The 121,896-nt window shown below is 42.1% G+C and overlaps 7 protein-coding genes across 9 annotated transcripts; 4 read left to right on the forward strand and 3 right to left on the reverse strand.

Moving 5' to 3' along the window:
- Positions 1-4,152: 4,152 nt before the first annotated feature.
- Positions 4,153-29,158, reverse strand: LOC133422268 (splicing factor U2AF 65 kDa subunit-like). Its single transcript, XM_061712218.1, has 10 exons — positions 29,026-29,158; positions 23,332-23,485; positions 14,210-14,313; positions 13,838-13,989; positions 13,651-13,767; positions 7,429-7,647; positions 6,841-6,963; positions 6,164-6,250; positions 5,822-6,064; positions 4,153-4,394 (listed from the first exon to the last, which is right to left on the reverse strand). The coding sequence occupies exons 1-10, from the start codon at positions 29,072-29,074 to the stop codon at positions 4,263-4,265; spliced, it is 1,380 nt and encodes a 459-aa protein (XP_061568202.1). The 5' UTR covers positions 29,075-29,158; the 3' UTR covers positions 4,153-4,262.
- A 2,079-nt stretch (positions 29,159-31,237) lies between these two features.
- Positions 31,238-41,803, forward strand: LOC133422266 (dehydrogenase/reductase SDR family member 7C-B-like). Of its 3 annotated transcripts, none has more exons than XM_061712217.1 (7): positions 31,238-31,320; positions 34,843-35,056; positions 35,127-35,239; positions 37,257-37,467; positions 37,561-37,653; positions 40,475-40,621; positions 40,707-41,803. In XM_061712217.1, exons 2-7 carry the CDS (start codon positions 34,858-34,860, stop codon positions 40,904-40,906), a joined length of 963 nt encoding a protein of 320 aa, XP_061568201.1. In that variant the 5' UTR covers positions 31,238-31,320; positions 34,843-34,857; the 3' UTR covers positions 40,907-41,803. The 3 variants fall into 3 exon arrangements, with proteins under 3 accessions (XP_061568201.1, XP_061568200.1, XP_061568199.1); XM_061712216.1 differs by lacking the exon at positions 31,238-31,320 and adding an exon at positions 32,254-32,320 and having other exon boundaries at positions 40,707-41,788; XM_061712215.1 differs by lacking the exon at positions 31,238-31,320 and adding an exon at positions 33,550-33,628 and having other exon boundaries at positions 40,707-41,793.
- A 1,334-nt stretch (positions 41,804-43,137) lies between these two features.
- LOC133422559 (dehydrogenase/reductase SDR family member 7C-B-like) lies at positions 43,138-44,308 on the forward strand. The gene is made up of 3 exons (XM_061712578.1): positions 43,138-43,150; positions 43,864-44,010; positions 44,094-44,308. The coding sequence occupies exons 1-3, from the start codon at positions 43,138-43,140 to the stop codon at positions 44,291-44,293; spliced, it is 360 nt and encodes a 119-aa protein (XP_061568562.1). The 3' UTR covers positions 44,294-44,308.
- A 4,548-nt stretch (positions 44,309-48,856) lies between these two features.
- Positions 48,857-53,486, forward strand: LOC133421846 (protein NATD1-like). The gene is made up of 3 exons (XM_061711632.1): positions 48,857-49,071; positions 51,774-51,892; positions 52,691-53,486. The coding sequence occupies exons 1-3, from the start codon at positions 48,921-48,923 to the stop codon at positions 52,805-52,807; spliced, it is 387 nt and encodes a 128-aa protein (XP_061567616.1). The 5' UTR covers positions 48,857-48,920; the 3' UTR covers positions 52,808-53,486.
- Positions 53,487-54,337: 851 nt separating this feature from the next.
- Positions 54,338-72,842, reverse strand: LOC133422560 (germ cell-specific gene 1-like protein). The gene is made up of 5 exons (XM_061712579.1): positions 72,383-72,842; positions 68,073-68,120; positions 67,436-67,588; positions 56,168-56,279; positions 54,338-54,638 (listed from the first exon to the last, which is right to left on the reverse strand). Exons 1-5 carry the CDS (start codon positions 72,684-72,686, stop codon positions 54,338-54,340), a joined length of 918 nt encoding a protein of 305 aa, XP_061568563.1. The 5' UTR covers positions 72,687-72,842.
- Positions 72,843-79,755: 6,913 nt separating this feature from the next.
- Positions 79,756-80,594, forward strand: rcvrna (recoverin a). Its single transcript, XM_061711722.1, has 3 exons — positions 79,756-80,167; positions 80,245-80,356; positions 80,431-80,594. Exons 1-3 carry the CDS (start codon positions 79,787-79,789, stop codon positions 80,547-80,549), a joined length of 612 nt encoding a protein of 203 aa, XP_061567706.1. The 5' UTR covers positions 79,756-79,786; the 3' UTR covers positions 80,550-80,594.
- Positions 80,595-86,801: 6,207 nt separating this feature from the next.
- Positions 86,802-121,640, reverse strand: gas7a (growth arrest-specific 7a). The gene is made up of 10 exons (XM_061711770.1): positions 121,488-121,640; positions 111,835-111,924; positions 111,203-111,318; positions 109,497-109,571; positions 106,741-106,819; positions 101,470-101,601; positions 96,635-96,758; positions 94,745-94,824; positions 94,572-94,670; positions 86,802-86,941 (listed from the first exon to the last, which is right to left on the reverse strand). The coding sequence occupies exons 1-10, from the start codon at positions 121,611-121,613 to the stop codon at positions 86,828-86,830; spliced, it is 1,035 nt and encodes a 344-aa protein (XP_061567754.1). The 5' UTR covers positions 121,614-121,640; the 3' UTR covers positions 86,802-86,827.
- Positions 121,641-121,896: the final 256 nt, after the last annotated feature.

The raw sequence follows: 121,896 nt of genomic DNA on the forward strand, positions 1-121,896 counted from the left end.
CGGTGACGCGGTTGATTTGCAGCGAGAACATGATGTATAGCAGCCAAATCATCAAATAAATGATATTCATGATGATCGTTTTATTTGTGCGTAATGCATAAAGCATATACAGGAACACACTTGTTATTCCTTATTTTTCTTTTTTTCCCCCTTTGCTGTCACCAATAAATGCTAAACAATATAAATCTAAAGTATAAAATAGATCAAAACTTGTGCGGGGTGCATTGTTTTAATATCTCATTGCTTGGTGTAATATTGATTTGCCTGACGCGGCTGGATCTGTGAGTCTTTGTTCACTAAGATGGTTGTAAAGACTGGGTCAGCAGCATCTTTCATTTCCTTCTTAATGAAAGAGATACTTAAGCTAAGAGCGACTCTGGGAAACGCGATTTTCTTTCACAGGCTCCTTAAGAAGGTTTGAAAGAAGTCTTTCGCTGTTAAGAACTACTTAACTGATCTGGGAAACCCGGCCAATGTTATTTCAACTCTAACCATTGATTCAAATCTCCTTTGTCTTAATGTGCCGATCAGAAAATGCAGCCTTCAAAATAAAAATAATTTCCTTTTCTTTTGCCGTGATTTTTCGTTAAATGAATGAAAACAAAATTAAAACTCAATGAATTTCTCGAAAATAAAATAAAAACTCAACACTAATTAATAAAAAATGTAATGGTATCATTTAACTTTTAAATATTTCTAAACACACTGTAATTAATAGGATTCTTTAAAGTGCCTAAATGCAAAGTTTTCTGTCATTCAGTCTCTTTTTCCAGGAAAAATTGTCAAAAAGATAGACATGAAAACTAGTTAAAAAACGGAAAGTAAAGCAAAAAATTCCTGTCCTGCTCCACCAATCAGTAATTTCTTTCTTCTAATTACAAAAGAGTGAAATAGGAATACAACTGTAAACAAAGGAATGAACTACAGTGTAACGATAAAATAAAAATACGTGAATAATTCAAACTAAGAGGGACAAAGATGAGCTGAAACTGGGTCATGTGACAGGAAATGATCCCAAACAGCTGCTGATCTACAGCTGATGGAAATAAATGTCTTCAAACGTTCATTAAACTAAAGATTCCTGGAGAACGATGCGAGAGACTCAACGTCAGACAGAAACGCCTCTCGATACGAGTGATTTCATAATGAAACCAACGCTGGATTCATCTCTAAACACATGAAAATAATGAAACATCAGCGTCAGTGGAGGCAAGCGTTTATTCAAGGCAATGGCAGTGGCAGGGACTGTACAAACTAAAAATATCTTTACATTTTCGGCTGTCCAAAATTCGTATAAAATGCAGTATTTGTTTATTAGTTGATATGTTACACTTATTAAGACTAAAATACATTTTACTGTGAAACTAAACAGGACGGTTCATTCCAGTTTCAGACAGCTCAGATAGTATTTTCTGCACCTTTTCAGCAGATTGACTTTTCATAATAAATTAAAGCTTTTATTTTATTACTTTTTTTTATATTTAAAAAACAGCAAGCAGAGAATAAAAGCTTTAAACAGGAATTCATTAATGTGCATTCTACAGAACTTGAAGGTGCTTTTGTCAACGTGGGTTTGATGTTTTCAGACGAGACACAGGAATTAAACCGGTTTTATTTGATGATTTGTTCAGTATTTTTGATTAAATATACAGTTGTACTTTTCTTTCAGCCCTCACACCTGAGTTCCTTTTGTAACATCAATGATTTATCAATGATTTATCATCTATATCTGTCATAACGACGGCGGCTGGTTTAGCTGACTGACACTTTAAAGGCAGGGTAAGTGATTCTTCTTCATGATGATGCGTGTTTTCTTGGGAGGCACTGAGGAGAGGAGGAGGGGCTAGCTCATCAGAAATCACTTACCCTGCCTTTAACTGCTCGTGTGCAGTTCAGGGACGGCTGAGTTTAAAAAAAAAAAAAAAAGGTTTTCACTGAGATGTTTTAAAAACATAAAGTTGTTTTCCAGTTCTCTCGTTGCGGTTCGTCTAACTTTCCGAAGACACGAAGAGGTTCTATAAGTCCGGCCCTTCATTTCCCATCAGCAAGCCCCGCCCCTCACAAAAAGAGGAGCGAATGGCGGCCGAGCACCAGTTCCACAGGGTCCAGAACCGGGAAGATCCTTGTAGCACCTTATAATGTAATCATTTCCTGAAAATGTAATAAAATTTGCACTTAACTCAATCAAAAATGTAATAAAACCCAATAATGTAATAACTTCACCAATAATGTAATAAAATATCCTGGCGGATATTGTAATAACATTTTTACCGATAATGTAATACCTTATTACAATGATCAGTTTTGGAAAAAAAAAGACCCACCTGAAAATGTAATAAATTCCGATTAATGTAATAAGGTATTACATTATTGTTAAAATTTTATTACAATATCAGTCAGGATATTTTATTACATTATTGGTGAAGTTATTACATTATTGGTTTTTATTACATTTTCAGGTTTTATTACATTTTCAGGAAATTATTACATTATAGCGTGCTACAATCCTGAACTCTCAGCTGTTCTGTGGTTAAGACGCGTCGGCGGTACTTTAGGTGTTTTGGGCCAATGAGGTTGATTTAATTTAATTTCCTTAATCCAGTTTAGCTCTGGTAACGTTCTCCGACCTAAACGGACGAGACGTTGGGATTCCTCTTCAATCCAGCTGCTCCTTTTCAGAACCGAACCGAGGTCCAGATGTTCTCAATATGGAAGCAATTCTGTACCATAATTCAAATTAAAATGGATTAGCCAAAAGTATTTTTCATTTTCGGAATAAAGCTGCATTTTTTGACTCATAAATAAAATGAATAAAGTGCATTTTCATTTCCTTCTTCACCATTGAAGTCATTCTGTGACTTAATTCAAATGAAAAAGAAAAAAGGACATTTCTTTTTCGTTTGTGAGTTTTGCAGGTCTTTTTTGCAAGTTGGATAGATATTGACAGATTCCCACCTCTGCGGTCAATAACTCCTAAATAAAGAGACGTAAACGCATGAATGTTGCCTTTGTCCAACCACTGCAACATAGACAACAAGCTACAAGCCCATCGTCATCAAAACGAGACTCTAAACAGCACAAAAGATGATGCAGATTCCAAAGGCCTGTGTGCCTGTTGTGCGTTTTCCTGTTTCTCTCGTTTCAGACTAGCAGCAGATGCCCCTCCCCCCCACCACGCCTATATATGCTTTAAGTTTGATGCATACAAATATATATGCAGACAAGGTAAAAAAAGAAATAAAAAATTCTTCCTCGACTCTGAGGAACATGTTCGTCACTAAAGAGATCAACAAATGGTCGTCGTCCATTACTTGGTCAAACAGGAAACCCAAACATGATGATCTGAGCAGGAAATATTACTCTTTGGAAGAAAAATATACAGAAGCGTATTGCATTCACTTGAGAAAAAAAGATCTGCTCTGTTTTTCTGAATTAACGAGATTTTTTTTTTCATTAAAACATTGCTCTGAATTCTGAGATAATTATCTTCTTAATTCAGAAAAACAGACGTTTTGTTTTTTTTTAAATCAAAACTTTTCCTGGAATTCAGAGATAATTATCTCGTTAATTCAGAAAAAAGAGAACAGATTTTTTTGTCAAGTGAATGCAATACACTTCCATACAAATAAATAAATAATGAATAAATGAATAAATAAATAAAAAAATAGATATATAAATAAAGTTTTGTTTCTTTTCCCAGGAGACATCAGCGGAGGTTTCAACACTCCACCCGCAGCAGAAACGCGTGTTTGTGCTCTCAGGTCGACGATGCTGCCGTGAACTTGAGATGTTGTTTTTCATTCAGAATGGACTGGGTTCTGAGTTTGTGTATGAGGTTAAGCCGGAGGTTCTGGGGGGATCTGGGGGATTCTGGGGGGTTCTGGGGGGGTTCTGGGGGATTCTGGACCAACAGGCCGGGCTGTTGAGTTGATGCAATGAAACTGACGCAGTGTTTCACGTTGGCGGCGTCAGAACTCGTGTCGGTGGTACAGGTCCAGGTCGTAGTACTTGACGGCGTCAGAACTCGTGTCTGTGGTACAGGTCCGGGTCGTAGTACTTGGTGCCGTCAGAACTCGTGTCTGTGGTACAGGTCCGGGTCGTAGTACTTGGCGGCGTCAGAACTCGTGTCTGTGGTACAGGTCCGGGTCGTAGTACTTGGTGGCGTCAGAACTCGTGTCTGTGGTACAGGTCCGGGTCGTAGTACTTGGTGGCGTCAGAACTCGTGTCGGTGGTACAGGTCCGGGTCGTAGTACTTGGTGGCGTCAGAACTCGTGTCGGTGGTACAGGTCCGGGTCGTAGTACTTGGTCACCACTACCCGGTTGGCGAACTTGCGGCCGGTCAGCGCCTGCATGGCTTTCTGACAGTCGGCCGCGGAAACGTACTCCACGAAGATCTGGAACAGAAACGGACCTTCAGAGCAGAACAGAAACATTTAATCTGGACTTCGTACTTCTTCTACAAGCCCTTTAAAAGGCACTTTGAACGTTGAACAGGATGAAGTGATTTCCTGAACAACCAAGAAAACCTGCAACGACTGAGAATCACCTTCAAACCCACAAACGTGTCTCCGACTCACTTCTGGGTCCCGACCCACCAGTTGACCATGTCTCCTGACTGTCTCCTGTATCTCTCCTTACTGTTTCCTGTATCTCTCCTGACTGTTTCCTGTATCTCTCCTTACTGTTTCCTGTATCTCTCCTTACTGTTTCCTGTATCTCTCCTGACTGTTTCCTGTCTCCTGACTGTCTCCTGTATCTCTCCTGACTGTCTCCTGTATCTCTCCTGACTGTCTCCTGTATCTCTCCTGACTGTCTCCTGCTTTCTGACATTTTCCTGTCTCCTGACTGTTTCCTGTCTCCTGTATCTCTCCTGACATTTTCCTGTCTCCTGACTGTCTCTCCTGACTGTCTCCTGTATCTCTCCTGACTGTCTCCTGTATCTCTCCTTACTGTTTCCTGTATCTCTCCTGACTGTTTCCTGTATCTCTCCTGACTGTTTCCTGTATCTCTCCTTACAGTTTCCTGTCTCCTGACTGTCTCTTGTATCTCTCCTGACTGTCTCCTGTATCTTTCCTGACTCTCTCCTGTATCTCTCCCGACTGTTTCCTGTATCTCTCCTGACTGTCTCCTGTATCTCTCCTGACTGTTTCCTGTCTCCTGACTGTTTCCTGTATCTTTCCTGAATATCTCCTGTATCTCTCCTGACTGTTTCCTGCCTCCTGAATGTCTCCTGTATCTCTCCTGACTGTTTCCTGTATCTTTCCTGAATATCTCCTGTATCTCTCCTGACTGTTTCCTGTCTCCTGACTGTCTCCTGTATCTCTGACTGTTTCCTGTATCTTTCCTGACTGTTTCCTGTCTCCTGTATCTATCCTGACTGTTTCCTGTCTCTCTCCTGACTGTCTCCTGTATCTCTCCTGACTGTCTCCTGTATCTCTCCTGACTGTTTCCTGTATTTCTCCTGACTGTTTCCTGTATCTCTCCTGACTGTTTCCTGTCTCCTGACATTTTCCTGTTTCCTGATTGTCTCTCCTGACTGTCTCCTGTATCTCTCCTGACTGTCTCCTGACTGTCTCTCCTGACTGTCTCCTGACAGTCGTGTCTTAAACAGTCAGAATTTCATCTAGGTACTATTTTTATTGTTGTTTATGTTTAGCGGCCGATGCTACCGACTCAACACCAGGCCCACCTGTATCCAGTCCCCACCTGTATCCAGTCCCCACCTGTGTCCAGTCCCCACCTGTGTCCAGTCCCCACCTGAATCCAGTCCCCACCTGTGTCCAGTCCCCACCTGTGTCCAGTCCGGTCTGAACCGGCTCACCTTCCCACAGCCGGGGACGTCCACGCCGTCCACGGGTCGGGGGATCTCGATGGAGCGCACGCTGCCGTACTTGCAGCACTCCTCCCGGATGTCCTCCAGGATCTCCTCGTAGTCGTCGTCGTCCACCAGCTCCTCCGGCATCACCATGTTGAGCAGGCAGAGCACCTCGGTGGGGAGGCCCGACGTCTGCAGCCGCTGCAGGCCGGGCACCTGCAGGGTGACGGGGGCCTCGGAGCCGGAGGTCTGGGGGGGGAGAGGGGTGTCAGGGTGGGACTGGTATTCTGAGCTCCTCCCCGACCATGGCGGCGTGACGGGGGGGGTTATGGAGCTCCTCCTACTCACAGGATTAGCGTTCTTAGCTCCCACACTCGCCCGCTGCACGATCAGCTTCTTGTCTCCCAGCTGCATCCCGTTGAGTCCTGCGACGGCCTGCAGGACAAGGACACGCCCCCAAATGTCAACACGTGATCGGAAGAGTTGCATTATATGATTTCTTGTCCCTGTTAATGTAGTGAGCCATGTGTTGTCTTACCATCTGCCTGACACTGGTGTAAATAAATTCTGATTGAAAGAAGTCGTCCATGTTTATTTTGCGCACGTTTGCCGCTAATGTTGGTTGCCGGAGCCTGTGTTCGGATTTCATCCTTCAATTATTATTTTGTAGAATAATTAATCTTGAGACTGATATCGCTGTAGTTATCATTTTCCTCGTAAACGACCAGGTGGTGCCCCGTCTCGATTAAGTCATTTTGATGATTCAATTTGATAAATAATCTAATTCATTAATTATTAATAATTGTTGAAGGACAATTATTAGTAATTAGGTTGATCACCTGATTGGTCGTTAGTCACCTGATTGGTCGTTAATCACCTGATCGGCGTTTGTTAGTCACCAGATTGGTGGTCGTTAGTCACCTGATCGGTGGTCGTTAGTCACCTGATCGGTGGTCGTTAGTCACCTGATCGGTGGTCGTTAGTCACCTGATTGGTTGTTAATCACCTGATTGGTGGTTAATCACCTGATCGGTGGCGCTGACGTCCACGTATTCACAGAAGGCGTAGCCCTTGGACAGCGACGTGGCGCTGTCCTTGACCAGGTTGAAGGCCTTGAGCGGCCCGAACGACGTCAGCAGCTCCTTTACCTGCAAAGAGAAGCCGAGATCGAGATCTGACACGGAGATATTAACTCTAAAAACATGTGATAGTGAGTTTAAATTAAATTAAATTAAAAGCAGCATATTACAGAAAAAAAAAAAAAACCCTGACAGGTCGTGTCTTCGTCCTTCAAGGATCCTCAGGTGTGAAACGTCATGTGACCTCACACTTAAATAGTCCTTTTGTGTCCGGAATGTGTCTTATTTTTCGGCAGTCTGTAAAACGATAACTCCTAAATTACTTGCTAAATCTATGAGAACAGTCGATCGCACAACAGCTGTTTCCCATTTTAGATGTTTTCCAGTTACTCAAACTGAAAGTCTACGCTGCCACTCAGTCTTTCTGCCACTCAGTGGGCGAAACCCGCCGTGAAGTCACATCTGTGACGTCATGTGCATTCCCTCTATTCAAAAGCCTCTGTATGTGGAAGCGGGCAGTTGTGAGTTGAATACCTGGTCGTCGTTCAGGTAGTTGGGCAGACCCCCGATGAAGAGCTTGTGGGGGGAGTCGGGGACGACGGTGGACACGACGCCCGGCACGTGGAAGGCCGGCTGCTCCGAGATGCCCGGCAGCGGCCGGTAGTCGTGGGGCCGGCGGATCTTCAGGGACTGACCCTGGAAGATGATGCCGTCGAAGGCCATGGCCTGCGTCGTCTCGTCCACCGACCGGAACTGGAGAGGAAGGAACAGAGAGGACGGTGGCGGTATCATGGTCAGGGCTCCGGCTCAGGGCACTTATGTTTGACCTCTGGCTAATGGTGCTTCTGTTCTTTCAATTTTAGTTTCAGTCTAGTCTTTGGGTCAAGCTATCATTTTAGTTTTTATTAGTTTTAGTCACGTTCATTCTCCTTTTAGTCGTGTCAAGTTTCAGTCTGCAAAAAAAACAAAACATGATGACATTTTAGTCTCCATCTCGGATCGATGGATGGATGGATGGATGGAAGAAAGGATGGATGGAAGAAAGGATGGATGGATGGATGGATGTATGGATGGATGGATGGATGGAAGAAACCATGGATGGATGGATGGATGGATGGATGGATGGATGGATGGATGGATGGATGGAAGAAAGGATGGATGGATTTGTGAGGTTAATTCAACCTTTGAACTTGTTTTGTCCTTATGAAACTGTCACATGCTTGGCTAACAGAAGTCACGGCAGCCACTTCCTGATCTACTCGGGTTTTCGACTGTCCTGGTGACAGCTGACCACTGTAATGTCAGGACTCAATCACACGTTATCACTTCCACCCCATTGTCTACTGTCTAATTGTTCACTGTCTAACCGTTTACTGTTGACAGTCCTAATATGGTCATTTCCTGTCAAGTTTCTTAATAAAAGCATCTTCTAGGAGGAGGATCTTGGGGAAGCTCAGTAGTTCTCAATGAGGGCCACGTTGCCCTGCACTCCTCTGCTCTCCCCCTCCTGCAGGAGTGCGCTAAAAACCCATTCCATGGTAGTCTCTGTGTCTTTCCTCGTTATGAATTTATATAATGTTGATTTGTACCCAACAGGATGGATGGAAGAAAGGATGGAGTGATGGATGGTTGGATGGATGAATGGATGGATGGAAGAATGGATGGATGGATGGAACAAAGGATGGATGGATGGATGGAACAAAGGATGGATGGATGGATGATTATTTTAGTCAGAATTGTCCAGGACCATTTTAGTCTAGTTTTAGTCAAAGATTGTATTTAGCCAAACCCATTTTACAATTCAAACAAGGTTATCTTATTATTTTATTATTGTTACCTTATAGACTCAAAAAATAAATTCATTCTTGATACAGAAGACTCTAATTTGAGTTTACAACATATTTATTCTTCCACATTTCTCCCCATCTTTTTCTTTTTCCACGTCTATGTAGGAAAGTCTATCCAAAGATGGTTTCTTCTTCTTCTCCCCCCCGGCTATCGGCCCCTTTCTCTCTGTAACTTTGTTTTTAATTAACGTGAACTTAGAGCTCTGCGTTAACGGCATCAGCCTCTAACTCTGCAGCTGCATCTTCTGGATCTGATTCCTGCTGCAGCGACTGGGATTGAGGACTAACGTCACCCAGCAGAACTAAACCAGAGAAACTACTGAAAACATGGACCGTAAGGATCTTTGGTACAACATTTCGTCTGGTTTTGGTCAACGAAAATTATGTTTCTTCAGCGCATGTTGGCGGTGGCTCCTGAAAATCAAAGTTGTATCTGGAGGAACCGGACTAATTTCGGTATTTGACAGGAAAAGATTCAGGGATGGCTGGTCAGGCAATCACATTTAGCCAAGGCAATGCAAGTTTATTTGTATACAGTAGCACAATTCAACAACAAGGTGATTCAAAGTGCTTTACAAAGACATTAAAACATAAATAAAAAGCATAGGCAACATGTTGTGGTTAACTGGTAGCTTTAGTGGACAGAGATCGTTTCGACGTTTGTGGCCAAATTGTTATTAGCAGCGACTAAACGAGTGGAAACAATTTAAAAAAAGGACATTAAGAATCTTTATTAGAAATGTTTTTCTCGTTTTGGTCAACGAAAATGAAGACACATTTAAGCAGAGTTTTTATTTTGTGAACTACATTTTGTTGTTCACAAGTGTTGTTCCTGTTGGCTTCATCAGACCGGGACCTCCAGCATGTGCTGGGGCGGTTTGCGGCCGAGTGCGACGCGGCAGGGATGAGAATCAGCACCTCCAAGACCGAGGCCATGGTTCTCGACCGGAAAAGGGTGGCATGCCTTCTCCGGGTGGGTGGAGAAGTCCTGCCTCAGGTGGAGGAGTTCAAGTATCTCGGGATCTTGTTCACGAGTGAGGGAACAATGGAGCGTGAGATTGACAGGCGGATCGGTGCAGCGTCCGCAGTAATGCGGTCGATGTACTGGACCGTCGTGGTAAAGAGGGAGCTGAGTCGAAAGGCGAAGCTCTCGATTTACCGGTCAATCTACGCCCCTACCCTCACCTATGGTCATGAACTTTGGGTAGTGACCGAAAGGACAAGATCGCGGATACAAGCGGCCGAGATGAGTTTCCTCCGCAGGGTGGCTGGACGCTCCCTTAGAGATAGGGTGAGGAGTTCGGTCACCCGGGAGGAGCTCGGAGTCGAGCCGCTACTCCTCCACATTGAGAGGAGTCAGCTGAGGTGGCTTGGGCATCTGTACCGGATGCCTCCTGGACGCCTCCCTAGGGAGGTGTTCCAGGCATGTCCCACCGGGAGGAGACCCCGGGGAAGACCCAGGACACGCTGGAGAGACTATGTCTCTCGGCTGGCCTGGGAACGCCTCGGACTCCCCCCGGAAGAGCTGGAGGAGGTGTCTGGGGTGAGGGAAGTCTGGGCATCCCTGCTGAGGCTGCTGCCCCCGCGACCCGGTAACGGATAAGCGGGAGAAGATGAGTGAGAGTGAGTGAGTGAACTACATTTTAGTCTGATTTTTATTCCTCTACGACAGGGATTGTCAACCGGTGGTCCGCGGCCCTCTGGTGGTCCGTGGCGGTATTGCAGGTGATCCATGAAATTGTAAATGGAAAACAATAATAATTAAAAATATATATATTTATTCTTTAGACTCAATTTATTTTCCATTTACTATTCATTTTTGTGAATAATTTACCCATCCAAATTATGTCAAATGAGTCAGAGTGAACTTTGTAATATTATAAGCCCTCTTGGCTTCCTATTGTTCATTTTTCATTGACTGTTTTTTTTTTATAGCAAAAGGTGAAAATAAAAATATACACTGATGCAAATAAATAACCTATATAGGCCCATACTTTTATTTAAAAGCAAGGTGCAAAATAAAACAAACATCCCCAAAACCAGTTGGTCCCCGAGTTAAGGCCGAATTAAGCTTCTGCGTCACACCAACGGAGAGCACACGCCGCAGCCGTGACGCCGTATTCAACCCTTCTGACTTCTCCATCTCTCCATTTCGTCGCGGTGCAGTACCCCCCGCGACCGCTAGTTAGCGATCTTTTTCTGAATGGTTTACCCAACTTTTTACGGTCACAGTGAATCAAAGAGATAAGGCCCGGTTTCACAGACAAGGCTTAAGCCTAGTCTCAGACTAAAATGCTGTTTGAGCTGGCTTAACTTTAAGTCACTTGCACAGACATATCTTAAAATAGTCATAGATTTAGTCTGTTCTGGATTAAACAAAGCCAATTGCAAGAGGGTGGATTAGAGCTACTCTAGGACTAAATTGAAGTTTATATTAATCCTGCAAAGAGGCAGGTTTAACTTCAGCTTAGTACTGTTTGTGAAAGGGAGCACAGATGGTTTGGGAGCATGGAGTATTTGGAATACCTAAATGAAGACCAATATTCGCTACAGAGGCCAGCCAGACAAATACTTGTGGATAGGAGTAATCCATTGAATCAGTTTGATGAAATAACTTTCCGAGACCGCTTTCGTATGTACAAAGAAGATGTACTGGAGATAATTACTTTGCTTGAGCCTAGACTTTCCTCCATGTCTCAAAGAGGAAGGCCTGTACCCAGTTCTCTCCAAGTTCTGATCACTTTGAGATTCTTGGCATCTGGAACCTTTCATCGTGAAACTGGTGATTTGTGTGGTGTCAGTGAAGCAACAGTGTGTAGAATAGTTCACAATGGCCCGGTTTCCCAGATCAGTTAAGTAGTTCTTAACAGCGAAAGACTTCTTTCACAGGCTCCTTAAGATGGTTTGAAAGAAGTCTTTCGCTGTTAAGAACTACTTAACTGATCTGGGAAACCGGGCCAATGTCTGCAGTGCCATTTGTGAACTGAGAAATCTGTACATTAAGTTCCCTGATGCTGCTGAGCAAACCAACTATAAATCGTGATTCTACAAATATGGGAACTTCCCAGGAGTTATTGGCTGTATCGATGGATGTCATGTTGAAATCAAGTGTCCATCAACTCCTGATGCTGAGGAGTACAGGAACCGTAAGAACTGGTTTTCCATCAATGTTCAGGCTGTTTGCACTCCAAATTTAGAGTTTTCAAACATTGTTGCCCGTTGGAAAGGAGCAACACATGATTCAAGGATTTTTCACAACTCTTCATTGTGTGCTCAGTTTGAGAGAGGGCAACATATTGGAATACTACTTGGTGACAGTGGATATGCTCCTATTTATTCACACCTTGGCCACATCCTACAACAACTGAGCAGCAAAGATACAACAGAGCTCATATTCGCACTAGAGGGATGGTCAAGCGTATGTTCGGAGTGTGGAAAAATCGATTCCAGTGTTTACGCAATACACTTCGTTTTGAGCCAAGAAGATGCTGCGAGGTGATCATTGCTACAACTGTTCTGCACAACTACCTGAAGCAGCATAATTGCCCTGACCCTCCAATGGAAGACCAGAATGATCCAGATGTGCCCATGCCGGTGGCAGAAAATAACCCACGAGGACTTGCACTCAGAGCTGCTTTCACATTACAGCACTTCAGTTAGAAAAAAGATACATTTAACCATGGAATGCATTGATTATGGCTTGTTTTTGCCTTAATAGTGTTTGTTGTGTACAACATATATAAATAGTGTGCTGAAAAATTAAATGAGAAACTCAACCAAGGCTGTTCTAAAATGTAGGTTGTGGTGACTACAATACTCACACTCTTGTCAAGTGAGAAAACATTTATTTTCATAACATATTTCATTACATTACATAGCTATCTCTTGCATCTTTATTTGAACAGCTCTCTCTTCTAATTTCATTAGATTTTCATTTTCATTTGAGTTGAATTCACTGCAAATGGCAGCCCAAGCACTCCTCTTCTTATCTTCAATAGCAGCTGCAGCACTATGACCTTTACTTTCAATAACAGCATGATTTCCCACAATTTGTTTAAGTAGAGTTTTTTCATACTCAGTATAGTTCTTTGAGCGTGTTCTTTTAGCTTCAACCATGTTTGGTGTCAAAATTCCCTCCAGCAAAACTGTCCTCAATTCCATTCCAGGTTTTTGTGAGCACCATTAAGCTAACAGACTGTGCTCCCACTTAAGCTAATGAGGTGTTCTCATTTAAGCTTACTCCAGGACTCCACAGTCTAGGACTAACTAAGACAAATGTAAGCCACGCTCATGCAAGCCACTTAAATGACCTAGCTTTACTAGTCTGACTTAGGCCTAATCCTGGCTTGATATAAGCCTTGTCTGTGAAACCGGGCCAAGGACAACTATTGTGCAAAAAAACTAAATAAAAAAAAAATCACACATAAACGAAGAAAAGAGCCCTGAAAGTTCACGTCTGCTTCAAACCGGAAACCGGAAATGCGTTGCTTCCGAGCGAACCAATCACAGCCCTCTCCGTCTGCGTGTGGTCTGTGTCGCTCGACGCGTAGTAACAATTTTCGGGAGGTGCAGGTCAGTGACGGCGCAGGTGACGGCGCAGGTGACGGCGTGTGGTCTGCGTCGACCCAAACCACACGCCGTAGGCACGGCACAGTTTTGACGCAGAACCATATTTTGGCCTTAACTTCTTGGTTATAATGGTTGTCCCTTGGACAAAACCAGTTGAAAACCTCTGCTCTACGATATTGTATTGTATTGTATTATATATTTAATTATCATTATCGTCACATGACCAGCATTTTCGTTGCGTCTCGTTTTCCTCACGTGATAAAGGTTTGTTGACGAAAGCAGCTTGACCTCTGACCTCCCAGGTTTGCCCCGGCGGACGGCGGCGTGTGGAAACACTCACCTCCAGGAAGGCGAAGTTCTTGTCCTGGTTGATCTGCACGGCGAGGACGGGGTTGCTCGGCGCCTGGGAGAGGCCGGCCAGACGCATCTGAGCGTTGAAGAACTCGGCCATGGACTCCTGCGGAGACACGTCCGGCGTGAGCGGTGGTGCGTAACGCGAGCCTCGGCGCCGCCGCGGAGCCGCCTACCTCGGTCACCCCGAAGGGGATGTTTCCCACGTAGAGACGCCGTGCCTGCCGCGTCATCTGGCTGCCCACCACCGGCACCGGGGTCGGCGCCGCCGCCACGCCGCTCATGGTGGACGTCGCCAGCAGAGCTATCGTTGGTATCTGGCCGGCGGCTGAGGGACGACAAGCGGTTGTCTCTTTAATCCATCTCAGGGGGATTTAAAGATAATTTGTTGGAAAGAATAACCCACAACGGTCATTACGGTGGGAGGACAGGGACATGCCGGTACCTGGAGGACATGCCGGTACCTGGAGGATGGGGAAATGCCGGTACCTGGGAGGACGGGGGACATGGACAGGGACATGCCGGTACCTCGGGGGACATGCCGGTACCTTGCATAGCTTTGTACTGCAGGGGCGTGATGTGCTCGAATCCCGGCGGAGGGACATCCCAGTACCTGCAGGGACGTTTCTTCCTCGCTCGTCTCGGAGACTGACTGGACGCAGAAAACAGACGGAAGGAAACTCGGTGAAACACCTTTAGTTTGCGTCATGATGTTCTCCGCGCGTCGCTGGTTTGATCCAGATATTCCAAATGATGAATTACCATGTTTACAGGGATAACCCTGTTTGCTCACGCATGTAAACGGAATATTCCGAATGTTTCAGTAACCGGAATATTAGCAATAACCTGAATTTTGACTGCATGTAAACATAGTCACTATGTCACCGTCTCGTGCCCAAGCATTGTCCGTGAGTACAACAACAAGATGGCTGGAGTTGACTTGATGGATAGAATGATCAGTTACTATCGCATAGGCACACGTACTAAGAAATGGACAATGCGGATGATAATGCACTTCACGGATCTGGCTTTAGCCAACTTTGGCTACTCTACCGCAAAGACCAAGCAATATGTGCTGGACCAAAGACAAGACCCGTGCAGTTCCTTCAGTTCCGTATGGAAGAAGCAAAGTGCCTCTTGGCCCAGCATCACGGTGCAGATGCTGACCTATCGGAACAATCAGAGGAAGATGATTCAAATCCAGGGGTAAAACGTCATGTTACAGAGTTGCCCCACGTCTCGGTCCGCAGGAGGGCTAATGCCCATCTCCCAGAGATGATTGGCCTGAAGAATGCGATGCACTGTAGACAACAAGGCTGCGTTGTGTGACCTGCAAAGTAAGCTTGCAAACTGAATGCAACTGTTACTCATCCTTTCCGTAAGCAGGCCAGGTCCTTCTGTTCTCAATGATCACACCCTTTCACATAACCCTTTTTTTTTTTTACATTACGAATACAACATTTCAGATGAGCCATACTGTAACATTTTTGTTCTGTTTGTTCATTTTGATGTGTTTTAATTTTTTTTTTAACTTTGATGTTCAAAACACAGCAGTAGCCTAATGGAAACGTGACAATTGTTGAAAGTTTTACATTTTGTTACAGGCACACAATGTCACCCTGCAACTGTTTGCAGCTCATCAAATAATCCATGCAGTGTAGTTTTAACTGTCCAAAAGGGGCAAAAATGCATTGATTTTACCCTCTGTTACATGTTAAACATGTAAAAAATGAATGTAAAAAATGAATGTAAAAAAACAGCTTGGGCCTATATTAATATGTACTTTGTAACAATATATACAGTAACTCTGAAGTTGAGTGTTACTTTTTTTTAAAGTCATTTATTTTTTAATTGAAGAAAAACGCTAATTGAGCACTTTATTTGTTTTGTATGTTATGTTATTTGTTTTTATTTTAGCGTGTTTTTATCCCCAAACTGGCAGAAATCTGATCCGAAACCCAATCAGAAAACATCATCCTCCGTTGCTATATCCGGTTTATCCGGTTGGACAGAACAGCCGTCTCTCTCATTCACATCAATGGAAAAAGCCTAGTTTTTTGTTTTATTTTGTTAGGATTTAATGAAATTATTGAAGCTCAAAACTGTCTAAGCTCTCTCTTCAAAGTAATCTCATTCTGATTAAGAGCAAAAGGTTTAAATTAGATTAGAAGTTAAATACACATCGCTGGAGAAGAGACAGGGAAAAGGTGACACCTTAAGGTGATTCCTCCTTCATCTTGCTCTCCTAATGAAATTAATTTGCAATACACATACAATGGGGAGAAACAGATGTTTAGCATTGGGGGGTCTGATCTGCGGTCTGGTTTGACACCTCAGATGGGAGACAGACAGTAAAGGAAATGTAGAGCTGGAAGTGACAAAGTTTGGGGGTTCTTTCACGTCTCTTAGGCTCAACCAATGAAAATCATTTGCAAAGAACACCCTCCTTTTTCAGTATAAAACAGATGGGATCGATGACTACCGGGTGATTTTTCTCTTGTACCATACGTGGTCTGAGAGAAGTCTCCTCCGGCCGGAAAAACCTTGTGCTTGACATGATTAAAAGTTGTATTAACCTATAACTTTATTCCACTAGTCTTTCTTGGTTCTCCAGACAAACGAACACGAAATTCTTTCAATGGTGACCCTGAAACGTGATCTGGTTGTTTCCTGACTGTGGAATTGTGGAGAGGAGCTCTGGAAGTTTTCATGCAGACAACCAAAACCTGACTACTCAAAATAAGGTAAGCAGAAACCGCTGATGAGTAGAAATTCTGCACATTTGGATTTATCAAATTAATAGTGGTTGTCTGATTGAATTTTTCTCAAGCTCATAAAGATTAAAAATAGGTTTTTACATAGACAGGTTTGACTTTTGGTGTGTCATGCACAATGTTAATTTTTTATTTTTTATTTTTTTTTAAGTAATTAGAAAATCCAAGTTGGGCTTGGTTAAATCCGAGTTGGGCTCGGTCAAGTTGGGCTTGCTTAAATCCGAGTTGGGCTCGGTCAGTACTGTGTGAAATTAGAAAATCCAAGTTGGGCTTGGTTAAATCCGAGTTGGGCTCGGTCAAGTTGGGCTTGCTTAAATCCGAGATGGGCTCGGTCAGTACTGTGTGAAATTAGAAAATCGTTTGAACTGTGTGAAAATTGTAACTCAGCAAGTTATTGCTGGCGCGCCTGCGATTGTGTGTAATTGAATTCTTCTGTTTACATTTGGGAAGTCAAAAAAGCACTTAAAAATCCGGGTTTAATTCGGTCAGCTGTTAGTAGTTAGTAAGATAAATAAATAATTGTTTGTTTTTGTGGGTGGTTGTTTATCCGATTTGATTTGATGGTTCAGTGTATGAACTCATTTTATATGAGAACAGAATTGCTGCTCCTGAACAGATCGGATACACTGTCGGGGATTTATTTTTTTTTGGGATTGGTGTAGTTAAAAAAGGGTATGTTAGTAGGGTGATGTATCCAGCTGTTAAATAAAGCTGGTGGAGAGTCGGGTTACCCTCAATGATTGAGCACACGGAGTGACTTCGTGTTGAAACTTCTTATCAGACAGCTCCATCCAGGGAAATTAATCCATTTGCAGCTGGACATACCTAGTGTATAATTTTGCGTGTACGAATGTTGTCTACTAAAATGATCGATGTGTGGTCGAAATGTGAATCCGGCTCTTTTGAATCGATTCTGTATTCGACTCTGACCAGGTGGTTAGAAAAGGTTCCCAAATCTGATCGTAACAATGCCCGACGCAGATTTGTATTATGGGTTGAGGAAATGCAGAAGCGTGGCCTGTTCCCCGACACAGAAGGAGGGGCTGTTGATATAGAGACATTTACATCAATTATTCGACAAGCTGCAGAGAGCCTAAAGGCAGCTTGTTTGGAAAAGGAGAAAGCAGCCATCTTAAAGAAAAGGGGGGCCGTCAAGGCTGTAAATAAGGCAGAGAAATTTTATTCAGATTGTCAATGTTTCTTGAGCGAGTTAAAGTTCACGATATCACAAGAGGAGAGAGTACGAGAGTTATGGCTTAATATAACGGGTGCAGACCCAGCTCTGGATGAAAACACTGAACTTATTTTCAGAAGAGCAGTAGAGGCTTCCGTCCCTCCTGTTATTCAAAGTGGATTAAAGAATGTCGTGGGCCTGCCTGAGCTCCCATACCGTGGATGGGCCTGTCATGTAATCACTTATATAGATAACATGGTGGAAAAGAGAATGGCGGAGGGAGCAGAAATAATTGCTCTCCAAACTCAATTGGTGAAAAGTCAAATAAAGGAATCTAGGGATAAGATCAATAATGAAAAATCTGAGAAACAAATGTTACAAACTAGAGACCCCCATCCCAACCTCCCTGGCCCATCCTCCTCCTCTGTCCCGACACCTCAGTTGCCCCCCCCCCACACCCTCCCTCTCAAGTCCCCCCCCACTATGATCCCAACCTCCCTGGCCCATCCTCCTCCTCTGCCCCGACACCTCAGTTGCCCCCCCCCTATACATACTCCCCCCACTCTGGGGTGAGACCACATTCGTTTACGCGTGGTGTACCTTTCCGGGGACAGGGAAGACAGACAAACAATGCGCGGTCTGGTCGGAACTTGTGCTTCCGTTGTGGACGGTCGGGGCACTGGGCGAGACAATGTGGAGCTCGCTTTGCTGGTCAACTTAATGGGAGTAGGGTTCCACTGTAGGTTTCTCAGTAGGAGTAGACTATAGTGGAATCGGAATATAAATATACATGTGTGTACACGTGATACCATAGGGAATAATAATATTAATGTCTTAACGTATTGATGAATATAGTGTGTCAAGTCCGTGCACGGCTGGGTAACTTTGTTTATGATTCTGAAGTTCAGATGATTTTGGGACCTCATCTGGAATGACGTTTGCAGTGGTTAACCACACCGATGAGCAGACAGGAGGTTTTGTTTCTGGAAGTCTAAGCAATCCTGGGCCCATATACAGAGATTAGCAGTTTTCTGCCTTAGTTATTGGATTGCCTTAAACTACCCGTAACAAGCGACTCCCATGTCTTAAAACATTCTACTTGTGTTAAAAGTATTTAAAGTAGTCAGAGATTCGATTACTTCAGATCATAAGTAAAGTTTGAACACATAAGGACACACTTAAATGAAAAGAAATGTCAAATAACAGAATTTTGTTGTCTATTATTGTTTTGCTTGTCATGTATAATGTATATCTGTTATTAATTTGCGCTCTCTCCCCCTGCGAGCCCCCCCCCCCCCCCCCCCCTAATTTAAGGAGCCAGAAAGTTCCTTCAAGTCAGGGAGGAGAAGCCTCCTTACAGTGTGTCTACAGTGTATTCAGAATATTCTTGGAGATTTGTTCTCTTAATGTTTTGGTAAATGGAAAGGTGTGGTGGTATCAATTTGTATTGTAACGGCTGTGGTTGTTCTTATTTTATGCAGATCTTATATGTTTTGTTTTTTTTTTGATTTTAGTAGAAAAAAAAGAAAAAAAAAGAGGGTGGAGGATTGATGACCCAGAGAAATGTGGTGTGTGCAGTGTGCTAAGTAGAGCTGCACTGGTTTCTGTGGGACCTTGACTGGAAAGTTACCCCTGGTACAGAACCGCAGAAATCAACGTCGGATCCATCTCCTACGCTGCAAAGCTGTGTATGAACTTCATCTGAATGCGAGGTGGGCTCTCGCCCAAGACGCTGACGAAGAAAAGACTGATGGATAACGACCGGGTCTTCTTCTAAAAAGGTGCAACTGTATCTGCCGAAACTATGCTTGGACACTGGCGAAGGTCTATCTGCTTACAGCTCTGGGAACAGCCTGTGGTGCTGAAAGGCCGAGGTTTTCTGCGGATGCCTGGTGTTGCAGTATTGGGGTGATTATGGGTATACTGCACACACTCATTTCCTACTGTTTTGTTCCAATGGGTCATCGGTTTTACATACTTTTTCATAGAGCTGGTTGGATATTATTTTACGATTTTTATATTTTATTTTATGTTTTTCGGGGGATTAGTTTGAAAAGATGGTTATCTGTCCAAAGTGCCTGTTGAAAGAATAAGAAAAAAAAAAAAAAATGGGGGGATAGTAGACAATGATAGTAGACAATGTTAATACGTCAGAGGAATACAAACTACTTGCATGCCATTTTTCTAATAACTAACATCTGTTGTTTAAAGTTGTTACAAAGGGGCAAGGCTCAACTGAGATTATAGATAGACAGTTATTACCGTGCAACCTGTCCGTTCTGTTTTTTGAGTCATACAGGGATATGGAATGAAACCTTTTCCAGGCTAGGAGAAGACTCCCTTGTCTATCAGAGTGGCAGGAGCCACTCTAGGACCATGACAGAGACATTCCAGGGCCTGAGTGGATGCTTGAGTAAAGGCTACTTGGATGCAACAGCAAAAAACTTGGGAGACATCGGAGGACAACTTTCATCACCTGGACGCAGGACTCCGATCTACAGGAAATCATGGAGTGGGTGTGCTTTCGTCTCCAGAAGAACAATGGATTATTTTTTGTTGCCGTAAACCTGGACACCTGGATTTCCCCATTTTTGACTGGGATGTATAACGGACTTGACACATGGTTATACTGATTTATTTGGTTTATTTGTGAAATGCTCATCCATTATGAGATGTACTGTTGTTTACAACACGAACATTCAAATTTCCACAGCTTTAAATTTATGATTGTTATTGAATGTATTTGTATATTAATCTGTATGTATGGTTCTTGATATTTGTGGGTTTTCTCTTTTGTTGCTCTGCTTGTATCTTCACATCTGGTGGTCATGTTTAATATTGCAGGATTGGGACTCTGTTTTGTCTATACAGCTAAGCAGGGTGTTCTATTTTATAAGAAAGGGGGTACAAAAACAACACATATATTTTTATATCCCAGTGGACATTTTTACATGGTTGATTTGAAAAACATGAATTAATCATGTTTTGAGTGGAAGTTGTTAGGATTTAATGAAATTATTGAAGCTCAAAACTGTCTAAGCTCTCTCTTCAAAGTAATCTCATTCTGATTAAGAGCAAAAGGTTTAAATTAGATTAGAAGTTAAATACACATCGCTGGAGAAGAGACAGGGAAAAGGTGACACCTTAAGGTGATTCCTCCTTCATCTTGCTCTGCTAATGAAGTTAAATACAATACACATATGGTTGGAGAGGAGACAGGGAAAAGGTGACACCTTAAGGTGATTCCTCCTTCATCTTGCTCTCCTAATGAAATTAATTTGCAATACACATACAATGGGGAGAAACAGATGTTTAGCATTGGGGGGTCTGATCTGCGGTCTGGTTTGACACCTCAGATGGGAGACAGACAGTAAAGGAAATGTAGAGCTGGAAGTGACAAAGTTTGGGGGTTCTTTCACGTCTCTTAGGCTCAACCAATGAAAATCATTTGCAAAGAACACCCTCCTTTTTCAGTATAAAACAGATGGGATCGATGACTACCGGGTGATTTTTCTCTTGTACCATACGTGGTCTGAGAGAAGTCGTCCTTCCGGCCGGAAAAACCTTGTGCTTGACATGATTAAAAGTTGTATTAACCTGTAACTTTATTCCACTAGTCTTTCTTGGTTCTCCAGACAAACGAACACGAAATTCTTTCAATTTGTATCAAAATTTAAATCACTGGATTATTTATTTTAAAACTATGTATTAGTAAAAAGGAACACTTGTAGTGTCGTGAGGGTGCAGTGTATTTTTATCCCCAAATTGGCAGAAATCTGATCCGTACTTCCAAAACAAAGTCCGCTCGGCAGCAGCTACAACCCATAGCTGCAACTGCAAAAGCTTTTATTTATTTATCTTAAAGTGGTTAAGCGGTTAAGCTCTGGGCTGGTAAAAGAGAGAATCACAGGAATACATTTCATCCCAAAACAATAAATTATGATAAATGTCTGCTTTGGATGAAGCTACGTGGACATCCACACCTTCCACCGTGCTATCAGCTAAACTACAGTAATCAAAATATCTCGTTTCCGGCGAAAACCTCAAATTTTTAAACTCACGGTACCTGAAGTGTTCCTTTTTTATTTATATCTAGCTGCTGTTGATTTTCTTTGGTATATTGATTAGAAATAAAGTGATGTAAAAACCTGTTTTTACAACGGAAGTGGACAGGAGAGATGACAGTTATGTCCGAACTAGCAACGGGGCGACGCTTGACGAAGGGTCGCTAAATAATTAACTAAGGACCATTACCTATCATATTAACGCCTCACTTTTGTCCTTTATTTTTCCAAACGAGAACCGATAAAGAACCGAATCGTTAAGCAGAATCGGAAATGGAATTGGAATCGTAAAACTCTTCTGGATTCCCGTCCCTGTGCGCTAGCGCCTTCGGAGCGGGCAGAAGGGGAAACATCAGGGCCCAACAGTACATGCTGGTTTCAGATCTGATCCCACCCAGATGTCGGATTCAGGGAAGGTCTTGCTTCTTTCATCAAGACGATGCTACGACACGGGCCGGATCCATCCGAGGTCCGAGGTTCCGGACGGGTCTGCCTGCAGTCCAGATCAACCAAAAACATCTGGGGTTGTGGGTTCATTTCACATGAAGCCAGTTCATTTAGGAGAAAACGTATTAAATCTTTGTCATTGAAAGTTAACGATTTCTTTTCTACCGTATTTTTGCGACCATTAGGCGCATATAAATGTCTTCTTTTTTTTTTTTAAATGTACTATGGTCCCAATGACGCAATGCGCCCATTGTATTATTGTAAGGCGGACGTAATTGAGGCCACCATGAGAAGTTAAAAGGGGAAGGGGGGCGCGTAAATTGCCCGTGATTGCCCGGCGGCGGCTCCGTGGCGGGACACCTGGAGCGGACAGGGAGACTCTGCCTCGCTACCGAGAAGGAGACGCGGCTCCCGGGGGAGCTGCGCCGCAGAGGCGGGCCCGAAGGCCGGAGGAACCGCCGACGCGTCCCCGCGGGCTGGGACGCCTTGGCTGCCACTCAGTCGGCGGGCTCCGTCGTTTACTGTTGAAGGATTGTAGATGCGTGGGCTGACGTGTCTGCTGGGCTGGACTGTTGTTCGAGCTTTCGCAAAAGCCAGCATCATTTCCGAGGGGCCGCACGCCACGGAAAGTGTCTAGGCTGCTCAGCGCGGCCAGAGAGCGCACCTGGCTCGTGCCCGTCGCAGCTGATCAGTTCTCCCGGTCTCAGGCGATCAGGCTCGGATGAAGCCCGACGTGCTGAGTCCTGACAACTGTTGCATATTTAGTTTAGCGCAGCTGTTTAGAAACGGAAGATGAAGATTTCGATGGGTTTGATTAATGTAATAACTTAAATAAGGTACAATCAAACTAAGTTTTGCTCCCGCTCTATTTTTAAATACTCAGACTTGTATGTTTGTGTGTGTATGTGTTGTGCGGCGCGCGTGTGTTTGTTGTTGTAAGGCGGCGCTCCGTGTGTGTAGACATGCGCCTTTTCGGTCGGTGCGCCGTATGGTCGTCAAAATACGGTACATCTAAAATCTCACCCACAGTAAAAAGATGCAGAGCCTGAGCTAGTTTAGGGACTTTCTTAATTCGGACCCTCACCGCTCGTTAGAATAAATTAATTCACTTTCCTTCGGGGATCGATGAGGCGTTTCTGAATTTGTGACGGACCGTATGGAGTCTCGGGACTCTGGCAGGTAATCCTGCCGGCTGCACCTCTGCAGCGGACCTGTGCTTCTTGTGTTCCCGGGAGGAGCTCCGGCGGTCCCGGCTCCTCCGGTCCCGGCTCCGGCTGCTCCGGTCTTTGCTCCAGCTGCGATGCTTGTCGCCTCGACCGGCTGATCCGCTGCGACTTCGCTTTTTGTGCCTCTCTCTTTCTCGCTCTGTGAAGTCAGAACAGGGACAGCAGCAGGACATTAACTATGTTTAACCGCCAACCGGTTCCTGCCTTCAGACCATGGATGTATTATAAAACTGGATGGGACGTAAAAAATGGCCGCCCATTCATTTCAATGCATTCCTCTCAGCCAGCGCATACGCCGAAAAAATCTCTGACTTCCGGGTTTACTTCCGGGTTGTGCGGCCCATAGAGCATGAGCAGTTGAGTCGCCTCCCATGATGCTCTGGGGCCTCCCATCATGCCCCGGGGCAATGACGCGAGTATTAATATAATATGTATTAATATAATATATTAATTAATGTATATTATTACATGTATAGTATTACATATATTGTTAATGTATTAATATAATATAATAACATAATATATATTAATATAATACATCCGTGGAATGCACGGACACGGCTGTGACGTCAGCCGTGACGTCAAGCCCAGAAAGAGACTTTTCTTTGACTTTTCTGGCCGTTATAAAACATTTTTGACGGATATAAAGTCCATGACTTAAAAATATAGAATACAAAGATTAGTAATAGCCGGTGATTACAGCTGGAGGTTCCTGTGAACAGTTTTAGAGGCTTCTCTTTTACTATTGCGGTCTATGGGAAAAAAGCTTTCTGGGCCCCATGGGATTTTTTGTTGCAGTACCGCGGCTGGCCACTGGAAAAAATCGGCGCGCCTTCTGACTGCCAGACCCGGGGGCTGCTTCAGACCCAATCAATTGTCGGGACTCGAGGCCCAACCGGAGAACTTCACCAGCGACGCCTGATTTAGGTAGTTTCAGTTATTATATCTACCCCGAGTCCAAATAGGTGGGACATTTCTTTTGTTTCATGTGAAAGTTCTGGACTGCAGGGAATCCTGATCCATGGTTCTGTGAAACCTTCCTGTAAAAAGAGCACATTTATTGCTCTAAAACCAGTATTTGCTCTTCAGCGTTGATGTTTCCACTCCAGGTGTTCCAGATATTCGCACCATAGACACTAACTCGCATCATGAACTGAGCTGATAACCAGGAAGGTCTCCTGTAATTCAATGGCCACGGTTACATGATGTTTTTTAATTCGGAATTAATTATTCTGAATTAAATAATTCGGAATTAAACTATTTTCCTTCGACACATTTTATGGGCTTTATCCAATTCCTCTTAAGGTCTGGGGGTTGGGAAGGTTCTGATTGGATAGGGGGGCGGACCGGTAGTTACGTCTACCGGAAGAAAAACAAACTTAGCCGCTACAACTTTGAAAAGCTCACAATTTTGATGTTTCCTGTTTCCATCTGTTCTTTTAATTATTTCCAGGTCCTCCAAGCTATTCATTAAATAAATGTTCTCTGCTCTTGACCACCGTTTACTGCGTGCTGCCATCTTGAAACTTTGTTTGGAAAACCAGCCCAGCACGGAATATTAGCGTCATGGAGACAGACGGGCGAGAGAACGAGCAGCGCAGAAAGACTGGAATTAATTTAAAGAGTAATGAGTGTATACATGATCGCGGAATTATTCTATTCGGATTTAAAATCGGAATAAACCAGCCACTTACTTCGGAATTAAGTTTAATTCGGAATGGCCATTTTCATTCGGAATTAGGTGTTTACAAATCTGATTTAATTTTAATTCTGGATTAAAGAGGAATTAAGCTTACCATGTAAACGTACTCAATGCTTCCTTGAAACTATTTCAAATTAGCATTTGTCTGACCGCACGACCGTTTCTTTCACTTTAAATGAGCTTTTGTCCCATTCTAACCCTTTGGAAAAGTGAAGATGCACCTTATTTTAAGACCTGGCTGGTGGAAGTGACCAGTTTATTGCATCTGAGGGGATCTAACACAGTATCTCTTTAACCTCTGCTTCCTTTGACAAAATGTGGCAACCTTTCCTGTTATATCTGTCACCTCGGTCCTGGATAATTATACACATAACTGTTTGAAAGTATACCAGTACACACTGTATATGTATATGTACACTTGCCATGTTCATCAGTGATGTTCAATCAGTAAGACAACGTCATAGACATTTATTCTGTGGCTGGTACTATTATTATTATTATTATCATTTTGAACTTTTCAAGAGCAGGTTTTTATTTTTTGGGGGGTGTTATTTCTGTATCTTTGCACTTGTGTTTGTATTTCTGTTGTCTGTTATATGGAAAAATTACAAATAAAATATTGAAATATTATTTTTTTTTTAATGAGCTTTTGTGCAGAAACGACAGGCCAAATGATGTTGATCCCAGGCCTCTTCCCTGGCGTACAGATTCCTCCAGATTATCTAAATCTCTTGGCATTATGTTTTTGTAGATGATGAAATAATCAAAGTCTGTATAATTTCCCTCAAACTAACAATATTCTGAAGCTTTTTCACAATTTGCAGACAGTTTCTTCACAGATGATCAAACCTCAGTTCATCTTTTCTCCTGACAGGCTCTTAAATGATCGTTTTATACCCCGACCTGTGGATAATTAACCTAATTAGTTCTTCAGGTGTTTATTTTTTTTATTTTTCCAACTTTTTTGACAGGTAATAATTACTATTTCTCATATTTATAATATAATTTTCCATGGTTATTTAGGAATTAAACACATTTTTGTACCATTTTAGTTAATTTAGCTGTTTTTATAATTGCGGTTTAATTGTATTTAATCGTAATTCTAATTCGGTTTTAATTAAATTCAGGCTTATTTTCTATCTAATTAGTTATTTTGCATATGTAGGGGCTATTATTAAAGGTTTAAACATAAAAGATGTGGTCAAAACAGCACAAGTCTACATTTTAATATGAAAATAAAATGGAGTGACACTGTGGAACAGTTTGGAGCAGGAAATGAAACAAAGTACTAACATAAATCTGTTTAAAAAGAGATACAAAAAATTATTTATGAACAGGTATATGGAAGAGGAAATTAACGAGGTTAACGAGGAGTGTGATAAACAAATAAAATAGGGATAAAATGGTATATTATACTAAGATATGTTTAGATATCTATGTGGATATTTATGTAGTATATATTATATGTTGAGAGGGATAGTTATAATTATGTAATGTATGTAATATATTTATTATGTATGTAGCATATATATATATTTATAGGGATATTTATGTAGTTTATATAGTGTATATTTATATAGATTTATATCATTGTATTTTCGATATATTGATATAATATTTATATTTTCTATATACTTATATGGATATTTATGTAGTAATAGGCATGTTTACGTAGTATTTATATAGACTATATTTATATGGATATTGTGTAGATATAATAATAGCAATAATATAAATTCATAGGGGTAGGAACTAGGAAAAAGTGTACATTTCTTCCTACTCCTTTTTCGAACCTATGTGCATATGAAGATGTTACTGTTTATTTTATTTTTTATATACATGTTCGAAATAAATTCATTCATTCGTTCAAAATTGGATATATTTGGCTTTTTTTAAAGCAAAAAATGAACAATAAGTGTATTCTGGATGGAGTGCTTGTTAATTAAGGCTCTAAAAATCCGTATTTTTGTGGATGTGGATGATGCTATGATACCAGAATGGCCCTAGCTAATCACTTTTCTCTGCCTATGCCCAGAACCAATGCATTGAAAAAAACAGTAATGTATAGAGCAGTCGCACACTGGAACCATCTCCCCCATGTCTAGTTACAATAATCAAGGTGTCAAGTTTTAAAAGGAGACTGAAGCAGCTGTGGTTCAGAAGGAAGTTATGATCGGTCCTAGGTATATATTGTGATTATTGTGGAAATTGTATATTATAAATTTAATAGTAAAGTATATTCTAAATCACTGTAGACTATGAGTGTATATATAGTATAGAAGTTTGAGTATATTATAATGTATGAGTATATTATGATATATAGTATATTTATACTACTATAAATAGTGGTATAGGTATATTATAAATTATAAAGTCGTTGCAAACTATTTTGCTCAAAAGTGGATACAGATTAGAGGTGGGTGCAATTCATCGATGTGTCACGTGACGATTTGGAATCGATTAATTCAAAAAAAAAAAGAAAAAAAAAAAGTTAAGTTATCCTATCCAGATTCCAGACTGAATAAGCTGCTGAATCATTTCATTTTCAAGAATGCACATTTCTTATTGTTCACTTGAAATATGGCAGATATGTTTACACTAAATAAATTTGATGGAAGTACATATCTAGTTTACTTAAATTAATGAACTCATTAAATCCAGGGCTTGACCGTTTTCAGTGTTTTCCACCAATAGAGGGCGCTCTCATGCAAGTGCAGCTTTCCCTGGTCAAAGTTAAAGGAGCTGTATGTAAGAGCAATAATAAAACGAATCATAAAATGACCCCGATATGTCAACAGACATTTAAAAATCATGTTCATTTCAAATACTTATGTCACTGACAACAGCACTCAAGCCAGGATATTCCAGTTTGAAAAGAGGAGTTGCAGCCCTCAACTGATGTTTATGTTGTCATTTTTTGTTTTGGCCTGAAGCTCCACCCTCCACCTATCTCCCAATCACCAAGTCAGTATTGTTTCTGAAGCTCCACCCTCCACCTATCTCCCAATCACCAAGTCAGTATTGTTTCTGAAGCTCCACCCTCCACCTATCTCCCAATCACCAAGTCAGTATTGTTTCTGAAGCTCCACCCTCCACCTATCTCCCAATCACCAAGTCAGTATTGTTTCGGCATCCGGGTTGCCAGCTCGGCTCTAATTATGGCAGCCATGGCAGCCTACGTTCCTGCTGCATTCTGCAGCCTACCTGGCAACCTCTGGTCGGGGGGAGGAGGGGGAGGGTACACGCCGCTCAACAATATTTTGAAAGTGACTGCAGTACCAGTTTTGGACATTTCTTACAGACGGCTCCTTTAAGTAAGTCAAAGAGCAAATGTTTACATAGTCATAAAATAAATTATTTTGTGTCTTTGAAAAATACATGTCAAATGTTCAAAAAACCTTGTTATTTACTTAATGAGTGTTGTTAGAGGAACTGAGTTAATTGATTGGCTATTTATTTACAAATGTAGCCACAGATGAAGACAAAATCAATCTTGTATGGAAAAAAGCATTAAAAATCACAATAATCGAAATCGAATCGAATCGTGAGGTACCCTTGTTTGCACACCCCTAATACAGATCTGGTGATAGTAGCAAATATTGTTACTTAAGATGTGGATGGTTTTGGTTGGTTACTTAATCTTTTATTTTTGTTTCAATTTATTATTTCAGGAATTCTAGTGAATGTTTTTCACCCTTTTTGAGTTGTATTATTGTCATCTTTTGTATGTCTATGTGTGGACCCCAGGAAGATTAGTCTTCCCATGGTGAAGACTAATGGGGATCCTTATTAAATAAAAAAAAATGCTAATGAGGTTTCAGTAACTTCCACCGACGTTACTCCCAGGAGACGTTACAGGTACTCGTTACATCAGCAGGTTTCTGTCATGTCAGCGTAAAACGGGATGAAATTGCTGAGTCACGGAATACATCCGTGGAGGAGACGCGCACCTGAGACCGCGGTCACGTGACGCTCACCTTGGCGATTCTCGCTCAGCTGCTTCTCAAACTCCTCGAAGTCGGACATGTTTGGTGTCGTTGGCGTCGGCTCCGCGTCGGTCGGTGCAAAGGTTCTCCCCCCGCTGCGGCTCCGGGTCGTGGCGGGCCGAGGATGAGCGGAACCGGCCGGAAAAATCTCATGAAACCTGGAGTTAAAAAATCACGACATCCGGTCGGACCCTTCACAATAAAAGCCACCGGAAGTTTCCTTTCACAAGCGGATTCATTCAATAAATGGTTTGTTTTTACGATGGTGTATTTGGGCCAAACTAAGACAAGAAAAAATTAAATTACGAGAATAAAGTCGTAATGTTACGAGAACAAAGTAGTAATATTACAAGAATAAAGTTGGAATATTACGAGAATAAAGTTGTAATATTATGAGAATAAAGTCGTAATATTAAGAGAATAAAGTCGTAATATTATGAGAATATAGTTGTAATTTTAAGAGATTTAAGTCATAATATTATGAGAATAAAGTAGTAAAATTACGAGAATAAAATCATAATGTTGCGCGAATAAAGTCGTGATATTATGAGAATAAAGTCGTAAAATTACGAGAATAAAGTAGTTATATTACGGGAATAAAGTCGTAATGTTACGAGAATAAAGTCGTAATATTATGAGAGTAAAGTTGTAATATTATGAGAATAAAGTCGTAATATTAGGAGAACAAAGTCGTAATATTATGAGAGTAAAGTCATAATATTATGAGAATAAAGTTGTAATATTACGAGAATAAAGTCGTAATATTAGGAGAACAAAGTCGTAATATTACGAGAATAAAGTCGTAAAATTACGAGAATAAAGTCATAATGTTACGCAAATAGTCGTAATTTATGAGAATAAAGTTGTAATATTATGGGAATAAAGTTGTAATATTAAGAAGATAAAGTCGTAATATTATGAGAATAAAGTCGTAAAAATTGCAAGAATAAAGTCATAATATTATGAGAATAAAGTCGTAATACTACGAGAATAAAGCCATAATAATATGAGAATAAAGTCATACTATTATGAGAATAAAGTCGTAATATTATGAGAATAAAGTCGTAAAATTACGAGAATAAAGTCATAATGTTGCGAGAATAAAGTCGTAATAATATGAGAATAAAGTCGTAATATAATGAGAATAAAGTCATAATGTTGCGAGAATAAAGTCGTAATAATATGAGAATAAAGTCGTAATATTATGAGAATAAAGTCGTACTATTATGAGAATAAAGTCGTAATATTGCGAGAATAAAGTCGTAATGTTACGAGAATAAAGTCGTAATTTATGAGAATAAAGTCATAATGTTGCAAGAATAAAGTCGTAATAATATGAGAATAAAGTCATACTATTATGAGAATAAAGTCGTAATATTATGAGATTAAAGTCGTAAAATTACGAGAATAAAGTCATAATGTTGCGAGAATAAAGTCGTAATAATATGAGAATAAAGTCGTAATATTATGAGAATAAAGTCGTACTATTATGAGAATAAAGTCGTAATATTGCGAGAATAAAGTCGTAATGTTACGAGAATAAAGTCGTAATATTACGAGATATGTTGATATAACCGCTTTCAGAAACATTGTGGGGCAGAATTACCAAACAGATCAAGGGCAGCAAACAGAGACGTATGAAATCGTTTTTATTTTTTCCCATTTTTGAGAATTTGGTTTTTAGCATTTTATGCAAATGTACAGTATATAAAGCAAATATAGACAATGTATGCAATTATAACTGAAAACTGTAATGTTTTCATATCTTTAAAAATATTCAAAGGCAAAAACATGGCCCCAGTTATTCTTGTATCAACAAACATTCCTTTTTTGGGCATAAACAAAAAAATACACAAAGTTGTAATGTAATGATGAAAAAATCGATCTTTAGACATATGAATCGATTTTTAGGAATTAATATGAGAATCGATTTTAGAATTGGAAAATCGATTTTTTCAACACAGGCCTGGTTTGAACCCCATCAAACCCAACCCCGTATCTGAACCCCCCGCTTTCCACATCTGAACATAAAGAGATGTGATTGACGTTAATAAGAGATTCTGAGTTGCTGGAATGTTTGTGTTGCATTGAGGAGCTGGTTTTGTGGCCTTCAGCAGCACATACCACCAACACGGCGGGTGGAAATAAATAACCCTCTCAGCTGTGCTGCTATTAAAAGAGCTCAAATCCCAAAGTATTGCTGTGGCCGGCTGTCGTGTTGGAGGATCTCTGCCGAGGCGAGCTGCAGTTTTCCAGGAGGACGACCCGCGGAGGCAACGAGACGCGGTAAGTGATGGCTGCTGGTTCCTCTCCCAGCGGCCCGGTTCCTGGGGGACCGTCTGGGGCTCCGTCAGTCCAGAACCTGCTCCAGAGAGCCAGTGTTTCTATTTTAAATGCGGTTTATATTTAGAAACCTCTTCTTGAACAAACGGCTGGCGCTCGGCACCGTAAACCCGGACCCAAAGGTTATATCCACGGTGTGTCCATGTCTGTTTTTATGGTCGGATGAGCTGGTAGACTCCGATGCAGCGTTTGTTCATTTGTTTTATCTTTTTAAAATTCATATTTTGATCGTTTTAGAGGGTTTGAGTCTGTTTCTACCGTATCTTACAGATTTTTTTGATTTTCCTGAAGTAGATTTGCCTACTGGTACGGAACGTACCGAGCTAATCGCAGCGTTATTTGTTGACTTGTAATGCAGTGACTGACCACTAGGGGGCGGCTCTTTATCCATCTCCATCTCATGTCAACCTAAAGCAGCTAACTAAGTTATTTATTTCCCATCAGGCATTTTTCATGTCAGAGTCTGTCAGAAACCTTATTTCACTTTTTTACATTAAATGTATTCGTTTGCTTTCATTTTGACTTGTTTACTGGAGTGTTTTTTTTTTTATATTTCTCTGTACTACTTTATTATAAGAATGTTATTTTTGGTTTTCATAATTTTAATCACAAAGATAGTGTTGCTTTCTTTTTTATAAATCTGCAAAGTTTCATATACATAAGTGCAAATTCATCCACAGAAAGCCTGAACTCTTTATACTCAAAAAAGAACAATATATGAGGACGATCTACTCATGGAAAAACACAAAGGCACAAAAGACCATCGGCATCTGTAAATCGCTGAATTTGTTAACATGAAACCTACTCTCGATCATAAAAAAAAAAAAAAAAGCCGCAGCTTCCTCAGCTTCATCCAGGTCTCTCTTTTTCCTCCCCAGAGTGTCAGAGTACCGTCATCAGCGCCCCCTACAGGCTCCAGCTGTCACACCACCTGTGATCTCAGGTACAGCTCACCTGTGCAGTCATGGCCACGCCCCCGTGACCTCACTTCCCCCCAGCACGTCACACTCCCGCCGTACGACGTTACTTTGAGCGGTTTGTGCCAACGGTAGAGGCGCTGGAGCTTCAACGCCTCCTAAAAACGGGGAAATATTCCTTTAAATTAGATTATAAAGTCTTTTGTGTTGAGAGATGTGCATCGATAAGGTTTTTGGCTTCATCTTTGATAAATAAACAGGGAGAAAAGTCCCATGATGCCGTTCATCTGAGGTTGTATTTGTCTAAAATTGTACGGAAGAGTATTAGGGCCAGGCAGGAGAAAAATAAAAATAATATTCTAGAGGAGGAAGATTTTTTTTATACACTTTGAAAAAAAGTTGGAATGTCGAGATCAATGTTGAAGTACAATTTCGAGAAAAAAGTCGATATGTTGAAAAAAAAGTCGAAATGTCGAGAAAAACGTTGAAATGTTGAGAAAAAAAGTCGAAATATCGAGAAAAAGACGAAATGTCGAGAAAAAAGTTGAAATGTCGAGAAAAAAGTCGAAATGTCGAGATTAGTGTTGAAGTACAATTTTGAGAAAAAAGTTGAAATGTCGAGAAAAAAGTTGAAATGTTGAGAAAAAAGTCGAAATGTCGAGAAAAAAGTTGAAATGGCGAGAAAAAAGTTGAGATTAATGTTAAAGTAAAATTTCTAGAAAAAAGTCAAAATGTTGAGAAAAAGGTCAAAATTTCGTGAATAAAGAAAACGATATATTGATTTGAAACACATATCACACATATGCAGTTGCATAACTTCACTAAACGTACCCTTAACGTTCCACTCCAAGGATATAAGTTAGTTAGTTAGTTACGACTGCTGCTGCAGAGCTGTCAGTCACTCTGCTAACTAGATTTGATGGGCCAGAGGAGACATTTCAACTTTATCCACGAAATTGTATTTCAACTTTATTCCCGAAATTTCAACTTTATTCTTGAAATTGTATTTCAACATTAATCTCGACATTTCGACTTTTTTCTCGAAGTGCACAATAAAAAATTATCTTCCCCTCTCAAATATTTTTTCTCCTGCAGGGCCCTAATACTCTTCCGTAAAAATTGAGACCCACAACCTTTTTATTACTTTATTTATCACATGACTGCATATATTGTTGTAGGTCAGGATCTCTAATGTTGTATTTGTCCCTCTCTTCCCGGTCGGAGGCCTGGTGAACGTGTCTTCTCTGTCTCTGTTTCAGAACTCGTAGTTAGGTAGTAAAATGTTTGTAGAGGGTGAGATGGACCCCAGAGTAACGGAGCCGGAGAGCTTCCGGGTACGAAACACTCGCTCGGTAGAAACTAGAGCTGCTGACGTCCCGTCATCCCACCTCATCTCCAAATCAAGTTCATTCCCATTTAAAAAGAGAAAGAAGCATGTTTAGATGCTGAAACATGCTTTTGCACCAGAACCCGTCGCCAGCGGGACCATCAGGGACACCATGTGACACCATGTGACAGCATTTTTTTTTTAACGATTTGCATGTTCTGGACTGTTTAATCACCATCAAGTTTGTGATGTTCGATACCAACGATTCCTTTACGATCCGATATCTAGTAGAATTCAGGCTGGTATCGGTGATACCGATTCGACACCGATACATTGTGCAAATACACCTAATGTGCCGGTAAATCTAAAAAAAATTGTGTATTTTAGATAATTTAAGAATACAAGATCATCAGTTATTCAACTATTAAAACCAAAATAATAAAAGCATTCAAATAAACAAGAGAATAATGAACAAAACTAGGAACTAAAGTAGTTCCTACCAGCAGCGAGTTGTTTAGATAAAATCTGAATAGTTTAGTTACTTTCCACCGTATTCCTGTTATACATTACAACAAATGACTGAAGTATCAAAAGTATCAATATTTTAGTTTGAGAATTGATTTTAGAGCATACAGATCTGGTATCGGAAGTATCGATATTTCGGTATCGGTATTTCGGTATCCATATTTCAGTATCCATATTTCAGTATCCATATTCCGGTATCGATATTTCAGTATCGATATTTCAGTATCGATATTTCGGTATCAATATTTTTCAGTATCGATATTTCGGTATCGGTATTTCAGTATCCACATTTCGGTATCCATATTTCGGTATCAATATTTCCGTATCGATATTTCAGTATCGATATTTCGGTATCAATATTTTTCAGTATCGATATTTCGGTATCGATATTTCGGTATCGATATTTCAGTATTGGTATTTCAGTATCGATATTTTGGTATTGATATTTCAGTTTTGATATTTCGGTATCAATATTTCCGTATCGATATTTCAGTATAGATATTTCGGTATCGATATTTCAGTATCGATATTTCGGTATCGATATTTCGGTATCGATATTTCAGTATCGATATTTCAGTATCGATACTTAAGTATTGATCCTCACATCACTAGTGATCAGATGTGAACAGAAGGAGGATGTTTTCTGGGCTTTGCCGCCAGCGTTGCTCCCTTTTAAAGCCTGTTGCCGTGTTTCAGGAGGTCTTGCAGGAGATGGACCCGGCCGGGACCAGCACCGGGACCAGCACCTGGACCAGCACCTGGACCACCACCGTGGTCCTGGTACCCTGCGTGGTCGTCCTGACCGCCGGCCTCTTCCACCTGTACGGCGCCGTCCTGGGCCTGCTGTCCAAGACCTGCGTGAGGAACAAGGTCCTGGTGATCACCGACGCCCTGTCCGGGCTGGGCCGAGGTGGGTCGCCGCCCAGGACCAGGTCCGGGTTCTGGGACTGATCCGGGACTGATCTGGGTCTTGTCTGCAGAATGCGCCAGCGTGTTTCACAAAGGCGGAGCGCGCCTGATCCTCTGCGGGAAGAACTGGGAGGAGCTGGAGGAGCTGGAGGAGGAGCTGGCCAAGAACTCCGACCCCACGCTGGTGAGTCCAGACCCCACTGAGAGGTTAGGGCTAGGGCTGGGGATCGATTCAAATGTCAAGAATCGATTCAAATCCTGATTCTTAAGATTCAGAATCGATTATCAAGATTTGATTCTCTTCGATTCCAATATTGATTTGGCTTTGTTTTTTTTTCAATTCAAAAAAGGTTTAAATGGATAAAAAAATACCAGATATATGAACTAACTGTCCCACATATGGACTCACTTGAACTTTACAAAAGATACTAGTTATTTGGGATTTTGTTGTTGTTTTAAGCGTCAAAATGTCATGTGGTGGGACCGTCCGACCATGAAAACTTCTTTTGAAATCCCTCTAAATGTATTTAAATCAATCTTCTGCCCTATCTGGCATGATTTCAGAAATGTCTTGTAGTGTGTAAGATTGCAACACATTTATATTTATATTTCCATCATAATATACAAACAAAGTTTGACTGATGTCCATTTTATGAAATATCATGTGGCGCAACCATTAAAAAAACAACCATTTCTGTATAATACTGAAAACTTGTAAAAAAAAAGATGTCAAGATGTTAAGGAAATTAATTTATTTTAATATGAATCATGGTTGTACAACATGACCTTTTTTAAGGCTAGTGCCAATTCATCTTGACAAAAAACTCTGAAATCACTTAATTTTAAATTTTTATATGAATTTATGTGTACACAACATTCTTAATGTTTGAACTACTGCAATAGTTATTCTTTTTTTTATTATTTTAATATTGACCTGTTGAAAATCCTTATTCGTTATTGACCCAGGAATTGTTTTCCTCGTTCTCGTTTTTATTTTTCTTCCGACGAAAGGAAGGCCTTTTTTCCCCCTAAACGTGCCCCAAAAGTCACCAAATTTTGCACACAAGCCAGGCCTGGTGAAAAATTTAATATTTATTTGTTTGCATTAATGGGCGTAGTCTAATGGCTCAACAGCGCCCCCTAGAAAACTTTATGCCTCAAGCCCCACAATACGGTTTGACGTACATGCACGAAAATCGGTACACACCTGTATCATGTTGCAACTTAAAGAAAAGTCTCTTGGAGCCATGGCCCAAACCCAACAGGAAGTCGGCCATTTTGAATTAATTGTGTAATTTTGGCGCAATTTATGCCACTTCTTCGGGCCGTCAATACGGCCCGAACCGTAACGTGCACCCAGGTGTGTTATACATCAAAATGTGCGTCTCCATCCTGCGACGATGGGCATTACTTTTCTCAGTCAAAAGCGTTACCGTGGCGACGCTAGACGCCAAAAAGCGCGCCCCCTCTGATCTGATCTGATTGGTCCATATTTGATAGTTCCTACTTTCTGCCATAACTTTTGAATGGTTTGACATAAAGAGTCATGGGTGGTGTCATCGGACTTAGTTTTGAGTCCTTGACGTACATCGCTGCTTGCAGCTTTAATTAAAAATGTTTTTTTGAGCTGTTGCATGAATTATATAACTGTAGTTCTGCAACATATTAATACTAGTATTATATTGAGATTCAACAGCAAGTATTGCAGCTAATGATGCTGTAAGGACCAATCAGCTCCCAGAATGCTGATAGAACTGCTTTCAGAAACATCGTGGGGCAGAATTACCAAACAGATCAAGGGCAGCAAACACAGACGGATGAAATCGGTTTTATTTTTTCCCATTTATGAGAATTTGGTTTTTAGCATTTTATGCAAATGTAACCCCAAGACGGTATATAAAGCAAATAAATATAGACAATTTATGCAATTATATCTGAAAACTTTAATGTTTTCATACCTTTAAACATATTTAAAGGGGAAAACATGGCACTAGTTATTCCTTTTTTCTTTTGTGTTATTACTTTTTTTGGCATAAACAAAAAAATTACCAAAAGTTGTAATGTAAGGATGGAAAAAAATAAAAAAAATTGATCTTTAGACATAGGAATTAATATGAGAATCGATTTAGAATGGGAAAATCGATCTTTTGAACACAGGCCTAGTTAGGATCCCACTGATCCGGTCCCCCCCTCGTCCCCAGACCTTCCCTCCCAAGCTGGTGCTGCTGGACTTCGGGGACGTGTCCAGCCTGGACGAGGCCGTGGCCGAGGTCCTGGACTGCTACGGCTGCCTGGACGTCCTGGTCTTCAACAGCAGCCTGAAGGTCCGAGCCCCGGCCCAGACGCTGTCCCTGGAGACGGACCGGCGGCTCATGGACAACAACTACTTCGGCCCCATCACGCTGGCTAAAGGTAGGGGACCTGGGGGGGGACGGGGACGAGGGGACAGGGACGAGGGGGTCTTGCTGACGGGGTCTGACGGCGTCCCCTGTTTCTCTGCTCCAGGCGTCCTCCCCTCCATGATCTCCAGGAGGAGCGGCCACCTGATCCTGGTCAACAGCATCCAGGGCAGGATCGCCGTGCCGTTTCGAGCCACATGTGAGTTCAGAGGTTCACGGAGGAAAAATAAAGTCTGATCCGATCCGTTTAACGACTTTCAAACTAAACCGCTTCACTGGGAGGCCCCGAGCAGTAAAGTTGCTTCCGTCAACGAAAATTATGACTAAATATCGTCGTCAACGAGGAAAACGAGACGAGACGTAACGAAAATGCTGGTCATGTGATGATAATTAAATATATAATGCAATATATATGTAAATATTATCCTTTTTTTTAATCCGTTTTTTTGTGTTTACTATTTTTTCTCTTGTACATTGCTCATTTTTCTACATTTTATATTGCTCTTTTTTATTATTTAGCTTTTTATTGGTTATTTCTATTTTAATTTTTTTGTATAAACCGTCTTCTATTGTATTCTATTCTATTCTATTCTATTCTATTCTATTCTATTCTATTATCGTCGACGAATAAAAACGTACAGAAGAGTATTATGGCCTGTGCACTTCGAGATAAAAGTTGAAATACAATTTCAAGAATAAAGTCGAAATTTCAAGAATAAAGTCAAAATTTCATTTCACTTTATTCACGAAATTGTGACTTTTTTCTTGAAATTGTACTTCAACATTAATCTCGACATTTCGACTTTTTCTCGAAGTGCATAATGAAAAAAAATCTTCTTCCTCTAAAATATTCTTTTTATTTTTCTCCCGCCTGGCCGTAATACCCTTCCGTAGAAAACGAGACTAAAATGTAGATTACAAAAAAGAAAACCCAATCTGTCATCGGAAAAGAAAAAGATGGGGAGAAATGCGGAAAAATAAATATGTTGTAAACTCAAATTAGAGTCTTCTGTATCTGGAATGAATGTATTCTTGAGTCTATAAGGTAACAATAATATAATATTAAGATAACCTTGTTTGAATTGTAAAATGGGTTTGGCTAAATACAATCTTAGACTAAAACTAGACTAAAATGGACAATTCTGACTAAAATAAGACTAAAATGCTCAGACTTTTAGTCGACTGAAACTTGACACGACTAAAAGGAGAATGAACGTGACTAAAACTAATAAAAACTAAAATGATAGCTTGACCCAAAGACTAGACTAAAACTAAAACTAAAACAGGCTGACAGAAACAACACTACCGATCAGTCTGAAGAGGAGCTGCTGCCCCCAAGTGGCCGACACGATAATTACACTGATCATCCTTATTCATTTAAACTCAAGAATCATTTAAAATTTTAGAAAACTTGCAGCTGAAACATTTGTTAGCTGGGGACTTTTTTATCTCTCTCTGCAGTTATTTACTCAACAAGCATAATATATATATATAAAGACAAACAAGGCAAACAAGAGGGCAACACTAAGTACCCCCCCTAAGGCTCCACAGGGTTTAAGAAGGGAATTTGAAGTTTTATTTTGAACATGCATGTTAAAAAAAGAATACAAAAAAGGAAAAACAAAAATAAAGTACAAAAAAAATAATTAAAAAAAAAAATAAAATATATATATATATATATATATAGACAGAAGGCAAGACAGCACATGTTCCAAACGGAGTAGGATTTAAGTAAACACTTATCCAGTCCTACCCCTGGATCTTACATACATTCTTACATATAACAAGAGTTTCAATAAACTTAATAAAACACACATACGGTAAACAAACATCCCTAATTTAATAACTATTCAATATAGTGATATAATACTCAATTATATATATATATATATATATAGTCAAAATCAAAACCAATCAAAGCAAACAAAAGAAAACAAAACAAACCCCCAGCATTCAGTTGTGCTACTATGTATGTATGTAATAATAGAAGTAATTATAATGTATAGTATTACATTATTATTACTTTACTATAATAAAATAGAGAACAATAGACAGCCATGATATAACAATATACTTAAATAACTATATACAGTAAGAGTAGATATGCTATATATACTGGTTCATATATTTACCCCCAATTATGAAATTATAAAAATTACTGTAAATCTATATATTGACATATCTACATATAACTATGAATCAATATATATTAATAAAGATATAGATATATAAATACTGTATGTATAATACAACTCAATATATCCATATCCATACCTAAATATAACATATCTATATCCATAATATAAATCTATATATCTACATATATTAACCCTTGTACTGTCTTTGGGTCAAAATGACCCAATTCTCCTTCCTTCTTTCCTCCTGCCATGCTCTCTACTTCCTTCTTCCTTTCCTCTTTTCCTCCTTTTTTACCCTCCTTTACTCCTTTTTCTTCCTACCTCCCTTCCGTCATTCGTTCCTTTATTACCTTCTTTGCTTTTTTCTCCCTTCATTCCTTATTTTCTCCATTCCTTCCTTCTTCCCTCCCTTCTTTCCTTTTCTCCCTTCTTTCCTTTCTTTCTCCGTTCCTTCCATCTTTTCTCCCTTCTTTCCTCCCTTCAATATTTTCACCCTTCCTTACTCCCTTTCCTACTTCCTTCCTTCTTTTCTCCTTTCTTCCTTACTTCCTTCTTTCCTACTTCCATCTTTTCTCCCTTCTTTCCTTTCTTTCTCCCTTCCTTCCTTCTTTCTCCTTTCTTCCTTACTTCCTTCTTTCCTTCATTCCTTCTTTTCTCCCTTCACCCTCCCTTGACCCAAAGACAGCACAAGGGTTAATAAATGTTCATATCTACATGGAAGTTGTTGCCAGGTGCTGCTAGAAATCAGCTTTTTATGAACTGATCATCAGCAGGTGCATTTAGGTGTCTAATAACACAACACCAGGAGGGAAGGACATAAGCAAACGCCGTCTGGGTTTGAGAAACGCTGGAATACGATGAGAAAATGACTCTGTGTTGCAGACGCCGCCTCCAAACACGCCGTGCAGGCGTTCTTCGACTGCCTGAGGGCCGAGGTGGAGGAGTACGGCATCTCCGTCAGCACCATCAACCACACCTTCATCAGCCCCTCGGGCCCCGGGGCCCGGCCCTCCAGGTCCCTGCTGTCACGTGAGACTCACCTCGTCGTGTTTCCGCTGGTATCGGTTCTGCTTCGGTTTCAGATCGGTTTCAGATGTCTCTTCTCCCCCTGCAGTGTTTTACTCCCAGAAGCCGCGCGGCGTTTCCCCGGACGAGGCGGCGGCCGAGGTCGTGAAGACTCTGAACCACAAGAGGAAGGAGGTGCTGATCGCGCCGTCCCTCCCCAAGATGGCCGTCTACGCCAGGTCCTTCTTCCCCAACGTCTTCTTCGCCGTGATGGCGGCAGGAGTCAAGAGCTCTGCGGGGAACGACTAAAGCCCCGTCTCCAGCTGTTCACCAAACATGAGCTTTATGATGTTCATTTGTCGTCCTTTGTGATTGAAACTAAAGTTCTTCTGTTTCACAATCATGTTTGATCGGAGACTGCATTTCCATGCATCAATAACCCTTTTAAAACCCGAATATTGGCAATAACCCGAATTTGCACGGCCATGTAAACACCAATAACCCCTTTGAATAACCCGAATTTGCTCATATTCGGGTTTTTAATAACCTGAAAATGAGCCCTGGGTTACTCCTTTTAAAACCTGAATATTGGGTCATGTAAACACCTAACGGAATATCCCCATCAAACGGAACATGCGGTGCGTCCGAAATGCCATACTAAAAAGTATATACTAAAAAGTGTACTTAAATTCGGCACACTTTTGAGTACATATATGTAGTGTGCATTAATTCGGACGTACTATTAAGAGTACGCTCTTTCCCGTTAATTCTGTCCGAAACAAGATGACATTATATAATATTATTAAATACGAATATTATAATATTAATATTATATAATAATATTATTATACTTAATATTATACTTATGACATATACGTATCACTTAGCAACCAAACGCCGCTGCATTGCATTGTGGGAAGTTTCTGCTCAGCTAGTGTCCATCAATCCACACTAAAAAATTTCTCCAGAATGAGTATGAATAGTACATACTATTGAGTACGTTCTAATGTTTCGGACGCACAAAAAAATCTTGCATACTCATTTTGCATACTCATTAGGGTGGAAATATGCGATTTCAGACGCAACCATGAATCTGTTTTCTGCGCATGCTCGGTTTGCAAGGAATCTTGGTCTTTTGAGTCCAGGAAGTTCTTATAAACACGGAGAAACGCAAGACCACGCCACACTTTTGGAGTGAGGAGGAGACTAATCACTTCATAAATGTAATGAAGGATATGAACATTTTGGCATTTGTAGACGGTAGAAAGTACCGGGATAGCGAGATTTAAAAGAAGGTGAGCGAAAAGTGTCGCGAAGCAGAATTTGTTTTGAATTTGGATACAGGAAGAAGAAGTGGAAATTATGTGAATTGTGTCATGACGTTCTCCGCGCGTCGCTGGTTTGATCCAGATATCCCAAATGATTAATTACCATGTAAACGGAATATTCTGAATGTTTCAGTAACCGGAATATTAGCAATAACCCAAATTTTGACTGCATGTAAACGTAGTCACAGTCATGTTTGATCAGTTCCTGACCCTTCCAGGGGGGTCACCGTGTCCATCTACGCCAGGGGTCTTCAACCTTTTTTAGCCCTTGGATGAGAGATTCCTCCAGCTAGGCCCCGCCCACCATAATACATCACACTGTTTACTAACAAGAAAATAAGTGTATTTAACGCAGAATCAATGATGAAATTTTACCACAAAATGACTTTGTTGAATAAAGAAGTAAGAAATGTTTTAAATCTGCAGGCTGGAAATGAATGAAACTTTATATTTGTGGTTCATTACGAGAAAACTAAAGAACTAGGACATTTTTACGTTTTTGTTGTCAAGTAAATATTTACCGGAACATAATAAAAAATAAATAAATAGATAAAGATTTAATTTCTAGACTCCTCATTGGTTTTTTGTTGCCAGAAGCAAATGCATACTACATACTACAAATGCATACTACTGTACATACTATAAATGCATACTACAGACTACAAATGCATACTACATAATACAAATGCATACTAAATACTATAAATGCATACTGCATACTACAAATGCATACTACATAATATAAATGCATACTAAATGCTATAAATGCATACTACATATTACAAATGCATACTACAAATGCATACTACATAATATAAATGCATACTAAATGCTATAAATGCATACTGCATACTACAAATGCATACCACATACTACAAATGCATACTACATGCATACTGCATACTACACTGAAAAGTCGAATGCCGACCATTTAACCCTAAAAAATGTTAAGAAATCAGATATTCCAACTTTATAAACTTGTAAATTCCATTAATTCAATTCAAAATATGTTATTAATCCTCAAAGGGGAATTAATTGTAATCAATTTAATTATTCAAATGTGATTTTTTCACTGTGACTGATTTAAGTTATTTTTGCGGTGGTTCTGCTGAATTGCGACTCGCCTCCTTCCGTCGTCTTTGATCGGTTTGCTCTCACTGGTGAAGGTGGATCACAGTTTTAGCGCTTCACCTTTCAGGTATTTGTTCTTACATGACCATTGTAGGTGTGACCTAGTCATTTATATGTATAAACAAACGTAGATAGAGAAAAATCGTATTAAACTTCAGCATCTAACCATCATTTTTCTTCTTTTAAATCAAAATATATCCGCAAACACTGATGTGAATTACTTGATAGTACTGCTGATCTTTATATACATTTCACTCATTGTTTATATCTTAATCTTAAGATGTAAGCCATAATCAGCAATATTAAAATAATAAAAGGCTTGCAATATTTCAGTTGATTTGTAATGAATCCAGAATGTATGACATTTTGTTGAAATGAAGAACTTTATCACAATATTCTAATTTTCTGAGACAGTCCTGTATATTTACCCCAATTATAAAATTATTAAAAGTACTATAAATCTATATATCGACATATCTACATATAACTATAAATCAATATATATTAATAGAGATACAGATATATAAATACTGTACGTATAATACAACTCAATATATCCATATACATACCTACATATAACATATCTATATCCATAATATAAATCTATATATCTACATATATTAATAAATGTTCATATCTACATGGAAGTTGTTGCCAGGTGCTGCTAGAAATCAGCTTTTTATGAACTGATCATCAGCAGCTGCATTTAGGAGTCTAATAACACAATACCAGGAGGGAAGGACATAAGCAAACGCCGTCTGGGTTTAAGAAACGCTGGAATACGATCAGAAAACAACTGTGTTCCAGACGCCGCCTCCAAACACGCCGTGCAGGCGTTCTTCGACTGCCTGAGAGCCGAGGTGGAGGAGTACGGCATCTCCGTCAGCACCATCAACCACACCTTCATCAGCCCCTCGGGCCCCGGAGCCCGGCCCTCCAGGTCCCTGCTGTCACGTGAGACTCACCTCGTCGTGTTTCCGCTGGTATCGGTTCTGCTCCGGTTTCAGGTCGGTTTCAGATGTCTCTTCTCTCCGCAGTGTTTTACTCCCAGAAGCCGCGCGGCGTTTCCCCGGACGAGGCGGCGGCCGAGGTCGTGAAGACTCTGAACCACAAGAGGAAGGAGGTGCTGATCGCGCCGTCCCTCCCCAAGATGGCCGTCTACGCCAGGTCCTTCTTCCCCAACGTCTTCTTCGCCGTGATGGCGGCAGGAGTCAAGAGCTCTGCGGGGAACGACTAAAGCCTCCAGCCGTTCACCAAAGCTTTATGAAGTTCATTTGTCGTCCTTTGGTTGAAACTAAAGTTCTTCTGTTTCAGTGACTGTGTTTCCATGCATCAATAACCCTTTTAAAACTGGAATATTGGCAATAACCCAAATTTGCACGGCCATGTAAACACCAATAACCCCTTTGAATAACCCGAATTTGCTCATATTCAGGTTTTTAAAAACCTGATTATGACCCCTGGGTTACTCCTTTTAAAACCCGAATATTCGGTCGTGTAAACGCCAAACGGAATATCCCCATCAAACGGAACATGCCATGTCTGAAATGCCATACTAAAAAGTATATACTAAAAAGTATACTTAAATTCGGCACACTTTTGAGTAAATATCAGTAGTGTGCATTAATTCAGACGTACTATTAAGAGTACGCTCTTACCCGTTAATTCTGGCCGAAACAAGATGACATTATATAATATTATTAAATACGAATATTATAATATTAATATTATATAATAATATTATTATACTTAATATTATACTTATGACATATACGTATCACTTAGCAACCAAACGCCGCTGCATTGCATTGTGGGAAGTTTCTGCTCAGCTAGTGTCCATCAATCCACACTAAAACATTTCTCCAGAATGAGTATGAATAGTACATACTATTGAGTACGTTCTAATGTTTCGGACGCACAAAAAAATCTTGCATACTCATTTTGCATACTAATTAGGGTGGAAATATGCGATTTCAGACGCAACCATGAATCTGTTTGCAAGGAATCTTGGTCTTTTGAGTCCAGGAAGTTCTTATAAACACGGAGAAACCAAGACCAGGAGGAGACGAATCACTTCATAAATGTAATGAAGGATATGAACATTTCTGCATTTGTAGACGGTAGAAAGTACGGGGATAGCAAGATTTAAAAGAAGGTGAGAGAAAAGTGGCGCGAAGCAGCATTTGTTTTGGATTTGGATACAGGAAGAAGAAGCGGAAATGACGGGAATTGTGTCATCACGTTCTCCGTGCGTCGCTGGTTTGATCCAGATATCCCGAATGATTAATTACCATGTAAACGGAATATTCCGAATGTTTCAGTAACCGGAATATTAGCAATAACCCAAATTTTGACTGCATGTAAACGTAGTCACAGTCATGTTTTACCAGTGTCTGACCCTTCCAGGGGGGTCAGCGTGTCCATCTACGCCAGGCGTCTTCAACCTTTTTTAGCCCCTTGGATGAGAGAAAAACAGAGCAGGGACCCCCGCTTGTAATTCTTATTTTTTCCCCTTTTTTTTAACGTGTCAAGTTTTAAGCCTGGCTTCTAATAACTTTTGAATGTGTTTAATTCTGCTTATATCCCCTTAGTAACCAATTCCTGACTGGGTTTTTAGCTACATGTGTTTACGGTTGATGAAACTTTGGCCTCGTCAGACGTGGAAGGAGTAAGACCCTGATCTACACAGATATTGGATCAGTAATTCGAGTGTTATGCCTCCAGCTAGGCCCCGCCCACCATAATACATCACACTGTTTACTAACAAGAAAATAAGTGTATTTAACGCAGAAGCAACGATGAAATTCTACCACAAAATGACTTTGTTGAATAAAGAAGTAAGAAATGTTTTAAATCTGCAGGCTGGAAATGAATGAAACTTTATATTTGTGGTTCATTACGAGAAAACTAAAGAACTAGGACATTTTTACGTTTTTGCTGTCAAGTAAATATTTACCGGAACATAATAAAAAATAAATAAATAGATGAAGATTTAATTTCTAGACTCCTCATTGGTTTTTTGTTGCCAGAAACAAATGCATACTACATACTACAAATGCATACTACTGTACATACTATAAATGCATACTACATACTACAAATGCATACTACGTAATATAAATGCATACTAAATACTATAAATGCATACTGCATACTACAAATGCATACTACATAATATAAATGCATACTAAATGCTATAAATGCATACTCCATATTACAAATGCATACTACAAATGCATACTACATAATATAAATGCATACTAAATGCTATAAATGCATACTGCATACTACAAATGCATACCACATACTACAAATGCATACTACATGCATACTGCATACTACACTGAAAAGTCGAATGCCGACCATTTAACCCTAAAAAATTTTAAGAAATCAGATATTCCAACTTTATAAACTTGTAAATTCCATTAATTCAATTCAGAATACGTTATTAATTCTCGAAGGGGAATTAATTGTAATCAATTTAATTATTCAAATGAGATTTTTTCACTGTGACTGATTTAAGTTATTTTTGCGGGGATTCTGCTGAATTGCGACTCGCCTTTGATCGGTTCTCACTGGTGAAGGTGGATCACAGTTTTAATGCTTCACCTTTCAGGTATTTGTTCTTACATGACCATTGTAGGTGTGACCTAGTCATTTATATGTATGAACAAACGTAGATAGAGAAAAATCGTATTAAACTTCAGCATCTAACCATCATTTTTCTTCTTTCAAATCACAATAAATCCGCAAACACTGATGTGAATTACTTGATAGTACTGCTGATCTTTATATACATTTCACTCATTGTTTATATCAACATGATGACGTAATCCATCTGTCATGGCAGCAGATTTGGTTTGAAACTATTACTGATCTAAACATATTGATTATTTTATACCATATTTATTTTTGTTAGTAAATATGTTGAGACATTTTAAGATGAATCTGGAACTTTTTAAACCTGTAAATGTTACACTGCATTACAAAAAGAAAAGTCCAATTTCCTGGGTAAGAGAGATGTCAACAATAGAACAAAAACAACCAACAAACAACAAAACAAAACTGCAAATGCTCATAGTTTAGATAATTGTCTAACATAATGTATATTTGTGGTATTCTTCAGTGGATCTGACCTTTCTTCATATTTTATGGCATCACCACGGCAGCCACACTAGAATTTTGTAAAATAGGCTCCCTGCCAAACAGAATCTTGGGTTGAACCCCCAAAAAAGCTAGAAACGGCCCTGATTAAGGCAAGGCAAGTTTATTTATATAGCACAATTCAACACAAGGTCATTCAAAGTGCTTTACATCAACATTCAAAGTGGCAAGACACAATTAAACAGTAAATAACAAATACAATGAAATAAAATGATAAGAAAATAGGCAGAGGTGTCAAAAGTATTCACATTCATTACTCAGGTTTTTTACTCAAGTAAAAGTATAAAAGTATCGGTTTCAAAACTACTTTAAGTATAAAAGTAAAAGTAATGTAAGGGGGAAAAAAGCCATTAAGGACAAAAGCCTTTGAAAATGAATGCATCTTAGTATAATGCAAATATATTAAAGAACCATATATGTGTACTATTGAGCATTAACATGTGTTTCAGAGAGCAGGAGATATGATGACTAGTTGCCTATAAGTATTGTAATGGTGCAAAAAGTCAAAGTTCAGAGGCATGTTATCATTTATCCTAACCTTTATTGGAATGTAAATCCAAGTTTAGTTGCAGGAATCTGAGGGAACGGATGTAAGAACAAAACTGGACAAGAACATCTGAAACAACCACAACCAAATTCACTCTATCCGGATGGAGCAATTTAACTGGATAGTTTTTTTTAAAGGCCGAAATGAAATAGAGTAACGAGGCTGTTTTTAAAATGTAAGGAGTAAAAAGTACAGATAATTGCGTGAAAATGTAAGGAGTAAAAGTAAAAAGTCGTCTGAAAAATAATTACTCCAGTGAAGTATAGATAACCAAAATTTCTACTCAAGTAAGGTAACGAAGTATTTGTACTTCGTTACTTGACACCTCTGAAAATAGGTAAATTAGTAAAAAGCACAAGTTGTTAAAAAGTAAGGGCAGTAGAGTACAGCAGTAAGTATTTAATTTAAGAGTTGTTGATTTCTTGTTAAGGTCTGTAAAGATGCCATTGCAATAATTCAACCTACTGAATATGAAATGAATGCATGAATAAGTCAAAGTCAAAGCTTTATTGTCAATTCCTCACATGTTACAAGGAATCGAGAGGACGTTTCCCACTTCCCTCGGTGAAACATATAAAGTGCGCAGGCACAATAGATAAACAAGACATTCCTAAAAAAGTTCACATAAATAAATACAACATTTACTAGTACTAAGATGGTAGTGCAAAAGGCAATTGCTACCATCACTACCATTAAGGGTTTTCTGTCTCAACAAGACATGCAAAACCTTATTGATGAGGTTTTGCATACAGAAAACCCTTAATTCTAGCAATGTTTTCAGGTGGTAATAGGCAGATTTAGTGATAAACTTTAGATGGCTGTTGAAGTTCAGGTCTGAGTCAATAATTACACCAAGATTTCTGATTTGATTTGTAGCTGTGATGACATGGAGTATCTTGGACATCTTTTCCCTTTCATTTTTAGGGCCAAAAATGATCACCTTAAGGGAATAACTTCATACAAAATAAACAATTAAAAGTTTAAACATAAACTGGTATGAAATAACACAATTTTATTAAAATGCCCCCTTTTTGACCCACTTTGCGTCTTGTTATGACAGAAGGTTAATGTTTAACTGTTATCTGGCGCTCTCTGCTGGTGTTAAAGTGCGGACGCTCCTTTACACTCTTACAACGACCTTGTTTCCTATTAAATGGCGTTTAAAATCACTTCCAGATTGTCCAAATTAAGTCCCCGGTTTATGTCCTGGCAGACCGAGGGTAGTTCGTTAAACTGCAAGGGATTAACGGTGGAACATGACCGGCACAACCTGCGCTTCACCGTCAGACCAGGCAGCGGGGCAGGTACGACCGAGGCCGGGCAGATTATGCAGGAAAGACCGGTGCTCCACTCGCGGCCTGCTGGAACAGAATTTAAACTGTTTAAATGTAATTTTCCATTGATAATAACCAGAACTTGCATAATTCTGCTGGCTATTTAGATTTTTTAGCGAATAAACACAATTCTGTCGTTCAAAGATAGAAAGATAAAGAAGGCTAAACCAGATTTAACTGAAAAATCTGTAATTTTAAAGGTAATTTGGGCTTCAAATAAATATAGCATAACTGGAGTCTATGGAAGACATTTAATAACAATGATATCCATCCAACTAATAGTTCGGCATATATAATAATCCATGATAAGAATAAATATAACTTTTGTGTGAGTGTTTGTTATGCAAACAGCAGCATAATATTATCACAGTGCGGTTTTTTTAGTATCAGAATGACGTCATCTGACGCGTTTAATTTTCTGTTGTCAAAATGACTTACCCTTGAAATATAGTGGTGGAAATTATAACTACTATAACTACTCCTTCAATAAGGACAAAAATATCTTCTTACTTTTTGGGGGAACCAGCAAGTTTGTGTTTTGGGCCTTTATTTATTAAAACTAAGTGCAAGGTTGTCCAAACTCTTTAAAATGATCTGTGAATTCATCTGTTGACAAGACGACTTATATATGTGTGAGTCAAAAGTTGAAATTGAAATTAAACCAAGTTAGGTCGACTAAGTTAGTGGGTTAAGGTTTCTCCAGGGGCCCCGGGAGGCTCATGGCCAGACCTGTCAAGTTTTAAAAGTTTTAAAAATAGGGGAAATTTTCTGCCACCAGCCCAACCGATGTTACATTTTAAGACAGATTTAAAAGAAATGTAAAATATCTACCTGTCAAACATTTATAAACTAGAATTATGTGCTCAGAATCAGCTAGTTCTACCTTTGTTGACACTGAAATGCTGTGGACTTACTTTGTATGTGATTCCTTTAATAGAGCGTAAATGAAAACACAAGAGGGAATTAAAGCACATGTATTTATTTTCAATATTTTCAGTTTATAATAGTTAGAATTACGACACAGTATTAGGGCCAAACTAAGACAAAAAAAATAGGAAATTACGAAAATAAAGTTGTAAAATTATGAGGATAAAGTCATAATAATATGAGATTAAAGTCGTAAAATTCCTTCTTCGAAATAGACACAGTCGTTTGCACAATCGTTATAAAGTCCTTATACTGATAATAATTCGATGCTGATGTGCCAAAAGATTATTTCCATATTTGTGAAACCGATACCAAAATATAACTTCACAAGATGCTCAATATTCCATAATATTACGACTTTATTCTCATAATATTAAGAATTTATTCTCATAATATTACGAATTTATTCTCATAATATTACGACTTTATTCTCGTAATATTACGACTTTATTCTTGTAATTCTACGACTTTATTCTCATAATATTATGACTTTATTCTCGTAATTTCCTATTTTTTTGTCTTAGTTTGGCCCTAATACTCACTACTTCAATTGAAACATTTACATTTTCTTTTGATTTGTCCTTTTCACTCATGTGGCTCTCTGGCGCTGCCCTGGTGAGAGAGACTCTGAGAGACACTAACATCACAGTTACTCATCTTTCAGAACTTGTTACTTTAACATCCTGCTCCTCTTTGGGAAAGTAAATTCAGTTTCCCATTTTTAGAGATATTTAAACGAAGTCTTTGCTTTTTTGGCAGAAATATCTTCTCTCTCGTTACATCCCTCCATCTCTGATTTGTTGGTCCGAGTTTGTTTGATGATGCCTCTAACCTCGCGAGAACTTCCACCCAGGCTACAGCAGGGGACTAGAGATTGGTGAAAATTCTGTTTGCTGTTTAAAAATTATTATATTATAAAATGGGAAATTTAAGGGGGAAATACTAATACGGGAAGACGGTGGGAAAGAGGGGTGAAATACGGTAGTTTCCCGGCCAAAACGGGAGACTTGTAGGCCTGTGTTGAAAAGATAGATTGTCCGATTCTAAATCGATTCTTATATGAATTCCTAAAATTCAATTCGTATGTCTAAAGATCGATTTTTTTTTCATCATTACATTACAACTTTTGGTATTTTTTTTATGCCCAAAAAAGGAATTTTTTGTTGGAGACGAGAATAACTATGTTTTTGCCTTTAAATGTTTAAAGGTATGAAAACATTAAAGTTTTCAGTTATAATTGCATAAATTGTCTATATTTCATTACTTTATATACAGTCTTGGGGTTACATTTGCAAAAAATGCTAAAAACCAAATTCTCAAAAATTAAAAACGGAAATAGACCGAAAATGGAAAAAATAAAAACGGAATGTGTTAAAAATAAAACTGATTTCCTCCGTCTCTGTTTCCTCCCTGGATGTGTTTGGTAATTCTGACCCACGATGTTTCTGAAAGCAGTTCTATCAGCATTCTGGGAGCTGATTGGTCCTTACTTATATATATATATACTTGCTGTTGAATCTCAATATAATACTAGTATTAATATGTTGCAGAACTACAGTCATATAATTCATGCAACAGCTCAAAAAACTGTTTTAATAACACTAACCCAAATCAATATCGGAATCGAATTAAATCTTGATAATCGAGTCTGAATCATAAGAATCGGAATCGAATCGATTCTTGACATTTGAATCGATCCCCAGCCCTGGAGACTTGATGCTGACGGGCTCTGGTTGTGTCTGCAGAGGCCGGTGAAGCCGCCGTGCTGCGGTACCAGTTCACCGGGGACAAAGAGGTGGACCTGATGTCCACGTTTGTACCCGAGTCGTTCCGAGGTCGAGGAGTCGCGGCGCTGCTTTCCCAGGTGAGCGAGTCGGTCTTCGGTCCACGTCCATTTCACTAGGGCTGGGGATCCATTCAGATGTGAAGAATCAATTCGATTCCTATTATTCTTAAGATTCAGAATCGATTATCAAGATTTGATCGATCCGATTCCGAAATTGATTCGGGTTAGTGTTATTAAAACTGTTTTTTCAGCTGTTGCATGAATTATATGACTGTGTAGTTCTGCAACATATTAATACCAGTATCATATTGAGATTCAACAGCAAGTATTGGCAGATAATGATGCAGTAAGGACCAATCAGCTCCCAGAATGCTGATAGAACTGCTTTCAGAAAGATCATGTGGGTCGGAATTAATAAACAGATCCAGGGCAGCAAACAGTCGTATGAAATCGCTTTTATTTTTTCCCACCTTCCGTTTTTTTTTTTTTCCTTTTTCGGTCTATTTCGGTTTTTAATTTTTGAGAATTTGGTTTTCAGCATTTTATGCAAAAGTAACCCCAACACAGTATATAAAGTAATGAAATATAGACAATTTATGCAATTATAACCTAACACTTTAATGTTTTCATACCTTTAAACATATTTGAAGACAAAAACATGGCACCAGTTATTCTCGTGTCCAACAAAACATTCCTTTTTTGGGCGTAAACAAAAAAATACCAAAAGTTGTAATGCAATGATGAAAAAAAATCGATCTTTAGACATATGAATCGATTTTTAGGAATTAATATGAGAATCGATTAAGAATCGGAAAATCACAACACAGGCCTACGTCTCACCGCTTTACCTGAAACGGGAACGTTGCTCTCTTCCAGGCCGCCATCGACTTCGTGGTCCAGGAGAACCTGAAGGCCCGGGTTTCCTGCTGGTACATCCAGAAATACATGGAGGAAAACCCGGACCAGCAGCGCCAGGACCGGATCATCCCCTGACGGCCTCCGGACGTTTAAAGACAACATCAAGAAATATTTAATTTAATGCAATTCACTTTAATGTGACGCTAATTTACAAGAAGATTCAGACTAGAGCATTTTAAAAAGAAGAAAATACGTTTATTAAGCTAGAAAAATCATTATTTTTATACAGAATCATACTTTTGTAATCTGTCATCGATCATTTCACTGTTTTTTCCCCTGAAATTCATTAAAATGTCTTGAAAGTGGAGCATCGGGGAATCTGACCTGGTGCATTCTGGGAAAATAGTCCACATTGCAAGTGCTGAACCCAAAACGATGCAGTCAGATAAGAAACAGTGAAAGCAAAAGAAGATTGTGAAAGTCTTGTAATTCCCCAGAGCCGGTTGTGCACAGATCCAGGTCTGGATCCAGACCCTGCAAGAATCTAATTTCGTGTATTTGTGGTAGATTTCTGAGAGAATACTTGAATTAGTTTTGGTTGTGGTGGTTTTGCCAGGATCAGGTCTTGACTGACGGTTCAGAGTCCTGGAGTCCTGCAGTCCTGCAGTCTTGGAGTCCTGCTTCAAACCCCAAAGGACCTGAAACTCTCGGTTCAGCTGCACAGAAAACCTGGTCCCAGACATGTGATGTTGGATCTCTACGATGATAACCGGTCTGGGTCCTGGTCTTAGGGTTGCCACCTTTCAGAAATAGAAATAAGGGACGCCCCGATTTCAGCAGCGCAGGCACCAAAAAAAGGGACATCCCCAAAACTTCTAAACTGCATAGAAATGTATTTATTCTATATGAAAAAACAAAATGCTTTTATTTAAAGTTTAAAGTGCTTTAATAGCATTGAATTTGCATGACTGTACAGACAGCCAACCATACTAGGAACTGAAATATCCTTTGCTCCGATGGTAAATATAAATATAGCTACAGGTGAAGGTCAGAAAATTTGAATATGGTGGAAAAGTTAATTTATTTCGATAATTCAACTTAAAAGTTGAAACTAATATATTACATAGTCTCATTACATGCAAAGCAAGATATTTTAAGCCTTTATTTGTTATAATTTTGATGATCGAATTATTTATTGATTTCATAAAACATTCTAATTTTTTTAGATTTTTTATTTGGGGTTTTCATAAACTGTGAGCCATTATCACCAAGATTATAACAAATAAAGGCTTTTCATGTAGTGGGAAATAATATATTTGTTTCACCTTTAGTTGAATTTACTGAAACAAATGAAGTTTTGCAATATATTCAAATTTTCCAACCTTCACCTGTATATTATGACATCAATAAATAACAGAGAGCGAACCAACATATGTTGCTGTCTTTAATATATCCTGTCCTTTATTTTGTTCATTATTGTTAGATCGTTGTTCATGTGTGTGCGAGTGTGTGTGTGACAGACATGCATGGGACAATTCAACTGCGTTCCGTATTGAACCAAACTTTTAATTCCCAATTATGTAACAATTCCGTATTTCAAGGGACGGGTGGCGACCCTGCCTGGTCTCCAGGTCTCCAGGAGGCTCCAGGTCCAGACCGGGGGGGTCAACAGTAGGCCTCCCTCTGCTCCGTCATGCTGTCTACCTCCACCACGTAGGCCGCCCCCGTGGAGGGCTTGAGGCCGTTGGCCGGCGGGAGCCCCGGGACCCCCTGGTCCGCCGGCGAGGCCGTCAGGTACATGTCCCACATCTGCTCCGGCAGGTCCAGCTCCATCATCTTCTCCTTGATCATCAGGTTCTTCTCGATGTTCCGCCGCTTGTACTTGAACTCGATGATGGTCTTGGTGTAGCGGTTCAGCGCCGTGACGGCGGAGCCCATGCAGGTGCCGAAGGAGCTCCAGGCCAAGCTGAGGACACATGGGAAGTTTAATTCCTCTTTAATTCAGAATTAAAATTAAATCCAACTTAAAATCAGTAAAAATTACCATGTATGTATGAAAATGGCCATTCCAAATTAGACTTAATTCTGAAGTGAGTGGCTGGTTTATTAAGGCCCAAGTACTTTCAGTGCGAAGGCCCTATTGTATCTGTAGGAATTTTTTTCCTTGTTTTTTTTCTCGTTTTTATTTTTAAATTTCTTCCGACGAAAGGAGGGCCTTTTTTCCCCCTAAACGTGCCCCAAAAGTCACCAAAGTTTGCACGCAAGCCAGGCCTGGTGATAAATTTGATATTTAATGGTTAGCATTAATGGGCGTGGCCTAACGGCTCAACAGCGCCCCCTAGAAAACTTTGTGCCTCAAGCCCCACAATACGGTTTGACGTACACACCTGTATCATGTTGCAACTTAAAGAAAAGTCTCTTGGTGCCATGGCTGAAACCCAACAGGAAGTCGGCCATTTTGAATTAATCGTGTAATTTTTGCGCAATTTATGCCATTTTCACATGTCGTACTTTAACGAACTCCTCCTAGCAGGATCGTCCGTTCGACATAAAACTCGCTCAGGAGATACAAAAGACGTTGATGATGAAAAGTTAACAAAATCGTGAGTTTTCGTGAAATGGCGTGGCCGTGGCGCCGCGTCAAACTTCAACGTTAAACAGGAAGTGATACTAGTAGCTGATTGATCGATATTTGATAGATCCTATTTTCTACTATAACTTTTGAATGGTTTGACATAAAGAGTCGTGGATGGTGTCATCGGACTTAGTTTTGAGTCCTTGACCTTTAATGGTGAAAATTGCACGCGCGAGGGCCCGTTCATCGCTGCTTGGAGTTTTAATTCCGATTTTAAATCCGAATAGAATAATTCCGTAATCATGTATACACTCATTCCTCTTTAAATTAGTTCCGGTCTTTCTTTCTGCTCGTTCCCTCGCCCGTCTGTCTCCATGATGCTTATATTCCACTGGGCTGGTTTTCCGAACAAAGTTTCAAGATGGCAGCACGCAGTAAACGCTGGTCAAGAGCAGAGACATTTATTTAATAAATAGCTTGAAATAATTAAAAGAACAGATGGAAACAGGAAACATCTAAATTGTGAGCTTTTCAAAGTTGTAGTCGCTAAGTTTGTTTTTCTTCCGGTAGTTTAACTTCCGGTCCCCCCCCTATCCAATCAGAACCTTCCCAACCCCCAGACCTGGAGAGGAATTGGATAAAGCCGATCAAACGTGTTTTCCATGTAAACCTCAATTCGGAATTACTATTTCCATGTAAACTCAAAGGAAAATAGTTTAATTCGGAATTATTTAATTCTGAATAATTAATTCCGAATTAAAAAACATCATGTAACCGTGGCCACTCATGTACCGACACTCAGGGTCCTGGAGGGAGGAAGTAAGTGAACCCCAGAGACCAGGACCAGGACCTGGTCTGCGCCGGCCCCTCTGGACCCCTGGGGTTCACTAACTTTGTCCGGATTATTATTAGATGCTTACGCGTAGGACCAGCTGTAGTCCCAGGTCTTGGGCCTCCAGTCCACCGGCCCCATGATCACCGCCAGGTGGAAGATGGTGGTGAACATCATGTGGGCCACCATCCCACAAAGGCCTGCGGAGGAAAAATAAAAAATATATATATATATGCACAGGTATATAAAATATCTATGTCTTTGTCAAAAAAAAAAAAATATAAAATGTATATACATATATATATATATATATATATATATATATATATATATATATATATATATATATATATTATTTATATTACAAAAAAAAATGTCATACATTCTGGATTCATTACAAATCAACTGAAATATTGCAAGCCTTTTATTATTTTAATATTGCTGATCATGTTTTACAGCTTAAGAAAACTATATTCTGGGAATCTTAATCTTAAACTGTAAGCCATAATCAGCAATATTAAAATAATAATTTGTAATGAATCCATAATGTATGACATTTTTTTTTTAATTACATTACAGAAAATAAAGAATCACAATATTCCAATTTTCTGAGACAGTCCTGTATATATATATATATATATATATATATATATATATATATATTATGGCATGCCGTTCAGGAAATTAATATTTGAATATATTGAATGAAACTCCGAATATATTGAATGAACATTGAATATATTGAATGAAACCCCGAATATATTGAATGAAACTCTGAATATATTGAATGAACCTTGAATATATTGAATGAACCTTGAATATATTGAATGAACCTTGAATATATTGAATGAAACCCTGAATATATTGAATGAAACTCCGAATATATTGAATGAACCTTGAATATATTGAATGAAACCCCGAATATATTGAATGAACCTTGAATATATTGAATGAGCTTTGATATATATTGAATCAACTTTGATATATATTGAATCAACTTTGATATATATTGAATCAACTTTGATATATATTGACTCAACTTTGACTGACGTCATCATTAACGCCATCTTGGACATCATATTTGCTGCTGCTGCAAAATATGAGCCAGTCAGCTCCAATCTAGCCACAGAAACCAGAGAAAAAAATATCAGTATCATGTTATAACATGAAACGTTTATTGTTAGAACAATAAACGTTTCACGTTTATGTACTATTAATCACGTGATAGTGTGTTGTGGCTGGAGTCGGGCCGGGCTGAGTCTCATGTGTTCCGGTTGTGAACTGGCATCACCACGACCCAAAACATGGATAAAGGTACTCCACTGTTGAGCTTTCTACGAAATCGCGGTGTACCAGAAGAGTTCCTCTCACGCATGGAACAAGAACATGTAAGTGTATAAAACTTCTTGTGAAAACTTTATTTCACTGCCGTCAAGGCTCAGTCATGCAGCTAGTATAACCTAGTTAACTTAGTCAGCCAGCCAGGGTTACCGGGTAACACCGGTACTATGCACAGTTTTGCATCCCTGCCCCGAATTACCATGTGATTTCTATCAAACTTTGATTTTAAAGTGTCATTACTGAGTGTTAAGGGGTTGAGTTGCCGCGCGGTGAGGCAATTCTAGCAGGGATGCAAAACTCGGCATAACACCGGTGCAGTTACAACAATTACCAGGAGAAAGAGATGCTGCTGCTTCAGGTCCTCTGTATGACCCGAACTGAACCTACATTCAACCAGAATGACCCAATTTATACAAGAAACCACATTTACTAACATTACAACAAAATCAAGTTATTGGGCTACTTATAAACTGTTTATCCCATACATACACTCCAACATCTGCCAAGTAATCTGTATTACATCTACATCTGTATTACAAAGTGCACAGATTTAAGCTTCAGGCCCCAGTACAGTTGTTAAAGGTAGCCAAGTGTGTGTGTGTGTGTGTGTGTGTGTGTGTGTGTGTGTGTGTGTGTGTGTGTGTGTGTGTGTGTGTGTGAGCATGCACATGGCAGGGTTCCCACGGTGTCCCCTCATTTTCTCCTCCTCTCCTTGTACTCTCTTGCTCCTCCTCCTCCTCCTCCTCTCCCCATCACTCCTTCTCTTCCTCTCCTTCTCTCCATCACTCCTTCTCTTCTTCTCTTCCTCTCCTCCTCCTCATCACTCCTTCTCTTCTTCTCCTCCTCCTCCTCATCACTCCTTCTCTTCTTCTCTTCCTCTCCTCCTCCTCATCACTCCTTCTCTTCTTCTCCTCCTCCTCCTCATCACTCCTTCTCTTCTTCTCTTCCTCCTCCTCCTCCCCATCACTCCTTCTCTTCCTCTCCTCCTCCTCCTCCTGGAGTAAGAGCCTCATTATTGCGCCCTATGATCTATATATTGTTCTGCTTATTTTAAACTACTATTAAAGTCATGGAAATGGCATCAAATATTATGGAAAAGTTTAGCAAATTAATTGATAAAACTGTGGGAACTGTGGTGGGAGGATGTTGTCTTGTCTTTGAGTTGTAATAATTCTGTCTGTTTTGACAGATTGGTGCCACAGTCATTGACTGTATGGATGATGACACTCGGGCTGGAACATCCCAACATATGGAGATCAGATATCAGGAAGACGCTTCTGTATGGAAAATCAAGGTGCAAGTGCAAGAGAACCAAAATAACATTCACTGCTTGAAAAACTAAAGAAAAAGATGGGCATTGATGGGAATGATGATAAGAAATCTGATCAGGAGGAGACTTCTTCTCCAAAGCAGAAAATACGTTATCGAAAAAACTACAGATCGGCTGAAAAGAAAGACCAGAAAAGTTGAGTTAGGGTGGATTCATGAAGGTAAACAAGTGAGGAAATGTAAAAGAGGCGGAACAAGGGCCATTGATGTACCCAAAGAATCAATAAAAGCTGACATGTTACAGTATGCTAAAGACCTTTTTTCCCACACGGAAAAAAGAAATTTGGAAAATTTGAGACATTTAGTCATGACATATTAAACTATCAGGAGGAAGCTGTATTTGATGAAAATATTACAGTTGGGGAACTGTGCACGGTACTTAGGATGGCAGAATGAATCAATATGGTTAAGTCTATGGTTTTAGACACGTCATTTTGTGATATTATATATGATATAAGATGCATGTTGCTACAATGCCTAAATGAAAATAAATGAATAGTTGCAGCTTTCAAAGTGAATGTTCACTGTCATTTTTGGTCTTTCATAAAATTTCATTTTGCTCTTATGTTTATTCATAGAAACCATATCAAATTAAGACCTCTCTCGTTCTATATGAACGAAAATGATGACAAGTGAATGACAAATGTACTTGATCTATAACATGTTTTATTTATTCTTAAATGATTTTGACATTTTTCATATTTTGGCATTTGACAGAAATCTGTCAGTAAGTGAGTGTTAGTAGTTTCACTGATTATTGTCATCCAAATAAGATTTAAAACAAATCCACATTGGAAACATGAAGGTTGACAAATGTTTTTGGTATCAACAGTGAAAAATGTCTGTTTTATATCATGAAAACAAAAATAAAGGGATACAAACAACACAACAGTCTCAGAGTTTGGGCAGGAAGAACCTCTTCTCATGATGAGCAGGACACAGCACTGGATGAACTCTACTGCCACGTGGGACTCAGGAGCCCGGCCCCTTTTTGATAGTTTTAAGTGAGCAGATGTGCAGTGCAGGCAAAATATTTTGTTAAACCCATTTAGATATTCTCTTTTTCTGCACAGATTAAGACGTGCAAACTGGTCTTATACATTTTCTATCTGCCAAACTGTTTATCAGCAAGTTGTTGCATATGACAGCAAATGTGTTGTCACCAAATTATTATTTTTTCCTACTTAATGCAAATATTTGTAAACAAACAAATATCCATGGTTATTTAAAGTTGATAATTTCTTTGAATTTAACTGGAATTTGTGTCTTTTTCATTACCAGTGGTGTTTATTGCACTTTGATTGACGGTGCAGAAACAGATGTCTTTAAAAAATGAATATAGGATATATAGAATATATAGAATATAGGGCTGTGGGAACATAGAGCTGTGGGAACACGTAGACACGCTCCCGCACAACCAGTACACTTTTTCCTACACTAATTTCCAGACAAATTTATAAGGCTTTAAGTATGTATGTTCTCAGGAAGGGTGTAAGAATTTCTCTGCCATTATAAGGCAACAAGCTGAATACAGTTTCATCACAACTTTGTTGGCATTCTTGTTTACAAGCCTCCACTGCTTCCTGAGAGACCTCTTTCAGGTGATCTTGTCCTCCAAATAGACGAGGGATGGTGTACATAAGAATTGGACGTCCATTTGGAGCTACTGCATTTCTGCTGTTGCGGATAATGTGGGTATTCCATAAATGCGCACCTTGCTGCAGCTCTTCCTGTAGAAGAAAATACCAGTAAGAACAAAGATTAATGTAATGCTTCCTGTTATGAGTTAATATGATACATGCAGATATGTTCTCTTATGGACACACACACACACACACACACACACACACACACACACACACACACACACACACACACACACACACACACACACACACACACACACACACACACACACACACACACACACACACACACACACACACACTTGGCTACCTTTAACAACTGTACTGGGGCCTGAAGCTTAAATCTGTGCACTTTGTAATACAGATGTAGATGTAATACAGATTACTTGGCAGATGTTGGAGTGTATGTATGGGATAAACAGTTTATAAGTAGCCCAATAACTTGATTTTGTTGTAATGTTAGTAAATGTGGTTTCTTGTATAAATTGGGTCATTCTGGTTGAATGTAGGTTCAGTTCGGGTCATACAGAGGACCTGAAGCAGCAGCATCTCTTTCTCCTGGTAATTGTTGTAACTGCACCGGTGTTATGCCGAGTTTTGCATCCCTGCTAGAATTGCCTCACCGCGCGGCAACTCAACCCCTTAACACTCAGTAATGACACTTTAAAATCAAAGTTTGATAGAAATCACATGGTAATTCGGGGCAGGGATGCAAAACTGTGCATAGTACCGGTGTTACCCGGTAACCCTGGCTGGCTGACTAAGTTAACTAGGTTATACTAGCTGCATGACTGAGCCTTGACGGCAGTGAAATAAAGTTTTCACAAGAAGTTTTATACACTTACATGTTCTTGTTCCATGCGTGAGAGGAACTCTTCTGGTACACCGCGATTTCGTAGAAAGCTCAACAGTGGAGTACCTTTATCCATGTTTTGGGTCGTGGTGATGCCAGTTCACAACCGGAACACATGAGACTCAGCCCGGCCCGACTCCAGCCACAACACACTATCACGTGATTAATAGTACATAAACGTGAAACGTTTATTGTTCTAACAATAAACGTTTCATGTTATAACATGATACTGATATTTTTTTCTCTGGTTTCTGTGGCTAGATTGGAGCTGACTGGCTCATATTTTGCAGCAGCAGCAAATATGATGTCCAAGATGGCGTTAATGATGACGTCAGTCAAAGTTGAGTCAATATATATCAAAGTTGATTCAATATATATCAAAGTTGATTCAATATATATCCAAGTTGATTCAATATATATCAAAGTTGATTCAATATATATCAAAGTTGATTCAATATATATCAAAGTTGATTCAATATATTCAAGGTTCATTCAATATATTCGGGGTTTCATTCAATATATTCAAGGTTCATTCAATATATTCAAGGTTCATTCAATATATTCAAGGTTCATTCAATATATTCGGGGTTTCATTCAATATATTCAAGGTTCATTCAATATATTCGGAGTTTCATTCAATATATTCGGGGTTTCATTCAATATATTCAAGGTTCATTCAATATATTCAAGGTTCATTCAATATATTCAAGGTTCATTCAATATATTCAAGGTTCATTCAATATATTCAATGTTCATTCAATATATTCGGAGTTTCATTCAATATATTCAAATATTAATTTCCTGAACGGCATGCCATAATATATATATATATATATATATATATATATATATATATATATATATATATATATATATATATATATATATATATATATATATATATATATAAATATATATATATATGTATTTTGTTTTTACATAAAAAAAATAAAATATATATATATATTTATATATAAAAAATATATATATAATATATTTTTGTTTTGTTTTTGTTTCTGCTTTGTTTGTCTGTTTGTAAAAAAAATTTTTTATAAATAAATTGAAGCTGGCAAAACCCCTAAAAACTGATAGTTATGATCCAAGACATTTAAAGAAAACAAACAAAAGAAAAAGCCGAACGTCCACAACTAATTAGGTTAGTTTGGGTTTAAAAAGGATAAACTCAGAGAGGATAAACTCCCATAGATGATTTAAGTATCATCTACGGGACGGTAAGAGAAGAAGAAGAAGCTGTGTGAACGCGGGCCAGAGATGTTCCGACTCCGTTAAAACACACAAGTCCAAACCGTCCAGAAGAACCAGAACCCGAGATTCTGGACAAGGTGCTCCAGACCGAGGACGAGCTTGAGTTAAACCTAAACAAATACTTTATTAATCCCTGAAAGGAACGTTATATCGTTTGAATAAAAGATAAAATGAACATGACGTGAGAAATTGTTGGATAATAACGGTTAAAATTCCCAGAGATCATTGCAGCTGCAGCGATGGGTGTGTTGCCTGGCAACAACTGCAGTGATGATGTCACACCCAGGTGGACAGAGAGCGTCTGATGTCACGCAGTTCGACGCGATAGTCGGACGCTCTCATGCAGTTAGGACACGGTTTGAGGGGGCGTGATCCAGTGGGGAAGTGACGTCAATGCCCTCTATACAGCTCTGCTTCGTGGTACCTGGAGTCCCGGTGTTCTGCCAATCCTTGCTCCCTGCCGAGAAATGCTACTTTGTGGTTCTGCACACGCGTACAGTGGATTTTCAAAGTTTGATTGCCACGTCCATCATTTCTTGCACGATGTAAAATTGATAATATGGGATGTTGAGTATTTGATCCTTCAAAATACACAACCCATGACATGAATTGCATTAAACTTTGTGAACATTATACGATAAAGAGAGAAAAAACAACAATTCTATGGCTTTATTTGATATTCATTCAGTCATTGGCTTTTATTTAACCAGGCAGGTCATTAAGTATGGAGGATTTTTTGTGCCAAAATTAAATAAATAAATACATCATTAATTAATTAAAATGGGAATGAAATTTATCATTAATTAATTAAATGTGTCATTAATTAATTTAAATTAGAATTAAATATGTCATTAATTAATTAAAATACAATTCATTTTAAGTAAAAATATATATTTATTATTTCAGCATTTAATTAATTAATGACACATTTAATTAATTAATGATATATTTCATTCCAATTTTAATTAATTAATGATGTATTTATTTATTTAATTTTGGCACAAAAAAATCCTCCATAATTAAGAACATTCGTATTTACAATGACGGCCTGGCAAGCGACAAGGACCACTTGGGGGGAAAAGGAAGTGGTTTAGTGGGTAAAATACAGTAAAACTGTAGCTCTGCAAATGTAGAAAACCATTAGGTAGCATTTTTTGGCAAAGCAGCAAAAAATGGCAGAACACCTGGTTCTGAACTGGTCCAGAAACTTTCACCAGCTGAAAACATCTGGAGCATCGTAAAAACAAGCAAACAAACAAAGACATTCCTGGTCTCGGCTCTCGGGCGTACAGTTCCCGGGTTTGACCACTTTTAAACGTGAATCTGTTAAAACCTGATTTATGACAGAATGGTGGATTATTTGTGCCAGAAGGCCTGAAACTAAAAGGCGGTGGCGTTGCGGGTCAGCTGGACCCAGCCCCCCCTCCGCCGCCGTCAGCTGCTCCTCTGGATTAACTCCTCACAGCAGGGGGGGTCAGGGGCCTGGGGGGGGGGGGCTCCTCTGGGCAGGTCTTGGCTTGGCCCAAAACCACTATCCAGCCTCCAATCCGATTAGTCCACAAACCAGTAAATCCTCTGAGGCGGCGGGAGGGCGGCGGCGGCGCCGGACCGTCAGCCTCATCGCTCGCCGTGACCTGCTGCCCTGCTCTTCATCACACTTATTCCTCCCTCCTCAACGCAGAGGAGGGATGCTCATGTTACATAACACGGAAGAAAAGGTCCTTTAACCTTTTTTTAGTTATTATTTATTAATCATTTTTCCTTATTTATTTATTTAGATAGAGAAAAAAAGGCTCCAGTCGCCCCTTTAACCTTTTTTTAAATTATTATTTATTTATCATTTTATCTTATTTATTTATTTATGCTATTTATTTATTTAGAAAGAGAAAAAAAGGCTCCAGTCCCCCCTTTAACCTTTTTTTTATTATTATTTATTTATAATTTTTCCTTAAATATTTATTCATTTATTTTATTTTTTATGTTTTTATTTATATATATTTTTTTGCCGCTGTCTCCTAAAATAAGCATCATTCTAGAAAAACCACAAGAAGAAATCTGAGCAAAAACATTGATTTTGTTGTTTTGTTTTTGTACTGCTTTCTTTGTCTGTTTGTGAAATAAATAAATAAATAAAAACAGAAAAAATAAATAAATAAAAAGAAGAGGTCCAGTCGTCTGCAAACGTCAGAACCTGCTGTTTTAATTATGTTTCTTTCTGCTATAAAAACAGTAAAAATAATCCGATCGTAATGAAGACACCTTACTCTTTTTTTCCACTGTTTCAAATGTATCTGTTCTGGAGGAGTTGTGGTCCGACGTCAAGGTCTAGATGACCTCTAGATGGCCTTGATGTTTTTATTTTTCATCGTTCTGATGCAAATCTGCTGCTGAGTTTGGGATCATTTCCTGTCACGTGACCCAGTTTTAGGCCCCGTTTACACGTAGCAAAAACGGTGGTGTTTTCATGCGTTTTGGCCGTTCGTTTACAAGAAAACGAAGCTCAAAGTCTCCAAAAACGATAATTTCTGAAAACTCCGGCCAAAGTGGAGATTTGCAAAAACTCCGTCTTCATGTTTGCTTTTAAACGGAGGGAAACGGACATTTAGGTTTCAGAACGTCACCAGCGTCATGAGTGCAACTTCTCTGTCACTCCAAACGAAAGACTGTCGTTCATCTTGGAAGTAAGTGGAAGTTACACGTGTCATTTGTTGATGTTTTTTTCCAGGATTCTGATTGGCTAGCATGACTTTATCTTCTCGTTACACTGCCCCCTGCAGGTTTGGCTGCTCATAGCACCTTAACAGAGTATTTATGCAGGTTTGTGTAAATGATGGTATTCTACAGTGACAGCTGGCCGGAGCATGTGCGGCAGGTGGGTGCGGTGCTCAGTTCACTGAGACGGGCAGGGCTCACGGCCAACCCGAAGAAGTGTGTGGTTGGACGAAGGGAGGTACGGTATCTGGGGTACCACTTGGGGGGCGGGCAGGGACGAAAGGGTGCCTCAGATCCGGTCCAGTGGACGGAGCAGTGCCAGCAGGTGTTTGAGAGGGTGAAACAGGCCCTCTGTGGGGAGCCACTCCTTTATACTCCTGACTTTTCTCTCCCTTTTGTCCTGCAGACGGATGCCTCGAACAGAGGGCTGGGGGCCGTTTAGTCCCAGCAGGTGGAGGGGATGGACCGCCCCGTGCTATACATCAGCCGCAAGCTGTCGGAGAGGAAGGGGCGGTATAGCACGGTGGAGAAGGAGTGCCTCGCCATTCGGTGGGCGGTCGGGTCCCTGCGCTACTAACTGCTGGGGCGCCCATTCACCCTCTGGTCGGATCATGCTCCATCGCATGAAAGATACCAATGGACGGATCACACGTTGGTATCTGGCTTTACAGCCCTTTAATTCCAGGGGTTGGCTAGGCCGGACGGTCCCCGGCCTGAGTCGGGCGATGGGGGTATGTGGCAGGGTGCCGGATTGGGGCGTGGTCTGCAGGGGAGAGAGGGAGTGCGGGGGAGTGGCATACAGGTGACGCGGCTGGAACAGCTGATGGTGCACAGGTGTGTCTAATCATTCTCTGTGTATTTCAGTAGTGTGCGGGCCCTGGAGAATGATGCAGAGCGGGGCTCTGCTGGGAGGAAGGAGAGCTGCTGAAGGTGCTGGCACGTGTGTCTGGGTGAATCAATAAATCACAATCTCTGCACTAAACGCTGTGTCTGCTGTCCTGTCGGTTGACCCCAAGTAGCAAGCCCTTGCTACAATAAGCTTAAGAGAGACAAATGGATCACTGCAATTCGCAGAAACAACTGGATTCCAGGCACCGAAACGTGGATTTGCGGTTCCCATTTTGTATCAGTTAATGTTGGATTTTTGGGTAGCTAACGTTAAACGGTCAAATCATAAAGTTCGGTGTCCTCATCACTTTAATTTCACCAACAAATCCTGCCTTGAAGTCGGACCAAGTGTCAAGACTTTTGTAAGCCTTCAAGCTTTGCTTCGTGTATTTCCCCCTATGATGTTTCTACTTGCACGTTTGTACGTATCCCACATCAGTGAAGGCCTGACAGAACATATTCACTCGTGTTGACGTCATTTTACTAACGGACCGCTGGGAGGATCTGGGGGCGGAGCTTAAGAGCAAGCGGCTAATGCTAACTGGGCGTCGCCTAAACGCGTTGTGTTACGCACACAAGCAAACACCAACGAAGCGACAAAACATCTGCTTTTACAGACGTCTGCACATCTGCAGAGGATCAGTGATCGTTCATCAAAAAAAGGAAAACAAAGGAATAAAAAAAGGAAAAGGAAAACAAAGGGGAAGAAAAAAACAAAAGGGGGGAAAAAAGGGAAAAAAAGGAAAAAGGGGAAAAAGAAAAAAGGGAAAAAAAGGAAAAAGGGGGAAAAAGAAAAAGGAATAAAAGGGAAAACAAGGGAAAACAAAGAAAAAAAGGACAAAAAGGGAAAAAAGGGGACACAAGGAAAAAGAAAAAGGAAAAAAGAACAAAAAGGGATTAAAAATTAAGAAAGGGGAAAAAAGAAAGGGGAAAAAAGGAAAAGGAAAAAAGGACAAATAGGGGTTAAAAATTGAGAAAAAGGAATAAAAGGGAAAAAAAAGAAAAGGAGAAAAAGGAAAAAAAGGAGAAAGAAAGGAAAAGGAAAAGGGGAAAAAGGGAAAATGAAAAAAGGAAAGAAAGGAAAAAGAAAAAAAAAAGAAAAAAGGGAAAAAACAAGAAAAAAAGGGGAAAAAAAATCAACATGGATAATTAGTGAAGTGGCAAACATCCCAAATCCTCTGGGAGCAGCAAGAAGGTACTTTGATTTACTCACTGTTTAATTTCTGTTGGTTAAAAAGTTTTATTTGTGTCTCATTAAGACGAACCACGCCGGAGGACCTTTATGATGTTTTTATCATCATAAAGGATGGAAGGGCGTTACCTGACAGCGCGGTGCACATGGCTGCGAAGGCACTGAGCTTCAGCTTGTTCATGATGCTGAAGCACGGACACTGTTCCAGGATCATCAGCATTCCCCCGGTGAAGAGCAGGCCCAGGTACAGGCTCTCGGAGACCACGCACAGCCACAGCACGCCTGCAAACAAAAACACATCTGACTAGGGGTGGAACGATAATCTAATCTCACGATAACGATACGATATTATAGCAGTATTTTTTTAACAACCTTGAATGAGGAACATATGACTGGAAAAAATGGTCTTTTATTTGAAAGACACAAAATACAAAACAATGCTGTACGTTCGCCCTATTGTTACAGTTTGTAATGCTTTATAACTGTTTAAGTTTTAAAGAGAAAGCCAGGCCAACCATTTTCCACAAACTGAACTAAAAGTAAATGTCAGGTTTGCATTATGCATCTTCAGTTTCATACAAGTACAAATATTTTGCCACAAACTGACGCGACCCCAGACACGCTTCCGGTTCTGACGACAGCTGCGTTCAAAAACTAACAGCAGTGCTAGCGTCGTACGTAGGAAAAAATACGACGGTCGATGTACGAATATTTAATCAGTCACGTTAGCACGTTAGCACTCACTATGTGTGTGGCGTCGTTTTACCTTTCTCGTGGTCAGGTGCAACGTCGGCGAAGTTTCGGCAGTCGAAGCCTGCAAAGACAAATACAGAGAAGTCTGTAGAAAAATAATCAGTTTTGATACAAACCAGGAATGAAGAAGAAAAGAACATGAGTAGAGTTCCTCTACCGAACACCAGGGTCTGGATCCAGACCTGCAGTTCCCCTACCGACCACTAGGGTCTAGAACCAGACCTGCAGGTCCTCTACAGACCACTAGGATCTGGATCCAGACCTGCAGTTCCTCTACAGACCACTAGGGCCTGGATCCAGACCTGCAGTTCCTCTACAGACCACTAGGATCTGGATCCAGACCTGCGGTTCCTCTACAGACCACTAGGATCTGGATCCAGACCTGCGGTTCCTCTACAGACCACTAGGATCTGGATCCAGACCTGCGGTTCCTCTACAGACCACTAGGATCTGGATCCAGACCTGCGGTTCCTCTACAGACCAACCGGGGTCTGGCCATCATCACTTATGCATCAGTCATTGTCACACTATGAAGTTTAAACTCCGTCAACTCAACGCAAAAGGACCATCATCCCAAATCTATCACCCCAACGCCATGACCCCAACGCCATCGCTCTAAAGCCATCGCCCCAACGCCATCGCTCTAAAGCCATCGCCCCAACGCCATCGCCCCAATGCCATCACCCCAACGCCATCGCTCTAAAGCCATCACCCCAACGCCATCGCTCTAAAGCCATCACCCCAACGCCATCGCTATAAAGCCATCACCCCAATGCCATCGCTCTAAAGCCATCACCCCAACGCCATCGCTATAAAGCCATCACCCCAACGCCATCGCTATAAAGCCATCACCCCAAAGCCATCGCTCTAAAGCCATTGCCCCAACGCCATCGCCCCAATGCCATCGCCCCAACGCCATGATCCCAACGCCATGACCCCAACGCCATCGCTCCAAAGCCATCGCCCCAACACCATCCCCCAACGCCATCGCCCCAACGCCATCGCTCCAAAGCCATCGCCCCAACACCATCCCCCAACGCCATCGCCCCAACGCCATCGCCCCAACGCCATCGCCCCAAAGCCATCACCCCAACGCCATCGCTATAAAGCCATCACCCCAACGCCATCCCCCAACGCCATCGCCCCAAAGCCATCGCCCCAACACCATCCCCCAACGCCATGACCCCAACGCCATCGCTCCAAAGCCATCGCCCCAACGCCATGATCCCAACGCCATCACCCCAACGCCATCCCCCAACGCCATCGCCCCAAAGCCATCGCCCCAACACCATCCCCCAACGCCATCGCCCCAACGCCATCGCCCCAAAGCCATCACCCCAACGCCATCGCTATAAAGCCATCACCCCAACGCCATCGCCCCAACGCCATCGCCCCAAAGCCATGACCCCAACGCCATGACCCCAACGCTATTTGACACCAACGCCATCGCTCCAAAGCCATTGCCCCAACGCCATCACCCCAATGCCATCGCCCCAACGCCATGATCCCAACGCCATGACCCCAACGCCATCGCTCCAAAGCCATCGCCCCAACACCATCCCCCAACGCCATCGCCCCAACGCCATCGCTCCAAAGCCATCGCCCCAACACCATCCCCCAACGCCATCGCCCCAACGCCATCGCCCCAACGCCATCGCCCCAAAGCCATCACCCCAACGCCATCGCTATAAAGCCATCACCCCAACGCCATCCCCCAACGCCATCGCCCCAAAGCCATCGCCCCAACACCATCCCCCAACGCCATGACCCCAACGCCATCGCTCCAAAGCCATCGCCCCAACGCCATGATCCCAACGCCATCACCCCAACGCCATCCCCCAACGCCATCGCCCCAAAGCCATCGCCCCAACACCATCCCCCAACGCCATCGCCCCAACGCCATCGCCCCAAAGCCATCACCCCAACGCCATCGCTATAAAGCCATCACCCCAACGCCATCGCCCCAACGCCATCGCCCCAAAGCCATGACCCCAACGCCATGACCCCAACGCTATTTGACACCAACGCCATCGCTCCAAAGCCATTGCCCCAACGCCATCACCCCAATGCCATCAGCTCTACGCCTACAGCCCAATACCATTGCCCCAATACCACCGGACCAACGCCATCGCCCCAATGCCATCACTCCAACGCCATCCCCCAATGCCATCGCCCCAAAGCCATCCCCCCAACGCCATGACCCCAACGCCATGACCCCAACGCCATCGCCCCAAAGCCATCGCCCCAACGCCATCCCCCCAACGCCATGACCCCAACGCCATGACCCCAACGCCATCGCCCCAAAGCCATACCCCAACGCCATCGCCCCAACGCCATCCCCCCAACGCCATGACCCCAACGCCATCGCCCCAAAGCCATCGCCCCAACACCATCACCCCAACGCCATGACCCCAACGCCATGACCCCAACGCCATCGCCCCAAAGCCATCGCCCCAATGCCATCACCCCAACGCCATCACCCCAACGCCATGACCCCAACGCCATCACCCCAACGCCATGACCCCAACGCCATCGCCCCAACGCCATCGCCCCAACGCCTTCACTCCAATGCCATCGCCCCAACGCCATCGCCCCAACGCCATGACCCCAACGCCATCGCCCCAACGCCTTCACTCCAATGCCATCGCCCCAACGCCATCACCCCAACACCATCGCCCCAAAGCCATGACCCCAACGCCATGACCCCAACGCCATCACCCCAACACCATCGGCCCAAAGCCATGACCCCAACGCCATCGCTCCAAAGCCATCGCCCCAAAGCCATCACCCCAACGCCATCGCCCCAACGCCATGACCCCAACGCCATGACCCCAACGCTATTTGACCCCAACGCCATGACCCCAACGCTATTTGACACCAACACCATCGCTCCAAAGCCATCGCCCCAACGCTATCACCCCAACGCCATCGCCCCAAAGCCATCACCCCAACGCCATCGCAACCAACGCCATGACCCCAACGCCATCACCCCAACGCCATCCCCCCAATGCCATCGCCCCAAAGCCATCGCCCCAATGCCATCGCCCCAAAGCCATCCCCCCAACGCCATGACCCCAACGCCATCACCCCAACGCCATCGCCCCAACGCCATCGCCCCAACGCTATCACCCCAACGCCATCACCCCAACGCCATCACCCCAACGCCATCACCCCAACGCCATGACCCCAACGCTATTTGACGCTCTATGAACGGGTCTAGTAGACTGTTGTAGTACCGATGCAGTACACGGGTCAAACACAACTGTGTTTGTAGTCCGAACATTTTGGAGTTGACGGCTTAATGAGGTGTAAATTTGCCTTTTGTGAAGTTATCAGCAGTTCGTAACCTGGCCTTGGCTGAAAGCAGCATTCCTGAAACACTGTTCCGCTGCAAACGTCCGCCGGCAGCAATACTTGTTTCAAGTTCCTGTAATTGGATCCCAGCAGGAGGCGACTTCTGCCCCCTGCTGGGCCTTCAGGGGACGACACGAACCCCGATGCTGGGAATTTCAAATCATTTTGAACGTTTAAAGGCACTGAGGTGATTTTTGCACGTGTTTGTTTCATATCGGCTGAATTACTGTTACAGACTTTTTATTTTTCTTAATCAAAACTCCCTCCAGGCCCCTCTGCTGCCCTTTCAAACACGTAACCCTGTAAGTCATTGGACCTTTTGGAAGATAGATGGATAGATGGATAGAGAGATAGATAGATGGATAGACGGATAGATGGATAGACAGACAGACATACAGACGGATGGACAGATAGACAGACAGACAGACAGACAGACAGATGGACAGATAGATAGATATATTTGTAGATAGATGGATAGATGGATAGACGGATAGATAGATAGATGGACAAATAGACGTTATTAATCCAGAGGGAAATTCAAAGTAGTTGATTTTCTTTACTTCCGTACTTCAGCTGGTCAACAAATCCACACGAGTCCAGAAGGTCGTCTCTCGTAACGAGAAATCCTCCCTGAAATCACGATAAACATTTGTGCAAAGCTCCTAAAGACGCCGCTGCCCTTCCCTTCACACGTGAAGTAAATAATCTCTGAACCTCTTTCCTCTGAAGTTGCTAAATTTTCGACACTTTCACCAGTTTGGGCCTCGAGGGGTTAAAGGGATTACGCCGCAGCCGCTGGCTGACATTTATAAGCTGGAGGTAAACACTGATTATTCCGCTGTTTCCCATCCCTGAACACCTCCTGCAGCCGGTGCCGGGGTGGGGGGGGGCTCAAGGGCCGGTCCCTTCCGGGCCGGAACCTCCCAGGCCGGAAGCTCCCGGGCGGGTCCCTCCCGGGCCCGGTCCTACCTTTCATGTCGAGGGCCTGCTCGCAGGTGAAGAAGATCCCGGCGTGGAACCTCTTCAGCAGGAACTTCTCCTCGCCGGTCTCGAAGATGTACAGCACCTGCCGGCTGTCGTTGAGGTTGGAGCTGTTGAAGCTGATGCAGAACCTCTGCTTGATCTTCACCGGCGGGCCCGTGCAGAAGGGCTTGGCCACCTTCCTGGTGCCCTCGCACCAGTAGCTGGTGCTCACCGCCGAGATGGCGAAGGCCAACGCCACGAAGTTGAGGGTGATGGCCAGGGCAGCCCGCCGGCCGTGCCCCAGCCTCATGCTGGAGGAGATGGAACGAGGAGGCGGCTAATCCAGGCTTTTGACAGGCAGCCGTATCAAATCTTCATAATCGTGCTGCGTTCGGGGCTCCACGGGCGAGAACTGAGAGCATCCCTGCGCCAGCTTCTCCCCATGGCAACCCCCGTCCTCCTCTGCCTCATGTGAGCTCTCCAACCTTCGCCCCGTCGTCGCCCGTCCAGCCCCGTCGCTCCGCCCCTCCGACAAATCTTTTCATGCAATATCATCCATGAAAAATGGCAAATTATGGTCCGGGCTTCCTCTGAGCGGTCTGTGAGCCCGGATTATAATCCAGAACAAGGCTCCCGCTGCTTACATATGCCCAGTTTGATCAGCATCTGCGAGCAGATTGAACCACGTACAGAAGATCAAGTCCCAGTTTCGCTGAGACCAGTGACATAATGTCCATGCTTAGATATGAAAATTCATCCGCGGCACAAATCTCCTCGTGTCTCGTGTCCTGGCAGTGAGGAAGCATGAAGACAATTTACTGACCGAAGGATGTGAGAGACGCAGAAACACTTACTGATGTTTTTCAGAGACATGAATGCAATAAAAGAAGCTCTGCAAAGCTATTTTCAGCATCACTGCGTCGTCATCTGCAGAAGTACTCAGATTACTCCGCAGGTGTGGGGGGTATCAGTGATGGACCAAAAGACCGTCTGGAGACCCTTCAGACCTGTATAGGAGACCCTTCAGACCTCTACGGGAGATCCTTCAGACCTCTACAGGAGATCGTTCAGACCTCTACGGGAGATCCTTCAGACCTCTACGGGAGATCCTTCAGACCTCTACGGGAGATCCTTCAGACCTCTACAAGAGATCCTTCAGACCTCTACGGGAGATCGTTCAGACCTCTACGGGAGATCCTCCAGACCTCTACGGGAGACTCTTCAGACCTCTACAGGAGATCCTTCAGACCTCTACGGGAGATCCTTCAGACCTCTACGGAAGATCCTTCAGACCTCTACGGGAGATCCTTCAGACCTCAACAGGAGATCCTTCAGACCTCTACGGAAGATCCTTCAGACCTCTACGGAAGATCCTTCAGACCTCAACAGGAGATCCTTCAGACCTCTACAGGAGATCCTTCAGACCTCTATGGGGGATCCTTCAGACCTCTACGGGAGATCCTTCAGACCTCTAGAGGAGATCGTTCAGACCTCTAGAGGAGATCCTTCAGACGGGAGATTGTTCAGACCTCTACGGGAGATCTTTCAGACCTCTACAGGAGACCCTTCTGGCTCACAGCAATAAACCGCTACAATGAATCTTTGAAAAGACATAAATGACCACTGCAACAATTAATGTCCCTTTGGGAATGAATAAAGTATTTTGGAAGTTTTTCCAGCGGTGATTGATGATTTTTTCTTTATGTGCAGTTTCTGTGAATGTTGTTGGTGTCGGGTAAAGATGTCATGGCATTCATGTGGATCTACTGGCTTTGGATCCGACGCGTCTCCACCCTGAATAAACAAAGGTATAAGTCATAAAACCACCGGTGTCCTCGAGGGCCGCTGTCCCACATGTTTCAGGTGTCTCCTGCTCCAACACACCTTGATACAAATGATGTGTCTCTAACTGACTCTTGAATACCTGGATGATGAGTTGATCCTGAATCAGGGGATGGCTGGAGACATTTGAGACACCTGAGACATTTGAGACACCTGAGACATCTTAGACATCTGAGACACCTGAGACATTTGAGACACCTGAGACTACTGAGACATCGGAGACATGTGAGGCACCTGAGACATGCAGGACAGCGGAGACCTGAGTCTTCTGAAGTGTCCTCTTGAGGCGCCGGGTCATAACCGGGCGGGATCATCCGGCCCGGAACACGCCCACCTAATATTACCCAGCATTCACTCTGATCCGACCTGTTAGTCCATCCTTATTTCTGATTTCACCAGGAAACATTTGAAGTTGTTAACCCTTGTGCTGTCTTCAGGTCAAGGAAGGAGGAAGGGAAGAAGGAAGGAAGGAAGAAAGAAAAGAAGGAAGGAAGGGAGAAAAGAAGGAAGGAAGGAAGGAAGGAAAAAAGGGAGGAAAGAAGGAAGGAAGGAAGGAAAGAAGGAAGGAAGGAAGGAAGGAAGGAAGGAAGGAAGGAAGGAAGGAAGGAAGGAAGGAAAGAAGGAAGGAAGGAAGGAAGGAAGGAAGGAAGGAAGGAAGGAAGGAAGGAAGGAAGGAAGGAAGGAAGGAAAGAAGGAAGGAAGGAAGGAAGGAAGGAAGGAAGGAAGGAAGGAAGGAAGGAAGGAAGGAAGGAAGGAAGGAAGGAAGGAAGAAAGAAAAGAAGGAAGGAAGGGAGAATAGAAGGAAGGAAGGAAGAAAGAAAAGAAGGAAGGAAGGGAGAAAAGAAGGAAGGAAGGGAGAAAAGAAGGAAGGAAGGGAAAAAAGAAGGAAGGAAGAAGGGAGAAAAGAAGGAAGGAAGGAAGAAAAGAAGGAAGGAAGGAAGAAAGAAAAGAAGGAAGGAAGGAAGAAAGAAAAGAAGGAAGAAGGGAGAAAAGAAGGAAGGAAGGAAAGAAGGAAGGAAGGGAGAAAAGAAGGAAGGAAGGAAGGAAGAAAGAAAAAAAGGAAGGAAGGAAAAAAGGGAGGAAAGAAGGAAGGAAGGAAGGGAGGAAGGAAGGAAGGGAAAAAAGAATGAAGGAAGGAAAGGAGAAAACAAGGAAAGAATGTACGAGGGGAGAAAAGAAGGAAGGAAGGGAGTAAAGAGGAAGGGAGAAGGAAGGAGAGAGCAGGAGGAAAGAACGACAGGAAAATTAGGTCATTTTGACCCAAAGACAGTACAAGGGTTAATGTTGGGTTCAAACGAAGGACGATGGCCATCATCATCTTCCTCAGAGCTGCTTCACCAGCTTCCTTAATTCTGCAGCTAAACCGCCCACTTCAGTCCCAACGGCCTCGCCAACCTCAAACACACCCAACAGGTCAAACATCACAGCGTAAAGGTTACTTTGATCTAAATCCACTTTGTTTTTAGGCTGGACGTCCAAATGTGCTCCACACCGGCCCACCGTGCACCTTAAAGATAAACATGGGAAACCTTCGTACTTTCATCAGGAGGACTGGTTGTAACGGCAGAAATGAGCGTTAATAATCGCAGTGCTGCTTCAGGTTCTACGTAAAAACATTTTCAGGGAAACGGTCCGTCCTCTTTCTTCCGCGCCGTTTATTAAATTCCTCCGCACGGGGCTTTGCACGCAGAAGTTATTGCAACGGAGCAAATCTCCGGACAATAAAGAGATTATGGTGCAGATTAGCCCCCCATGTAATAAAGGACGTAAACACAGCGCTGCATCTGATGAGGCCGTAAGCCTGTTGGACGGGGGACGTTGCGTAACGGCACCTGTGGGACCCAACGGAGGGCAGATGTGCAGTTTCAGCCGGTACCTTTACCTCTGAGACCGGAACGGGCATCGTTTTATGCCCTTAATAACTAAACGATTATGTAAAAGTATGCCATGTGGTTCAGAGACCCTTGAGCTTTAGCTAATCTGATTTTGTAAAGTTATCTGCAGAGTTGCAGATAAATGCTGCCAGATAATGTACAGCACAATGTAATCTGTTGTTTTATTCTTTGTACCTCACGGCCGTTGGTTTAACCTTCACCGTGCGACGCATTGGTCACTTTGCTTACTGCTGCGACCTCCTCGTCAAAATATTGACACCAGTATGATATATTTTTGTAATTAAGGCCGAAAAAAAAAACCAGATTAGAGAAAGATCAGAGTTTAATCAAAATAAAGTTGCTTACTCAAACCAAATAAAAGCGAATCATCATTTTTCCTGCTCAGTTGGTTTCAACGACGTTTAGGCACAAAAGTACTCAACAAAAGTGAGGTTTAGGGGAGATCATAATCCCGCTTTTACGATCCGTCTTCTTCTACTTCAACTTGCATCTCCACTTGATGTATCTGGTTCTAGTCTGGTGTGGTGGACCTGGTCTCTTTTGTATCTGGTTCTAGTCTGGTGTTTCTCTTTTGTACATGGTGCAGCATCCTCTGCCGGTGGCGAAGAGCATCTCTGAATGCAAAACACCGGATCCTGCAGTGTGGGAGTGAGAGGGGCAGGGTAACGGCCCGGTCAGGCGGGGGAGAGATTTGTCCGTCCAAGACTCCTCTCCCTGGCCCTGCCCCTTCTCAACCTTTCCCCGACCCTGCACCCCAACCTGGGGCTTGCTGATTGGGCCGGAGCTTCGGGAGCTGCGTGCTGGCCTGCGGTCCCCACCCCTGGTCATCCCGTTGCTGCTTCCACCTGCCTGCTGTGCTGCTGACGTCCCTGACCCCCCAGTCTGGCCTTCGGCAGGAGGGTCCCCCCTTATGAGCCTGGTCCTGCTCAAGGTTTCTTCCCTCCTAAAGGGGAGTTTTCCTTGCCACTGTTTGGCTTAAGGTTTTTCTCCCACTATGGGAGTTTTTACCGGCCATTGTTTATTTAATAATTGCTCGGGGTTTATGTTTATGTTCTGGGTCTCTGGAAAGCGTCTAGAGACAACTTTTGTTGTATTAGACGCTATATAAATAAAATTTAATCAAATTGAATTGAATTATCTGGGGTCTAGTCTGGTGCGGTAGACCTGGGGCCTTATGTACTAAGAGTGCGGCGCACAAAAAACGTGCGTACGCCACTTTCAACGCTCACGGTCGGATGTACAAAGAATGACGTGAACGTAGAAAGCTGCGGTCCGTCACTCACACATTAAGGCTTTTGTACGCACTTTTCTGAGGTTCTGCCCGTTGGCGACTCTCACTGGTGATGCAGTGAAGTGCAGAATATGAGGAAACTTAACGTCAACAATAAGTTTACGACCACGTGAAGGACACGACAATCCCGACATCACCAGATAAATTACACAAGAGTAGAACTGCAACTATCTCACAATCAACCACATGATCTGAACAAACAGGCAGGAGCTCAACGATGGAACCTGCAAATCCTGATGGAGCTTTGGCTCCGTTGGAGGAACCTGCTGATGGCAGGATCAGGAGCGAGTCCTCAGGCACCAAACTGATCTGCTGGTCCAGGACTAAGACTGAACCATCAGCTGGTTTAGTCTGGACCTGCTGGTCCAGGAACTAAGACTGGACCATCAGCTGGTTTAGGTACCAAGAGGATCTTCTGGATCTCTGCCCTGAACTGGACCAGCTGCTCCGGTTCAGACCAACATGATGCTTCAGCTGGAGCTGCAGGTCGGACATCTGTCTGTCACCATGACGACCGTATGGGAGGAGTACTGGAGATAAAAGCCAGACCCTAAACATCCCATAACTGTGTCTGGACAGAAATACATTAAAATTAATTTTGAAGCAAAAACCGGTGTTGTGCCAAAAAGTGATTTCCTGCCAGAATCTGATTTCTTCTGATTTGTGGCCGCGGGAGCGCGCACAGCAGCCCGTTGAACGACAGCGCTAAAACGTCAGATTTTCAGATTATGAAGCTCAAGAATGAGATCAAGTCATATTTAGGCAGAAACAACTTTTCATTAACTGTATTTGGCCTTCAATCACTTTTTGGCACGACACCTGTCTCTCCTCCTGCGGATGAAACACTCCGAGTTACAGAAACTTTGCTCTTTATTTCTCACGTTTGCACCTCGATAATCCCGTCGGCACAAATTGTCTTTATTTCTGCAGCAGAGGAATCAGATCGTAATGCTTCATGTTTTAAATATAAATGTATTTTGTTCACATTGTTATACTTATGAGAGTGGTGTTCGCGGACATCCATAATGTGTAAGACTCAATAAACGTGTACATTGGTCTTAATGCGTCAGCATGACAATAAAGCAGAACGAGGAGCCGTTTTTCATCCACCAAAAATTCTGGTGTCGGCTCTTAAAATACAAACAAGAAAAGCAGAGAGTAATGATGCACTAACGCTGCCCATAAACATTCACAAACCCGTACATCATAATAAAACCACAACTCTTCACCGAACACAACGCAAAGCAAAGAACACCATAATGTAGGTGTCAAACTGAATCCCAGAAGGGCCGGTGTCCTGCATGTTTTAGATCTTTCCCTGCTTTAACACACCTGATTCTAATTAATCATCGTCACCAACTTGTCATCAAAGTCTGGATAGTTCTGTTGATGACACAGTCACTTGTATCATGGTGCAATGAAGCAGGGAAACATCTAAAACCTGCAGGGACACCGGCCCCCGAGGACCGGAGTCCGACACCCCTAAATGCCCCAAAATGAATTATTTATTCCAGCTCAGAGCATTTTCTTGTTAGGATGAGCGGTTTTTAATGGATAATTATCTTCATATCATATTCAAACATATATTTGAGGGAGGAGACAAGGCGGAGTGTTGTGCTCCCGCATGTGCGCTCAAATCCACGCTGATTGGGATGTACAGAGAAACCTGCGTGGATTTGGGCGAACGCACAGCTTTGTACATATGAATTTTTGCGGTCTTGTTAATTCCACGCACGGATTCACGTTGAAATCCACGCACTCTTAGTACATGAGGCCCCTGGTCTCTGTTGTACCTGGGGTGAACTTCTTAAACTTGAGATCATGGTTTTCTGACACCTCCTGAACAGAGCTGGGTCCCCCTGTAGCCGGGTACCCTGGAGTCGGGACCCCCAGAGCGGACTGCCGCTGCCTCCAGAGATGTTTCTTGAAACTGTATCATAGCAACGGGCCGCCTAACAGCAATGAAAGGTGGGACCGATCCTGGCGAGACAACGAGGAGGAGGAGAAGCAAGAGGAGGAGGAAGAGGAGGAGGTCTCTGCTTCCGGACTTCTTGTTCAGCCTAAAGCCTCTAATCACCAAAATGAACAAAACAGATTATATTTTCTGAGAATCGGGGAAAGTCGGCAGCAGCTGGCGGCGTTTCTTCCTGGCGGGATCCAGATGTGGCCGGCGGTGACCCCCCCCCCCCAGAGGTCAGGGTCGTCGTGGTTACCGGCATTGACCGCCCCCCCAGAGGTCTGGGTCGGCGTGGTTACCGTCATCTCCGAGGGAGGTGTCACTGTGACGCCTTATCCCCTCTGAGACAGCTGACAGGATTTAGGCCGAGGTGACGGTAATCCGGCTGAGCGGCGCGGCGGACGCCTCAGAGCCTCAGAGAGACAATGGGCAACACGAAGAGCAGCGCTCTGTCCAGGGAGCTGCTGGACGAGCTCAAGTCCAACACCAAGTACTCGGAGGGCGAGCTGTGTACCTGGTACCAGTCCTTCCTGAAGGAGTGTCCCAGCGGGAAGATCACGCAGTCGCAGTTCGAGGGCATCTACGCCAGCTTCTTCCCCGGCGCCGACCCCACCGCCTACGCCCGCCATGTCTTCCGCAGTTTTGACACCAACGCCGACGGCACCCTGGACTTCAAGGAGTACATTGTGGCGCTGCACCTCACCTCGGGGGGCAAGACGCTGCAGAAGCTGGAGTGGGCCTTCGCGCTGTACGACGTGGACGGAAACGGCACCATCAGCCAGAGCGAGGTCCAGGAGATCGTCCGGGTAACGCTCCACGACACAATCCGCGGATTAGAGGTTCTCTTCCTCCACCGTTCACTTCATCCTCTCCTCCTCCGCAGTCGATCTTCAACATGATCCCCACCGACGACCAGAAGAACCTGCCGGACGACGAGAACACGCCGGAGAAGAGGGCCGAGAAGATCTGGACCTTCTTCGGGAAGAAGGACAACGGTGAAGATTTATTTATCTCTTGATTTTAAAACAATAACACGAAACTTCAATATCCCGCTTTTGCTTCTCCGCAGAGAAAATCTCAGAGGGGGAGTTCATCGAGGGCGTGATGGACAACAAGGACATCCTGCGGCTGATCCAGTACGACGAGCCGCAGAGGATCAAAGACAAGCTGAAGGAGAAGAAGCAGTGACGGAGGGGCGGCAAGGGGCAAGGAGAGGCAAGAAGGGGCAAGGAGGGGCAACAAGGGGCAAGGTGGGGCAAGGAGAGGCAAGGAGGGGCAAGGAGGGGCGGCGATGGGCAAGGAGGGGCAAGGAAGGGCAAGGAGGGGAGGCGAGGGGCAAGGAGAAGCAAGAAGGGGCAAGGAGGGGCAACAAGGGGCGGCGAGGAGGGGTGAGGGGCAAGGAGGGGCGGTGAGGGGCAAGGAGGGGCAAGGAAGGGCAAGGAGGGGAGGCGAGGGGCAAGGAGAGGCAAGAAGGGGCAAGGAGGGGCAACAAGGGGCGGCGAGGAGGGGTGAGGGGCAAGGAGGGGCAAGGAAGGGCAAGGAGGGGAGGCGAGGGGCAAGGAGGGGCAAGGAGGTGCAACGAGGGGCGGCGAGGGGCGGCGAGGAGGGGTGAGGGGCGGCGATGGGCAAGGAGGGGTGGCGAGGGGCAAGGCAGGGCAAGGAGGGTCAAGGAGGGTCAAGGAGGGGCAACAAGGGGCGGCGAGGGGTGGAGAGGGGCAAGGAGGGGTAGTGAGGGGCAAGGAGGGTCAAGGAGGGACAGCGAGAGGCAAGGAGGGGCAACAAGAGGTGGCGAGGAGCGATGAGGTGAGCTGAGGTGAGGGGCGGCGAGGGGCAAGGAGCGGCAAGGAGGGGCGGCGAGGAGGAACGAGGGGCGGCGAGGAGGCGCAGAGATCGGCAAGGAGGTGCAACGAGGGGCGGCGAGGAGGAACGAGGGGCAGCGAGGAGGCGCAGCGATCGGCAAGGAGGTGCAAGGAGGGGCGGCGAGGAGAAACGGGGGGCGGTGAGGAGGGGCAGCGAGGAGGAACGATAATAATAATAATAATACATTTTATTTGTAAAGCACTTTTCATAAAATAATCTCAAAGTGCTCCAGAAACCAACAAACAAAATAAACAAAAAAGAACTAAATCAAGACACATAAGAAACCAGAAGTAAAAGCCTAAAAGCACAGAGACAATAAAGACATCTATGAAAGACAGATGAGCGGCGAGGGGCAACGAGGGGCAACGAGGAGCGGCGAGGGGCAACGAGGAGCGGCGAGGAGCAAAAAGGGGCAAAAAGGGGGGGCGAGGGGCGGTTAGGCCCGAGAGAATTGAGACTGTTTTATATGTTTCCTCCACATCAGAACCAGGTCTGGTGTTTTTACTTCCCACGTCGTAACCATAGAGCAAAGACGTAGTCGAGGTCCTCGAGCCCCCGCCGCCCCCGCCCCCGCCGCCGGTGGGGCGGCGGCGGGGGCCGTTCACTCTCTCCCGCTGCAGTTAATTCATTCATTAGGTTAATTGAGAGAAAGTCAGGACCAGAGCTGCTCAGCGGAGGGATTAGGCTCCAGTTAACGACCCGCTGCAGCTCCGATCCTCTTAGGGGCTGAAGGTCGCCGGGACACACCAGCGCTCAGGATTACAACAGCGTAAACACTCACCGCAACTCCTCCTGTGTTTGCTTCAGCTGCTTTTAAGCAATTAACGAGCATCGCTGATTACTGTCGGAGATACGTTGTTTTAACTGAAAACATTCAAGAAATGAAAAATAAAAGGAAAAGATGGAAAACAAAAGTTGAATATTTTTTTGGGGGGGTTTAGAGGATTGAACGTTGCTGGGTTTTTCCTGAACTGCATCGTCACTGCAGATCCCCCAGAATGCACCGCTGGTGGGTGAAAGACGAACCGGACACGTCACCCGCAGGTTTTCTGAGGAAGCTAGCTGTTGGAGCTAAAACAAGGACGGGTGGGGGTCCAATCAAGCAGGACCAGAGGTGTCAAGTAACAAAGTACAAATACTTCGTTACCTTACTTAAGTAGAAATTTTGGTTATCTATACTTCACTGGAGTAATTATTTTTCAGACGACTTTTTACTTTTACTCCTTACATTTTCACACAATTATCTGTACTTTTTACTCCTTACATTTTAAAAACAGCCTTGTTACTCTATTTCATTTCGGCCTTTAAAAAAAACTATCCAGTTAAATTGCTCCGTCCGGATAGAGTGAATTTGGTTGTGGTTGTGGCTGTTGAATAAAAAATAATTTAAAATCAAACTGAATATGTAAACTGCATGTGCTGATTAACTAAATGTTTCTGTATGTGAAACTAATGTGCATTCCTCTGACTTTCACTGAAAGTACCATGCTGTACCAGACACAGATAAGAGGGGCCCCCGAGCAATAAAAGTTGGGCCATCCCCCTCCCCTTTCTCTAAGAGTAATAAAACTTGTTCTCGGACGCAGAGCTGGCAGATCTAGGTAGGATGGCTGCAGAGGCGGTTCAGCCTGGGTCTCCCTTTGCAAAGGTAACCTCTTTAACTGTATCCCAGTCTTGTGTCTTTATTTAACTTTTCCAGCTCAATCAACAAACCCGGGGTGATCATTCGATCACAACATGGCTCAGATGTTCTTGTCCAGTTTTGTTCTTACAGCCGTTCCCTCAGATTCCTGCAACTAAACTTGGATGTACATTCCAATAAAGGTTAGGATAAATGATAACATGCCTCTGAAGTTTGACTTTTTGCACCATTACAATACTTATAGGCAACTATTCATCATATCTCCTGCTCTCTGAAACACATGTTAATGCTCAATAGTACACATATATGCTTCTTTAATATATTTGCATTATACTAAGATGCATTCATTTTCAATGGCTTTTGTCCTTAATGGCTTTTTCCCCCTTACATTACTTTTACTTTTATACTTTAAGTAGTTTTGAAACCAGTACTTTTATACTTTTACTTGAGTAAAAAACTTGAGTTGATACTTCAACTTCTACAGGAGTATTTTTAAACTCTAGTATCTATACTTCTACCTGAGTAATGAATGTGAATACTTTTGACACCTCTGAGCAGGACGGGTGGAGGTCCAGTCAGCATGATGGGAGGAGGTCCAATCCTGATTGTAGCCCCTCGTTCATCCATCAGTCCACCAGTCAGGCCTGAATACTTTACATCACCTCTACATCACCTGTAGTGGTACGGAGCGTTGCTGCAAGGCCTGATGGGACGTCTTCCCTCGTTAGTTTTGTCAGTGTCTCATTAATGAACGCCGCCCTCGTGTGGTCAGAAGTGGTAGCGCTACGATGAGTGGTTTTGAGCCTTTTAAAGTGTGATTCCTACGAATAGCAGCTTGAAGCTCGACACTAAACCACATAAGGGATGAATACATGATATATATGTTAAAGTTAAAGTTCTTTCTTAAATGTTTAGTGAGTGCATTCTGTTTTCATATTAAATATTACATTTATAAGTTGAACATTCACCAGACATCACCGTACATTTCTGAAGGTTACATGACGACACACAGAGGCATTTCATTTCAAAGAAGAGATTTATTTTGCGTTAAATAAGCATTTTCATGAAAACATTTAACTCAAGCATCACGTCCACATCGACTCTCATCAAGAACACTTAGTTGGACCATGAAGACGACACCGACACACCGGTAAAAACTCTACAACAGATACGCCGTTTAAAAACCTGCACGTGAGCCGAAGGCCGAAACCCTCTTGGAAAAAAGAAAAGACAAAAGTAAACACGCTAAACATTCCTGGTTCTACTTTTGGTTCTTTTTTCTTGTATCGTCAGGTTTTTAGATAAGATGAATAAAAGAATGGAAGTGATGGACTTCTGGGTTTCTGGAAGCCGGTTCTGAAGCCCAATCGAACCCCGATTGATGCAAAAATAGGCAAAACAAACCAGTTCAGATGGTTGGACCACGCCCACCTCACCTAATTCACCATTACTAGCTATTTTAGCTTAGCTCCCGCTAACCTTTGATGCTAACTCGCATCACAAACGGTGGAAACATGTCGGCCTGAGTTTTAGTTTAGTTTTCTGGACCTGGACTAAACTGGTTCAAAACATACTTGGAGAACAGGAAGTAGTTTGTGTCAACAGGTTACTTTACATCTGATCAGAATCACATGTGGAGTTCCCCAAGGCTCCATCCTGGGACCTCTTCTGTTTAACATCTACATGCTCCCACTGGCACAGATTATAAACAACAACAAAATAAACTATCACAGCTATGCAGATGACACGCAGATATATATTACAGTGTCATCAGGAGACCGAGGCTCTTTGTAAATACATTGAGGAGATTAATGACTGGATGTGCCTCAACTTTCTCCAGTTAAACAAAAACAAAACTATTGTCTTTGGAGCCAAAGAGAAACGATTACAGGTCACCACAGAACTTCAATCTAAACACCTAAAAACCACCAACCAGGCCAGAAATCTGGGTGTAGTGATGGACTCAGACCTAAATCTGGAACAACACATTAAAACAAAAACAATAAAGTCAGCCTACTACCACCTTAAGAATATATCAAAGTTAAAAGATCTGATATCTCAGCAGGACCTGGAGACACTATTCCAGCATTCATCTTTAGTAGTTTGATTATTGCAACAGCGTCTTTACAGTCCACCTTAAAAGTAGGTTAGTCCAGCGAAATGAGGACGTTTGGACGGAGTTGACCAGAATTACCGTATTTTCTGGACTATAAGCAGCACCTGCATAAAAGCCGCATCTGCTCTATTTAAAAAAAAAAAGATATGCAACCCGGAGATATTTATGTTGTTAGATTAGATATTTACTACATGTACAGAAGGATTTTGAACTGTAAATGATGTACATGTTTGTACCTAAATAGATCCTTTCCTAACAGTGTCTTTTAACACGGCAGCAACTTTGCTGATTAAAACGGGACAGAATCAAGAGAAAATAACCGGTATTTATTTATCTATTTATCTGTTTGAAATCTGCTTCTACCTACTTCTATCTGCTAAAGAAGAAGTAGCATATTCTTCTTTGCATTTATTTTGTCTTAGTTTTGATTCTTATTCCAGTTAGAGCGCCCCGAGCGGTGGAAGAAAAATCCACAGAATAGCCGCACCTTTGTATAAGCTGCATGGTTGAAAACCTATGAAAAAAGTAGCGGCTTATAGTCCAGAAAATACGGTAATATTAATTAGCATCATAGGTTAGCATAAGCTAAGTTGGCCAAACTAAAATGGCCAACTTGATTGACAGAAGGTGGGCGTGTTCCAACCGGCTTCCCAGAACTGTTCGTCCATCCAAAGAGGCTCGGTTGGGGAGACACTGGGTCCCGCTGGGGCCCAGTGGTACCAGGTGGGACTCGCTGAGACTTGGTGGGACCCACTGGGAACAGCTGGGATCCGCTGGGGGACCGGTACTCCAAAACCCAGGACAAATGGACCACATGAAGATGGAAAGTCGATAGATGAGACACGCAAGTAAACACAGTAAGACACGTACTGTACATGTAATCTCTGGTCGAACGTCGCGGCTGGCTCCGCTCAACCGGATCAACCGGATCAACCGGATCAGTATCTTTTTTGCCGAACGCCACCGCCAAGATATACAAAAAATAAAACACACAACATCGTAACGAACGTTTCCTGGAGCCGGTCTGTACAGACGGATGCAGAGACGAGTCTGTCGAGGACATTCCAGGTTTATAACCGTTTAGGCACTAAAAGGTGTTTCAGCGGAACGTGGACCACCTTTACCTCCCCAAACCCCCCCAGACCGAATCTTCTCGGCCATGCGATGGGACCGGCGGTGCGCCGACCAACCGCCATCCCAGAACACTGCTGAACAGCTGAGGTTACTGGATGTTGATGCTGCGCAGGTTTTAGTTCCACATCACAAGACACAGCTCGCCTCGTACGACTCAATCGACTACGACCGTCACGGTTCCACAAATCACGCAGCTCTTCGTGTACAGTACAAGCAAGATATTTAAAACATGCATTTCCACCAAAATGGACGAGCAAAATATGAAAATAGATCATATTCATTCAACACGACGTACGGTTCTGGATCTGTATCGAAAATAAAGCTAATATCAATATTCAGACGTTCTGTGCTTCTTCTTTTTTTGTTAAACTGGAAAAGTGTCGACCGATAGTTAACTTAAGAGTTCAAAATACATGTTTATTTTCAATAACTTTACGACAGGTAAACAGCGGAGTACGTTAATAGCATTCAGTAAGCTAATGTTGGTTACGATAGGGGTGAATTTCGAGGGAACATGCTGGTACTTTGATCCGTTTTGGGTTTCCTGGACTCGTACTGCGTTGACTCCTCCCTGGACGGGATCCCGGTCAGGTGACCTCACCTGACCGCACACCCGGGTCGGGGGAACCCGGGTCGCTCTGGGACTCTGCGGACGTGTGGCAACACTGAGAACAGGACGGCTGGCCCCGGGCCCGGGCTCGGGTCCGGGGGGTCCTACAGGTCCATGTCCACGGGCCGGACCTCGCCGGTGTTGTTCTCCTTCACCCACAGCTCCCGGTCCCGGGCCGGGTCCACGCCCTGCAGCAGCTGGTCCACCGGCTCCACCGTCTGAAACACCACAGCGTCACACCAGCCGTCACTTTACAACTTCCTGTCGTCGTCCAGGCAGAACAGAAAGAAAAACTCAATACCGTATTGTCCCGAATATAAGACGACCCCGATTATAAGACAACACCCTCTTTTTCAAGACTCAAGTTTGAAGAAAGACAGTGAAATGACAGTACATCTGAAACAAATGATTATAACAATATATTCGAGAGAAAAAGCATGTTATTTTGACTATTTGAAATCATCATCCTGAAGTTTGCATCATAACTTCTCCTCAGCTGCCGGTTTACCTACCGAACTTCCGCCCTCTTTTCTCCAGATTGTCGCTACGTTTCTCCACTTTCTGTTATCTCTTCTCTTATTTTCTTCTCTTTTCTTTCTTATACTATTTTTTATTTTTCTTCTTCGTGACAGGTTCGCTTTGGCCTGGGGAGTTAAGTTCAGCATGTCAGGGTTTCACCCTTCCTGTTTTATTTATTTTGAAGCCCGTGTCCTTGTATTTAAGTTCTGGTTTGACCTTCCTGTATCCAGGAGCAGGAATGGGGGCCTGATTCTGATCCCCGGAACTTTGGCCGCGTTCAGACTGCCAGCCAATATCCGATTTTTAGCCCATCCAGATTGAAACTGGATGACTCTTTTGAAGTCTGAACAGTCCCAAACCGCATGAAATCCGATTTTTGCAAACCAGATGGAAACCACCTCCAGGAGGTAGTTTCATATCCGATCCATATCTCATTTGGGCAGATGCGTCTCAGTCTGAACAGCTCCAAACACTCAGATCGGATATGACTGTCCCAGACGCTCCAAACCACCCGCCCATTTCCAGTTGTGGAGCTACTCATCCTTTCACAGAGAGCATGTACAATCTCTGATGTCACGTCAAAAACTATTATTTGTAGTTTAAGTGTTGCAAATTCACATTACAAATCATGTTTTAATAGCAGAAAAAAAGACTGCATTTCCACGTAGATGCGGGTCGCCGCGTACCCTACGCCGTAGGCTCTGCGTTGGTGTAACGCGGAACCATAAATCAGCCTTCAGTCGCGCTGTGGTCAGTGTCACGAACCGGGCTGCACGGCCATGACAAAGAGGGAGACGCAACACAAGGAAAGTCAATCAAAAAGGGTTTTTATTAAATAATACCAAATAATAAAGCTAAAAGAAGAACCTTAATTAAATATGGCGTGTGTAGTCGGTAGATCAGTGGTGTAAGTGAGTGCATGCGGGAAACAATGTGGGTGTATGTGTGTAAGGTGTAAATCTAAAGCAAAACCAAACCACAAACAAAATGCTGCCTCAGGGACGAGAGAGAGGGGAGAAGTGAGCAGCCAGAGCTTCTTAAAGGCTCATTGAGCACAGGTGCTGCCACTTCTCTGATGACCCTCAGCTCCTCCCACTGCTACCTGCAAGGGAGAAGACCAGCCACAAGGCAGGAAGGTAAAGAGGGTCGTCACACCCCCCCCCATAAGACGAGGGTCCCAGGACCTCCGTCCCCAAACAACAACACCTGCCTATAAGAAGAGAAAAAAAAACACCATAAACCACATGCAGGCAATATTAAACTGGAGCCCGCGACAATGCATCTGCTACCACATTATCACGGCCTTTAATGTGTCGGATGTCCAGGTCGTAAGACTGGAGGAACAATGACCACCTAATTAGCCTTGAGTTGGGGCATCGCAGGGTGTGGAGAAAGGTAAGTGGATTGTGATCCGTATATACCACCACCGGTTTCATTCCAGACCCAACATAAATGGCAAAATGCTGCAAGGCCCAAATCAGAGCAAGTGTTTCCTTTTCGATGACCGAGTAATTCACCACATGTCGACCAAACTTTTTAGAAAAGAAACTGACCACTCTGTCAACTCCCTGCTCATCCGCCTGCATCAACACAGCCCCTGCCCCTACATGGCTTGCATCCACCTGTAGGACAAAAGGTCTGTCAAAACAGGGTGCAGCCAGCACTGGTGCTGCACACAGCAGATACTTTACATTCTCAAAAGCCGTCTGGCACTTGGGTGACCACACAAACTGAGCCCTGGCCTTCAACAAATCAGTCAACGGTGCCACCACTGTAGAAAAATTCTTACAGAAACACCTGTAATACCCCACCATCCCAAGAAACCTCATGAGTTCCTTTTTGGTAGTAGGCTGCGGAAACTGCTGAACTGCCAACACCTTAGCTTGCACAGGAGCCACCTGCACCTGCCCAACCACTCGACCCAGGTAAGTCACAGTTGCACAAGCAAACGCACACTTTGCCAAATTGATTGTGAGCTTTGCTTCTACCAACCGATCAAACAAAGCTCTTACCCGTTGCATGTGAGAAAACCAGGTATCACTGTAGACCACTAAATCATCCAGATAAACTGCACAACCAGCCAATCCAGCCACCACACGGTTCATCAACCGCTGAAAAGTTGCTGGCGCATTCCTCAACCCAAATGGCATCACTTTATAGGAGTACAGCCCAGATGGTGTAATAAAAGCTGCCACTTCCTGTGCTCTTTGGGACAAGGGCACCTGCCAGTAACCCTTCAGCAGATCAAATTTGCTGACATACCTAGCAGCACCCACCTGGTCTACACAATCCTCCATTCGAGGCAGCGGGAAAGAATCTGGCTTTGTCACCTTGTTAACTTTTCGGAAGTCAGAGCAAAACCTGGGCGTGTTGTCACTTTTAGGCACCAACAAACATGGAGAAGCCCAGCTTGACGAAGAAGGCACTGCAATGTCATTACCAACCATATACTCCACCTCAGCATCTAAATATTTACGCTTCTCAGGAGAAACTCTATAAAAATGCTGACGGATAGGCTGTGCATCACTCACATCAATATCGTGTTCAACCCAATCAGTACGGGAGGGCACGTCACCAAACAGAACAGGATACTTTAAAATCATCGCTTCAAACTCCAAAGCCTGCGCTGTTGGCAAATGTCTAAACAGGTTCTTCAAGTTCTTGAGGGTCTCTGAATTTCTCAGCCGACCAGACAATAAACCCTCATCAGGCTCAAACACAGCCTCACCCCCACTCTCATCAGAAAATTCACCCACTGTGTCAGCAATCAAAACAGGACTCCCCCCCATTGATTCCTGCTGGACAGCACTGGATGGACTAGCAGAGTGAGCGTAGTAGGGCTTCAGCAGATTCACATGGAACAATTTTTCAGGCTTCCTACGTCCCGGAGTTGAAATCAAATAATTCTGGTCTGAGACCCGCTTAACCACTGTATATGGACCTGAAAACTTGGCCTGAAAGGGAGAACTAACCAGTGGACAAAGAGCCAACACACGATCCCCAATGCTAAACTCACGAACCTCAGCCCGACGATCGTACTTCCTTTTCATCTTAGTTTGCGACGTGGCTAACATTTGTTTTGCCAACTCTCCTGCAGAATACAGCCGGTGTTTAAAGCCATTTACATAGTCAATAAGGTTGGTGGGTGGGTCTGACCCCTTCCACCCATCCTTAAACACAGACAGGGGACCCCGCACAGAGTGGCCAAATATTAGATCGTTTGGGCTAAACCCTGTACTGTCTTGCACCACCTCCCGTGCAGCCAAAAGCAACCAGGGTAGCCCCTCTTCCCAGTCCCCCACCAGTTCAACACAGTATGCACGCAAAAGAGACTTGAGAGTTTGGTGGAAACGCTCCAGAGCCCCTTGACTCTGAGCATGATAAGCAGTCGACTGATTATGTCTGATCCCTAACAGTTTCAACACTTGGGCCATCAGATGTGAAGAAAAGTTAGATCCCTGGTCACTCTGGATGACTCTGGGGATGCCAAACACAGATATAAATTGTGTCAGAGCCTTAACCACAGACCTTGCAGTTATTGTCCGCAATGGATAAGCTGCCGGATATCTGGTGCTTTGACACATGACAGTCAGCAAGTACTGGCTACCTGACTTCGAACGAGGCAATGGTCCCACACAATCAATGATTAGGTACTCAAACGGTTGACTAACAGCTAGAATTGGCTGCAACGGAGCTGGTTTAATGACCTGGTTCGGCTTACCAGTCAGCTGACAAGTACCACAGTTCCTAATGTGCAGAGAAACATCCTTCTTCAGCCGAGGCCAAAAGAAGTGGCGTAAAACAATGTCATAGGTTTTCCGGACCCCAAAATGTCCTGACTTATCATGAGCAAGACCCAACACATGGCTACGCAACTTAGATGGAACTACGACTTGAAAAATAGGGTCGCCAACAAAGTCCTCACCATGGGGCAACCACTTCCTGAGCAAAATACCATCCTGAATTAAGTAGCCACTGGCAACACTTTCCACCTCACTCGCAGACAAAACAGATTGAAATGCCTTTTCTAGTGATGGGTCAGCCCTCTGCTCACTCCTCAGGTCACTGTGAGACACAGATAACGGAAAATCAGGCAAACATGGCAAAGCAGTCTCCACCTCCCTTTCCTCCTCCTCTGACTCAGCCCGACTCATTGCCCGTGTAACCGCACATGCAGAAAACACTTCAGGGAAACACACACAACTTTCATCAGGCTGTTCTGAACTCAAAGGAGAATTAGTGACAACTGGAGGCGGCGGCTCATGTGCCCAAACCCGACAGCCAGCCAAATCGTTACCCAGAATTATATCAATTCCTTCAACTGGTAACGCTGGTCTCACCCCAATAGGCACTTCCCCCTGCACCAAGCCACAATCTAAAGTCATCCTATGCACTGGGACAGGCAACAACCCCATCCCCATCCCTCGCATAAGGATCCTATCTCCAGTGTCAGTCTTCTCTGAAAATGGCAAAACAGTTTCCACAACATAAGATTTAACAGCACCGGTATCTCTCAAGATCTTAACGGGAACCTTAGTGTCACTCCCAGTCTGTGTTACAAACCCATCAGAAACGAAAGGCCCATAAGACACGCAAGGGTCCTCAACCACCCCGAATTCAGCCTGCCCATCTTGACACCGTCCAACATCCACAGAACCAGGAACACTTGCCGCCAGGGCAGCCGGCTTTACATGACCGCATCCTGGGTGCTGCCTCTTACCCCTAAGCTGTGGGCAGTCTGACTTCCAGTGGCCTGGCTCCCGGCAGTAGTGACACAAATTCTCACCTCTTCCAGGTGTTCCCTGGGTCCCCTTACCCGAAGAACCCCCAGAGCGAACCGGCGATCCACCACCAACATTCTTATGCCCCACAGGCTCCCACACCGGGTCACTAAACCGGCTTTTATGAATGAGGACATACTCATCTGCCAGTTCCGCAGCCTCCGCCGCAGTCTTAACCTTACGCTCCGTAAGATGTGTGGCAACACGACTGGGCAGAGAGTTCTTAAATTGCTCCAAGACGATCAACTCGCGCAAACTCTCAAAGTTATCAACATCAGAGGACATACACCAACGATTGAAATGGGTAGTCAGTTCCCTCGCAAACTCCATATGCGACTGGTGAACCTTTTTCTCCCACGTCCGAAAACGCTGGCGATAGGCTTCTGGGACTAACTCATAGGCTTTTAACACAGCATCTTTGACTGACTTATAAGTCAGATTGTCATTACTTAAGGACGCATAAGCCTCCTGTGCCTTCCCAGACAACACACACTGCAACAGCAAAATCTGCTCAGAGTCTGACCAACCCCCTGCCTGTGCAATCCGCTCAAACAGAGAGAAAAAAACATCTGGATCCTTCTCATTGAAGTTTGGCACAAGCCGCAAATTCCTCACAACATCAGGAGGCCCAGAGCGTGAAGATAAACCACCCTCTCCGTGTAACACATCCCCAGCAAGCTTACCTTCTCTGACTAAATCCAACCTAGCAGTCTGTAGTGCTATGTTTGCCTGCTCTGTCCCACGTCGCAACCGTTCAATTTCAATTTGCTTTTCTACCTCCAGCCTATGTCTTTCCGTCCCATGTGATAACTGCAATAGCAACAGCTCTTTTTGCTGCTCGAAAGTCAAATTTCCTGCTGGAACTAAAAGTGGCTCCGCTGCTAGTGCCTGACCAAGTCCCTCCGTCTTTGCCTCCATCACCCCTTTCGCCACTAACCGCAGCTTAAGCGTAGCCTTCACACTGTCTTTACGTTTATCCCTAAGATCACCCAAACCAATTTCATACTCGTCTGCAATTTTCAACAGCTGCCCCTTAGTGCAACGATCCAGAAAACCCTCACTTGGGGCAGCAATAAATTCCTCTATCCCTGCCATTTTTCAAAAACAAAAGGGAAAATGTTAACCCAAAAGTAATGAAACAAAAGGAGTTGGAGATCCCAGCCAAAAAGAACAAAAGAAGGGTCAGCACAGGGCCAGCCACGCAATGGGCCGTCGGACCACGCACTTTCCCCACTAAATAAGAAAAACCAAGGTAAACCTATACCCAAAACAAAACCGATAACAGGACTACCGGCAATCTCCAACTCCTTCAGCACTCTGAACGCAGGACAAACCTCCAACTGAACAACAGCCAAACTAAAGAACAAAATTAACTTTCCTATTCAAAACTGCATCTCCCAAACACAGGGTACACTGGACATCACCATAGCTGATGCCATGCACTCAAACAAATCCCCAAATCAAGTAGGGCACCAAACAGCCTGAAACAATTCAAACCTTGGACGAGCCCCCACTTGTCACGAACCGGGCTGCACGGCCATGACAAAGAGGGAGACGCAACACAAGGAAAGTCAATCAAAAAGGGTTTTTATTAAATAATACCAAATAATAAAGCTAAAAGAAGAACCTTAATTAAATATGGCGTGTGTAGTCGGTAGATCAGTGGTGTAAGTGAGTGCATGCGGGAAACAATGTGGGTGTATGTGTGTAAGGTGTAAATCTAAAGCAAAACCAAACCACAAACAAAATGCTGCCTCAGGGACGAGAGAGAGGGGAGAAGTGAGCAGCCAGAGCTTCTTAAAGGCTCATTGAGCACAGGTGCTGCCACTTCTCTGATGACCCTCAGCTCCTCCCACTGCTACCTGCAAGGGAGAAGACCAGCCACAAGGCAGGAAGGTAAAGAGGGTCGTCACATCAGGGTTTGACATTTCCCCCAGTTTGAGCTTTAGTTCTGTCCCTCCTGTTTCCCATCTGTGTGTCATTATCCCCTGTGTGTGTCTTGCTCCTCGCTGGTCCGTAATGTTTTGCTCCCTCCTCCGTGTTGGATCCCGCACAGCATCGTTTTTGGTTTGTCTTTACTAATAAATCTGAGTTTTTGTGGAACTCCTGCCTCCTGCTCTCCTACGCTTGGGTCCTCAACAAACCGTAATCGTGACATAGATACAATCTTTGACTAAAACTAGACTAAAATGGTCCCAGATAATTCTGACTAAAATAAGACTAAAATGCTTATACTTTTTATATGTTATATATTTAATTGATTATATATTAAAATACATCTATATGCTTTAGGTTTTTACCAACTTGGCATTAACCATTAATAAGTATGCATAAAACAAATAAAATAAGTAAAAGACAGGGACTGTAACTAAACAAAATGAACCAACAGAGTTCCCCAAGGCTCCATCATGGGGCCTCTGCTGCTATTTTAGTTTTACTGTTTATTATTATTAGTTATTTTAATTTTATTTAATGTTTCTTTTGCATCTTTATGAAGCACTTCAAACGAGTGTGTTACTCTCTGCGGTCGGGGGGGAATCAAACTCACGCTCTGGTTGAACATGTCCGTCTCGTGCCGCAGGGTGGTGTACTGACGTAGATGCTGCTGGATCCACTCGATCCGCTCCACCTCCAGCTTCTCCAGCTCCTGGACATGGCAGACGGCAGCGGTCAGACTAAAGCCTCCTGCTTGTAACGTCATGATTATAAAACAGGCTTTACCATGCTGGTGGTGACCATCTCCTCGAACCACTTGGACTGGGTCTGGTTGTAGAGATCCACGCAGCGCATCAGGTCGTCCCCTGCAGACGGACAGCCGTTAACACAGATGAGCTTTGACCACAACTCAGGGTTTTTTGTACCTTTTGATCATCATCCACTTATAATTCTGGCCCATTTGGTTATGATGTGTACGGAAGAGTATTAGGGCCAGGCAGGAGAAAAATAAAAATAATATTTTAGAGGAGGAAGATTTTTTTTTTCATTATACACTTCGAGAAAAAAGTCAAAATGTCTAGAAAAAAGTTGAAATGTCGAGATTAATGTTGTACGATTTCGAGAGAAAAGTCGAAATGTTGAGAAAAAAGTTGAAATGTCAACATTTCAACTTTTTTCTCAAAATTGTACTTCAACATTAATCTCGACATTTCAACTTTTTTCTCGACATTTCGACTTTTTTTCTCGAAGTGCACAATAATAAAAAAAAAATCTTCCCCTCTCAAGTATTTTTTCTCCTGCACGGCCCTAATACTCTTCCGTAGATGAGTAACCATGACAACAGTTACTTGTTTACATGTGGAATAAGCAGATTGATGTGTACAAGGACCAGTGGAGGATCAAAGATGTGTGTAGAAAACGGCATTTATGATGGAAAACCACAACTGAGTTTGTTTTTTTCTTTCTTCTCTTTCTAATAAAAGCTTCCCAAGTGCTGTTTCTTCCCGTCTGCAGCTGCGACACCAGAGATGCCCAGCAGAGGGCGCTGCTGCAGCTTCAGTCACCCAGGTGACTCCTCGCTGCTATTTTCCTCCTCCATTCACTCCATCATGGATATTATTGGATATTTTAACTGGTATCAACTAGTGTTGTTTTTGTCAGCCTGTTTCAATTTTAGTTTTAGTCTAGTCTTTGGGTCAAGCTATCATTTCTAGTTTTTATTAGTTTTAGTTCATTCTCCTTTTAGTCGTGTCAAGTTTCAGTCGACTAAAAGTCTGAGCATTTTAGTCTTATCTTAGTCAGAATTGTCCATTTTAGTCTTGTTTTAGTCAAAGATTGTATTGATCCAAACCCATTTTACAATTCAAAGAGGGTTATCTTATTATTATATTATTGTTACTTTATAGACTCAAGAATACATTCATTCCAGATACAGAAGACTCTAATTTCAGTTTACAACATATTTATTTTTCCACATTTCTCCCCATCTTTTTCTTTTCCACAACACATTTTAGCAGATTTTTATTTGGTAATCTACATTTTAGTCTTGTTTTTATCCGTCGACAATATTGCATTATACAGGACTGTCTCAGAAAATTAGAATATTGTGATTTTCTGTAATGCAATTAAAAAAAAAAAAATGTCATACATTCTGGATTCATTACAAATCAACAGAAATATTGCAAGCCTTTTATTATTTTAATATTGCTGATCATGGCTTACAGTTTAAGAAAACTCAAATATCCTATCTCAAAAAATTAGAATATTCTGGGAATCTTAATCTTAAACTGTAAGCCATAATCAGAAATATTAAAATAATAAAAGGCTTGCAATATTTCAGTTGATTTGTAATGAATCCAGAATGTATGACTTTTTTGTTTTTTAAATTGCATTACAGAAAATAAAGAACTTTATCACAATATTCTAATTTTCTGAGACAGTCCTGTATATTTAATTATCGTTATCGTCACATGACCAGCATTTTCGTTACGTCTCGTCTCGTTTTCCTCAGGTGATAAAGGTTCGTTGACGACGATATTTAGTCATAATTTTCATTGACGAAAGCAACTTTACGTTCAGGGACTAATGAAGCATCATTCATGATTCATTTATGACAGACAGTGAAACTATGGATGGACAACATTTCCTAAAACAACCTGGTTCTGCTTCTCTGACCTGCCTGCGTGGATTTCCGCCGGGCCTTCTTGATGTCCTCCTCCGTCTTGTTGCTGAGCTTGATCTCCAGCTGCTGAGTCTTCACCTCCAGGTCCTTCTGTCGGTCTGCCAGAGCTCTCCGGGACTGCGATGAGAGACAGCGTTACCACCAGTACTCGAGTTGTAAAAAAGAATCAGGAGGATGGTGTATTTTATCATATGGGGACAGATAATTTGTGCTGATTACAAATATAATATATTACAAATAATAGCAGTGACCAAAACACCTGCAGAAATTCTGCAGGAATGACATAGCAGCAGTTAAATGCAGCCTTCTGTAAGCTTTAAATATCCACTGGGCTTACATCAAATACATCAAAACACAACAATAAAAAACAGTTTTCTGAACTTATCAATATGACTCTGTCCTTCACAGGATAAGTAACATGGATCACTGCAAAAACTCACAATCTTAACAAGAATATTTGTCTTATTTCTAATTAAAATGTCTCATTTTAGTAAAAAAAATCTCATTACACTTAAAACAAGACTCATCACTGGAAAAAACAACAATTTTCTCCTGTTTCAAGTAGATTTTCACTTGAAATAAGTAGAAAAATCGGCCAGTGGAACAAGATTTTTTTGCTTGTAATGAGAAGATAAATCTTGTTCCACTGGCAGATTTTTCTACTTATTTCAAGTGAAAATTTACTTGAAACAGATGAAAATTGTCAAATAAGTTATTTTTCTGGTGATGACTCTAAATGTTGAACTGGCAGTAAAACCACATTCATTGATGAAATGACATAAGGGATGGAAAGGGGGGATGGCAGTTTTACAGGGGGGATGATTTGGACCGTTTTTATTTCGGGGGGGGATGCCATCCCCCTCATCCCCCCTCAACTCCAGTACTGGTTACCACGGCGACGCTCGTCCATCCAGCCTGTCGCTGGGTTCCTGCCGCCTGCACCGATCAGAAAAGAAAAGCCTCCGGAAAGAACCGGTTTGTTTTCTGTTTTTCATTTGAGTGTCGATAACAGACGATCACGTGTGTTATTTACTAGGTACTTATTATCATTCATGCTCCACAAGAAGAAGGAATGATTTGCACATCCCCTTCTGTAGACACAGTTGCTAAATGTTCATTTATGTATCAAGGTGTTTAAACAGTTTAAAACATCTAAGTGAAACATGCTCAACATTATCTGCATTCAAAAAAAAGCTGAAAAAAAGTTGATAGATTTTTAATGTATCTGTTTTTCATTCACTGTCATTCAAATATATTTCTAAGCTATTTAATTGTATTCTGAAGTATTGTGTAACTGAGTTACACTGCAAAAACTCAAAATCTTACCAGGAATGTTTGTCTTATTTCTAGTTAAAATGTCACATTTTTAGTCAAAAAATCTCATTACACTTAAAACAAGAGTCATTACCAAAAAAATAACTTGTTATTTGACAATTTTCACCTGTTTCAAGTAAATTTTCACTTGAAATAAGTAGAAAAATCTGCCAGTGGGACAAGATTTATCTTCTCATTACAAGCAAAAAAATCTTGTTCCACTGGCAGATTTTTCTACTCATTTCAAGTGAAAATCTACTTGAAACAGGTGAAAATTGTTGTTTTTTCCAGTGATGAGTATTTTTTTAAGTGTAATGAGACATAGACATTTTAACTAGAAATAAGACAAATATTCTTGTTAAGATTTTGAGTTTTTGCAGTGTATCAGTTATACTGTATAGGCCTATTGTATGTATTGTGCTTATATGGTTTTGTGAATTATTTATAGCTTTTTTTTTCTTGTTTTTAGGAGGGGGGAGTCACTTATAAGCTCTTCGGGTTTTTTATGACCTCTCCTGCACATCTTTTCTTAACTTTTTTCCTCTGTGTAATGTTCCTTTTTACGAGTGCGGGTCCTCGGAGGTCTTGAAATGTTCTGAAAGGTCTTGAAAGTTCCCGGAGAAGTCGCTGCTGCTGAAGCTGCAACCAGCCGTGATCTCAAGGCTTCACTAACTTTCTCCTCCAATATTCAGGATAGTTAACAGCTGTTTTATTACAATTTGTGTGAAATCAGCTTGAACTTGTCTGTTATTGTGACTGAGAAGACAACCAGCTCACATTTGAACGCAAATCAAGGTAGAAATTTCATGTTTACGTCCCGAAAATGTTGTAAAGAGAACGTGAGCCTCTGCTGCTGTGAATAAAGCGTTCACATGTTGCTGCCGCCCACAGAAACATAGCCGGAAAACATGAGAGTGAAGAACGGAGCGAACAGAGCGAGGGTTGGTGGGTGGGAGGCTGCAGGACGCGTGGGAGCATCGTTACGTCACCCAATAACCAATAGTTGAAAGAGCCGTATTGGACCAAAAACACAAAAAACAAATATGTCTGGAGCCGCAAAAAATGTAAAGTCTTGTATCAGCCTTAGAATGAAGACAAACACATGCTGCATGTATCTATATTAGTTATATTAGCCTACTATCAAAAGGACTAAGGGCCTGATTTACTAAAGGTTTGCGTGCGTAAAAACGTGTGCAAACTTGACATCACCCGCAAACCAATGTGCAAGCTGATCTACTAACAGCGTGCAAAGAGGACTGCGACTCTCAAATGCGCAAAATAGCACACGCTGTTCATTTAGTACTTTTGCCCTGATGAATAATCAATATGGGGCGTACCCGGCAGAGAGCGCTAAATACTGGGAGGGAAAGATGCAAATTGGTCCATTTGCCACGCGCAATGAGATTTACCAAGCCTGAAAGTTTTTGCGGGGATTGTGATTGCGTCTGTATTTAATACGTTCGAAAGGAAGGTGCTAATCTCCACATGCAAAAGGAGAAATATTTTATTTGAATGTTAAATCGAGTATTATTCAGCAAAAGGTTGCCACAGGAGGCACCTTCATTTTTTTATTTGTGATAATAAATAAATCACGTGTTTTCATGGAGAAAAAAGTGTTTCTCATTGTGCGCCTATACTTGTTCTGCAGTCGTCATACCCCGGTGTTGTGCCGTATTCAGCACCCCTGCCGTGAAAAGCACCCCCTCGTCTGACAAAAATGATATTCTCATTCCGTGTCACGTTCTGTTTAGCGTCCAGTTTTGTGTTAATGATTCATGTTTAAATGCGCTCATGGATTCCACAATAGTCATACTTTCCCACAATCACAGTCACAGATAACAAAAATCGGGTAAATGGTTATTGATGTCATTAATTAATAGCCTGCTTACTGTGTTGTCTTCCATAATATTTGTAAATATATATAATATAAACTCCTAAGTATGTGTTTGTGTGAGTGTGTATATATAAATATATTGAAGTGTCAGTGTGTTGTTTTTTTTCTTGGTCTACTTATCATTGAATATACGAGGGGGTGCTTTTCACGGCAGGGGTGCTGAATACGGCACAACAATTTGCCTCTTCCACTAATATCTCTAACTCCAACTCGTCAAATTTCATTTTGCGCTTGCGACTATATCCTGCTTTCCATCCAGACTCTCCATGGCGCAAAGTTTGCGCCGCAAACCGTAAGACACGCAACAGCTCATTTAAATACTGCTGTTTGCACCTGTTATCAATTGCGCACGCAATCTTAGTGGATCACCCGCAAAACACACAACAACAGCACGCGCAAACTTTTTCAGTGCACACGCAATTTAGTACTCTTTATTTAGGATCTTAGTAAATCGGGCCCTAAGTTGGCTACAAATACATAAGAGTTCACAGACCTGCATAAAAGCTCAGTCTGCTCAATATGGATCACATCACATGAATCAACACAGTAATTGAATTTGCCGGCGCTGAATTTATGTCCTTGATTTGCTGATTGGTGATGTTTTCTGCCATTTTAATGTCCCTTTCCTTCACTGTCTTAGCGGAGAGCGTCTGTATTATCTCGGTTTTGTTTTTGAAGTCTGCAAATAGGTCTGCAAACGGTTTACCACGCTTTATTATCTCCCCGGTTGCAACAAAACCTGCAGCAGTAGTGGAGTTTGGAGATGCAATCCACGTCTTAAATCTATTTTTGCGCTCCTTTAATTTCTCCAGAAGTAATGCAATCGCACTTTTTCCTCTCACTCCCAAAATGTCTTTCCACATGACTCTTTTTGTTATTGGACAACTTCTCGCTACAGAGCAAACATTCAGGCGATGAATGCAAATGATTCGCTCCAAGAAACATTGAATCCTCTTTTCTCCTCAGTTATTTTTCTCTTTTTCCATTTGGGATCCAAACGTGTGTCGCAGGCTCTGACGCAAATCTTTGTTAACAGAAATGTTGAAATGTAATATTTATTCTACACATTTTTACAGCATTGGAAAACGTTAAGAATGTTTGTCTCATGTTTGTCCTCCTACAGAAACCACATTAAAACTAAAAATATTTTTCCCTCCCCCATCTACACGACTGTCTCAGAAAATTAGAATATGTGATAAAGTTCTTTATTTTCTGTAATGCAATTAAAAAAACAAAAATGTCATACATTCTGGATTCATTACAAATCAACTGAAATATTGCAAGCCTTTTATTATTTTAATATTGCTGATTATGGCTTACAGTTTAAGATTAAGATTCCCAGAATATTCTAATTTTTCGAGATAGGATATTTGAGTTTTCTTAAGCTGTAAGCCATGATCAGCAATATTAAAATAATAAAAGGCTTGCAATATTTCAGTTGATTTGTAATGAATCCAGAAATGACAGATTACAGAAATTGATTACAGAAAATCACAATATTCTAATTTTCTGAGACAGTCCTGTATTTCCATTTTCAAACATTTTTGAAAAAGCTCCAGGAGCCACTAGGGCGGCGCTAAAGAGCCGCGGGTTACCGACCGCTGCCCTGGAGCGTCGTACCTTCTCCACGCTGGCGAAGCGGCTGGCCAGCTGCTTCCGCAGGTCGGCGATGTGGTGGTCGTACTTCTTCAGGTCCTTCTTGAAGCTGTCGGCTCTGAAGGTCAGCAGCGGTTTCTCCACCTCCGTGTGAAGCTGCAGAGACAGAAGCACCAGCCGTTAACGGAGCTTTGCTTCGCTCTGGTTCCTTAAAGGTTAACAGACACGTTTCACGAGACTTTTATGTTAAACATTTGTTTAACCGGTTACATTTTTAGTTTTCTCATCAACTTTCATTTCAGACCTGAAACGCAAATAAATCCTCACAGTTTTGGTGAAACGTTTCATGTAGAGATGCTACAGAAGCAGTGACGGGTTCTTAGGATTACCCACACTTGTTTTCTTGGATCATTTTTGTTCAGTTGTTTCTTATAAGATGTTATTTCTAGTGTTGTTTCTGTCAACGCGTTTCAGTTTCAGTCTAGTCTTTGGGTCAAGCTATCAATTTAGTTTTTATTAGTTTTAGTCACGTTCATTCTCCTTTTAGTCGTGTCAAGTTTCAGTCGACTAAAAGTCTGAGCGTTTTAGTCTTATTTTAGTCAGAATTGTCCATTTTAGTCTAGTTTTAGTCTAAGATTGTATTTAGCCAAACCCAATTTACAATTCCAACAAGGTTATCTTATTATGATATTATTGTTACCGTATAGACTCAATAATACATTCATTCTAGATACAGAAGACTCTAATTTGAGTTTACAAAATATTTATTTTTCCGCATTTCTCCCTGTCTTTTTCTTTTCTGACGACACATTTGCTTTTCTTTTCCACACACATTTTAGTAGAGTTTTATTTTGTAATCTACATTTTTTGAGTTTTGAGTTTACAACATATTTATTTTTCCACATTTCTCCCCGTCTTTTTCTTTTCCGACATCACATTGGGTTTTCTTTTCCACATCTATGTAGGAAAGTGGATCCAAACATCTAAACACTAAATTGATTTAAAGACTAAACCAGAGGAAACTACTGAAAACATGGACATTAAAGGTCTTTGGTAGAACATTTCGTCTCGTTTTGGTCAACGAAAAGTTTTTATTTTGTAATCTACATTTTAGTCTGGTTTTTATTCGTCGACGATATTGCATTATATATTTAGTTATCGTTATCGTCACATGACCAGCATTTTCGTTGCATCTCGTCTTGTTCTCCTCAGGTGATAAAGGTTTGTTGACGAAAGCAACTTTAGTTATTTCACAATATTGAGACTCACAACAGAATTAAAGAGTAATTAAAGCTGCAAGCAGCAATGAACGGGCCCTCGCACTCACGGCCACCGCCCCCCATAAGCATATCAGAAATGACACCACCCACGACTTCCTATGTCAAACGATTCAAAAGTTATAGCAGAAAAAAGGGACAACCAATCAGAAGAAGGGGCGGGGCTAATTAAGGCCAACGAAGCTTGAGGACTCATTACAGAGTTCCATGACACCACCCACGACTCTCTATGTCAAACCATTCAAAAGTTATGGCAGAGAAAAGTATTCTAGGGGGCGCTGTTGAGCCGTTAGGCCACGCCCATTAATGCAAACCATTAAATATCAAATTTATCACCAGGCCTGGCTTGTATGCAAAATTTGTTGACTTTTGGAGAACTATCAAATATGGACCAATCAGATGAAGGGGGGGCGCGCCTTTTGGCGTCTAGCGTCGCCACGGTAACGCTTTTGAAAGAGAAAAGTAATGCGTGTGGTCGCAGGAGGGAGACGCACATTTTGATGTATAACACACTTGGGGGCACGTTACGGTTCGGGCTGAATTAACTTTCGAAGGAATGGCATAAATTTCGCCAAAATGACACGATTAATTCAAAATGGCCGACTTCCTGTTCGGTTTCGGGCATGACGCCAAGAGACTTTTCTTTCAGTTGCGCCATGATACAGGTGTGTACCGATTTTCGTGCGTGTACGACATACCGCATTCTGGGGCTTGAGGCACAAAGTTTTCCGGGGGGCGCTGTTGAGCCATTTTGCCACGCCCATTAATGCAAACCATTAAATATCAAATTTTTCGCCAGGCCTGACTTGCATGCAAAATTTGGTGACTTTTTGGGCACGTTTAGGGGGAAAAAAGGCCCTCCTTTCGTCAGAAGAAAAAGAAAGAAAGAAAAAAAATTCCTACAGATACAATAGGGCCTTCGCACTGAAGGTGCTCAGGCCCTAATTAAAGCTGCAAGCAGCGATTAACGGGCCCTCGCGCATGTGATTTTCACCAATTATGTTCAAGGACTCAAAACCGAGTCCGATGACACCACCCATGACTCTCTATATCAAACCATTCAAAAGTTATGGCAGAAAGGAACTATCAAATAAGGACCAATCAGATGAAGGGCGCGCGTTTTGGCGTCCATCGTCGGCCACTGTAACGTTTTTGACTGAGAAAAGTAATGCCCATCGTCGCAGGATAGAGATGCACATTTTGATGTATAACACACCTGGGTGCACGTTACGGTTCGGGCCGTATTAACTGCCAAAGAAATGGTATAAAATGCGCCAAAATTACACGATTAATTTCAAAATGGCCGACTTCCTGTTCGGTTTCGGCCATGGCGCCAAGAGACTTTTCTTTAAGTTGCAACATGATACAGGTGTGTACCGATTTTTGTTCATGTACGTCAAACCGTATTGTGGGGCTTGAGGCACAAAGTTTTCTAGGGGGCGCTGTTGAGCCATTAGGCCACGCCCATTAATACAAACCATGAAATATCAAATTTTTCACCAGGGCTGGCTTGGTGCAAAATTTGGTGCCTTTTGGGGCACGTTTAGGGGGAAAAAAGGCCCTCATTTCATCGGAAAAAGAAAAAAAAAAGAAGAAACAAGAACGAGAATAACATTTCCTACAGATACAATAGGGCCTTCACACTGTAAGTGCTCGGGCCCTAATAATATGACTGAACACTGTTAGTCTCCATGTTTCTTCTCCACCTGAAGTGCAGCCGGAGCTGGAGAAGACGCCTCGGCCTGAGCGAGTATCACCTCCCCTCGTAACAGCGGCCGCTGGGCTCTGGTGGCCGGGACGGACCAGCGCCGCCCCGGGCGGCGGCCCGTCAGAACACGAGGCTAATTAACCAGACAACCCAGGGCCCAGAGACGCCCCCGGCTGCCCCGGCTCGCAGGGCCGGCGCCTGTCTCCCGCATCGCTGCTGATGGAAGTCAGCAGGAGGAGGTTTCTGTAGGTAAACAAAGCCCAGCAGCTCAGGATCTGCAGCTCCGGCTGTTTGGAAACACGACGCCTCCACCGGAAGGTGCAGAAAGCTGCCAGTACTGGCTCTTTTCGCCTCCACTCGGTTTGGTTCTTTCCTAACGTGCCGAGTAGATACTTTTCTGTAGCTAATCTGGTTTTTATATTTTTAAGAAGTTTCCAACGCAAAAAAACGAAATGTTAATTTACTAAAAAGGAAGGCATAAATAATTGCCATGAATCGCAGCATATCTGAGAATATATTTCTTCTACAAATCCATCGTTATTCCACAAAGAGAGCAGTTTTCGACATTTTATTTCTTTGTAGACGGTCGTTTATTTTTATTAACCGACTACTATTATGTATTTTCGCAGGAAAAATATCACTGAAACCTAAAAAAGATGATAGAAGATATTTATTCGGAGAATTTCAGTTTTGAATACGAGGATAGTGACAAAGTAAAACAGTTAAAAAAGAAAGTGCTGACTTTTTCGGCACACTGGCGTAAATATCTGTGCCAATTTTTAAAAATAAATACACTTAATTGTACTGGAAAAATCTCTAAATCACAAAGAAACACTCTTTGATGTAATGAGAAAGATTTTGCTTTTAATTAAATTTTCTATAAAAAAGCAAAATATAAAAAAAACACTTGTTTCTGTTTATCTTTGTAAAATGATATTAAAAGTATCTTACATAATTTGAAAAAAAAACCGAGAAATTTCAAGAAAAGATCCTGAAGAAATATATTTTACATAATTAGAGTGTAAACAAAGTGCATATTTCCTTTAAAATTAACTAAACTGATATTGGATTAGATAACAATAGTAAAAAAAAAGAATTAGAAAAAAAAAATTTTGCACCGTTTTTGTTATTTTGAGTGTGCGGCCCGCGAGAAAAAAATTGGTCAAATCCGGCCCGCCAAGCAAAAGGAGTTTGACACCCCTGTTCTAAGCAGCTGAGTCGGACTGTGATGTCATCACACTACACACCACCGATTGGTCGGGGGGTTGGAGTCAGACGTCTGAGTCAGGATGTGACATCAGAGAAAGAGACTCTGACTGAGCTTCTTGTTAATTTTATTCCACCAGCAACGGCAGCAGAAGTCTGTTTCATGATCCAACTCTGAGGTGCAGATGTTCATAAACCTGGTGCTGAGGAGAGAATTAAAAAGGGATCTAGACGGGTGATAAGGAACGACCAGATCTACCAGGAGCTCTGTCTCTTCATAGCTGCTCAGCTACCAACGGACTTTTCAGCAGCAGAGACAAATAAAAAAAAATTAAAAAGTGTTGCCACTTGAAGCTTCTCTCTCTCTCATTTTTTAACTTGATATTGAACACAAGTCACAGATCCAGCAGCACATCTATCATCTCCTCCAGGTTCTACATCTTTAGTGTTATTGTCTTCTTCCTTTAGATACACAATCAAATACGTCACAGCAGCTTCTCCAACCTCCTACTTCTGATCTGGGTATTGAAAAGAAACGATGGCAAGGCGAGTCGAGTCGGGCTGAGTAGGTACTAGTGGAAAGGCGCCATAAGAGGAGAGAGAACCGCCCCAGGGGTGATTCTGGGGAGAAACTCACTGTTAGGTTCAAAAACGTAACATTCGTATCATCAAACTTTCTGGAGACAAAAGAGACACGGACACAGTTAAGTATCTTTTTGACTTGCGCAAGGAGAGCAGTGGAGACGTGTAAAATCTCAAACTTACTCCAACCCGTCTCTGCTGCTTCCTTTGCTTTTATTCACTCTGGGAACTCCCTAGGTTACATAGCTGACTGCGCCCCTAAAGGCATTGGAAGGGGAGTGGTCGCAGTCAGTGGACAGGTATAGATTGTTTTTGTTCTTGTTCGTTAGTAACAAGAAGTTTCCTCTTCTCTGCAGACTTCTGCTTTATGCTGATAAACAGGAAACTTCTTGTGCAGCACTTTTTAATCACTTAACACAGCATTGTTTTATCAGTGTGTCACAGGCGTAAGCAAATTATCATACGTTCTGTTAATAGCGAGCATGATAACTTACTACTTATTTACATAATTCCAACACTCACTTTGTTGGAGAACTTGAGGTGAACTTCGGCTTCGTCGTGGAGGCTCTTCTTCAGCTGAGTCCAGGCCTCGCCGAGAGTCCTGAAAACGAGAGGAAACATCTGGATCTGTCGTAGTTTCAAATGTAAAAGGAATCAAACCATCAAATTAAAGCAACTATCAGCTGTCAGGCCGCCTCGCCTTCACCCATCAATCGGACTTCACCCATCTACCGAGCAACAGAAGTGTATTAAACGGGGGAGAAGAGCCTCCACCTTCCCTGAAGAACATCTGGATGCTGTCAGCAGCTGTGCTTCACTTCCAGATCTGCCAGTCGGCCCTCCACATCTGCATCAGTGGGCGGGTTCTGGGAGCAGGGATTCCCGCCTCTCGGCCGGGTCTGAGGGTCCAGGTCTGGAGTTCGTAGGGTCTGGTCTCCTTCTGTGCTTTGGTCTGGTGATTAAGAGCCGTTTCCTGTTTTATTTTGAAAGTCTGTGTCGTTGTGTGTTTAGTTCTTGTTTCCAGAACAGGATCAGAATCAGGCCCCCATTCCTGCTCCTGGATACAGGAAGATCAAACCAGAACTTAAATACAAGGACACGGGCTTCAAAATAAAACAGGAAGGGTGAAACCCTGACATTACCCCCCACTCAAGGGACAGATCCCAGATGTCCCAAAAAAAAAAAAACTAGGGTGGGCGAAGGGGGTCCGGAGGAGGGCCCAGGTCAACACATAGTCAAATTTCAAGGGGCGTCCTCGGGCCGGTTAGACGGGTCAGAGGGTCGTTCTCGGGACTGAAGCCTTGGCTTCGGGGCAGACAGAACCCAAGGGGCCGGCTTTGGGGGACAAAGAGTCCGAGGGGCCGGCTGAGGGGCGTCCGGGACCATCACTGGAACAGGAACAGGGGCTGATGCGTCAGGGACCACTCGTCGGCCTCCGTCAGTCGTTTATCGACTATGGATGCTTGCCAGTGCACTTCCTTGACCGTTTGTGGCTGTGTAGGCCTATTCGTGAAGCACAGATCCGTCCACACAGATCACGCTTGTATTCTTCACTTTGCAATAGACTTGGAGCGTGACGGCGTTGGCGTTTTGACGCTTGTTTCTGTGCAAGTCTGGTGTCATCCGCTACCATAGCCTCTTTCACTGTGTCTCTCCATGCCTCACGATTTGCTGCCAGCCTCTGTCATTCACTGTGGTTCGGTACTACAGTCAGATCCTTCTTGCAGACATCTTTATACCGGAGATTTGGCCTACCCAGCCTCCGCTTTACATTTTACAGCTCACCAAAGAGTACATCCTTTGGGATACGGCCATCCGCCATACGTGAGACATGTCCTAACCACCGTAGTCGCCGTTGCTTCAGCATTTGTTACGCGTTGCTGCCAGGTAATGCCGAGTATTCGTCGCAGGCTTCGCATTTAGAATGTAGCCAGTCTCCGTTCTTGGTGGGCGTATGTAGTCCAAGCCTCGCTGCCATAGAGCAGAGTGCTGATAACGCAGGCATTGAACACAGACATTTTTGTTGCTGTAGTCAGCTTGCTGTTTTCCCAGACACGGGTCTTGAGACGTGCAATGGTCGATGAGGCTTTCCCAATGCGTTTGTTGATGTCGGTATCGAGTTTGACAACCGCCGAAACAGCATCAGGGCGAGGTGCGTCTGGGACCACCGCCGGAGCAGGAACAGACTGGGGCTGGCGCCAACGTCGTTTCCCCTGGGGTTGAACACACCTGGGCCCCCCTCGAGCCAGGCGTGTTCCCCAGAAGGGTGGGGGAAAAGGTTGGGGCTCGTCCGGGACCACCTCGAGAAAAGGAAGAGGTGTGTCCAGGACCCCCACCGGAACAGGCTGGGACTGGGGCTGGCGGCAGGTCCCTGTCCTCTTCACCATACAGTGGCAGAACTCCACTTGGTCACCGTAGAAGAACCACACTTTTTCCTGCTGGATCCATGCTGGCTGGTCGGTTCCGTTATGATATGGTTGTTGTTCGGACTCAGATGTAGGAGAGAGCAGGAGGCCGGAGGCAGGAGTTCTCAAGATGTATTAACTCCAACAAAAAGCGCTGCTTGGCAGGATGGCAAAAACTCAGAACTGGGATAAAAATTACCAAACACATGGGAAACACGGAGTGGCGAAACAGTACAAACCAGCAGGGAGCAAGGGAAAGACATGACTAGATATACACAAGGGATAACGAGACACAGGCGCAAACAATCAGGGCAGATGGGAAACAGGAAGGTCAAACCACACAAGGACACAGGCTTCAAAATAAAACAGGAAGGGTGAAACCCTGACACTGTTTTCCTGATCAGGTTCTGTTCTCCTGATCCGGTTCTGGGTCCTGATCTAGTTCCTGGTCCTGAAGATAACGCTGATTTGATCCACTTTGGTGAAGCCCCGCCCGTCTTAAACCAAGAGACTCCGCTTCTCTCCGGTCATGTTATTGATCCGCTGAAAACGGGCCTCGTTAGTTGCAGATGTTTCTTTGTTTCTTTCAGCTGTCCGTTAAAGACGTCCCGAGTGGTTCTGGCCCGGTTGTTGCTGTCAAATACAAAATAAGTTAACATTTCTGATCCGCTGCACCGTTAAATGGATCTCTGACCATCTGGACCCTTTTATCTCTGCTCTGATTTTTATCCCCGACACCAAGAGGAACCGCCGACTTTGAGGTGGCGATAATTGGACCGGTCTTTGAAAGGAGGCAGGAGAAGTCCGGGAGTAGGTCTGTTTGGTCTGTTTGAGCCGGTCCGGTAGTTACTGGCCCGGCGGCCGTGCACTCACCCTTCCTCCTGCGCCGCCAGCGGGCTCAGAGACAGCTTGGACAGGTTCTTGGCGTATTCCTCCTCAATCTTTATCCTGAAACAAAAAGACGTGAAGCCGTCAGAAAGGGAGCTGTTAAGTTTTACTCTTCTCAGCGAGCAGCCCGTGCTGCTGTTGGCCCCGCTCCCGTGCTAAAGCAAGCCCCTCCCCCTACCGAAGCAGGCTTCTCCATAGACATATTTACGTAGACGCCTCATAGACTGACGCTGCCTATTGGAGCTGACGTTCAGCATGGCCGCCATCTTGGATGGGTCTCCAACGCGCCCCCAGTGCATTTATTTCTACTGAGGAAGGTTTTATCCCCGACTACAATAATCCATAACTCCCCGAGATTTAGTTATGATACAGGACGCTGTTACACATTAAAAATATGTACTTTTACGCTGAAAGACTTTGTATTATGCTCTTTAACAAAGACATATGGTATGGCATATTGATGAATGTATAAATTAATTAATTTTATATTTTAATAAAGAAACAAGTTTGATTGTTCATTTGGATTTATTTGAAGGGGAAAGGGGTGTGTTGTATTTATTTATTTATTTACTTTTTCTTTCTTTCTTATTAATATTATTTATTTATTTTTATTTAATTATTGTTTTGAAAAGTAAAAAAAGGGGAAAATATTGATATTTCTATTGTTGTTGTAAATCTTTTTTTTTTCTCTTATTGCCCTCAATAAATATATCTATAAAAATAAATCCAGGTCATTCCAGGGTCTTATATACGTGGGGTAACGACGAGAGATTAACACCTCACGACGAGCTCCCGATCACGAATCGTGTGCTCGCAAGAAAATCAAACGTGTTTGAAATCCTGGTCGTGCTACGACCCGATTTGCCTCATCCTTTCACAGAGAGCATGCGCAATCTCTGATGTCAGGTCAAAAACTATTATTTGTAGTTTAAGTGTTGCAAATTCACATTACAAATCATGTTTTAATAGCAGAAAAAAAAGACCGCATTTCCCACGTCTGCCCAGCCAATTCCTTGTCCAATCACGGCGTTGTCTAATCTTTTTTCATTTATCGCCACACAGAATGTCTCAAATTGCTAAAGGCTGATTTATGGTTCCGCGTTACACCAACGTACGGGGCGCGTCGCCGCGTACCCTACGCCGTAGGCTCTGCGTTGGTGTAACGCGGAACCGTAAATCAGCCTTCAGTGTGCGCTCTGTGTGCTGTTCTGAACACCTTTCTCTGTTGTGCTCATTTTGCTGGGACGTCGGGTCCCTCCGCCGAGACACAACTTTTGCAGTATGTGTTCATTGGTGTGTCTAAAAATGATGCGCAGTGCCCACCCAATCAGAAACGGTACAGATATTTTGTGATTTTTTTTTATATATATATAAAAAAATAAAATTATGAAAAAATAAAGGATCCCCATAACCTTTGATTGGGTGGGCAGGACGCACGTTTGTCCCAAAACCGGCCTCGAGTTCCAGTAACAGAAGTCCGACGTGAGGATTATGATCGTATAGTGTGAGCAGACGGGTCGCATCAGCATCAGGTCATACAGTGTGAGAACATAAATCGTGGGCTGTGAACTTTTGAACTCAGCGATCTAGTCGTGCAGTGTGATATGGGGCTGTCTCAAACGATTTAAAATATCACACAGTGTATGCCCGGCTTAATTTCCCGGAGTGGAGACGGTCATTGGAGACGTTACCTCTCGTGGACGAACTCGGACATCTCCTTCTGCATCTGTTTGCCCTTCAGCTGCTTCTGCAGCAGAACCTCGAAGCCCCCGACCGACGCCGTCCCCTGGGGGTTCTCCTTGTCGGCCTGGGGACGAGGAGGACAGCACTGAGAGCTGGACACGTCTGCCGGGGACGGAGACTACTGGGGACATTTTACCTAATTGACCCTTTATCAGCCTTCTGATTGGTCCCTGACCGACCAATCAGAAACATCCAGGTCAGAATATCCGGTTGGACAAAACAGCCGTCTCTCTCGTTCACATCAATGGAAAAAGTCGTTTTTACTGCCTTGGATCCAAATTTAAATAACTGGATTATTTATTAAACTTTGTATTATTAAAATGAACACTTGTAGTGTCGTGAGGGTGCAGCGTATTTTTATCCCCAAACTTGCAGAAAAACGATCCGTACTTCCAAAACAAAGACGGCTCAGCAGCAGCTACAACCGCAAAAGGGTTCCTGTAAATGATGGTATTTTTCAAAACGTAGATGGGGAAATATCCGTTTTTGTAAATACCCGCTATGTGTAAACGTGGCCTTAAATTGGGATGAAGAAACCGTGTTACCACGGCGACGGCGTTGCCGCGGTAACAGAACTCACCCAGAAGAAGTCGCAGTAGCTCCATTCGTTGGGTTTCAGCAGCTGCTGCTCCGGACCTTCTCCAGGCAGCGGGAAGGTCACGCCGTTGACCTTCAGGAGAAACACCGAGAGAGAGGTCAACGACCCAAAACCCAGACAAAAGGAACCGGTCCTCGTTATATCAATGCACACTTGAGACGGGTTCTGTTGCAGATACCTGGCACCAGTACTCGAGTTGTAAAAGAAAATCAGGGGATGGTGGATTTTATCATATGGGGACAGATAATTTGTGCTGATTACAAATAATATAATATATTACAAATAATAGCAGTGACCAAAACACCTGCAGAAATACTGCAGGAATGACATAGCAGCAGTTAAATGCAGCCTTCTGTAAGCTTTAAATATCCACTGGGCTTACATCAAATACATCAAAACACAACAATAAAAAACACTTTTCTGAACTTATCAATATGACTCTGTCCTTCACAGGATAAGTAAAATGGATCACTGCAAAAACTCAAAATCTTAACAAGAATATTTGTCTTATTTCTAGTTAAAATGTCTTATTTTAGTAAAAAAAATCTCATTACACTTAAAACAAGACTCAACACTGGAAAAAACAACAATTTTCACCTGTTTCGAGTAGATTTTCACTTAAAATAAGTAGAAAAATCTGCCAGTGGAACAAGATTTTTTTGCTTGTAATAAGAAGATAAATCTTGTCCCACTGGGAGATTTTTCTACTTATTTCAAGTGAAAATTTACTTGAAACAGGTGAAAATTGTCAAATAAGTTATTTTTCTGGTGTTATTTTTCTGGTGATGACTCTAAATGTTGAAATAGCAGTAAAACCACATTCATTGATGAAATTACATAAGGGATGGAAAGGAGGGATGGCAGTTTTACAGGGGGGATGATTTGGACCGTTTTTATTTCAGGGGGGGATGCCATCCCCCCTCATCCCCCCTCATCCCCCCTCACCCCCCCCTCAACTCCAGTACTGCCCGCCCGGCACTCCGGGATCCTCGCTGTCTTCAATCACTCCCGTGGCTGCAATTATGTATATATATATATATATGTCTCCACCATCTGCCCCCGGGACTGGCAGATCCCTCTGTTCCACGACAACCGCTGCACCAGCTCCGTCAACATGTGACTGGATCAGAACTGCAGCTGTCAATCACAATTGTGATTGACAGCTGTGATTGATTGGTTCCAACTCAATCCATGATGCCAGAAAAAAGAAACGGTTCCTCTACAGACCACTAGGGTCCAGATCCAGACCTGCAGGTCCTCTACAGACCACTAGGGTCCAGATCCAGACCTGCAGGTCCTCTACAGACCACTAGGGTCCAGATCCAGACCTGCAGGTCCTCTACAGACCACTAGGGTCTTTTTTCCTCTTTTTTTCCTTCTTTTTTCCTCTTTTTTTCCTTTTTTCTTCTTTTTTTCCTCTTTTTTCCTCTTTTTTCCTTTTTTTCCTTCTTTTTTCCTCTTTTTACATTCTTTTTTTCCTTTTTTTCCCTCAATTTTTTTCCTTCTTTTTTTCCTTTTTTTCTTCTTTTTTTCCTCTTTTTTCCCATTTTTTCCTCTTTTTTCTTATTTTTTTCCTTTTTTTCTTCTTTTTTCCTCTTTTTTTCCCCCTTTTTTCCTTCTTTTTTCCTCTTTTTTTCCCTTTTTTTCTTCTTTTTTTCCTCTTTCTTTCCTCTTTTTTCCCCCTTTTTTCCTCTTTTTTCTTCTTTTTTCATTTTTTTTCTTCTTTTTTCCTCTTTTTTTCCTTTTTTTCTCCTCTTTTTTTCCTTTTTTTCTTCTTTTTTTCTTCTTTTTCCTGTTTTTTTTTCTTCTTTTTTCCTCTTTTTTCCTGTTTTTTTTCTTATTTTTTCCTCTTTTTCCCCTCCTGCAGGACCTCTACAGACCACTAGGGTCCAGATCCAAACTCTTGTTAAGATCTCGATTCCTCGTCTTAACAACTGTACATGGGGTTTTATTCCCACCTCATCAGGTAAAATTATAAAGCAACAAATCGATACATAATTAGGGGTGTGGCCTTTTGATTGGCAGTCGATGCAGCCAATGACGAGCTGTCATCACAAAACCAAAATCACTCGTATCTTGCAGCTCATACATTTGGTGGTGCTGCTGACTTTACTGAGGGACCACCGAGACCGGTTCTGGGTCGGTCCGGAAGAGTCCAGAACCTGCAGTCCATTAGAACTCTCCGTCCTGCTTTCTGAACAAACTCCAGAATAACAACCTTAAAGAAACAGACGAGTAACACTCGTACTCGTACGAAGTGAGGACTAGGCCTGTGTCAAAAAAAATTGATTCTCCGATTCTAAATCGATTCTCATATTAAATCCTAAAAATCAATTTGTATGTTTCAAGATCGATTTTTTTTTTTATCATTACAATTTTTGGTATTTTTTTGTTTATGCTCAAAAAAGGAATGTTCTGTTGGACACGAGAATAACTAGTGCCATGTTTTTGCCTTTAAATATGTAAGGTATGAAAACATTAAAGTTTTTAGTTATAATTGCATAAACTGTCTATATTTCATTACTTTATATACTGTCTTGGGGTTACATTTGCATAAAATGCTAAAAACCAAATTCTCAAAAGTTTAAAAACCGAAATAGACCGAAAATGGAAAAAATAAAAACGGAATGTGGGAAAAAATAAAAGCGATTTCATCCGTCTCTGTTTCCTCCCTGGATCTGTTTGATAATTCTGACCCACATGATGTTTCTGAAAGCAGTTCTATCAGCATTCTGGGAGCTGATTGGTCCTTACAGCATCATTAGCTGCAATACTTGCTGTTGAATCTCAATATAATACTAGTATTAATATGTTGCATAACTACAGTCATATAATTAATGGAACAGCTCAAAAAACAGTTTTAATAACACTAACCCAAATCAATATCGGAATCGGATCGAATCAAATCTTGATAATCGATTCTGAATCTTAAGAATCAAATTGACTACGTTTACATGCAGTCAAAATTCGGGTTATTGCTAATATTCTGGTTACTGAAACATTGGGAATATTCCGTTTACATGGTAATTAATCATTTGGGATATCTGGATCAAACCAGTGACGCACGGAGAACGTGATGACGCAATTCCCGTCATTTCTGCTTCTTCTTCCTGTATCCAAATCCAAAACAAATGCTAATTCGCGCAACTTTTCGCTCTCCTTCTTGTAAATCTGGCTATCCCGGTACTTTCTACCGTCTACAAATGCAGAAATGTTCATATCCTTCATTACATTTATGAAGTGATTAGTCTCCTCCTGGTCTTGGTTTCTCCGTGTTTATAAGAACTTCCTGGACTCAAAAGACCAGGATTCCTTGTGAACAGAACATGTGCAGAAAACTAATTCATGTTCCGTTTGATGGGGATATTCTGTTTGGCGTTTACATGACCCAATATTCAGGTTTTAAAAGGAGTAACCCAGGGGTCATATTGGGGTTTTCAAAAACCTGAATGTGAGCAAATTCGGGTTATTCAAAAGGGGTAATTGGTGTTTACATGGCCGTGCAAATTTGGGTTATTGGTTTTAAAAGGGTTATTGACTCCATGGAAACGCAGTCATTGATTCCTGACACTTGAGTCGATCCCCAGCCCTGGAGACGCCGGCGTGGTCGTCCAGATCTCCTCTGGTCGTCACGGAAACCTGCTTTTCCATCACAGCGGCTCCGCATCGTTCATCAGCCTCTCGCATCCCGCCGGGATGAGAACATCCATCTACAGCCCGGGGCGGGGAATTAAATATTAACTCCGATTACCTTTGTGACACGGCGTGTAATAAATCTGTGTGAGGGGATCTGAGGCCGTTCTGGGGGGGGATGTTCAGGCTGCGAGGCTCGTCTCATCTCCTGCTTTTTCCGTTTAGTTATTTGCTTTTTTTTCTCTCTCTTGTGGTGAAGAAAAAGGAAACACGACAAGCGGAGAACAAAGGTCGCCGTGGAAACAAACAAACACGTTGACAAGCGCTACAAACATCAGGCGTGTGAGACTTCTGCAGAGGTGACTGTAGATGCTACCGCCGCTGTTGCTAAGCAACAAATTACTTTTGCTGCAAAAGACCTCCCCCGTCTGCGCACACACACACACACACACACACACACACACACACACACACACACACACACACACACACACACACACACACACACACACACACACACACACACACACACACACACACACACACACACACACACACAACCAGACAACGCACCGCTGAGTAGTGATGTTCAATATCACCGATTCCTTTACGATCTGATATCGAGTAAAATTCATGCTGGTCTGTTATCCTGTACATTAGATGTTTCCTTATTATGTTCAGAATTATTTTATTATTTGTCTTTTTCATTCTTTCTTTTTTCTTGGAAGCATATGCTGTTATCTGTTCTCATATGTACAGGACTGTCTCAGAAAATTAGAATATTGTGATAAAGTTCTTTATTTTCTGTAATGCAATTAAAAAAACAAAAATGTCATACATTCTGGATTCATTACAAATCAACTGAAATATTGCAAGCATTTTATTATTTTAATATTGCTGATTATGGCTTACAGTTTAAGATTAAGATTCCCAGAATATTCAAATTTTTTGAGATAGGATATTTGAGTTTTCTTAAACTGTAAACCATGATCAGCAATATTAAAATAATAAAAGGCTTGCAATATTTCAGTTGATTTGTAATGAATCCAGAATGTATGACATTTTTGTTTTTGTAATTGCATTACAGAAAATCACAATATACTAATTTTCTGAGACAGTCCTGTACATGCAATTTTTTAGTTGTTTATTTTTTATTTCCTATTTTGATGATTTTGATTTATTTGTTTTCTTTTGTTTTTGCTTTTTCTTAAATTATAAAAGATATTCTTTGCACAAACTTGTATTACTTGATGCACAAACATGCTGTAATGAGAAATAATGTTAATAAAAAATATAAAAAAAAAAAAAAATTCTGACTTTAATCTCAGAATTCTGACTTTTTTCAGAAACCTAAAAGAAACCAAAAATTTAGTGAGGATTCTTTTTTTTTCTCATAAAAAGAAAAAAAAAGTCAGAATTGTGACTTTTTTCTCAGAATTACTTTTTTTTTCTTCAGTGGCCCTTATCCTCTTCTTATATTTCAGATATGGTTTGATAAGTGATGTATGTTTTTTAACAAGAAAACACAATGAGTGTTCATAACTAAAGATTAAAACACCAGGGAAAGTTGAAAACAAATTCTAATAAAAAGAAATAATGGTTAAATGTCTTTCACCTGCTATGGCAAAAAACAAAAACAAAAAATTAATGCTGGTATCGGCGATACCGATCCAATACCGATACATTAATAAATATAAATATAAAAAAAATGCTTTATTTTAGATAACTTAAGAATACAAGACATCAGTTATTTATCTATTAATTTTAAAGTCAGAAGTTTACTGAGGTATCGGCCTCATTCACAATACAGCCGAGTTGTAACAGAAAAACCAGTGTTTGAAAAAGGTGTTTCCATCACTAAAAAAGATCCTTAAATAATAAATAAATAATAAAACTATTAAAATAAATAAGAGAATAATAAACAAAAATATGAAGTACTATAAAAATAAAGAGTAGTTCCTGCCAGCAGCATGTCATTTAGACAGAATCTGAATAGTTTAGTCACTTTCCACAGTATTCCTGTTAATGATATAAATTACCGAATCGATTTTAGAGCGTACAGATCTGGTATCGGTACCAATACTTCAGTATCGATCCGGACATCACTACCGCTGACAGGACGCAGCCTAGCAACAGGTCCGCTTGCTACGAGTCCAGTGACTGTATCTCGGCTACTAAGAGGAAATCATGACAGAAAACAATGAAACCGAAGATAATATTCTCTACATCTCACAAATATCCCACTTTTAGGTCTCGCGAGACAATCCTGCAGGACTGACCTCTGGACGAGGCGCTGGTGGGCACTACGTTTGCACCACACACTGCAATTACACATGTTGCAAACAAAAAATAAGATATAAAGTCCAACTGCTCATTAAAAATAAAGGAGCTTTTTCAAAAATGTTTGACCTTTTTTTTCCTTTTTTTTCTTTTTTCTTAATTTTTTCTTCCCTTTCCTTTTTAGCCTCGACATTTCGACTTTTTTCTCAACATTTCAACTTTTTTCTTGACATTTCGATTTTTTCTCAACATTTCAACTTTTTTCTTGACATTTCGACTTTTTTCTCGAGATTGTACTTCAACATTAATCTAAAGATTTCGACTTTTTTCTCAAAATTTTGACTTTTTTCTCGACATTTCGACTTTTTTCTTAACATTTCTAATTTTTTCTCAAAATTTCGACTTTTTTCTCAACATTTTGACTTTTTTCTCGACATTTCGACTTTTTTTCTCAAAGTGCATAATGAAAAAAAAATCTTCCCCCAGTTATAACTAATATAGATACATGCAGCATGTGTTGTCTTCATTCTAAGGCTTATACAAGACTTTTCATTTTTTGCGGCTCCAGACATATTTGTTTTTGTGTTTTTGGGCCAATATGGCTCTTTCAACATTTTGGGTTGCCGACCCCTGATCTAGGACTAGTTCTGGGAGGTTTAATTGATCTGGGACTAGTTCTGGGAGGTTTAATTGATCTAGGACTAGTTCTGGGAGGTTTTGTTGATCTAGGACTAGTTTTGGCATGCGGAAATGTTTTCTCTTTAGCACCGCCCTAGTGGCTCCCTGGACCTTTTTCAAAAATGTTTGACCTTTTTTTCATTTTTTTCTTTTTTTTTCTTTTTTCTTCATTTTTTCTTCCCTTTCCTTTTTAGCCTCGACATTTTGACTTTTTTCTCAACATTTCAACTTTTTTTCTTTACATTTCGACTTTTTTCTCGAGATTGTACTTCAACATTAATCTCAACATTTAAACTTTTTTCTCGAAATTTTGACTTTTTTCTCTCGACATTTCGACTTTTTTCTTGACATTTCGAATTTTTTGTCAAAATTTTGACTTTTTTCTCGAAAATGTGACTTTTTTCTCAACATTTCGACTTTTTTCTCAACATTTTGACTTTTTTCTCGAAAATGTGACTTTTTTCTCAACATTTCGACTTTTTTCTTGACATTTTGACTTTTTTCTCGACATTTAGACTTATTTCTCGACATTTGGAATTTTTTCTCGAAGTGCATAATGAAAAGTAAAATCTTCCCCCAGTTATAACTAATATAGATACATGCAGCATGTGTTGCCTTCATTCTAAGGCTGATACAAGACTTCATTTTTTGCGGCTCCAGACATGTTTGTTTTTGTGTTTTTGGTCCAATATGGCTCTAAAACATTTTGGGTTGCCGGCCTCTGATCTAGGACTAGTTCTGGGAGGTTTAATTGATCTGGGACTAGTTCTGGGAGGATTTATTGATCTGGGACTATTTCTGGGAGGTTTTATTGATCTGGGACTAGTTCTGGGAGGTTTTATTGATCTGGGACTAGTTCTGGGAGGTTTTATTGATCTGGGACTAGTTCTGGGAGGTTTTATTGATCTGGGACTAGTTCTGGGAGGTTTAATTGATCTAGGACTAGTTCTGGGAGGTTTAATTGATCTGGGACTAGTTCTGGGAGGTTTTCCTGCAGGGTGCTCATCCTCACATCGTTGTAATCAGCCATCTGAGTTCTTAAAGGTTTATGAAAGCCGCCGCTGCTCCCGTTTGTACGACGTGTTCTCTTGGCGGAGTTGTATTCTGCTGAGGTTGAAACGGTCTCTCCAGCCCTGAACCCGAGGTGTTTCGTCCTGTTTTCCCATAATTCCCTGGATGAGATCTGCTTCATCTGCCCCTGGAACCGTCGGCGCTTGTTAGTTGGAGATTAAAATATTCGTGAGGATGGGTCGAACGGGGGATGAAGGTTAAAGACAAGGTTGCACAGCGTCTGCTTCTCTTGAACGAGTGGAGACCCGGCGTCCTGCGAGGGTCCGGCGCCCCTTCGGCCATAGATGTCTGCGTCTCCATGACAACGGCGAGGTGGACTTTGCTGAAACCAACAGCCTCCTCTGGGAGTCAGTCATTATCAACTGTGTTTTGTTGTTTATATCAGTTAAAACCAGGGGCGAAAATCCTGTTTCATAGTTGGGGGGGGACAATAAACAGTAAAATTTTAGAGAATAAATCCAGGGGGGGACAAGGAATAAACGTTTTAGCCTTCCTTTAATACAGCATTTTGACATTTTCAACTCTATCTCGCAAACAGGCAGAAGACCTTTCTTAGAGCAATACAAAACAATGGTATTAGGTGGAAGGTGGCAATAATACAGCACATCTGACATAATACACTGCAAAAACCCACAATCTTAACAAGAATATTTGTCTTATTTCTAGTTAAAATGTCTCATTTTAGTAAAAAAAATCTCATTACACTTAAAACAAGACTCATCACTGGAAAAAACAACAATTTTCACCTGTTTCAAGTAGATTTTCACTTAAAATAAGTAGAAAAATCTGCCAGTGGAACAAGATTGTTTTGCTTATAAGATAAATCTTGTTCCACTGGCAGATTTTTCTACTTATTTCAAGTGAAAATTTACTTGAAACAGGTGCAAATTGTCAAATAACAAGTTATTTTTCTGGTGATGACTCTTGTTTTAAGTGTAATGAGATTTTACTGTTTATTATTATTTTCGATTTCGGTTTCGGCCACAAATTTTCATTTTGGTGCATCACTACTAAATACTACTGCATTGTTCCAAAATTATTAATTCTGTCTCAAATTATTCTAGGGGGGGAAAGCTTTACTAATGGGGGGGACTTGTCCCCCCTGTCCCCCCCCGGGATTTTCGCCCCTGGTTAAAACTTCTCTTCCAGCTTCCAAGGAAATATTAATTGGCTCCGCTCAACAATTCAGCGCAGTAAGACTTCAAAAATGCCTTCAAAGAAACCTTTTTTTTTTTTTTTTGCTTGGCGATGTGTCTTCAGTGGATACCTGAGCAGCTCTCCCCCCCTTTTCTTTTCCCATGGCGATGTTTTTCCATTTCAACAGCCGTTAATCGGTGCTATTGCCTTTGTCGCCATGGAAACTGGACTTGCTGCATCTCTCGCAGGTCTGGTTGATTCTCTCTCTCTCTTCTGTAGGCAGAACGACTATGGCTGCTCTGGTTGCAGCAGGTCAACGTGACACAAACCCACCTGTCTTTCATCTCTATCCAACGCCACCCAACCACAACCTCCACCCCCAACCTAGAGCCTTCACCAACGGACCGGCAAATTACATAACCCCAGACTGGCCATCCTGACACGTAGACAGGACACAGTTCACAGAAACGAGGCTATGAACATCTCCGTATAAGCTCCTGCAGAGAAAACCCCTGCAGATTTCATCTGGGAGACACAAAAAGGGAGGCAGGTCCACCCTGAACAACAACTGCATGACAGAAACACTCAGAGATCACTTGATCTGACAGATGGAGGACTCTAAAAATACCAGGAGTCTCTCCTCACTTCAGCGAAGGAGGGAATTAAGACTTCCGAAAAACATCCACAACAGCCAGAAAGGAAGCAGAGCCTCAAAAACTGGAACTAACTGGACTTGAACGATGTCAACAGATGGAAGGGAAGACAGAGGGAGAACTGGAGATGTGAGGATGGAGAGATTAGAGACAGAGGAGGGTTGAGTTTTGAGGGATACCCACCGTGGTCTTGGTCTCCTTGACCTCCCTGATCTGCCGCTTGGCCGGAGACACGGAGCCGGGGGGCTGCGGGGCGAGACAGGAGGGGTCGTCAAAACTCTCCTCAGTGTCGAAGCTGGCCTCCATCATCGCTCCTCTCGCCTCCTCCTGCTGCCCCGCTATTCTGGGAAAGCCTTTCCGCCGCTCGCACTCTCTCTCTCACGCTCTCTCTCTCTCGTGCTCTCTCTCTACACACAGAGGCTGTGGAGGGGGAGGTGTGTGTGTTCGGGGGAGTGTGTGTTCGGGGGAGGTGTGTGTGTGTCGGGGGGTTCAGAGGACCGTGATGGAGTCGAGCCTCCGGCGGCGCTGCTGTCAGTTCAAAGGTCGGAGGTTGGAGAAGATGCAAATTAACGTGTTTTGGCCTAAAATAACA

Source organism: Cololabis saira, chromosome 21 (genome assembly GCF_033807715.1).
Source record: "Cololabis saira isolate AMF1-May2022 chromosome 21, fColSai1.1, whole genome shotgun sequence".
NCBI classification, from domain to species: Eukaryota; Metazoa; Chordata; class Actinopteri; order Beloniformes; family Belonidae; genus Cololabis; species Cololabis saira.

Bases quoted from the DNA above. Each gene is read 5' to 3' on its own strand.
- LOC133422268 (XM_061712218.1), bottom strand. From the start codon at position 29,074: ATGTCCGACTTCGAGGAGTTTGAGAAGCAGCTGAGCGAGAATCGCCAA. The intron at 23,486-29,025 runs GTGAGCGTCACG...CTGACTTCACAG, and splicing joins GCTGAGCGAGAATCGCCAAG to AGCGAGAAAGAGAGAGGCAC. The intron at 6,964-7,428 runs GTATTCAACTCA...TTCTCTTTGCAG, and splicing joins ACTACCTGAACGACGACCAG to GTAAAGGAGCTGCTGACGTC.
- gas7a (XM_061711770.1), bottom strand. From the start codon at position 121,613: ATGATGGAGGCCAGCTTCGACACTGAGGAGAGTTTTGACGACCCCTCC. The intron at 111,319-111,834 runs GTGAGTTCTGTT...CCTCGTCCCCAG, and splicing joins GCTACTGCGACTTCTTCTGG to GCCGACAAGGAGAACCCCCA. The intron at 86,942-94,571 runs GTGAGTTTGATT...GTGGTGTTTCAG, and splicing joins CGGACATGTTCAACCAGAGC to ACGGTGGAGCCGGTGGACCA.
- LOC133422560 (XM_061712579.1), bottom strand. From the start codon at position 72,686: ATGAGGCTGGGGCACGGCCGGCGGGCTGCCCTGGCCATCACCCTCAAC. The intron at 67,589-68,072 runs GTAAAACGACGC...TTTTGTTTGCAG, and splicing joins TGCACCTGACCACGAGAAAG to GCGTGCTGTGGCTGTGCGTG. The intron at 54,639-56,167 runs GTAAGCATCTAA...ATGTGTCCTCAG, and splicing joins GACTACAGCTGGTCCTACGC to CTTGGCCTGGAGCTCCTTCG.
- LOC133421846 (XM_061711632.1), top strand. From the start codon at position 48,921: ATGGCGTTTAAAATCACTTCCAGATTGTCCAAATTAAGTCCCCGGTTT. The intron at 49,072-51,773 runs GTACGACCGAGG...TTGTGTCTGCAG, and splicing joins CAGACCAGGCAGCGGGGCAG to AGGCCGGTGAAGCCGCCGTG. The intron at 51,893-52,690 runs GTGAGCGAGTCG...GCTCTCTTCCAG, and splicing joins TCGCGGCGCTGCTTTCCCAG to GCCGCCATCGACTTCGTGGT.
- LOC133422266 (XM_061712215.1), top strand. From the start codon at position 33,575: ATGTTTGTAGAGGGTGAGATGGACCCCAGAGTAACGGAGCCGGAGAGC. The intron at 35,240-37,256 runs GTGAGTCCAGAC...CCTCGTCCCCAG, and splicing joins AGAACTCCGACCCCACGCTG to ACCTTCCCTCCCAAGCTGGT. The intron at 37,654-40,474 runs GTGAGTTCAGAG...TCTGTGTTGCAG, and splicing joins CGTGCCGTTTCGAGCCACAT to ACGCCGCCTCCAAACACGCC.
- LOC133422559 (XM_061712578.1), top strand. The intron at 44,011-44,093 runs GTGAGACTCACC...TTCTCTCCGCAG, and splicing joins CTCCAGGTCCCTGCTGTCAC to TGTTTTACTCCCAGAAGCCG.
- rcvrna (XM_061711722.1), top strand. From the start codon at position 79,787: ATGGGCAACACGAAGAGCAGCGCTCTGTCCAGGGAGCTGCTGGACGAG. The intron at 80,168-80,244 runs GTAACGCTCCAC...CCTCCTCCGCAG, and splicing joins AGGTCCAGGAGATCGTCCGG to TCGATCTTCAACATGATCCC. The intron at 80,357-80,430 runs GTGAAGATTTAT...GCTTCTCCGCAG, and splicing joins CTTCGGGAAGAAGGACAACG to AGAAAATCTCAGAGGGGGAG.